Genomic DNA, 144,179 nt, shown 5'->3' on the forward strand with positions numbered 1-144,179 from the left:
TTTGAAAAAAGTGATCTGACAGTTTTATCACTAGCTAGGGTTGACCGTAAAAGAGTTGGCACAGTCATATTAGTACATACACCTAATGTGGGACATCTGCTACTGAGGTGATTTCTAAACCTCTGTATGTCTTTGTGTGTGTAAAGGTAGTAGGGTGTAAACATGTATTTTTGCTTAGGGGCACTGGGATATGTATCTGCCTGACTCTGCAATCTCTACTTTCTGTGACTCACTGCCCAGAAATCCACTCTTGTAGGTCTACACACACACACACACACACACACACACACAGGCAGACATGACAAATACTGGGCTTCCACCAATATGAGCTCATTGAAAAACAGCTGCCATTTGTTCACGGAGGTCAAATGAGGGGGGAAAGCCTTGTATGTCTAACTGCCTGCCTGTCCCCTTATCTGACTCTTGTCCTATATTTATGTATACACCCTGTCTGTAACTCACTCTCACTCCCTTTCTCTGTGTTTGACTAGTTTACAGAATAATTCTGGTTTAGCACAGCTTTGATTTTACTTTTGTAGCTGCGGCCATGGTTTGACATCACGTCTCTACAATCAAACCAAGGGGACAAGAAAAATGTGCACTTAGATGATCATACAGGCTGTAAATAAGACAACAGTTTAGCCAGATTATAAACTACTTCATTTGAATGTAAAACCAAAAGTGAGCACACTTGAAATGTTGGTAATAATAACTAAATTGCACAGGAAAACTGTGTTATTATAGTTATTATTACCAACATTTCATGAGTGCACAAGTATGGCAAGTTTGGTAGGTACCCAGGAAGTGGGTCTGTAAACTGATGGGTGTTTACAATAGACAGTTTGTGTAATGATTTTACGGTTAATCTTTGTTTTCTCTTCCAAATACATTTGGCTAACCAGTAGGTTTGCTTAAAAACCTGTATGATCATCTGACTTCAGCATGGATGTGTGGTTGGAGGTCACGGTGGAAAGACTCAGCTACTGTGCTGTTGGAAGCCATGGTGGAAGCGAATTATGAGTCGGTTGAAGGTAAATCAAATACGGCCCACATGATGCTTGTTAAATGCTATTACCCTAACTGATGTCATGCTATTTTTACCCTAGCCAAAAGCTAATGTTAGCTACATGTTAACGCCAATTTCTAATGCTAACAGCTAATGGTGTAGAATCATGGTGTTTGTAAGGGTTGGCTAAATCGATCGTACAAAATGATACTATGTTAATGTCGATAATGTTTTTTTTTTTTCAATGTGTCTTTCAGATGGCACACTGAACTTCAGGCTGCAAAGACTAGTGTGCTGAAGTTACCCCTGCGACCACCAGCAGTAACTACTCACTATTATTTACTTTTATTTCCACTATTTAAAATTAGTTAGTTAGTGCTTGCTCTATGGGCTGCACAATGCTGAAGATCCGGGTAATTTTACATTGGGAAGCCGAACGTTTTTGACCTCATGCGCTACTGAGCAGCTTTCATAGAAATGAATGGTGCCCCGCCTCCGATAATGTATCCAGTTCTCTTTATACATCCATGCGAGAAGCTAATAAATATGATCAGATCTTGAAATCCTACTGAGATTTTACAAGAAAAGCTGACATATGGCAGGCAATCAGCACAGAGTCGGGTGGACTACCAGGTAGGTAATATGGAAAGTGTGTTATGCTATATTAGCTTAGCAAGCTATCTGGCTAGCTATTAACTTTGTGTAGCTGACATCACCACAGCAACATATTGTCACACATGTTTCGTTTTGATGTCCTGCCATTCCGTCTGCCTGAATCCATGTGAATGCAGTATAATGTGGAGAATGTGCAATATTAATATATCGAAATATATTAGTATATATTATACTAACTGCTGACATGAATGTGGCATCGCCATTTTTGTTCATTTGTGGCCCTGTGTGTGTGTGTGTGTGTGTGTGTGTGTGTGTTTGTGTATGTATCTTTGCATGCATTTCAGTTGGCTCAGCATCCTATCTGACTCAAATTCTTTGCTCCTCCCTTCCCTCTGGGAGGAACACATTAGACACACACACACACACACACACACACACACACACACACACACACACACACACACACACAGAGGTAGACCCATCAAAAAGTAGGCTTTTCCCAGTGTGGTATGGTTAAATGACAGAGCATGAGCACAGTGGTGGTTAGGCAGACGAATGGAGGGCAAAGAGGAAAGTAGAGTCAGCTGCTTTGACATGAAGGCAGAGAGGGAGTGATACCAAAACCACACCTAGAAGCTCATGAGGAGAACAAGTGATGAATAGATGCAGATGGAAAAGAAGTTCTAAGGGGCTCTTATGCACTTCAGATTTTATTTTTTACCAAAGCATTTAAAAAACCTGAGAGAACCCATGCTATCAAGTGAAAACCTCATGACTGCTCACCGGCTCATCAGACTCATGACCTCATTTCCTTGAGCTGAAATTTCATGTCATCTATTTGGTGCAGACTGACAATTTAGTATTTTTTAATGCCAGTTGCATTTTAAAATGACACATATCTGAAATTTTGAAAAAGCATATTATTTTAAGACGAATGCTAGGAACTTGGATATGTGTGTGTGGTGAGGAGCCAGTCATCTAAAATCCTCTTTAACCTCTCAATTGTCCAAAAACCATCTCTTTTTCTATACCCATCTCCTTGTTTCTACTCTGTTAACTCAAATCAGTGTTGATACAAGACTTGCATATATGAAACCTCCCTCTAATGACCCACAGTGGGATCGGAATACTTAAGACAACACAGCGAGGGAATCTTTGGTTTGTTATTTCTGGCTATGATTCATAAAGCCTTTAGCATCATAAATGAATCATGACTGGCTCTTGGTCTCTCAAAAGGCTCTCACATTCTCACTAATATCATGTTGAACTGAAAATTAGGCACTGTTTACAGCTGGCATTAACATGCATCTTGGGTGATTCGATCACAAGTGGACAGCTCCAAGTACGTCAATTCACACCTATGCGTCTCGAGTGACCACTTGTGATCAGATCTCACTTCCCCGCTCTATATGCAAGCACGTACATCATTTCCATTTGCAAAGACCAAATGTCTTGTTGTTCTGTACCAAAACACTACGTTATAACTCTATTCACTGATTTTGGTGAAACTGGATCATATTTTATTCAGAAAATATTTTCTGGTTTTCCCTCTGATGTTCACAACGCTCTGTGATTTACAGAGTTTCCTGATCGACAGATAACTTGTTGTTAAAGTAACTGCTAACTGTAGCTGTGCAGCTAGGGGTCGTATTAGCTTTATAGCTTTATTAAACCTCCTCCTCCCGGTGGTCCAAAGCTCCTGAGCCAGTGGTGTAAACACCAACACTCCCCTGGTGCTCTGAGCTCCCAGTCTGGGCAGAGTCAGCTAGCAGCACAGCTAATTAGCTAATGGCAGCTACAGTTAGCAGCTGTTAGCGGTTACTTTAGCAACAAGTAAAGCTATCTGTCCATCAGCAAACTCCGTAAATCACAGACAGTTGAGGCAGAGCAGCCGGAGGACATCCGACAGCCTTTTTAACTGTTGTTGTGGCTTCTTCTTGTTATTTCACACTTTAATGTAATACTGTTGGCGTTCGAATGAGTATGTACTTCAAGTTACGCAGAGGATGTCAGTTGAGTAGGTGGTCCTTCAGTGTGGCCCAGGACACATTCACGTACACACTGCTAAAAGAATGTGGCCATATGCGGCCCAGACCATCTCTCAATGTGGTCTGAGCGATTGGATCTCAATGCGTCCTCAATGCGTCTTGGGTGCATTCACACCTCTAATTAGAACTGTCCACTTGTGATCGGCCATCCGCCTAACATGGCAGCGGCGGATGGCCGCCCACCATTGAGTCTGGTTCTGTCCAAGGTTTCTGCCTCTTAAAGGAAGTTTTTCCTTGCCACTGTCGCCAAATGCTTGCTCATGGTGGGATTTGTTGGGTCTCTGTAATTAATATTATAAAGAGTACAGTCTAGATCTGCTCTATAAGAAAAGTGCAATGAGATAACTTCTGTTATGAATTGGCACTATATAAATAAAATTGAATTGAATTGAATTGATCGGATCACCCAAGATGCATGTTAATGCCAGGTGTAAACAGGGTAGAAGGAGAGATTAGGTATGTGTAAAGATTAACATACAAAGTTGCTAAATCACTTTAGCAACAGATTTAAGAGTAGTTCAAGGGTCTTGGATGCACAATTCCAAGTCATTGGGTTCAAAACTGCTGCCAACTTGACAGTTACTACAAATTAGTTTATTTTCATCTCTTCTTACACCTTCTTTAATGCTATTTGACCAAAGTTTTTTGACACCAGCCATGGTTATCAGTGTCACAGGAGCTTTAGGCAGGTTTTTCTTTGTGGCACCTTTACTCAAAGAAAGAAATTTAGTTTATTATTTTGTCCATGGAAAACAGGATGTTCTCTTTCCTTTTTAGCATCTCTTAAGAAAATATGACACTGCTCAAAAGTGATCTCAATATTACATGCTGAACACTCTTTCTGTGTTTCTTGAACATTCTTGAACACAAGGAAAGTTGGCAGACCTTGCTTAAATGACTCCATATCTTTGTCTAAAAGACTGATATGGATTAGGAGGGGGAGATGTGGGCAGGCAGAAGATGAATCAGAGAAGAGATGGAGGTGGAGGGAGAGGAGGATAAGATAGATGTCTGAAAAAGAAAGACAGAGAGAAGGAGGAGGTGAGGGATGTGAAAGAATGATAATGGGGGGAGGAGGAGGAGGAGGAGGAGGAGGAGGAGGAGGAGGAGGAGGAGGAGGAGGAGGAGGAGGAAAGGGACTCTGAGATACAGATTGTGGATAGAGGGCTAGTCTGGCAAACTTCCTGCCCTGTGACAAGGGGAGAAAGCCAAGCTCAGTCTCATGCTCTTTTCTTTCGCCCTCTGCTCGCTCAGAAAAGTTGCCAAGTTCAACTCCAACACTCTATCTCTTTTCTTTTGCTTGCTTGCCCGGTAATCATCTCATTTCTCTTTTGTATCTGCTTCATCTAAAAATGTCTCGTGAGGGATGTGTGATGGTTTTAGGTCAGTGCAATTATACTCATTAGGGGTGGTTACACTTGTATCGTCTGTGCATGAGTGTGCATATGTTTGCTGCTGGGTAAAAACCTGGTAACTTCAATCATAAAGAATGTGGATCCCCAGACAAGATTAAACATTTTTTGATTCTGGTTATATTAGATGATTCTTATGTGGTGAGCATTGTGTAAAGTTTATCCCAGTTTATCCCTGCAGCTCTCCTTGGACAAACACAACAATAGGCCTATGTGTACTATTTTCATACATGTCAGAATATGTAAAGAAATGAAAAAGTAAATCCTTTCATGTAATGTATTCGTTATTTTTGGTGAGTTTGCATGACAGACTACAGTGGCTATTGATTTCAGATTAGGTTTCAGTTAGCATAATGTCTGGGTTGCAGAAACTGTCTTTGTTTGTTTATTGAGGAGAAGATGAAGCCACAGGAAGAAACAGGAGAAAGAGAGTGAGAGAGAGAAATCAAGAGCAAAGGGGAGGAGACGGGTAGATTAAAAAGGAGAAAGAAGATAAAACATGACAAATTAGGGCAGCATGTTTCTTTTTGATGTGAGGAAAGGGGAAATCTCTTTTCTGCCTAGCAACCCCAGTAGAAGGATAATTAAGTGTTTATCTTTATTGGCCATTGGCCAACTCATGAAGTGATGGTTTTCTTGGATGAGACACACACACATACACACACATAAACATACACGTACACACCTCCTGTAACTCCGTTAGGACCAGATCCAATCCTGCTGTTATCATGATGTATTAACTGGGTTTGACACACAGAGTTACATAGTTACAGTAGACGCAAATACAAAAGCACACACAATGCCCACCCTTTCACACACACATATATAGACATCCACACAGAGCATTTTGCAGTTTTTTATGGTGACTGTAAGGCAGATGGAGTGATTAGAGGTTTCAGCTGAAGGATGAATAAAACATAGCAGCTCTCATCTTGGGTCATCCAGACAGGGAGGAGGATGAAAATGATTACAGACAAGAAGAGGAAGAGGAGGAAACAACGGGTAAAAAAATGGGTGTGACTGAAAGAAGTAGAAGAGAGACAATAAGAAGAAGTGTGAAAGCACTCCACAAAGGCAATAAACGAGCAAGAGGAAGGAAATTTACAGTAGAAAGCAGAGGAGAAGGAGAAAGGGGAGAAAAACGGATGCTTGAAAGGGTCGACATAGAAAGGAAATGACATGGCCACTCCTCTGCCAGACAACTAGGACACATTTCCAGTACCGCAGTACCAAAAAGTCACTGCAATCCTCTTGTGTGGCTGCATGGGTGATTATAAATGTGTGTAGTGTTGTGGTTGGCAGTGGTGGCAGTTTCCCTCACATGTGACCAAGCTGAAACACATATTAGATGCATTCTGATGCAAGATGTGCATCTCAGCTGGCTCTAGACACAGTCTGGATAGATCTAATTATCAAACACTATAAGTGTACAATATAACTATAAAACAAGTCCTTTCAGGTTTTAGAATGTTGGTTTGGGGGATGTTATGTAATTGGTTTGTCTTGACCAAGTAAACACAGGATTGCCAGTTTCCCTAAAGAAATGCATATTACTTTATTCAAATGTACACTGTATACCACTTGGCTTCAAGGACGTTTAACAATACACCATGAGTATGTTCTATATTTGCAGGCTACTCAGCTTTAAGGAGTGTGATTAGGCTATAAATAGAGGTTATAAATCAATGTAGATACTACAGCTGTGATAAAATGAAAATCATAATTAAGAAAAAAAAAACACACAAATTGACACCCAAACGGCTAATTTTTATTAGTTAAAAATAATGTGTAATAAGGTTGAATCAGATAGAGGGGATGTTTGATAAAAAGTGTATGAGTTAAAGACGAAAGAGGAAATTGTTTGTGAAAAAAGTTTGTGTGAGAAACTGTGTGAGCAGGCCTGGGAATCCAGCCTGGAAAAGATAAAAATGGGATGTGTAAGAGAGAGAAAATCATTTCCTGAAAACACCAGTGAGCATTATGTAATTAATAGCTGTTACAGAATGCCTTCGTCTAGTCTGAGACTTCTGTATGTCTATGTGCTTCAGTCCTTCCGTCTTCAGCATGGAACCATATAGTCATAGCCTGTCTCTCATGTTTTCTGCCTCTTGTGGTTCCCACACCTCTCTGAAGCCATGTGAGAGGGAAAAACTAAGAGGACAGAGTCATTGTGAGCACTATGTGCATTGTTGTTCAAATCATTACATGTGTCCTCTACAAAGATATCTCAGCATTAAATCAGTTGTAACAGTAGCCTGCGCCAATACTGTGAGAAACGTTTTTGAATTGCTTTCTGCTGATAGATTTTATTTTTTTTGTTTCTTTGCAGTTTTGGAAGCATTTTCCAGTATCTCTGACTCTGAAGGAAAAAAAAAACCTTCGAGCAGGTCACTGGGACTGTTTGCACAGCCACTGTTGGGTATTTACAGTCTATTTCAAGCCCATACAATTACACATGAGAGGAAATAATGTTTTGATAACCCCCTAGTAATTTTATGGATAACGTGACATAAAAGATAGTCATACATTTTTGGACTACACTAGTGACCAATGTGGAGGTTCACCGTGTGTGGTTTTCTTTTTTATTGGTGAAATAATTTGGATAAACTGCAGTTGGTGGGTAAAGTGAGACGTTTGTTTTGAATTAGTGTCATTTTACAGTGGACAAATGTTGTTTTAAAAAACAAAAGGGATAATGTTGCAATGCCTAAGGCACACACACATGCCCACATACACACACAACCAGAGCAGCAGACTATGTCCATCTATGGTTGGGAAAGTGTTCCAGAGTCTCCAGAATGTGAAAAAATGTGGTGAATCATTGTTTTGTTTTTCCCCCCCTAGACACAACTTAACTAAAATCTTTTTGTTGTATGCAATCTTGTATTGGTTGTTGACATACATACACAAGGAAGGTTTTAGTTGGGTTCATCTGATACAGTCTATAAGCGTAAAAAGTTCTCTTTCAGTTTTACAGTCTGCAGTAAAGAAACATGAATGATATGCTGGGACAAAACAAACAAACAAAAAAACCCTCAGTGATTTGGTTCACCACTGATTCAGAAATAAGTGGCTTTAATTCGAATCGATGAATGGGGTAAGAGTGTGAGCCTTGGGCTAATTCTGTCCTACATTTTCCTTCTTGATCTCATCTATCCTAGTGTATCACAGATGTGATACATAAAGTACCAATTGTTTTTGTATTGCATTTGTTAATCATGGGTCACACATATATTGTTACGGATAGAGTAGGCCGGAGACACCAAGATGAGATAAATAGTTTTTATTACACACGATGTAAACAGGCAAAGAGGAGATGGTACTGATACCGTCCTTTGGCTAGCTTAGCTGGAGATCTGGGGGAGTAGTGACACACACTGGAGACTGGAGACACACGGGACAGGAATCAGGAACTCAGGAGAAGGGAAGACACGTGCCGATCCGTGAAGCGAGGATGATTCCCAGGCTGAGGCAGACAGTCCGTGAGCACAGCTAGACTGTGCGAGGACGGCTAGCTGGAGTGTGGCTAGTGAGATCAGGCAGGCGGAGTGAGGACAGCTTCCTCAAACACGCATTGACCCAAATCCACATTTTTCCAGGTGCTACCGCCAAGCTGGGACACCTTTACTGGCAAACTAGGACACTTAAAACACATTCAACTGAAATTAAAGTGTAGGCCTAATGAAGGGGGAACACCTCTCCTTGGCCTCTGTAAGTTGTTATCCACCTGTTATCGGACACCATCACCACTGTGTTGGAGGTAACGTTATAAAGCCACTCTGCTTTTAGCCTCTTGACTTTGAAGATGACCAAGAGGGGATGTGACCTCGTAGCAGGCACTCCCCACCTCTGAAATCACAGTGGCTGACAGAAAATGGTCCTGCACTCCTGTCTCATCGCAATTCCAAATGTGGAAAGGCACATCCTTGATTCCCAGCTCAGTAAGAAGATCTCGATACTGCTGGAACCATTTCTCAATTGCTGTGGGGTTAATCCCTGCTGCTCTTGCAGCAGAGAGGGCCTCCAGTTTCCTTTGTCAGGTCAGGATTTCGGCACATAAAATGTTCGAACCAGTACTGCTCAGTCCTCTTTTTTTTCTGAAAATCCAGGCAAGTTGTTTGCCTCTGCGAACTGGTAGGCAAGCGAATGGATCTCCTTTCTTCTAAGTGGGAAGCCTCTCTTGGAAAGGGTCTTGATCAGCTTAGCCAACTCTGCCTCACTCTTTTTAGGCAAGACTGGTTTGTGACCTGAAGCATGCTTGTAGCCTTGTACGTGATTCTTGAGGGTGCTTTTTGGCACATTCCATGCACGTGCAATAATGCGAAGTTGAGGAGCCTACCCTGCCACCCTTCATCCTATCCTCACTCCATTGGTTCAACTTTTGTCTTGGCTTCTGCCCTGGACTATTCTTCTTTGCTTTCCTTTTCTCCTTCCTCCCTGTCCTTCTGCCATTGGATTTTGAAATAGAGCCTACATGATTATTATATTCATTACTATTAGTCTGTCAATCTGAAGTTGGCTAATAAATTATGCTAACTAGTTTTTGAATTTTTTAATGTTAACCAGCTAGCTAGCGATTAGCATCGTGATTAGCATTAGCATTGAAAGCTAGCTCAATAAAGCAGTTTGAGTCAATCTTTGTTGAAATATCTAGCTAGCTAACTAAATTTATGAGGGGCATAGAAAAAGGGAACTCAATTCCCCCATTAGAATCACATAATCGCATATAAAAAGAAGATTAATATGTGTGTGATTTTTTTGAAATTCTGATTCACCCCATAACAAAATATATAACAATTACAAATAATCCATCAGTTTTTAACATTCACACTCAGAATGCTATGTCATTTTACTTACCATCGCGGTTCATTGCAAGGTTGTTGAATATGGTGTGCCACATCCCGAGAAGTGATGTCATAGCCACAGAAGCTATATATTTTTTTAATCACATACTTGCTTATGATGAGCTCAGTGTTGATTTTTAGTAATGGAAGTATATGTAAAGATAGAAATTATGAAGCTTAACTCTCCCACTTTACCAGTATTCACCCTATTTCAAAATATGTAGGAAATGCTTTATAACTCAAACCAGGCCAAACCAGCAAGAATGTAAAAGACAATGTTGGGTGGACGCAACAGGAAAATGAATCAGTTTTTGTTGCTTAAGAAGGGACTTTTGATAGGTACAAAACAATGACAAACAAATGTTTGACCTTATATTGTCTATAGGGTATTTGAACTTACTTGATGTAACTGCACGATTACAACATACTGTAGACAGATTTTAGAGGAAGCATTGGTCTGTATTCTAATTTACGCCCAGTGATACCAGCAAATTGCTGTAAGTTGGTTAAAACTGTGTTATGTTATGTTAAAACAAATGGACAAACCAGGAACGGTTTTCAGACAGTTATGTGACAGGATTCAATACTACAACTATGTCTTTTGAATAAACTGTGTGTCCTTATGGCAACAGATTTAACACGCTTGCAAGCAAGCTAGTTTGGAGAGCTTGTTCCTCATTCTTTGATTCTTCATTGGATGAAATGATGTACAATCCTGAGAACAAAATGCCAGGGTGGAAAACAGCACAGTACAGAGCAAATAGAAAGAAGTTTGGAAAGCTACTTGATCCTCACAACTGAGTCATGTGGCATTTGTCCATTCTCATTTTCCTGTGTTTCTGCACCATTTATTATCAGAAGGATTAATAAAGGGTTTCTGGAGAGTGGGCTGCCTGCCCTAAATAAAACAGTCACTCTTCAGTTCTGATAGCAGAGCAGATATTTGGGGGCAGGTCACTGCGCAACATCAAAAGAACTGACCTGATTTATCTGTCCTGGTTCAGTGGACAGGTAGCAAAGGAACAGCGGCTCCTCTAATAATGTATCCCTTCTAAAGACATGAAAGGAACCAAAGCCTTCTCTCGATCTCTTCTATTTACTGCACACATGCACACACACGTAAACTTTTCACTTTCATGGTGTTGTAGATTTAACCCCCCACCTCAACAAAGATCTAAGGAATTCAAACAGTTAAATCCTGTTCAAGCACAATGAGGACCTCATATTTTTATGCACAAATCTTTGTCTAATTATTACTTAATTTATTCAACATTTCCCCCCTTCCTTCTATCACCTTTTCCTTCCATCCCTTTTCCTCTCAGTTCATGTATTTCCTTCCTTTCCTTCGTTGTCTTCATTCTTTCCCTTTCTTTTCATATTTCCTTACTGTTAATGGTATCCAGATGTCTAGTAAAGTAACTGAATACTTAACAGTTTCACAACATTGTTTTTTTTTTGATAAAGTCAAAAGAGAATACAAGTTCATATGAACACCAACATAACGTAAACATGCAATAACACATTTGTCACATTCATGATGCAGTAAATGTACTAAGAAGCACACACACATGGATTAATACATGTTACATCAGCATGAACACACACTACCTCTCTCTTTCTCTCTCTTACTCAGCCAGTTGATGTCTTTCCAATGCTACTGGAGTGTCTAGTACAGTGCTATAGAGCCATCTGGAAGAGTGTGTGTGTGTGTGTGTGTGTGTGTGCGTGCGTGTGCATGTGTGCTTGCATGTCCATGTGTACCCATTTCCCAGTCTATTTCCATTCATTGGTTTCCACTTAGACCAAACTGACTCATGCAGGTTATGATGTAACACTCAAATTCAGAAAGAGGTAGAAAGAAAATAAAGCTGCAGTTTCATTTTATACTCGTTTCACACACAAACCCCCATGTATGACATAAGGTATTAAACACAGGTTCAATACCATCATACCAGACTATGGGACACTGGTAAGTCAACTCAAGTCTGCAACTTAAACATCATTAAAAGATCACCTATATTACAAAAAACACATTTTCCTACTTACCATTAATGGTATTTATCCATGCAGATAGTTGTGTATTTTTGCCACCCCAGTGCAATGGGGTTTTGTTTGTGGCACTCGCAGCACTGAAAAACAAAATTTTAAAAAACTCAAAAGAAGCCATGACTCTAGATAATGCACAGAACATGCAGTAACATGCATGCAGTTTTAGGGACAGTCTCTTCTGAAGAAAATAGTTCCAATGAGTCTATGAATTATCCAGAGTAACAGGGACACAGTTTCTGGAAAGACATGTCGCTGTTGAGTTCTTTAAATGTTGTTTTTCAATTCTCCACAAACAAAATTCTATTCACCTCCATTGTTTGGGGATGGAGGCAGAAATCTCAGAGACAGATATATCAAAACCTGGGCAAATAAAACAAAAACTATCTGCACTGATAGACACCTTTTCTTTTGGAATTTAGGTGAACCAACCCTTTAAAAGTGGCCACTACAGTGTTGTTTTTATACCGAACATTTTAGCATTCTGGGTCATAATCTTGTGTTTTAATGACAATTCCATTGTCAGTAACATTTGACAATGTGTTATTTACTGCTAATGTATAAAAAAATACAATAGTGGCCCTATCAGACAGAAAACGATAAGCAACACCAATGTCACCATGACAACAACGTCACTTATACCTGTATAAATACAGTATAACTCCCTTGTACACAGTGTTCAACTGATATTCTTTTAGCTCTGTTCTGAATTAGTTTGTTTCATCTCTCTGCAGCTACTTTCATAAATCAATACATTTAAGTTATTTAACAATGATTAAATAGCACCTTTGAAGCTGGTAAAGGTGCAAGGTGCTTCTATGATAAACAAAAACACACACAAAAGTGAAGAATTCAAAAATAAGATGTTATGTTATGTTATGTTATGTTATGTTTTAGTCCATTGTGGATCATCACCAGTTTTGTTGCGTCATCTACGCAGGGATGGGGGACGGATAGAATGGGATGTGAGAAAGGAAGATATTCCTCAACCTCTGATCCCACATTGCAGTATTCTGCACATAATGTAGTCATGATACTTAGCTCTGTGCCCAGAGCATAAAAACACACATGCAAATACGTAGGTTCCCTTGCTGCTAAATCCAGGACACACACACACACGACTCTTCCCAAACATTTCCATCTGTAGTTATATACCTCTAATTAGAACATGACTGTGTATGAGTCAGATGTTTGAGGGGAGTCATCATTTCCCAGCTCTACTGACTTTCCATGCCCTGTGTGCTTATAACTGTTTTTCTAGGATATTATAATGACTCAACCAAACACATCTGTGCACAATGTTGATGGAGGTTGCTTTCTTTATTCTCCTTCATTTTCCTTCTTTCTCTTTTTATTTTACCCCCATGCTTCTATTCAGTGTGGTTCCCCTCTTTCCTCTTGGAGCTTCCTATTCTGCAGTCATGTTATGACTCTGGAATTCCTCGCCAGTGTTATGGGGTAACCATGGAAACCCCAATCCGAATCTCCCTTGGTAACTAAAATGAGATTTATACCTTCATATAGTTATGAGAAAACAGTCAATACTGACAATTGTGAAATCCCCATTATATCATTTTTTTCTAACGTATATATCTTACAATAATGGCTATTTTGATTAGAAACTTGCAAATACACATATGCAAATGAGAATGTTAAATATTTCCAGGTCAGGCTGGGGACAGCAGGGTCAGACAGGTCACCGTCTGGGTTCATACATCTTTCTTAAGTAGTCTAAAGAGCACTTTGTCCATTCAACCATCGATACATAGTAACATTTTTCAGTCTGCCAAGAAGTTTACAAGCCAAACCCCTTCTTTCCTCTATTTACCACAATAACCAAATGCAGTAAAAGCATATCTTTCTCATGTAGGAGATATTCAGCATTTTGTGGAAATAGACACCTAATCTGGGAACCAACACAAAAAAAATATACCAGAGGTTGATTTGTGTTCCCAGACCAGCACCCAAATTTCAAACACGGGCCCAGACTTATGAAAACAAGTCCTTCTGCCATATATAGTTATGCTGCTTCAGAGAGGCCTTTTAACTCCCTTTCAGCCTGTGCACATACATTAGGAAAGTGTTTTTCAGAGTCTGGGTCTGAACTAAAAATGGGGCATCAGTAAGAATAAAGTTGGAGCCAAAGTTATTTTTTGAAATGGTATGTATAATGTATCTTTTCCACAATAAGTGAATGATAGAAATGGCTGTTTGTGATTTCTGCAACTTATGATACAGCTCTGATGAGAATGTTTCCCAAGTGAAAATGTCGCCAAAATGCTGTCATACTGACTTAAATAACAGCTTGTCTCTGTGAACATTAGCACCACCTTCAAGCAGCAGGATAAATATTGCATCACCTTCAAACTGACATTTACATTCTTCCTGTGTAATAACAGATCATGATTCATCAGTCAGTGAAACAGACAATACAGTGCAGGGTAAGATGGTAAACTAATCAGACTAACCCAAATTAAATAATATTTTCCATACTCAAAACAACAATTTCAAAACGTATTCATTACTTCCTCATAGGGGTGTCGCGATATACCAGTACTGACGATAACCATATTTAAAAATGAAATATTGATATCATGTTAATAATACACATATGATAATCCAGCGCCTCTTAAATCATTTCTGTTTCTTTCCGATCTCGCTTTGTCATATTAGGTGGCGGTAAAGTTAAGACAAAACACACAATAAACAAAGTTAAAGATGAATTTGACTGATAGCATTTTTTTTCTAATTTTCTATAGATATTGTGATAATATTGTTATCCTACTTCCTCACATATATTATATTTTTTTTAAATCTTACCTACATGATGCACTTTAATTATCAATATGGTAAATAACAATGTATTATTGCTGACAGAGTGAGAGTGGCACATGCCATTAATGGCAAATACACAACAGCAAAACCACTGCTGCTGAAATACAGCTTTCACATTACAAAGTAATCCACTAAGACTGTGCACTTGCATGTATTTGACTGGCCATGTATTGGTGCGTTACGGCAAATGTTTGCCAGACAACCCTGCGTTGTTTTGCTGGAGCCCTCTGCGTTGACACCCCCACTGCATCGCAGGACTGGCCTCATTCAAATAAATGAGAGGGCTGCATTTTTTCACGCAGAGCTGAAGTCGGTCTCAACAGAGACCGGTCTCAGCCTTTGACCAGGCAAGGAAACACTGTCTGTGGAAACAAAAAGTTTGGTCCTAAAAAGACTTTGGAAGATACCCATTTGATGTGACTGCTGAAGCATCATATTACGTTTTGCTGAACTTCAGAATGCATTCTTACACAGAACGAAGACTATGGACTTTCCCCCCCATCACTTCCATTGAACCCATTTTAAAAAGGGATCTTTTTGTGGCCAGTATGGACAGGAGTAACAATTACAACAAACAAAAACTGTTTCAATGTACATTGGAAAGTGACTATTGTTTTAAGGGGGACTTGAAAAATGTGAACCTATCTGTGCCAATTCCATACTAATACTACTGCAAAGCACAATGTACTCATCTTCATTTTGAATTTCAAATGTTCTTCACTATTTTTTACTAACAAGAAACTATACAAAGCCAATAAATGCAAAAAAACTGGAAAACACCTCGCTATGATTGCTATTATGCATCGTGTGACTATAACTTTCCCATGTTATGTTATGTCTGGTCAGCAAAAATCTTTAAGGTCTTGAGTTCAGTTTCATTCAGTTAGCAGTCATTTTACACATATAGAAGTTTTTAATAGTTGTACCTTATATGTCAAAAAAGGAAAAGTTTGAAAACAGTTGCTCTAAGAGGCAGTGCTGTAAATCCATTTGATCATTATTAGCTGCTGTGGATGTGTTCAATGGGCCTCACGGAGGGCTGCTGGGAAACTAAGCTGGAGAAAATACTTCTGTGGTGCTGTTAGGATACAGCACAATTTGCATCTGTCTGTGAGATCTGTTGGCTGGAACAAACACACACACACACACACACACACACACACACACACACACACAGAGACCACCATACCCCCTTGTGACTTCTAACTTCCTCCCATCCAGCTTGGGTTCCCTGCGGGGGTCGACAGTTGAGTGAATTATGGTCTGTCACCAGAAGATAAACCAACTGTTGCAGTGATGACATCATCTGTCTGTTTGTTTACCCGGGGTGAGGGGGGAGATGGAGAGATGGAATGAAGGAAGAGGGAGAGTTTGGGAACATTTGAGGAAAAGTGGGGTGTTGAGAAAGATGGAGAAAGAGAGAGACGGTCTGAAGCTGAAGTAGAGAGGAGAATGAATGAAACAGGATGCATTCATAAACCCTGAATAAGCAAATTCAGCCCAGTTTGCCTCCTCAGTTTGTTTAGCCCACAGTATATTCACTGAATAATCAAACACTCAGTATGCGATTACTGGCTGTTTGCTTTCAGAACACAGCTGCTTAGTCTTTAGATGAGCTTTTCAATTAAGTGCAGCTTCCATCTGTGTATTATTCTTTGAAGTTAACAGATATGTCAGTACTGCTTGGGTTAGTTTGTTTCATGTATCTCCAAAAAGCCATGTCAGTCAGGAAATACGGATGTATTATCATCTGGTTTCAGCTCTGATTGTAGTTTTGGCTTTTTACAATCAGTGATTTGGTTTGGGGAAAAGGTCATGAAATATTTTCTACATGCGGGAGACAGCTATTGATAGCTGCATAATTTGATTCATGAGGTTCGTCCAGAAAAGACATATCTTAGTCACGGGCAGTGTGTATATGTTGTTTGTCTACAAAAAACATATAAAAAATACATATAATCTGTGCTACACACAAATAAATAGTATTTTCTATCTGAAAAGTACAGACTTAGATATGTATTTTAATTTGCATAATCAGAAATGGTGAAAAAATTCTTACAAGCAAAGAGTGCAAGAAATTATTATTGACTAAGTCTCACTTTAGGTTAAAAAATAATGAGCATCTTCAACATATACAGTAAAGGCGAGTTTCTTAAAGCATATGTTGCATAAAGCAGGGTTTTTTATAAACAATGCAGAAATAGCATTGGAACAAAACAAACAAAAGTAAAATTAATATGAGGCCAGCGTAGCCTCATATTTCTCATGTATATTACCATTCCATACCAAGTCAGCTAACATATAAATGGGCCATATAAAAGGTAGATAGAGAAATCTTTAGCCAAATAATCACAAACCCACTACAGGGACATCGTATATTTGAAGTAAAAAAGTAAAAAAAAAAAAAATCTACAAAGAGTGAAAGAAGATCAGACAAAGTATTTAAAGTCTCTAGTCGCTTTTTAGAAATAAAGTCGCTAAAAGAGTCTAAAAAGTCACTAAATCTAGCAAGAAATTTGCTAAGTTGGCAACACTGGCCGGGGCTAGCAGGTTAAGCATGCTAATTTTGGTTGATATATCTGCAACACATTACCTAGACTTTTTTGCCTTTTTTGTCTTTGACATGACATCACAACTATTACTTCTCCATATTGGACAACCTGTTGATAAGGTTAGTTCATTTTTTGAATGTTTTAAACTAAAATTCTGGCCAAATCTTACATATTTCCCCTTTAAGAAAGACACCCAGTTTTCAAAATAGCAACCATAATAATAACAACTTCAGTGTCTTCTTGAAGTCAGAAAGAATGTTAACTAAATGATTATCAAAAGTAATTCTGGTGGCTTGCTATTGTGAACCAATTATTCTGTTTTACTCCTGACATTCTTAAAATGGACATCTTGATCATCTCAGATCGTAGCTTAGTTAGCTTTGAGGTGGGTTAAGTCAGAAAGATGAGAGAGTAGGTGGAATAATCCACTCTTCCCCAAAAAACAGTCCTCATTCTCATGAAAATAACAGTGGAAGAGGTCCTTGAGGTGTATCAGAATCAGAAATCAGAATCAGAAATACTTTATTGATCCCAGAGGGGAAACTCTTTTGTTACAGCAGCTCACGATCACGTCAGTGGACACAGGGATAGAAGTACTAAGCAAAAAATATAATACACTATAATACAGGCAAGATAAATTAAGTACCAAGTGGGTATAACTATAAAATTAAAATAAGTGTAAAGTACAAAGTGGATTTAGAGGTTGATAAGTATTTACGGTATAATGATACAATATAATAATATAAGTAATAAGTGACAGTGGATATTGCACAGCAGTAATGGAAGTATGAATAAATATCAATAAATTAAACTAAAAAAAGAGAGTATATTGCACCGGAGTATTAAACAGAGAATATTGCACAATTATTTCAAGTATTGCAGTGATGTTAATGATGCAATGTCCAGTTTAATGACTTAGGATACTTATAGACACTTAGAGGGAGGTGTTAAAGAGTTTGATGGCCACAGGCAGGGATGACTTCCTGTGGCGCTCTGTATGACACACTTGGAAGTTTCCCCTCTATCTGTAATAATTCAACAGAGATCTGAATCACTCATATCTGTGGTGTACTGTAGCTAATGGTTGTGGAGGTGGTTAGGGCCATGTTGCTCTCACATTCTCTTGTGATTTTCCTGCACGTCTCCAAAGCAAATGGCCATGAGTAAGGTCACGCAGCGGGGGGCAGATATCAGAATCTGCAGGGGGTGGCATCCACACCAAAACATTTTTATTTATCAATTTTTTTATTTTTTTTTTGCTTGAACATAGTTAAAAGTATTAAAAAAAAGCAATGTGTTGAAAAAAATTCTACACATTACATATGAATTGGAGTTAAATATGCATATTTAAACACAGAAATCAAGACATACATTGTCTCCGGTGTTCTCATACATGATAATTAACCACTTCTGAGCAACTTCATCTTTAGATGTTTAAAGACTGCTTCTGGAAAACTAACATCTGTGATACTGAGAGACAAATGTTGACGGTAGCTACTAGCGGCTACCGAATGGATGAAGGATAACAGGACAATAATTTAGCCTACTCGGTTGCACAATGATTTATGTTACATTTCAAATGAGGTCTGAGCAGTTATAAATACTGAGATGTTTTTGAAGATATCCAGAACTAATCCAGCTAAGAAAAGTGTGGAGTCTGAACTCCTAATCACTCCATCTTTCCTCAGACTGTGATCTCATCTCCCTGGAGGAGGGGGAGGAAGAGAGGAAAGCAGGGGGAGGGAAACAGAAGGGATGTTGAAAGAGATTAGACATGTATTTGTTTTGTATTTGTTTCCTTTTGTAATACACATTGAATAAATCCTTATTGTACACCAAGTGCACATAGTGTCATTAAAGAATAAAGGTGAATACATGACATACAATACATTAACATATAAACATTTTGGATAAATCGTGTGGGTCCCTACAAAGGTGTAGATATTGCAGAGCTGAAAGTTTGTACCCTTTTTCCCCTCTTCCCCTCCGTCCAAATGGTCTACAGAGGATTCACCATAACGTCATTGTGGGTTCCCCCACCCCGGCAGTTTTACTACCAGGAAGTTGCCTTTGAACTGCAGAGAATGTGGTCAACCAGGAAAGTTCCATGAAAGCAGAAGTTTATGAGTGATTATGAGTGATTTTTTACTTCGAAAATTGATGGACAACTGGTGAGTAATGTAACTAACGTTAGCAAAGTTGTGCGTTAGCAAACTGTTGCAACAGTTGGTGCTGCGAAGCTAACAGATTGAGAGAAGGAGACGGTTTCTCAGATCAATTTGCTCCTTTCACATTTTACTCCGCTACATTTATTTGATAACTTTAGTTACTAGTTACTTTGCAGATTTAGATTATCAATACAAAATATAAAACAACTAATAAATGATGATATATTATTATAGGTTAAGCCACCCAGCAGTATATAACCAAACTATTATTAGCTGCAATATTAATGTATCCATGATTATAATGGAGTGATATAATATACTGTATATGAATCTGAAATGGGCCATTCTGCATAATGAGTTCTTTCAGTTAAGTAAAAGTTTGAATGCTGGACTTTTACTTGTAACATAGTATTTTTACACTGTGGTATTGCTACTTTTGCTTAAAGGTGGGGTATGCGATTCTGGAGAAATCCAATACCATGACAAATACCATGATATAGAGCAAACAATGACACAGCAAGTAATGTAACTAACTAGGTTATGGGTTAGCAAACTGTCCCTACAGTTGCTGCTGCGAAGCTAACAGCCAGAGAGGACGAGACGTTTCCCAGAGGCAGCACAGCAGCTCCAGACAGCGATACTCACAACTCTCCTGCTACTGTAGCGAACATCACAACAACAGCATATCTTGGCAAACTAGAGAGTAAGCTGAATGTCTGTGAAGTCATTTAACGTTACCTGACACATAAATCATGGCTGGAATAGTGTTGTGTGGCTCGGGTCTGAGCCACTTTGTTTGTTTCCCATTTACAGAGCCAGCGCTGTGTACAAACACCAGATTTTTTTTCAGCACACACACTGAACGGACAGCTAGCATACCGTGAGGAGATATTTGCAGAATTTGACAAAAAGACATGTATTGGATTAGAATTGCATATCCCACCTTCACAGAGCCGCTAGCATGGCTGTTAGTCTTGCTTTGACATCCATTTGAGGCTTTTTCGTTGATCAAGTTAATGGAATCTCTTTACCATGACCAATAACCTCCAAAAGACCCATTTTATGTCACAGGTTTATTTTTCAGTTGAGTAGATGAAGACTGTTCAACAACATCTGAAACAATAGAGTTTAGGATACTGATAAGATATGATAAGATAGGACAAGATTGAAATTTTGGCATGAAGAGGGTCAGGCACTGAAAAAGGCTCATAATTCTCAACTGTATTCGGAGGAGCCTTTGGGATGCAGCCCCTTTGTGGACCCATTACAATAGAGTTGGCCTTGAAATGTAGACTAGAAAGAGGCAGCCCCTGAAATGGGACACAGCTACAGATTAACTGTGGTAATGTGCATGGTACTGTACACAAGGTCTCAGTGTACTCTCAGGCATTGTGTGACACTAAACAATGGAATTTTCTTGCAGAAACCTTTTACTTTCCATTTTTTCTACTACAGCAAACACCATAATACTAAATGTGTTTAAAATGAAAGGAATGGACACAAAGGTCGGTACAGAATATAGTTAAATTAAACATGGAGACACGTCAGAACATTAAAGATGCAGTGAGCGGATCAGATAGAGGAGTACAAGACATTTTAAAAATGGAAAATACTGTATGAAAGAAAGGCTTGAAAAGAATAGTGTAATACGAGAAGACCAAGCCAGTGGAGACTACTCCAGGGGTGTTGCAATAATATGTGAGGAATGGCCAATTATTCAGTGCAAGGACACTTCCTGATGCTAAGCCATGGTGCGAAAGAGGGAGAGAGGGTAAGACCAGACAGCACCTAAAGATTTTCAGAATATTTGGAGAAGGCTTAGAAAGAAAATGTTGGATGAAAATGTGCAGCAGCTGTGCTGAGACTTTGCAGCTGTAACCTCTTTCCTCACCCGTGTCCTCATTCTGAATGTGTTGTGTAATGCAATCACAAAGTTACAGTTACAATATGATTTCCACGCATCAGCATAAAAGTTCATTAGCTCTGCCCAGATTTCTCAACTTTCCATTCATTCTCATCATCTCACCTCTTTTTCACTTAATCTCTGAGGGTTATTCATACCTCCCGCAGCCTTAAACTCAAGTTGAAACCTTCAGAATTCCAAATAATTGAATTTCCATTAACTCCTTTCACTTTTTCTTTCAACTTAAACTTTCAGCTTGATAACTTTCTTTCTCTCTTTTCCTGATTTCTTTCATGCACTTTGTCTGTCCTCTTGCTTTTGTTCCTCCTAATTGAACATCTTTCCAAACAGATCTGGATGTATCTTGATCTGTTTCAGTGTCTGCAAATGTTCTGCTAAATCCCAGTTGAGAAATTTACTGGAGACAAAAGCCATAGAAATTCAAATTACATTATTTAATTGCTTTAATACACTGTATATGCTGTACAGCAAAAGGCTTTTACATCCTCTACATAAAGCCACTCACAGTGTAGGTTTTAATGCAGCTCAGTACAGACTCATTGACAAAAAAGCCCTTTTTTGTGTCTGTGACCATCTTTTCCTAGTTTAGGACGTTATTGTCCCTGTCAACAATGTAACCAAGTTGCATACTGGAAATGATTGTCACAATTTTCATTGTGACCATCCTGCGTGATTCGCTTTTAATGGCAAATTACCACTTAAAACCAGTCTTTATAACCATAAGAATGTTTGTATATTTACATGTGAAGCCACAGCGGGCAGTTATCTTGCATAATAACCAGATAATGGCCTTAAACTGAGATTTCCGGCTACATCATCCCTCATCACAGCATAGCAGTAGCTGAAGTGGTTTAGAGATGGTAACCACAGTGAAATGATTTCAGTTTAGGGTAGTCATGTAATGGGGTAAAAAAGATAAAGAATTGTTGTAAATAAATGATTAACTTTTTTTGCGAAAAAGCTACTTTACCATGGTTTTGGGAAAACTTAGAATGTCAAAGTGTGAAATTCTTGTACATGAAAGATTTAAAGAGCACTAAAAGAAGCCACCGCCCAATAGAAATATTAGTGCTTTCAGTTGGTTTCAGTTCAGTGGATGACTGCATTTTAATGTAACATAATTAGCTTACTAGGATTACATCATTATTACAGCATGATTCAAAGACACATATTGTTTGCCTCTCCTCTGCTGTGAGGCCTGAAGTTGATTGTCCCTCTGCGGTGCACACTTTTACAATTTTCTGTTGTCACAAGCTCCAAGTTCGAGTTCAACGCAGAAACATAATGTTGTCAATGCCTCCACGGATAATGAGAAGCGCACTCAAGGTGTGAAATTGCTGTCAGTAGTAAATCAGATGACCTTTTCACCTCCTCACCTTTACATGACATTGCCATCCAACAAACATGTCTAAACGTCTATATAGGTTGTTTGTGCAAGCAGCTTATTACGACCCATGTTTACGTTATTGTAGGATGCGACCTCTAGTGGTTGTGGTAATCATGACAGGAGCAAACCAGGAAGTCAGGTGACGCAGTATAAAGAGGTAAAAACGTGATTTACGTAACGAATGCTTGCAGCCCGTTCTCACCTTACAGCCGTCCTCAACTGCCACTGGTAGGGGGCACTAATTTAGGAAACGCTCCTGTGGGTCGTATTAGAGGGTAAGAACAAACAACCTATGTGGTCGTATGGGTTGGAGGACTTGTTGCTTCTGAGGGTTTAGGGGGAGAAAGAAAGAAAGAAATACCTCAAAGTGAGGCTAACTGTCACAGGAAGATTAGTTGTATACGCAGACAGATAGACAAGCAGATTTCATTTACACTGCAGGCCTGTAACTGAAAACATATGTGGTGCTTCTCTGCTCAGAAGTGGTGTTTCTTCACCTCTTGAGCTGGGTGTATTTGTAAAACATGTACCCTCACAAAAGGTGAATACAACATTTTTGTCAGGACTTCATACTGATGGGAATACAGTTGTTGAGTCTTTGAGTTTTATCACATTTCTATTTCTCTGTTTCAAAAAACTGAAAAAAATAAATCCAAGACAATCTGTCTTACATGTCTGCATGCCAGCCAACAGATAACAAAATGTAACAGATGGGTCCATATACTGTGGCGTATCAAAATAAGTTCACTGTCTACTGGTGTGGAGCAAAAGCTCAATAAATGATGGTGTTAAGACAGATGTCACGGCCAAATGATGCCAACATAAAATCTCTGACGCCTTGAAAATGTGTCCACACTTGGTAGATTTCCTGACACACACAAGATAACCCACATGGCCTTAGTTAGAGAGCCTGCACTCCCTTTTCGCCACGGCTTGATTGACCAGCTGACTGATGATTAATCAGTTTTACTGCTGTAACAGTTAGGCTTGTGACATTGCAGAGGAAATAATGTTTTTCATTTTTTTCAGGAATGGATCACTCTGAAAGCAAATTCCTTTAAAATCAGAATCAGAAATACTTCATTGACCCCCGAGGGGAAACTCTTTTGTTACAGCAGCTCACTTTCACGTCAGTGCAAACAGGAATAGAAGTACTAAGCAAAAAAATATAATACACTATAATACAGGTCAGAAAATAAATGAAGTACCAAGTGGGTATAAGTATAAAATAAGTTGGAAGTACAAAGTGGGTTTACCGGTTGATGATAATAATACGGTATAAAGTAATAGTGCATGAACTGTCAAGTTAAGTGTAGTTTATTAAGATGATTATGAGATGGAGGATATTGCACAGCAGTAATAGAAGTATGAATAAATATCAATATCAATAAATAGGGAATTTTAAACTGAAAAGAGTATATTGCACAGGAGTATTAACACAGAATATTGCATAATTATTATTAAGTATTGCAGAGATGTTAATGATCAATGTCCAGTTTAGTGACTTAGGGTCATATAGACTGACACTTAGAGGGAGGAGTTAAAGAGTTTGATGGCCACAGGCAGGAATGACTTCCTGTGGCACTCTGTGGTGCATTTTGGGGGGATGAGTCTTCCGCTGAAGGTACTCCTTTGTTTGACCAGCACGTCATGGAGTGGGTGGAAGACACGGCATGTAGTTTGGCCAGCATCCTCCTCTCTGACACCACGGCCAGAGAGTCCAGCTCCACCTCCACAATGTCACTGGCCTTACGGATCAGTTTGTTGAGTCTGTTAGCGTCCGCTGCCCTCAACCTGCTGCCCCAGCATGCAACAGCATACAGGATAGCACTGGCCACCACAGACTCATAAAACATCCTCAGCATTGCCCGGCAGATGTTGAAGGACCTCAGCCTCCTCAGAAAATAGAGGCGGTTCTGGCCATTCCTTTACAGAGCTTGAGTGTTCTTAGCCCAGTCCAGTTTATTGTCCATGTGTACTCCCAGGTACTTGTAATCCTCTACAATGTCCACACTGACCCCCTGGATGGAAACCGGGGTCATTGGTGCCTTGGCCCTTCGTAGGTCTACAACCAGCTCCTTAGACTTTGTCGCATTGAGCTGCAGATGGTTCTGCTCACACCATGTGAACCACACATCAAGTGTCAACAGTAATTTGTGTATTATGTTTAGTCTTTTTTTCTCAAAAGGCATCTATTGTTTGAGTTTTTTGTTTATATCTATTATCTATGTAATGTCTGATTCAAATCCAAATAAAAGCCAACCTCCTGCTGCTCATAGCATTTTATTGTCTTCAATACTACTATCTTTTGATTGACAAAAACATAAATCATCATAAGGTTTCCACCTTATGATGATTGTGTGGGGGGTTACCTTTGATGACATGAAATTAGTTTACAGATTTTACTTGAATCTAATTGCTCTGCACGACTAATAGAGTTTGTCTTGAATTCCTAACTTGTTAGCAGTGATCATCCACAAAATGTATCATTTCCTATCTGTTAAACATAAACTACAAAGTATACAGCATATAACATTACATGACCCAGTCTCACATGACCATTCAGTGAAGGGACTTTACTGCAAATTAATGCAAAACCATGAAATGTGAAATAGCTCAAGTGAATAATATTTCAGCCATGCCATGGAGAATAATCCAAAGACTGTATGGAAGTGTCTGCATCATCATTACAGGGGGCATTTATTTTAAGACTTGGCTGATGCATCCATTAATTCCAAGATTTGTTGTTGTCCATGTTTCTGTTTTTGAAAGGAAATTCAGGGACTCACCATGGATGACTGTTTCAACCTCAAAATTGTCTAGAGGTGACATGGCAGGAAGTTTGCACTCATGGAGAGGGAAAACAAATGAGTGAATGAATGATTAGGCAAAATAGCATTACTGTATGTTTCCATTTACAAAGTGGTCACTATTTACAACATTTACCAAAATGCCTAACTGACTTAAAAGGGGCTTTTTAAGAAGAGCTGAACAAAGCACTCAATTCAGTTCAATTCAATGTTTTTCAATTCAATAGGCTTTATTGGCATGACATTTGACATGTGTTGCCAGAGCACAATTACGATTATGATAGACAATGAATGAAAGGAATGAAATTGACAAAATAATTTGAGTATTAGTTAATAGAACAAAATAGACAATGAAATAGATACATGAAATAAAACAATATATATAATATAAGTAATCAGGTTAGTATTAGTTACATTTCAGTGTGATTTTAACAATGCAAGACAAAAACAATGCAAGTGTCTACTGATAAAAGAATAAAATAAAGAGATGTAAATATAAATATGGTAAGGACAAGTATATGTCTATATAAGTCTATATATCCCCTACTGGTTGTCTCTTTTGTTGTGGCAGGAAGTGACATATTTAGCAGCCAACATTGCACATTCTTTCCTTTTCCCTAGAAGAACGGTTAATTTCTCCCTTTCTGCCAGACTTCTGAATTTGGGCAGTCACTAAGGGAAATAAGCAAGGGACAGAAGAAGAGCACTCTTCTTGCTTCTTATATTGTGTTAAAGACTTAAACTGGACAATCAGATTTAAAATGAGCCGATGAGAATGAATCTAGCATGTACAGGACCTGATTACAACTGAGGGGAAAATAGACTTCTTGCCCTACACATTATAGAACTTAGTTTGTATCACAGAGGAATAATTTCCCCTGAACATATAAACACTTTCCAGACATTGAACCTTTAGCCTACTGGAGACTTTCCAGACACTGACACCATCGACCTAATTCCTGCAGATCACCACCCGGACTGTGTAAAACCTATAGAACAATATACTGCATAGCATCAACGCCCTGTGTGTCAGTATCAAGGTTATGCTGCTTAAACAACATGAACCAGTAATAAGGCAACACCTGATGACAGTATCACTTAGCAGTGAAGACACAGACCCCAAGATTTTTGATGGTAGGTATGAATTTGTGAAAAATGGCTTCACTTATAGTGAATGAAACAATTAAACAAAATAATCAATTTTTACTTACACATCTAGTGAATTGTACTGTTTGGGACAGCAGGGGGTGAAGTGTGGCCTTACGGCTGGAAACAGAGAAACAGGCAGCATCTGCCCCGTTGAAAGGACAAAACAAGGACCAGGTATGGCTCTACATGGCCTGTTCTGCATAAATACATTGTTTGTTTCAAGCACAAAACAATCACATAATTCATTTAAATCATCTTTCAAGCACACCTGAGACTCTCCAGACACAATCTGAATAGCTAGACGGTTGTACAAGTGACTAAGGTTTGGTAAATTCTAGGAGGTTTGAGTCGTTCACTGATGGTGGATTTTCTTTTCTGGATGACATTTCTAGAGATAGCAGATGAGAGCGGGGCTGCGCCCCTGTGACCAACAGGGTCCTAAACCCCAAACAGTTAGGGGCTGGGGCCAGGACCTACATCATTTTTAACCGGGTGAGGCAATAAAACTCAGCTAATGGGGCATTGCCTCCGCATCATGATTTCAAATATATTTTGAAGTTTGTTTACCTCAGTGTTGCAGGTTGCATGGAGACAACCATAGCATTTTTGAAACAATCTTTCTGTCTTCCCTCATAGTTAAACAAAACACAGAAAGAATTAGAGTTTATGACCTGGGATTTGCGTTACCAAACTTTGTTTCGTAAAAAGTTTGTCTGCCTCATTTGTAGCCTACGTGCTGCGTGGGTAGTCGGTCTCTTTGTTGGACCTCCCTCCTCCGGCTGAAACTAAGCCATGCCCAGATAAATCACTCCCACAGACTGGTAACCTGCACACTGGGGCCGCAGACTGGAGAGGAGCGGACTGAACGGGAGGTTGGAGCGCGGCATAAAATAAGAGTTGCACTGGAACCGACTTCTCTCCGTCCCCGGTGAAATAAACTTTGCACAAGGAGCACCTGTACCCACATTCTGCAATAACCGGGCGGCTCGCATTAAACAGTATGTCCGGCAGCACCTTAGCCAGGGTGCTGGTTGCGCTCTGTATCGGGAGCGCGGTGAACTGCATTCCCAAAGGGACGCACAGGGGTCGGCGACAAGCGCTGCCGCATCACGTCTCCTCAGCCTCTCAGGGTAAGCTTCCCCCCCAAGTTATTATACAGTGATTTCTTGTAGTAATAAATAGTTCCCTATTCTGGGTCCGGGTGCTACCAGAGGTCACTTAGGGGACCTCGGAGAATTTGAGGGATGACATTACAGTTAATTTCGATCATGTGTTTGACTTTTTTTAGTTGTTGAGGTAGAAAGCAATATACTATGTAGTCATATCTAACAGGACACATCAGATCGTGTCCCTGTAGTTTCAAGTGTGATGTGAATCTGTTTGAGCGTCCTTGAAGTTAATACGATTGGGAACCCCATGGTTCATGCCTTGTGCTTTGGGTTGATAAACGCCACAAAAATGATAATCGGTTGTTAATCTTTGATCTTGGAATCACTGGATTAACTTCAACACCAACAACTTCTCTGATCTCCTCAATCTCATCCGTGTCTGAAAGGAAAGGATCAAAGCTTCTGAGAGGAAAATAAAGAAATGAAAACACTTGGCTTCAATTTTAAACTTGGGGGGGAAAAAAAGAAAAAAAGGTGAAGTCATGAGATGTGAACAAAGAAGATGCCTGGTGGGGGAGAGGGAGAGTAAAAGTGGATATTATTCTCCACTCTGTGCAACTGATTTATTACTCAGCCCTGGGGGCCTTTTGAAGTCAAGTTAACACATCCAGGAGCAATTTCACAGACATGGGTGAAGACTTATCCCACAATAGAATGTTTATTGCAATGTAGGGTTTGCCTATTTTGGTATAAAAAGCTTTTGTCTTTTAACCAGTAATGCTGGTGTTTTTAAGCTATGGTCAGGGCTAGACCATTTTCCAGTGGCTGCATTTGTCTTTCCACTTTGAAAAAGGACATGGTGAGCAGGTACAGTGTTCATGGGTGTGTTGGGGTGGAGTGTGTCTTTTTTTCTCCCTCACATTTTCCCTATACCGTATGTGTTTTGGTGTAGGAGCAAAGGGAGGGGGTGCTTTTTATTTGACCTCCTGCTGCCTGATTAGAGCTTGTACCAAAGTCTTTTTTTTCTTCTGTCAGATGGTTGTAGAGAGAATGGCCACTTCTATGGCATTAATGACCAGTGGGAACGGCCGTATTTGGGCAGCACTCTGGTCTGTACCTGCCTTGGAGTCGCTGACATCAAGTGTAAAAGCAAACCTCAAGGTTAGTTTGTGTGTATTGATCTCATTTTGCACATCTTTTGCATCATTTCCCACATCAGTCCATCTTCATTTCTCTCTTCCTTTTAATAAAACACATATTTTCCATTGTTTTTTCCCTGTATAGAGGAAAGGTGCTATGATAAGAACAACCAGCAGTACTACACTGTGGGAGAAACCTATGAGAGACCCAAGGACGGCATGATCTGGGACTGTACCTGTATCGGGTCTGGGAGGGCCAAGATCAGCTGCACCATTGCCAGTAAGTCTGTGTTTTTGTGTGTGTTGCCTGCTCTACAAGGAGCTGCCCTGCTGCCATTAACTGTTTAATTAACTAACCCCAGACCACGCAGCTCATGTGTTCTGTGTATATCCTGGTTTCCCAGAGTGATGCCAGTAAACTGGTTAATCTCCATATTCTTCACAGCTGATTAGCAACTGGTGCTGTGCAACTGGGTGGTTAGATAATAATTGAAATATCTTGAGTTTGTGTTTCTTTTGTTTCTTTTCCTTTGCTTTGCAAACACACACATGCATATTAATCTCTCTCTAAAATCATCCCTTTTCCTTCTCTCGCCCCAGATCGCTGTCATGAGGGTGGGGCTTCATATAAGATAGGTGACACCTGGAGGAGACCCCATGAAACAGGAGGCTACATGTTGGAGTGTGTCTGTCTGGGTAACGGCAAGGGAGAGTGGACCTGCAAACCCATCGGTGAGTCATTCAGACAGCCACTGACTAACAGATGACTGTACTTACCTGGAAGGAAAACTGGCTGGATTGTTTGCTAGTTTGCATAAAAGTTTGGGATGATGGACTATCATTATTATGTATTATTCACTCTCTGTTTTACAGTCAGTTAATGAATAAACATTATTTTTAGGGTATGTTTTCTGAGTGTTTTGTACACAAGCTTTGATTAGTGAATTTATTATTTTTTTAATTGATGAAGTAGTTCATGAGTGTTGTTTCCTGCAGCTGAGCGTTGCTATGACAACACTGTGGGAGCATCCTACGTTGTTGGGGAGACATGGGAGAAGCCGTACCAGGGATGGATGGTGGTGGATTGCACATGTCTGGGAGAGGGAAGTGGACGCATTACATGCACCTCCAGAAGTAAGAAACCCTTCTTTTTTTATCCCCATTTTTTCTATATTTCCGTTTTTGTTTTTCCATTAATCTTGTCACTGTACTTAATCTGTATGGGACAGAACACCATCAATTCGAATAATACAACTTCCAGAGAATTCATTTGAAGGGCTAGCTTTGAAAAATCCATGTGATGTGACTTTCTTGTCACATTCATTTGTATTCAAGATTTCGCTTTTATGTGTATCTTCTATCTGCACAAATGTAACTCTACTTGTACAAAAACAGACAGGGAAAACTTGGTCATTAAGAGCCACACAAGCAGAAAATTAAATTAATTGCTGCTGAAACGCTGCTGTTTTTGAACAAGTCACATTTGTCGATACACATATCAGCTTTATTCTCATCGAATGCCGCACAGATGGCCTCTATATCCTTACTGGCGGAACTAAAGGCAAAGTGTAGCTTGCGATTTGTCAGAGGATTTTATCAGGCTGTGGAGGAAATCTTAACCAGTTGTGTTTCCAAGTAGAACCATTACCTGCATCCTTAATGATGCTGGCTGATGTAACAGATGAAAATTAATGTTATTCCCTGTTGGCTTGTTGTCACATGTAAGACTTCAGGGTGGCCTTAGACATCTTTGTAGTGGATGTCATCAATAAATTGTTACCATGCATGTGTTCAACAAGTTATCAACAGAGTCGCAAAGCACAAACATGGAAACAGCTGGTGGCCAGGTGGAATCATTCCCCACAGAATCACTGCAGATTTTTATGCACGCACATTAACATAAAGGTTTTACCATTATTCCCACCTAAAAGTTTGTACCAAAAGGGCCACATTGCTATCTCGCAGCTTTCATCTATTTCTAATTAATTCCTCTCATTCCATTCTCGCCTAGATCGCTGTAACGACCAGGATACTCTGATCTCCTACCGTATTGGAGATACCTGGACCAAGACAAATGCCCAAGGCCACTCGCTCCAGTGTCTGTGCACAGGGAACGGCCGAGGGGAGTGGAAGTGTGAGCGACATGCTTCACTTCACACCACTGGCCTGGGTGAGAAATGATAATATCCCTGCCTCTTTTTTCCCCCCTCCGTCCTGCTCTCTGTGTGGAGCGAAGAATGTGTTCCAGAGACAGATGCTGTTAGCAGGGAGTGATAAGAAGTGCTAAGTGTCCCAAGTGCTGAAGTGAGAAAGACGTGTCTTGTAACTCGTGATCATGACCTCATGAGAAAGAGAGACGGGGAACAGGGAAATGAAGAGGGAGAAGTGAAACACGGGGAAGTTAGTGGGTGAAATGTGCTTGAAGTGGTTTGAAGTGATTATTGGGTGTGAGACAGAAACATATGCTCGGTGTGACACAGGGACAGTAAAAAAAAAACCAAATGGAAAGCTTCTTTTTTGTAAATGGGACACGATCGTTGATGACCTGGTGCAGTCCTCTTGCAGCCCAAATAAAAGCCAGACTTTATTTTAATGCGTATGTTATACAGTATAACACACATAACTACATGTTGTTTCAGCTGAAGTCATGCATAGAGCTGTACTCCAGTGACAGTTGTTCAAAGATGTTTATCCTTGTGTTTTAATTAAAAGCAACCCTCTGTGTTGTTTTAGCTACATCATCACTTAATAAGTAATTTTTAATTTGGGAAGTTTTTATGTGGCTCTTTGATGTTGTTGCTGCCACTGAGCTGAATCCAACGTTACATTTTAGGCACTGGCTCTCGTGTGATCACTAACATCCAGCCTGCAGTCTACCAGCCTGCCACTGTGCCTGAGCTTCCCCAGGAGGGACTGTGTCGGACAGATGCAGGACTGGCGTACTTCATCGGCCAGCGCTGGATTAAGAACCAGGGAAGCAAACAGATGATCTGTACCTGTCTTGGCAATGGAGTCAGCTGTGAAGAGTGGGGTAAGAGATGTTCTTTTGTCTTTACAAATTCACAGCATCCCAGTGCAAAGTAATCACATGCACAATCGTATACAACAGTGGCCATAATTTATAATAATAATTTTGGTACATGGAATACAACAAAGTCACCCGTAGAGCTGTATGATTAGGCTGAGGAACAATGAACACACAACCCAACATGTGAATGCAGCTGTGAGCTCTTTTCATATATGTGTAGTCATATTTACTGCATTCGTGTGTGTTCCTGTCTTCACACAGATGGACCAGCTCCAGTGTACGGTGGCAACTCCGGAGGTCAGCCCTGTGTGTTCCCCTTTGTCTACAAGGGAAAGACCTACCACTCTTGTACCTCTGATGGACGCAGTGATGGACAGCTCTGGTGTTCCACCTCCTCTGACTTTGAGACAGATGAGAAATATTCTTTCTGTACAGAGAAGAATGGTGAGCAGATATGTTGAATATTATTAAAGGCAGGAAATGTGTAAGAATTTTGAAGAGAAATGGGTAGTTGACAAGGGGTGAACAATTGTTTTTATATTAAAACCTTGATTTGGAAGCGTGCCGGAAAATTAACTCAGCTGTAGCTAATTAATATTACTTCTGTGAAGCTCTTGGCTGTTGGGTGGATAATATGCTCTACACGTACTGGTGTCCAGACCAGAGTCTTTCTCTAGGAAAAACAATCTAGCTAATCCCCTCATGTAATTTGCAGATACGTAACGCTAGCTAGCATCTATCATGGGAAAAAAAGGCAGCTAACCTAGCATGGTAATGTTAGTTGCATGTAAATAACAGACAGCTGGCCAACACTGCATGGTAGCTGAATCTCCCATTTAAACTTTTAAACACATGACATAACTGTTTTAAGGATAACACCTTAAAAGCCCTGAATTAAGACCTAGTATTTTCTAAATAAAAACTGTCCAAGTTTACTGGCTAGTCTGACTGACTAGTTTAAAACAAAACCCAGGCACTACCTCAATCAACTACACCATATCTGAAGTTTGGGATTATGCTTGATACATACGTATCTTGTTTAATACTATGTATGTTTACTATTTAAAAAAAAAAAAAAAAAGGAGTTGTATTGGGATTTGGATATTGATAACTCATAGTGAAACCAATTTATATGGTTATGTTTTTCTTTTAACAGTAATGGTGGCAACACGAGGCGGTAATTCTAACGGTGCTCTGTGCCAGTTCCCCTTCCTCTATAATGGCCGAAACTACACTGACTGTACTGCAGAGGGACGTAGAGATGGCATGAAGTGGTGTGGCACCACAACAGACTATGATGCAGAACAGCGTTTTGGGTTCTGTCCCATGGCTGGTAAGTTTGCGTGTGTGTGTGTGTGTGTGTGTGTGTGTGTGTGTGTGTGTGTGATGGACAGAGAGGGAAGGGAGGGGACAGACTGGAGGTGTTGGTTATTGGAGGTTGTGTGGTACTGAAAGCAGTTTTAGGCCACACTATTTAAAATTTTTAAATGTCATTCAAATGTTCATTTGAAAGAAAACAGGACTTTAAACCTTGTTTTTTTCACACATAAGTTTCAAAATGTTTGTTTGCAAGACAGTAAAGTTTCTGGATAATGAGACACCTGAGATCATATAATAACCGAATGTCACCGTTGTTGAAATGTTTCATTTTCCAAGTCCACACTACAACATGAGACAGATGTTTTAAGATCTATTTAATATAGTTTTAACAAAACTGGACATTTTCAAAGGTTAAAAATGCCAACTTAATGTGGCTAGATGGCCAAAATAAAAATATCTGCATTACTGTGGACAACCTGGCGAACTGGCCAACTGCGGATCAGCTCAGCAGTTTGCTAGCCATGGGGGCCACTAATGTGATTAGCACAGCTAATTGCAATGTCCCTCCCAGTCTTAAGTAAAATGTATCTCCACTCAGTCTGAATCAAGGAGTTAACATGGCCTTTGTATTAAGCACATTCTTTGACGATGAAAAGATTTGATGGGTAACCTTATTTCATTTACATAAAAGCTATTATCAGAGTGATGTTAAAAAGGAGTCAGGGCTGATGGCACAGACAAAATCTAATTTACAGTTCTTACAGCTTTTATTTATAGAATAGCCAAATTGACATTGAGGTCCCTGTTGCCTTGAAAGAAATGTGTTGTTGTGTTGTATAGGTGTCAATTAGGTCTCCATGGGTAACAAAAGAGGCTGAAGCCAGTGAAACACTAGGGGGTTGTTGACACTGCACTAACGTCTGTGAAGAAGTAATGAAATGGTAATGATGGTACCAACATGCGGTTAAAAAAAGAGGACTTCTTTAGATATCAGAGCTAATTTGTGTTGATGTTTAAATAAGCCTAATAGTCAAATTTATAAACCACATAATTATGTTGGGTAGCAAGTTAGGCAGTAAGTCAAAATTTGTAGTAGATCCCAAAGCCATTTAATACAAACACAGCTGAGAGGTCACAACAAATGTGAGTCTGTGGTATTGCTGTGCATGTCTTCAAAGGGGGATCCAAACTAGCTAATGCCTTTAAACATAATTGTAGCTGAAAGTGAGGTTTATCCCAGGCACTGCTTGAATTAAGTGTGTACATGACATTAAAGTAGACTTCAGATAGAAGATCAAATAGTCTGTTTGGCAGCAGGCTGTAAAATGTGGATTGTACACAGTGGAAACATCTTATCTGAGATAAAGTAGTCTTAGAAGAAAAAAATGAGCACTTGATTTATTTTATCTCATAAGAACTTATCTTTTGTAGTTTTTTGCAGCGTGGCAAGACAGATAGGCGATCCTTTAAGTTCAAAAAATAAACTTGTTTAAGTCTGCTCTGAAGTCATGGGATTCTGCTGTGTGCAGATGTTTTGAGTTGACACATGCACATGTAGACATCCTATAGAATAGTAATCCTTGTGCTTTTTTATGATGAACTTAACAAGTAAATGGCGAGTAATGGGATAATGGATTGTACTTGTTTTTTAATTTTTACACCTTTTTTTTCAAAGCTATAATTTTCTTTAGAATTTGTTTATATATCTACTTTAGTCCTGGGACACCCTGTTGTTAAAAACACCCTGTTGAGATTTAAAGAGAGAAAAGACAGCGTTCATGCCCTTTAGCCAATGTCAGAGCAGGTTGTCTGTGTTAAACTTAGTCTAGCAGTCAAAGCAGCAGGGTGTCTTTGAAATGGACATTAATGACTTCACAGGGATTGTCAAAACAAACATAGTACTTGAGATGTTAATGGTGGTGTTTAAGGGACAGTAATAGTCTGGAGCCCCTTCTCTTCCACCTGTGGCAGTCTTCTGGAAAGATTGCTGGATAGGCTAATCTGGTGTCTGCCATGTGTTCTTGGGATGGTAGGTCAGTGGTCTCCAGCTGGGGTTCACCTGGGGCTCACCTCCAGGGTGCACCTCCATTATGCAAACTGCACCATTTACATTATTAGATCCACTGTTTTCTCTGTAACTCAGCAACCCTCAAACAATTATATGTATATCAGTCCCTCTTCAAAATCAGGGGTAAAGTCACCAAGAAAACTCTTCCTCAAATTCAGCCCAATATGTCGGCACCAGATCTTTGGTTTTTCCTCTGCATCTCAGTTAAAGTCTCCTAACATACTATCGGGTAGTATCTGTTTTGCCTGGAGGAAATTGTAGCTCTGTTGGATGCAATGTCCAAACAGCTGTGCAGTAATTAAAGAGAAATTTTACTATGAAACAGAACTCACATATGTTTTGCTCATAATATTGGGCTGTAATGCTATAACACATGAACAATGCAGTTAACATTTCAGAGAAAACCTGGATTTTAATCACTGACTAAGGCTTGATGAATATTAACTCACTGTAATGTTACTTAATTGCATTCATATTAAATGTATCATGCATCTTTTTAATAATGATTTTAGACCAGAAATGCATCATCATCTGTGATAAAAAGAGTTTTTTTAATGATTACTAAATTATATAAAATCATAAGGATTACATGTAGTTTACCAGCCCCTGTTCTTATCATTCAAATGCTTAAATTCACTTGAGCCCCAGGCCTTGCCACTGCATATCTCAAACCACCGCCCAGGTACTTGAATATTCTATACCATGTCCTAAAAATCTCCAGCCTCTGTATTTCTGCCCCTGGCCTTGGTGCACAGCCCACCAAACCAAGTCCAAAGGATCTTCACTCCCAGGAACCAGATGGTCTGGCTCTGGTCCAGATTCTGTCTGGCATAGAAAAGTCTGGGCTGGGCTCCAAGACAGCAGATCTGCCCTTTATCTCCACCTCCACCTCCCTACCCTATGTGGAGCGTTAAACAGATATGTACACTGGCATGCATATCAGTTTATCAGTCTACCTGTTGTACAGCGTCACACCGTTGAATCAGTGTCATTTTGTCTGCACGCACACAGTTTCAACAATGAATGCTAGTTTCTGCCACCATTGTAAACTCAAGGGCTTCCTTGTAAGCTCTGCTGCTGTATTCCTTCCTGTATCTGGATATAGGTCAACACTCACAAAACAGGTTAGAATCTGCACTAAAATAAACAATAATGTGAAGAACTTCAGTTCAACAGTCAAATACTATAAACATTTTCTTACTACTACTCTTACTACTTTTTTTAACACCAGGCGTGCATAACACAAACTTTCTATCTTTCCTGATAGAAACTACTCACTCTTTTAATTAGAGGAGAACATATGTTGAACACACAGTCACTCATACACACAAGGACAGCTGTTTCTGCCTTTTTAATCCATGAAAATCTTCTTTCCTATTGACACAGGTGTTCTGTGGTGGTTGTATCCTCTACAGCCTTGTGTAGTAATTGTAGGGTAGAATCAGTGATCTCCAAGGGGGATCAGTGATTATAGTGTGTTTGTGTCTGTTTTTATCTTGATGCTGGTATACACCGCTTGTGTTGCTAACACGTGTGTATGATGTGTTTGGATCCATGCCTGTGGATCTGATTTATTTTGTGTGGTGTAGTTTGGTTTGTGTTTTCAACTAAAGTTGAGTATGAGTTTGTTCCAGTTTTTCCCCAGAAGTCCAAACCTTTCTGAAAAATGTATCTAAGCATTTCAGTGTGCACTCTTGTAACTGGCTTTGTCCTGTGTGTTCTAGCCCATGAAGAAGTGTGTACGACCAGCGAAGGGGTGATGTATCGCGTAGGAGACCAGTGGGACAAACGGCACGATGTTCTGGGTCACATGATGCGATGTACCTGCGTCGGCAATGGGCGAGGAGAATGGAGTTGTGTCGCTTACTCCCAGCTTAAAGGTGTGTGTGTGTGTGTGTGTAACAGCGAGAGACAGAACAGGTTACATAGACAAAACACTGCCATGACAGCAACTCTCAATCACCCTTTCTTCCTCTGTGTGTGGGGTAATAATGTGAGAGTAATATTAGAACTCTCTGAGTGAAGAGGTGAAAGGTCCCGTGTGATGTAATCACTCACCTGCCGAAAGGTTAAAAGTGAGCCAGCACCTGCGCTTTATGAGGCTCCGGTTACACCTGCATCACACACACACACACACACACACACACACACACACATACACATACACACACACACACACACACACACACACACACACACACACACACACACACACACACACACACAAACAGTTCATAAGAGCAGGTGTGCAAAAGCAGTGAGGTAATTAGAAAATAAGTTTCACTTTGCATTTGCTTGTCCATGTCTTCATATACCTATGTTTATGTGTCTACTGCAGACCAGTGTATTGTGGGTGGTCTGACCTATGAGGTGAACCAAACCTTCACCAAACTACACGATGAAGGCTACACGATGAACTGCACGTGCTTTGGACAGGGGCGTGGCCGCTGGAAGTGTGATGCCATTGGTGAGTTTACCATGTTACTGGTTTACATATTACAGGCTGTACATTACTGTCTGTGTTCCTTCAGTCTCTACTAATATTTAAAAATATATTCGATTTAATGGTCAAAACTCTTTTTTTCCCCATCTACTTGGACTTTACTAGCTGTATAGAAGGTTCATGAATGGGAATGGGCAAGAGAAAAGAATCCTCCTGTATAGACTAATCCCTACGCTAGCTGCACACTTGCTAATTGGTCTGATAATTATGAATATTTATGTGGTTGCATCATTTCCACTCTTAACACAGACACAAAACCTTTTAATTTTCAGTTCCTGTTGAAAATAGTGATAATTCACGACAATAGCATTTGTTGTCAAACTCTTGTCACTGATCCCTGTTGCATTACTTGGCTTTATGTGACTCTGCCCTCAGACCAGTGCCAGGAGCCGGAGACCAGAGCTTTCTATCAGATCGGAGAGTCTTGGGATAAAGTCATCCATGGAATCAATTACAAGTGCTATTGCTATGGCAATGGCGTTGGAGAGCTCAGCTGCGAGCCCCAGCAGCCCTACGCTGGTAAGATGTTAAATATACATTTAGGTTGGGTGATGTATACTGTTGGACAGATCAGAGATTTTGTCTTACCATATATATGGGGGTATCTGGGTTTATCAGGCTATGGTGGGAAATACTTTAAATTTGGGCAATGCTTTCAATGATTTATGGCAATATTGGATTTTATAGGATTTTTGCATCAATGTGTTGAAGGAGCTTGAGTTGACAGGTATTTATTCATTCTTTATTTGTATTTAGTTTGCTGGATTAGCCAAAATCATTCCTGTCTGATTTTTGTAATCTTAAAAAGCTTCTCCAGAATATTTACTGTATCACAATATATATTGATATCCGGTGTAGTACAGGATAATGAATGGACAAAGTGTTCCCAGGAGCAGAATGTTTGTTTAAGTCACCTTGAAAATTAGGTCCTTGACTTTGATGTGAAACAGACAGAAATGGGAGGGGGTGTGATTTCCTCTTTTATAGATACACCCACCACTCAGAGCCTTTGTTCTTGCTAGCATGTGGTACATCCCCTGTGCTGTTGCTACAGCTGTACAAAACACCACAGTGTGTGTGTGTGTGTGTGTGCGTGTCTACACCCCCTGACACACACACCTACCACATACACACCTTAAAAGCCTGTTGAATAACAGTTTTCAAATTTTGTGGATTTTAGAAATCACTTAAAATTTTTATTCAGAGCAAAGGCATGCTTCATTGCACAACATTATGTTGCCATGATGGTTAAGTTACCTCATTCCTGATGACTTGAAACCAGGTTTGGCTAGATGGCATCACTGCACACCAGCTTTTTACAACTAAATCTTTCTCACGTTTCTTACACACTTGATTTTAAGTTTTCTCCTACATGGGTCTGTGTCCATTCACAGGCTTTGTTGTATACTTGTTAGCTCTCTGCCCCCTTTGTCATTACAACTAACCATGTTAGTTCTACCCAGTGTGCAATTTGTTAAAATTTTCTGATAGTTTTGTTTTAAAATCTCCCACAGCATGCATAAATATGTCAGTATAGCTCCAAATGAGGCTGTGAAGCTATGCTAGTGGAAACAGAAGTTCGACAAGTCTTACATAAAGGAGCATTTGAACTGTTGCTTGTTTGCTTTGTGTTTGAAGCAGGTTGACGGCAGATACAAAATGTAGGGCACTATTCCGCCGTAAGTGGCTATAATAGCAACCAGCTGTGAACTTGCTCCGTGTGTGTGTGTGTGCGTGTGTGCCTAGGCATACAAAATACAGCATGCTAAGATTTAAGGGCTGCAAAAGGCAAAGCCAGACTGCAAGTCAGTTGGCTTACTGGGTAAAACACCATAAAAGGTAAAAATGGAAAACCCAAGTGAAGGATTTTTTAAAGGTTTTTACAAGTCTCAGATTTAGTCCTACATTGATAAGATCATCTAAAGAAAATGCTGTTTTCTTTTCTGCCGTCTCGGGTGTAATTTAATCTTTTGGGGTATTTCTTATTGTTAGTATGGCTCTCAACATGACTTCCCTTTACTGTGGTCCTTATCACCACTTTGCTGTTCATCTGTCTGTATCAAGAATGAATGTTGTGTCTATGTGTGCAAAGTAAAGGGGCATGCGTGCTTGTACTTGTTACACAGATGTGTGTACATAATGCTGGGAGAATGTGCGTGTGTACATGCAGTACATCCACTGCAAGTGTGCATCCGTTTTCATGCACATCCCACATCTGATTCTATGTAACCCTTACCCTCGCCAGTGGCCTGTGGGTCTGTAATAGGCAGTAATTGGACCCAGATTGTTTTTGAGGTTTGTGTATCTGCTAGTAACTTCTGGTTAACCGAGCCACTTGCTCAGAAACTTTGATTACAGGTCTGCTATTTGGAAAAGTGGTTAGAAAACCTCAGTTCTTTATAGCTAGAAGCTACCAGTTTCTATCAGCACAGCTTATGTCAGGAGTCTGCACACCACATAACTTCTGTTTACATTGAAGATGACTTGATACCCTTGTTTCATTTCCGAAACCAGTAAAGATACTACAATTCTGAGCTTCTGCTGATGCCATTTTTCTTCTTTTGTATCTACTAACCTGATAAGCCTTTTATATTCAACTTGCATGTTTCGTGCATTGTCTAGTAAATTGATGCACTTTAGCCTCGCCCGCCACTTTTTGCAATACAAAATCCAAGTTTATGCATAGTGCTGTCAAATGTAGTAATGACACAATACACAAATTTGAGCTCCTGTCAGCTACAAAAGGTTTTCCAAGGAATCCACTAACAGATGTGCATAGATGTGGGACAGCTGTTAAATGTTGTTTGGCAGCTTGCAGCGAGAACCGGGGAGTTCAGTTAAGCATCAAAGCCCATGTTTTTAGGACTGAAAAAGGCTTATCCAGCACAATAAATTCATGATTTTCTGTTATCAGCTTTGCTGTATTGCTTTCACGAGGGGTTTTCTCACACTCTTCTTGGATGCTTGTTGTTTGTAGAAATTTGTAGAAGCATCACTGAAGGAATATGGAAAGTGTTTTATCAAACCTATCCATGTCTATCACATGAGACCATACAAGCATTTCCATGACATTTCAGGGTATATTTGACAATAGGTCATATTGGATTTTCCCCCCGATATTTGATCCAGCATTTTTACTATCATATGTTTGATTCTGATAATGAAAGTCAGTTTCAATTTGATAAAGATTGCCGGATTGTTCAGATATTAAACTCTCTTGAGTTTCAAGATGTTTGCTGTTTGCAGTAATGTCCAAAGTGGAGGAATCCTAACTGAGGTTAGAGATAGGAAGGGAGCAATTTTCACTGCGAAATTAGTCTACAATATTTGTACTTTTTATTTGTTAAGTATCCTGTAAATGCTGCTCTTTTACAAATGAACTAGTCCTGCAGCAAAGTTAGTCTGTCCAAGAGAACAGGGAAGGTTAGAAAACATGATGAAAGAGAAGGTTAAAGAGTAGAGAAAATAGAGTAAAAGGCTTCTCTCCTCCAGCTGTTGAAATCTGGACTGGAATCTCACAGGGACGTGCTAGTTTTTCCTTGCTCTGTCTGTGTTCGGTACAGAAAAATATTGCTCCACATTCACTGATACTCACTCGCTGTTAAAGCAGGTTATGTAAAGCTGCAAGTTGTTGAAATTTCACAGATTGTAGAAGAACTAGTATTTTGCAATGTTAGTTTGTGTCCGCTTGTCAAAGTTAAGATTTAACTAAGATGTTTGATATTTACAACATTGAAAATGCCCCCTCTTATCTGTTAAATCTGTGCACAATATCACACTATGATGATATATTTACTGTACAATAGACAGTGAAACTCCTGGTTTGTAAAACTGCTTACCCCTCTGTCTTTGTTCTTTTTCTCTCTCAGGTGGTAACCGTCCTGTCCAGGTGATCATAACAGAATCTGGAAACCAACCCAACTCCCACCCTATTCAGTGGAATGCCCCACAGTCTGCTCACATCACCCAGTACATCCTCAAATGGAAAGTGGTGAGTTTTCTTATTGAACATCACAGTTAACAAGGAAATGGTGCCTCGTCTTTGTCATCTCTCCACTGAACCTGATGCTGATGCAGTCCCTTTTGACATATCTAACATTCAACTCCTGTTCTGCATTCTAAGCTTTAAGATACTCTCGCATCTTTTTTCCCAACATCTTTCGTCACATTTTACAGAAAAACACTCAAAACCCATGGAGAGAGGTGATGATCCCTGGCCATCTTAACTCCTACACCATCTCTGGTCTGAAGCCAGGCATCACCTACGAGGGTCAGCTAATCAGCATGTTGCGGTTTGGACGCAGAGAGATCACACGCTTTGACTTCACCACCACTTATGGATCACGTGAGTTGAGGGAGTTGACAGATCTCAGCGCTGGTTTAGTTGCCACATCACTGTTTAACCAACAGTATCGTCGTTGACCAGTTTATTTGGCTTACATGTTTCCATGTAAGCCGGCTTGGGCGTGGGTGTTTTTTTTCTGCATATCACTGCTTAATGTGTACTGGTTTGCAAAATACAAAATATGGAAGATGATATTAAAGACAGGGGTCTGGAAGTGTGCTTGCAACATAATGAAATGTGCCCTTTTTCTATTCAATTTGGTTCCTTAAATGTAACTTTTATTGAACCAGAAAGTACTCACTGAGATTTTTCCAGAGTGTCCTGTGCAGTGTTGCAGAGGCAGCAAGTAGCCAATTCTCATATATTCCATCTCTGTCTTTTCCTGTAGTGGCTACATCACAAGGCGAGACCACCCAGCCTCCGCCTGTGGTCGACATCTCAGAGTCAGTGACCGAAATTACCTCCAGCAGCTTTGTCATTTCCTGGGTTTCTGCCTCCGACACAGTTTCTGGTTTCAGAGTAGAGTATGAGCTCAGTGAACAGGGACAGGCTACTGGACAACCCATGGTGCTAGGTAAGTGCAGATATACAGTGCACATATACAAACATGAATACATATAAATACAGGTTTTGTATTGGAGTGGTGGCAAAAATATTTTGCATTGTAATTTGGCCTGATGAAATCAAGCTCAGTCCTCAGTTTGTTAGAGATTAAAATATGTTTATTTAGCTGCTTTAAAATATTTAGATGAATGAAAACCAATGTGTTTATACAACACATTTTTCCCAACAGACCTGCCCCGTACAACTACCTCAGTGAACATTAATGAGCTTCTACCTGGGAGGAAGTACACTGTTAACGTCTATGAGGTTACAGATGATGGAGAGGACAACCTCATTCTTACTACTTCACAAACCACTGGTTAGTAGGCACATACACACGCTTTCTCTCTCATTTTATATTCCCATCTTTCTTCTCTTCTCCGATATTCTTTCCCATTCTCATCTAGGGCACAAAAATGACATCTGCTAGACTGAAATATTGTTTTGAATCCCCGATCTGCAAGCAGCCTAATGAACGTGTGCCAGGGACTACAAAACAAGTGATCCAGTAAAAAAGGCAGTGGTTGTAATTTTTCTTCTCACATTTGCACCCCATTTGTTCCATAGCACCTGATGCTCCTACTGAGCATGAAGTGGAGGATGTGGGAGAAACTTCCATTGTGATCAGCTGGGAAAAACCACTGGCTCCCATCACCGGTATGCTATGGCAATATTGTCAGTCACAGCCAAAATCTATCACCATTCTGTTGCTAATTTGAACCCCTGCCTATTCATATGTTACGGTTACCTACACAAAATGAACTGTATGGTCACTTCCTCCACGCAGGCTATCGTGTCGTCTACACTCCATCAGTAGAAGGTGAAAGCACGGAGCTGACTCTCCCTGACACAGCAACATCTGTGACTCTGAGTGACCTTCGACCTGGGAAATTGTACAACATCAGTATCTACGCTGTGGAGGACAGCCTTGAGAGTGAGCCTATCTTTGTACAGGTCAACACCGCTGGAGATCCACTGCCAGGTAAAAGACTGAGATGTGTAAAACAAAGGGGACCTAATTGTTATTTGGAAAGATTGAACTCAGTAAGCCTGAATCTTTAGAAGTAAGGTGGCTTTTGTACAACTCTACCATTGTCTTTGTCTAGTATTGGTTTAAAAAAAGTGACTTCCAAGAGATTAAAATGCATCTCTTGGGAGTCGGCCATTTGGTTTAATCATTTTTATAGTATCTGGAGGGGTTGTGGGTGCTTTCAAAGAGGAGAGATTAATAAGCTATGATAAATCATGTCCCTTTTTTCAGTTAGCACCAGGAGTTGGTGATTGTGATCCTTAAATATCATCATTTGATCCTGCCCCCCCCCCCCCTTCTCTGCTGTATATTCATACAAATTTGAGTTATTACTCTTGTCACAAGGGCACCCTCCAGAATCAACCTGCAAGTCATCCTGTGGCCTATTCAGTGATTAATGTAGAAATTTCCAATCCTCAATAGTAGAAGCGAGGAGTTTTCCAATGGAAAGTGAAGTCATTGAGTTCACAGCTGTTGCGCTCTTATTCTGCTCGACCGGAGTTATGTAAAACTTCTCCGTCTGCCAGGCCGAACATGCTGTTGGGCCAGTCGAGCAGATGCTGGAAAAGTGTGTAATAAAGATATTTGACCTAGTTGAGAGTGTCTGCTGCCATCTTTGGACAGACAAGTGAAGCCCCCTCTGCTGTGGCAGATGTACACTATGACAAATGGACTAAGTCTACACATAATAAGTAGTCTGAGCTGCTGAGAATCAGTGCCAAGTGCTCAACTCATACATCGTCATATGATGAGTTATCTTATAATCGTTTTTAACAATTTTGACTGTTAAACTTGCATTGAACCAAACCAATACACACTTTTTAAAAAAAATTGGACTAATATTGTATCTCTGGAAGCAGCTGTATCTAATTGCATGTGCCTTCAAAGGTCAGGGGTGAACAGGGTTAAAGTTCAGATAAGGTTTGTTTAAGGTTTTGAATGACAAAAGCTTCATGCACAGCCCAGACAGCTCTATTTACCCATTTCAAACTTTCTTTTTTCACTCTCCATCTTATTGTCTCATCTCTTACCTTCACAAGCCAAATAGGTCTTCTTTCTATTCTTTGCACTCTGTCCAGCTCTTCTTTACTGCTGTTTACTAATTTAAGCTGTTTGTGTGTGTTTCGCCATCCAGTCTGTCCAAAATATGAAGCAGTGTAATGGTTTGGCACTTTGTTTGTGGAAATTCCTTTGACATGGTTTACATGGTTACATGGTTGACATGTAATTATGTATGTATAAACCAATATGTGTTTTGATGATATGCATAAAAGCAAAAAAAAAAAAAAATGGTAGTGTTTGCAATGGTATTCAGTGACGTATCAAGGCTTATTTTTAAATCATGTTTTTAATCTACTGCAAGATAAAAACACAGCCATGAGGCCATGGAATTATTTTAAGCTGTATTTGAATTTAATTTCCCCATACCTTACCTTGTTTAGCAGATAATACTTGGAATGTGACCCAATGAGTTGCAGGAGACATAGTGCTTACAGTATCCAAACAACATGCTCTTGTCTCAGCTTACATTTTGTATTGTGGCGAATAATGGGTCCTTCCCTCATAAATGACATATTTCTCCATGCATTCACCAACTTTATTTCTAACAGCTGCATAAGAGTTATTCCAGTTATTCAATGAAAGAACAGTCGTCATTCACTGTTGGAATTAAGTTAATGCACATGCATTATTGGTTCCCATATGCAGTGGGGGAACAACTTTCTTAATCCGGTGTTTAACAGAATCTTTTTTTTTTATTTATTAAAAAATGTGACCAAATATTGGCAAAAATTCTTTCATCTAAATGGAGATTGAAGAAAGAATAATGAAGAACTTTAATGCTGAGTTTTCTTTTCCTGTCCACAGACGAAGTGGCTTCTCCTACAGACCTGCAGTTCTTTGAGGTGTCAGATAAAAAAATTGTTCTGACCTGGTCCAGCCCAGCCAGTGACGTCTCAGGTTACCGGGTCACCGTCGTCCCTGTTGATGAGTCTGGTTCTCCGCAGAGGGAGATGACTCTGCCTGTCAGTCAAAACTCCTACATTGAAGTGTCACACCTGCAGCCAGGAACACTGTACCGCTTCAACATATACACCATTCACAATGGAGAGGAAAGTTTACCACTTATCGGGGAGCAAACTACAAGTGAGTATGACAAATGGCCTGCAGGGAAATGATTATACACACTATACTATACTAGCAGCTCTGTGGAAATGTTTGGTGTGCTCTGGAAAATGGTTTGTAATGTGATTTTACATAATGAGCGAAAACATCTAAAACCACTGATATGGTCCTCAAAACCACATTTTACCTTCTTTTTTAAATCAAACTGTCCGTATCTAACAGTGTTTATTGACGTCTCTCTTTTTAGAGCCTGATGCTCCCACAGATATCCATTTCGCCAACGTGACTGAGGACAGTGCTGTGATGTTGTGGTATGCCCCTCGTGCCAAAATCACTGGCTACCGTCTCTTCCTCACTGTTGAGGGCTCTAACCCCAAGCAACTGCGCCTGCCTGCCCGCCTTTCTCAGTACACCCTCCTCAACCTGAAGCCTGATACAGAGTACTCTGCTACGCTACATGCAGAGCAAGAGAACACACTGAGTGAAGGAGAGACAGCTGTATTTACCACTAGTGAGTTTCTGATGCATATACAAATGAGTATAAAGTAGTGTGGTCACTGTGCATATGCTCAAAGGGTGCTTGTGTTTTGGAACTCGTAGTTGTCCAGATTAGAGTTGAACTGATAGAATATTTGTTTGACAAAGTGAAGGTAGGATTTTATTTATTCAGATATATTAAAGTATCATGTTACATGTGTCATGTAGAATACTTGCACAAAATATTGGCAATGATCAGTTTATAATAAATCTCTGTGTGTTTGTAGACTCGCCAATGGGCAACGCTCCTCATTTCAGCACTGATGTGACTGACACCTCCATTATAATCTCCTGGACTCCAGTTCCCCGCATTGGATACAAGGTACACTTAATGCTAATACATAACATACATAACAAGCGTTTTTCTACCACCCACATATTCATAAATCGGACCATGTTTCCCATTATGTCCTTTAAAATCGATTGTGTGATTGTCTTCATATGCAAATTATTTCCTTCTGTTTGTTGTGGAAAGCACATTCCAGTTATTCTTGGTTTAGTGTAGGCCCTGTTGGGGTTAGATAACATAGGAGCTACAGACCTCAGGGATAAACATGATTGGTCAGAATATGTCACACCAGAGATGAGACTGTTCCGCTGGCTTCCATGTTCTTGGGAAAACATTGACCTCTGACCTTTACTTCCTGTACCATCAATCCATGTCCCTCTCTCTGCTGTCTCTTTGACTCTGTGTGTGTGCATTTATCTTTCAGTTGACAGTACGTCCCAGTCAGGGTGGAGAAGCTCCCAGAGACGTGACCTCTTACTTAGGAAGTATTTATGTTTCTGGTCTGACTCCGGGAGTGGAGTACACCTACAGCGTCCAGCCAGTCATAAACGGCCATGAGCAGGGGACCCCAATCACACGCCGTGTTGTCACACGTAAGAATAAACAAATTAATATTTACTCTGTCACGTTATATTCTTGTCTTTCCCTTTTATTGCCTGCTGTTTTCTTTGTTCCTTCAATGCCTCTTCTTTATCCGTCTTTTACTCTTATTCCTTTCCTCCTCCTCTGACTCCGCTTTTTCTTCTTCATCTCCAGCTCTGTCTCCTCCTACTGATCTCAACCTGGAGTCTAACCCAGGCACCGGAGACCTCACAGTCCAATGGAATGGGGCCAATACACCAGGTACCCACACACCTGCATACTCAGATGTACATGAAAAAATTAAGTCACACTGAACACATAACAAATAATCATTCCAACAGCTAAATAGTATGCCTCTTTTATGTGTCCTTTGATGAAATTAGTTGGTGGTTGAATGATTGCTCTCCTTTTGTTCTTTTGATTTATCCATCTGTCAGTAAGCTACAGTCTCTTAAGACATTTTATGGAAACAACTCTTCGCTATGCATTGAAATGCCAAAGTAAAAATGTCATTCTGTTGAGGCATTTTTTCTCAGCATCTTATTGTTGCTCATTGATGCATTTTCTCCTGTTTCTTCCTCTCATTGCCCACCCTATGTAAACCTTCCTTCTTTTTTTATTTCCAACTCTCTCCTTCCAAGACATCACTGGCTACAGAGTGACATGCACTCCTACCAATGGGCAGCAAGGAAACAGTGTGGAGGAGTTTGTGGAGGCAGGGCAGAACTCCTGCACCCTGGAGAACCTCAGTCCAGGAGTGGAGTACAACATCAGTGTTGTCACTGTTAAGGATGATATGGAGAGCACTCCTATATCAACTACCATTACACCAGGTGAGTGAGAGGTAAACTCATAATGCTGTGGTTTTATTGGGTTTTTGAGACCATGGGGTATGGATATTCAACATGAGGCCTGATTTTTATGATAATTTTGTTAGGGAAACATTTATGTAGACGGGTAAGTGCAAACTGTCATTCACAGAAGCCCCAATTTTAAATTAACATATTATGTTGCAAGTTAATGTTAAAATAACACATTAGCTTTCAACATTTAACAGATAGTAGCTCCGCTTTGTTAGCGTCACTGCTCTAATTTAGTACCAGCAGCTGAGGGACTAACACTAATGCTATATTGCCTGTGTATATATTAAGAATTTTCAATGGAGACGCTTCATTGAGTAACAGTTGAAACCTCACTAGATGGTAATATATACCAGGAAAAGCAGCATTGCGTTAGCTCTTCCATTGGTGTGATATGGTGAATATCTCACCCGACTGGAAGTATACAATTTTTGTTGCTCGCCTTGACCGCTGCTCCTGTCTTTTTGGTTTCCTCTTTCTGGCCCTTGTGTCCAACCCCTTCCCTTTCCTTCCGCCTTTGTCTCTTGTTTGTTTGGTGTTTCGGTTGTCTTCTCTCTTTCTTTCCTCTCCCCATTCCTCTCTCCACCTACCCAGACATCCCACAGCTGACGGACCTCAGCTTCAAGGACGTGAGCGACACCACTATCAGCCTCCGCTGGTCACCGCTCAACACCACAGCCATCACTGGTTACAGGATCACAGTGGTGGCAGCCGGCGAGAGTGTACCCATCTTTGAAGACATGGTTCTGCCAACAACTGGTCATTATACTGTCTACGGACTGGAACCTGGTATCGACTATGACATTAGTGTGATCACTGTGACGGAGAATGGAGAGAGCGAGCCCACCACAGTCACTCAGCAGACCTGTAAGATCTATGTTCCCACTGAACCAAAAATATTTCCTTTACTATTGATATCATTAACTGTACATACATTTTCTTATTGGAAGAGCCATTCTGTTACCAATACCAAACTGTCAAAACTATTCTTTATGTAGATAGTGTGATTTGAGTTGCCTGTGAGGGAGTCACAAATCACATTGTGTGTGTGCTGACATTATATAATGTAATAAGGTTCTTATTAACCCGAAGACATGGCTCTTCAAAGCAAACCTTTTAAGTTGCTGATGTAATTGCACTGCATGCTGTGTTGTCAGTTTAATAATCCTCTGTGTGTGTGTATATGTGTGTGTTTGTGTGTGTACATGTGGACCATCTGGTTTTAGTTGAAGGGTTTTATCATACTGAGGCTCATTTTGTCCCCCAATGCAAACACTGCATGTTCTCTCACTTTTAAGATGTCGTAAAACTTCAGACATGGATTTACACTGACACACACATAAAACACAGGCTCTTCCCTTTAAAAGACAGTATTGTGAATATTTTCTCTTTTTAGTCATTTAATTATTTTCTTGTTTCTCTTTCTTCACATCTATGTTCTCCTCTTATTTGCCTCCTCACTCTTTCTTAGAATTATTACAGTTCTCTGACCACCTTTTACTTGAGCAATAACAAACTAATCTACCATGACCTTTTTGAATACATTCTGAATTAAGCTGCTCTATCTTTTCAATAGCTGTACCAGCCCCCACTGATTTGGGCTTTGGCCAGGTTGGGCCAGACACTATGGAAATCACCTGGGTCTCTCCCCCTGTCCCAAACACTGCTGACATCAACAGCTTCCTCATCCGGTACGAGAAAAATGTTATCTTGTATACAGACAGAGATTTTTGTACACCCACATGTAAAAAAAGACAGATACGACTCTTGTTGTTGGTCTCCATATTATTCAGGTATCATCCCATTGACGATGAAGATGACATTACAGAAACCAGCGTAGGAGGCAGGAGTAACAACGTGGTGCTAAGGAGTAAGTTATAGAAAAAACAAAGAATACACAACCACACATAGACACACAAATGACTACATTTGTATTTATGTTTTTTTCACTGTCCACAGACTTGCTGCCCAACACAGAGTATCTAGTGAGCGTGGTGTGTGTTTACGAGCAGAGAGAGAGCTCACCCCTCGTCGGCACCCAGAAAACAGGTGAGTCTTACCTGATCTAATTTACCAACAGGAGTATATCAGTCCAGAAATAGGTATCTAAAAGCAAATAAGCTTCTTTTTGAGGGCACATATGCTATAAATTTTAGTATTTAGGTGATCTTTTCAAAAAATGTCTTGCCTTATGATTAAAAAAAAATTCCTGGATCTTCATGCATCCTTTTCTGTATCTCCCAACCTTCTTCAGCTCTGGATTCACCAGTTGGCCTGCGTTTCTCTGAGATCTTCACCAACTCCTTTACCATCCACTGGCTCGCTCCCCAGAGCAAAATCACTGGGTACCGTATCCGTTACCAGATGGTCAGTGGTGGGAGGGCCAAGGACGAGAGGCTGCCCCCTTCCAGGAACCACTTCACCCTGACAGGACTCACTCCAGACACAGAGTACTTGGTCAGCATCTACGCAGTAAGCAGGACGCAAGAGAGCCTGCCGCTCATAGGGAAACAGAAAACAAGTATGAAATCTTGATTTAATACGTGAATTCCTCCACTTACTCATCATGTTGTCATCATCATGTTGTTTATTTATTGCTTTGTCTCTGGCTTTTCACTCTCTCTCCAGTCTCTGACGCTCCCACAGACCTGGAAGTTCTAGACTCTTCCCCTACCAGCATCACTGTCCGCTGGGACGCCCCACCTGTCACGGTGCGCTACTACAGGATCACTCATGGAGAGTCCGGTGAGCTAATAATGGCTTAAGATACTGATTTGATTTTATTGTTTTTTTGTTTGTTTGTTATTTGCCAGGAAACTGGTTTTCTAAATATATTTTTTCTTCTTTTCTTTTTCTAGTTCATATAGTGTTCATTTATTGTGTAAATGTTGTATTTGGAAATTGCTGAAAGTAGTCTTTAGTAGTTCTTTTCCATTTCCAGTAAAGATTCCTGTCACTGTATCCGTTCATCAGTCTCTTGATTATTCAAATATTGGTTTCTCTAACATTTATCACATTGTGATTCTTTATCCAGGAGGTCACAGTAATCCTAAGGAGTTCACAGTGCCTGGCTCTCAGTCGACTGCCACAATCAATAACCTGAAGCCTGGTACTAACTACACTGTCACTGTCTACGCTGTGACTGGTAGGGGAGACAGCCCTGCATCCAGCACTCCAATCTATGTCACACACAAGACAGGTACACACACACGCTCCCAGAGATAAAACACAGTCACCTGTTTTTAGTGATTATCCCTCTGTTTCCACTCACAGCTTTCTCCTCTTCATTTCTCCATCCTCCTCTCCTAGGTGTCGACTCTCCCTCTGAAATGGAGGTGATGGAAGTGAAGGACAACAGTGTCACAGTGAGGTGGAGCCCTGCCCAGGGTCCAATCAAGGGATACAAGGTGACTGGGGTCCCCAGAAATGGACAGGGGCAGTCTTTCACTGAGGTGGTGGCTCCAGGTATGGTGTTTGACCAAACGTCCCAGTATGTAGTGTTTTGTCAGTATTTTAAAGCTTTACTAGCTATAAACTTTTAGTATTGTGCCTGGCTTCTCAGTTTAGTAAACTCTAATCTATGTTGTCTTTTTCCCTGTTTTCGTATCCTTTTCCTTCTCTTTCCCAGACCAGACAGAGATTACTTTCTCGGGACTGATGCCCACAGCAGAGTACATTTTGAGTGTGTACGCTCTTGGACAAGATGGAGAGAGCTCTCCATTGGTGGTGAATGCTTTAACAAGTAAGGGTTTACACTTTCTAGAGAGATATTTGTGAAATATTGTCTGCCAAACTTTCACAAATTGAAAAATGACCTCCTGACCTCTCCCGCTACTTCTCCAACCCCACTACCTTGCCACCCTTCTCTCCGCTTTACCTTCACCTTTAGATGTAGACCATCCAAAGGACCTGACCTTCTCAGACATCGACTCCACCTCACTGCGAATCACCTGGGACAGTCCTGAGGGAATTGTTACATCTTACCGGGTATTGTATTCAAGTCCGGAAGAAGGTGAGAGAGAGCTGCGCCCTGCTCCTCGAGGAGATGCTGAGTCCGCTGTTATCTATGGTCTGCAACCTGGCACTGAATACACTGTGAAGGTCATCGCTCTGCATGATGACACAGCCAGCACACCGCTGGTCGGGACACAAGCTACAGGTATGGAAGGAAATTAGTTCTAGATGTTATATTTTTTAGGTAAAGAATATGGTAGAGATAAGAAAAAGAAAAAGATAAAGTTCAGAAACCAAACAGATTTTGTATTAAGGTGTAATGTCCTTGACAGTTTTTGATGAGCGTCCCCCACTGTCCATAATGTCAATACTGTCTCCCTCTAACCCTCTTTTTATTTTCTTTCCTCCCCCTAGCCATCTCATCCCCCACCAACCTCCAGTTCTCCCAGGTTAGCCCTACCTCTTTCAGTATGCGCTGGTCTGTGCCGGGTCAGGAAAACCGACTAAATGGCCTAACTGGCCTCACGGGCTACCGTGTGGTGGTGAACCCAAAGAGCAAGAGCGGTCCCACCAAGGAGATGAACTTGGCCCCAGATACCACACAGGCACACATCTCTGGACTTATGGTGAGTGTGAATGTAGGACCTTTAGTTATAAGTGGGTGTCATTGCAGTACGCTATGGCGTTTTTGCATACCCTGACCTCTACATTAACAGCAATTAAAAACAAGTTTTAAGGTTGTTTTCCTACCTTTCAGATACCTTTTGGTTTCCATTTATGTTACTAGAGTATGAAAATTGACGTGCAGAGACAAGTGAATGTTGTCCCTTCTTGGATCTCTATTAGCTTGCAGCAATAGCAGAACTAAGAAAAATTGTGCAGTGTTCACTGATAGATTGTATTGTGATAAATCAACGATGAATTAACAAGATGATTTTATGCCCTAGTGAAATAGTAGGAAAAAATTACTGCCTGGAACACAGGAAATGAATATAAAAACTCTTACATTGTTAACCTACCAGAAAGTTCTGGGCTCAGCTTTAGCACACTGGACTTGCACACTCTCATGTGCAGTAACACATACACACATGTGGAGGCATGCACACTTAATGATCATAACTCACAGACAAAAGGAAATACATAGGCAGACGCATACCTGTGGGTACACATGCATAAACATGCACAAACAGTTCTTATTGTAGCCGCAGCCAGTATAATGATATATAATCTTTTTTTCTCCATCTCCCTTAGGTTGCAACTACCTATGAAGTCCATGTTTATGCTTTGAAAAACTCTCTGACCAGCAGGCCAGTCAAAGGCGAGGTCACCACTCTGGAGAGTGAGTCTCTAACTCAAGCATTATTAAATTCTGATAAATAAATGCATTGTTTTGATACATGAAAACAGAGAGATGGTATACTTGTTACAGATAGTTCTTGGGTTGTGCAGAAAGCCACTCTTGTGTTTATACCATCATGAAAAATTATATACTCTCTCACTCCTGGTTTTGTTCCTTTGTTACTTTCTCTTTCTTTCCTCATCTACCTCAAGACATCAGCCCCCCTCGTCGTGTACGTATCTCTGATGTTAACGACTCTTCCATCACTCTGACCTGGCGCTCCAAGACAGAACCCATCTCTGGCTTCCTGGTTGAAGCCACACCCACCTTCTCCTCTCCAGGCTACGTACCCATTCAAAAGACCATCAGTCCTGACTCACGCTCATACAGTATTACAGGTACACAGATATGAGAATGTACAAGCATTTAGATACACAAAGATGTAGTGTAAACCCACGGCTGTAAGAATAAAAGAAAAGAATAAACTGCATATAATATAATTCAGTCATAACATTATATTTTAGTGTTTAACACAATCCTTGCCTTAAGCCTGTGTGCTCCAATATACTTTGGATCTTACCTCTGTCTCTGATACAAGATCTCCCTCACTAACCTGTCACTGTGTCTTCACTTCAGGACTGGAGCCAGGCACCAATTACAAGATCAACATCTATACACTGAAAGGGAATGGACGCAGTGCACCTCTCACACTCACTGCGACCACAGGTAACCACTATGTTACATCTTTGCAGTGATGGCATGAAATATATATTAGTGTGTGTATATACAGTATATTATAATATCAGTAACAACAAAAGACTTGTGGAATACTACATTCCAATATTTTTTTCAGGAAAATTAAGTTGATAGCAGCTTGTTCTTACTACAACTTAATGATGTCTGCTTCAAATTTTAGACTTAAAATATCACAAACTGGTGGTATTATATATTTTTTAGATTCACATTCACATAATTTTTGAGTATAACATTTTTAACCCCTTACATAATGATGAACGGACAAAAATTCAATATATACAAACCAGTGTTTTGGTAATTTGCAGATATGTTCTGCTTCAGTATTAGGTATAGTTAGTATGAGCGTGGTAGCGGCTGTTTATCAAAATAACATGTAGTAAATGAGTTTTTTTGAGTACTTACTTGCTTGTCTGTCTCTTCCAGCCAAACCAGTGGTCATCCCGCCCGCCAATATCCGCTTCACCTCCCTGAACCCTAACAGCATCTCTTTCACCTGGGAGCCATCACGCAGTCCAGGGGTTACTGGATATTATGTCACCTATGAGGAGGCCGGGGGTTTGCCTCGAGAAGTTATCCCCAGACCCCATGCAGGCGAGAGCTACGCCATTATCAATGGTGAGTGTGGAGCATGAGATTTACTGCACACAGACAAATAGAAGATACATGCAAATACATTGATTAAAAAATGTGATAACTTTTTGTGTATTTGTTGTGTTTGGTCATAGGTCTGAAACCAGGAACAGAGTATGTCATTAAGATTGTTGCCCTGCAGGGTGCTTTGAGAAGCACACCTTTAGTAGGCAAAGCCAGAACACGTAAGTACACCCATCACCCGCTAGCATGAACATGCATTTATTTGTATTTTTTTCATTTATTAACGTGTAGATTGCTCTTGTGTTAAAAATATTTTAGGCAGTTACTATTCTACCATCTTCTGTCATTTTGGAGAAACAGGGCATTGAGCATTTGTCTTGCAAAGATGAAAACTGTATCGTTGTCATCCTTTCAGCTTAAATGATGATATTCTGAAGGTATTACATACTACTGGTGCTGTGGAAGAATAAAACTAGTTGCCATTAAGTCTTCCCACAAAAATGTTGATAAAGCCATAAAATACAACATTATGGTCTGTTTTTATATTACCCACTTTCAGGAAATGTGCCAAAAATGGCACTAATTAGGTAAAGTAATCTCGTCTCCCCACTTGAGGAGAGAACTCGGTCTGATTATGCATGTTTGTCATGATTGTTGTAATGACAAATAACTTTTTTACCTTTTTAACTTGTTTTTAACTATATCAGAAATTTAAGCCATAACGGCACTAATTGTTTCTGTTAGCAAAAACATTGTAAAAGTAATAAGTAATAATTGCTACATATTAACAATTACTATGTTTTAGAGCTATGCCCTGCTGCCCTCTGCTGGCTTTCTTCTCTAACTGCTGCTTAAGTAGAATTACAGTATATAGCCCTTGACATTTATATTCTTCCATACTAAAGACTGATGTTAAAATTTGGGAAAGTCCTCATGGAAAAATCTACACTTTTACACACTTCTCATGCAGAGGGGGCAAAACATAACATTTTTTGATTAAATACACCCAGGAAGGCTCTGTTACTATACAACCAACCAGGTCCCAACTATAACTTTTACTAGGGTCAAATACAAACCTCATCAGTCTGAGTCTGGGCAGCCACAAATTGTATGGTTCCAACAAATGCATTTTTACCCTTAAAATCTTCACTTATTTTGGTTTTCTTACAGAAATTATTTTGATAATGGACTTTTAGTTTTTTTTTTGTGTATTGCATTGTCAGAGATGGGCAATTTAATGGGTTTCCGGTTGTTTAAGGAGCACAGTGGAAACACAACCATCTTGTGTTTTTACCTGCTCAAACACTAGTGGATCTGCGCATTTGCTTTGCCTTGCTTGCTTCTAACCGCTAGCATACATACGTCTCTTATCCAATCAGAACCAGCTACAGATCATGAGCTATTTGTCCCCGAGCTGCCACAGCTTCCTATTCCTCACCGACCCAGCACTGACATCCTGGATGTTCCAGAGTCCTTCAATGACAAGATGTAAGAACCTGCTTAATCATACTGAAATTATTAATTAAGCACAGAAATGCAAGACCAAATACACCTTGAATTTATGTGCAGTCAACCAGTGCTTTTGATCTTAACAAATAATTTTTTTTCACTTTTTTGTCATCTGCATCTCTTGTTCTTATTCTTTCCTCATCCCTCTCTCTCTCCCTGTGTCCAGTTTCAACTCCAACCATGTTCACTTGTCTGGTACTAGTGGCCATAACCAACCAGGTCAGCAGGGCCAGCACATCTATACAGAGTACCAGAGCCTAGGCCCTAATAACGGACTTCATCGCCCCTACGGTGGACCCAAGGAAGGCCAGAGACCGACTCTCAGAGAACCTCTGGTCTATATTCCTGTAGCAGGCCCTGATGGAAACAGAATACCCTTGGTCAGGGTGTGTGAGACTTAAATTATCTGTTGTAAATCTGATGTTTCTTATGATATTGGTTTGATGCTGTTAAAAATTTTTTTATATGTACCCGCTATTTTTTAGATTTTCCCTAAGCTTCTGCGCAAGTAACTTAACTGGTGAAATGAGCATGTACATACATATCTTGAGTTCAGGATTGCAGCTGACAACAAACTACACCACACGAAAATGTGGTTTACATCAAAAACTCTCAGCTGATCTGAAATCACTGTTCTGTAACAACTTACAGCTTATAACTTCAACTGGCTTTGTTTATATCATAGAAAAAAGGTGGATGGTTAAGATATGTAGTTTTAATAATACATGATGATTTTTTTTTTTCTTATTCAGAAATATAGAACTTGAACAGAAGCTAAACTGCATGGTTGCTAAAACATTAGCCGATCCTTTAATATTTAACATTGAAGTGTATGTTTAACATTTTTGGTGATTTTATGACCTCACATTATCTCTATACTGTAGGTGAGCGACGGTCCTTTGCCAGGTCTTGCGTTTGGTTTCCCTGACAACGAAACAGAGTTGCCCCAAGAAGCACAGACAATCACAACCATCTCCTGGCAACCCATTCCTCACACTTCAGAGTATGAGGTGTCCTGTAATCCTATTACACACCTGGAGGAAAGGGGTTTCCAGGTATATAAACACATAGTCACACACGTACATGTTTACTGCTGGAGATGTAAAGGCCACTTATTAACTTTCTCTTCCTCCATATAGATGCGTCTCCCTGGCAGCTCCAACAGTGCCACGCTGATTGGATTGACATCCGGAGCTTCCTACAACGTCATAGTAGAGGCCATGAGAGGCGGGGCTAAAGAGAAGGTTTTGGAGGAAGTCGTAACCGTTGGCAATGCTGGTAAAGTTTTAATATTAATAATTTGATAAATATACTATTTAAATCAAATGATAGCGCATATTGTTTGTATCATCTGTGTTTCTCTGTCATTACAAGTTAGGACAAGGTAAATCACATCAGTTGGTTCTACTGTAAACATATTTTTTTCTTCCGTCCCTTAGTTCCAGGTGACATCCCCATTACCACCAACCGGGACGTGTGTTACGACACATTCACACAAACCTACCATGAGGTGGGCTCAGAGTGGGAGCGCATGTCTGAGACAGGCTTCAAGCTGTGGTGCCACTGCCTGGGGCTGGGCAGTGGCCATTTTAGGTGTGATTCATCCAGTGAGTGGCTTAATAACCCCATCCCAGCATGCTTTGCAAACACACCATGGAATTAGAAATCAAATAATTCTATGTGATTTACTCAAGAGGAATTTATAAGAGGAAATTATAAAACGAATATATTATAGACAAAACTGAAAAGACTTGTTGGAGCTATGTGGAACACAAAAAATGAATACATTTTACATTATACATTATAGATTCCTTAGCTGCAGTTCAAAAGCCATAGAATTGTACAATCTGTGTTCTATGTGCAGCAACACGCAGTAATAAAATGATGGCATGGGCAGCCTTGGCACTGGTAACAAGATAATTTACAGCAAACTGCTGCAATCATAAAGACTGTTAAGATCATTTCTTTACTATGTATGAGTCTGTATGTAGTCTGCCCATGTTGGTCTCTCTGCTCTGCCTCTGTAAACTGTGAAACATCGCAGTAAGAGGGCAGACAGCAGAAAGCTAAGCTAAGCTAACTGGCCAGTGTCCGTCTCAGTTATTTGTATTGTCCATATAGCTAACACGACAATACCAGAAACTGAGATCACCATCCATTTGCCATAGGTTCAAAGTCACTGTCTGTATGTCTCTGTGTGTGTGTGTGTGTGTGTGTGTGTGTGTGTGTGTGTGTGTGTGTGTCCTGCACTGGGACAATGTGTATATTTAACTGGGAATGAGTAAAACTCAATCATCCTGTCTAATCTAAAGGATGTGATGACAAATGTATTTTGCACATGTTACACAGATGTAGGGCTTTTTTGTGTTTTACAGAGGTTGTGAATTTAGCTGTGTAAAAACCAGTATCTGTGAATGCTGTGAGTCTGCAGCGTGGAGAGGAAAAGTTTGAACTTTTGAATTTTTGTTTGGCTGCTCGTTACATTAACTGATGAACTTCTCTCATATATCCACTTCACTCTCCTTCCTCCATACTCTCATTCCACTCACCCTTTGCTCTCCCCTTCTTTGCCATTTCATTCCAACCTTCCTCCTTATCCATGACACCCTCATGCATTTCTCTTCCCCCTCTCTTGCTCCTCGCTCCCTTCATCCTCTCTTTCGCTCTCTCTCTCTCTACTTCTCCGCCCTCCTCCAGAGTGGTGTCATGACAACGGTAACAACTACCACATCGGCGAGAAGTGGGATCGCCGTGCTGAGAATGGTCACATGATGAGTTGCACCTGCCTGGGCAATGGCAAAGGAGAATTCAAATGTGAACCCCGTAAGTATAGACTGGCACACACATACATACACAAACACAACTAGACCTATACAGTTAGACATCAGGTTTGCAGTGCTGTGATACAGGATTATTCTGCTTAGTTTAGTTTAGTATATCGTGTGTCACAAAATACACTTACATTTAATTGTATTAAATATTTCTATGTAGTTGTTTATTATTCATGCCTGTTATGAAATGAATTGAGAATTCATAAAAAATTGAAAAATGTTTTGATCTTTAATATGTAACTCTCACCCTCCAGATGAGTCAACATGTTATGACGATGGGAAAATGTACCAGGTGGGAAACCAGTGGCAGAAGGAATACCTGGGCGCCATCTGTACCTGTACCTGCTATGGAGGACAACAGGTGCATAACACTGTGTGTGTGTGTGTGTGTGTGTGTGTGTGTGTGTGTGTGTGTTTCATGTTGTTATATCCTGGTGGGGACTTTAACCTGAATGCACACTAACCCATAGGGACTTGTGCCACAAAAATTGAGGTCCCCATGGGCAGAGACTGGTTTTCGAGGGTTAAGACTTGGTTTTAGTAAGAGAGTACAAATTCTCTTTCTTTTGTATGTGTGTATGCCTCCTATTCAGACATGTTCTACCGTCAGAACTGCATTATGGAGTCCTTGTGATCAGACTGTGTTTGTGTGTGTGCATTAACCTTCCCCTCCCCGTCTTCAGGGCTGGCGTTGTGAGAAGTGCAGAAGGCCGGGAGGACATACTAATGTGGACGCTGACCTCCTTCAACCTGTTCATTCAGATGCCTACGACCGGTACAGAGAAAACGTTCTAGGCAAACTGGTGAGTGTCTCACTTTAGGTTTTTCTACTAATCTTCTGCTCTAAAATAAAACAAAGCAATGAATTAATATTACTATTTAGTCACAGATATTTACACACTGTATACATACTCTTCAAACCTGAATTGAATAGGACGTTGTTTCATCCATCTCCACTGATCCTTCAAATGCAACAATACCCGGTTTATCTAAATGTGTCTAAGTGGATGGCCATTAATAAAATAGTCACACGTTACTCATTTTCAGTGGCTGCTACTGTCTGTTAGTTCTCCACAAATTAATGTTTCAATTAAACCTAATATGCAATTATTAAGTATTAAAGTCAGCATAGTTTTGGTGATCTGTAATTTCTCACTAATTTTAGAGCATGTTGCCAGTCAAAATTAATCTGCTCTTCTCTCTTTCCTTCTCTTCTTGCCCTGCCCCTTTCTACTTTCTAGAACATCCAATGTCCGATTGAATGTTTGAGGCCGGAGCTGCTTGCGGACGCTCACAGCCCCTCAGAGTAGAGAAGAGGGGAGTATGAGTAAAGGAGGATGAAGAAGTGAGACCCCTTACAGCGTCACTACTGCTTCAAGAAGGAAGCCTCCTGTTTTCATTCAAAGAAGACATTTCCATCAGATCTGTGCCTTAAAGGTTTTCCCCTCACCAAATTTAAGTGCCTTAACAAGACTTTTCTACACCAACCTCTGTGCCTTTTCAAAGATCTTTCCAACTTTTCATGTTGGTTGGGATCCTTTCTTCTTCAGTAGAAACAAGGATTTCTTCATCCAATGAATTTTTGACATCAATCTGTCAGAGCACAAATCCTGCTGCTTTATCACGTCAAACCTGCCTACCCCAAACATACTGTTGACACACACACACACCAGATGCAGTATTGTTGTGTATTTTTACTGTTGCATTCAGACTTTTATTTTTATTAAAACATTCCATGACAATTCTCTTCCTTTGACCAAGAAAAAACACACCACTCCAAATGTGTCTGATTTTATATAATTATGTTCCCTGATAATTTGTTGCATTCCCCGTGATATTGAATCTCACTGTGACTAATATACATTCTGAAAACATTTAGGTAATGATATAATGCATTTTCTGGTTCCTTAGACATTTCCAAATAAGGAGAGTGAGTTTATTGCAAAGGAATTCCAAAGCCATACAGTATTTCCATTGTTTTCCAAAACAACTTTTACATCTCCTGTCGGAGACAGGACCTAGACAGACATGACAGTCAGATTTAAATAAAATTGATTAGACAGTTTTTATTAACTCGAATCAGCATTCTATGTAATGAAGGGGATTACAGTTGTAAAAGCCATACAATACTGTAAGTGTCCCGTCTGTCTCTCCATGGTCAGTGTCCTGCTAGTTTGATGAGCAGAGCAACGGGTCACTGAGATTTCTCTTTGAATTACAAGAAATTCAAAACAACAAACTTTCCTTAAAAAGATAAGCACTGTTACTTTTAAGTTAGTATTAAAAACATTGCCCTATTATTATTACAGTATAGGCTCTTGAAGTCACCATGTAGATGTGATTCTGTGATCTGTAATGTGGGTGTTTTAAAACTACATAAGGTATAATGCACCTATAAAATCTATAAAGCAAAAGCTGACTGACCAAAAGTTATGTTATTTCAAAAATATATTGGAAAATTCACCATCATTTCCAAGTCAAATGCATTTTAATTACATACATGTTTGTATTATTTTATTCATTTCTTTTATTTATCCCTTTTTATTCAGGCATTTTGTTCAATGCTTTTTTGGGGGTGTACACTTTATTTTTGATTAACTTGTTTTTATATTGTTGGTGCCAAAATCTGAACTACTGTGGACTGAATCTTTTTAATAAACTGAAAAAAAAATCCAAGCCAATTGTTGTCAGTTTTTTTGTTGGGGCAGGATGAGTATTTTCCAGGTTCTTTCTTAGGTGTCTGGGATACACAGACTTTAATTTTAGACTATGACTCCAGGAACCAACTTTGGTAAGATCTGAGTTGTTTGACAGAAGAAAATGTAAGACAATAACCAGACATACATATCGTTGCGATTCCATATATAAATAAAGGATTTGAGCCAGTTTTCGAGTCCATAATCCCTTGGTATGTGGAAGGTCTGCGCCTTTTTTATAAAAAGCAAAAGAAACTATACCGGAAATCAATCTCCCTTGCGGTGTCGCGGAATGCAAAATGCGTTCTGCCATTGGTTCTGCTGGAGAGATTTCCGGTTAAGGCGCCTTTCCTTCAGAATAAAATGACGGAAAATCGTTCTTGAATAAATGTTATATTTACTCGTGCACTAAATCTTAGATTAATAATAGTATCAAAAACATAACATATGTTGCTATCAACCTCTTTGGTCTTCTTTCCGTGCTGCTGTAATTCTAAAATTTCCTCCTGGGATCAATGACGTTTGATCTGATCTTATAAATATTATTATGTGTCATTTGTTTTAAAGAGAGCCTCCATATCCTCCATTTTAACGGATTGTTGATGCACTCTGACCTGCCATTGTGCCGGACGTTGATTGTTAATGCACAAAATATAAAAATATGTCGAGATACTCTCAAAATCAGAGTAGAGATGACTCTACTTTTATTCTGAAGAAATCGGAGCGCAAGTGCTGTTTCCGTTGCTGCAGCTGCGGAAGCGAAGAGCGGGACACGAGTTAGAGAGGTTTCCTGTTAAATCTCCTGAACACGCGACAAGATGGAAAGCGTTTCTATTGACAGTTTAATCCTGAAGCTCCACGATGTGAACGCGGTGAAGTTCGGAGAATACAAGCTGAAGAGCGGCATGCTGACCCCCATTTACATCGACCTGAGAGTTCTCGTGTCCCACCCAGCGCTCATGAACCAGGTAAACACGTGCCAAATTCGAAACATCAATCAGTACAATGCACTCTAATACAAACACATTCACCAAAGCCTCCAAAGTGATCGTATAGTTGAATCAAAATCTCTTTGACACAGTGTCAACAACATTGAACATTATCATCTTTGCAAGTTTGTGCAAGAAATGTTAGGTATAGCTTGCCATTATTTGATCATGTTAACTTAACCTAGTAGACATTAAAAGGTTTCATCAAAAACAATTGTCTGTAAGTTGTAGGGTGTATCACCTTTAGAGGTATCAGCAGAATGGATTCCAACTAAGTTACTCATTAATGTAGTGTAAACCTTGTAGGCGTGGTGGAAAAAAAAATGTTCTTGTTTTCTTTGCAGGTGTCAAGTCTCATATACCAGCGAGTGCAAGAAGAGGGGCTACAGTTTGACTCGGTGTGTGGGGTTCCATACACAGCTCTGCCTTTGGCCACAATCATCTGTTCTAGACATGAACTGCCCATGCTCATCAGGCGAAAGGAGGCCAAGGACTATGGTGGGTGGCTGGAAGGCTAGGCAAGCTTTATTTGCCAAGTATTGACCTTGGATTTGTTAGTGAACCCTAAGAAACCACAAGAATGACATTTGTTAGGGTGGAAACATTTGTTTGCAGTTAAGAGTTGTTCTGTTTTTTGTAACACTTGGTCTTTAATCTGGATAGTGATATGTATCAGAACCTAAGCTCATTTGAAAAGAAAATGAATCTGTTCGTCAAATAGGACAAGATCCATATTCGTCATGAATTTCACCCATTTTGATATCTTGATACCAAAAGGAGCTGCTGCTTGCACTGCTCTTAATGGGTTGAAATGTTCACTTATAGCGCAGTTTTTGTTATAGCAGGTCCTTTCTCTCAGCTGTCAAAGACAAACGCCTACTCTTAACCCCCCTGATAGGTAAGGGGTAACATGGATGAAAGTTAAAACTTTAAAAGACAGCGCAGGAGCAGTTTTCTGAACTGTGTGATTAGGAGCTGATTTACCTTTTTGCATTGTTCTTTTTAAAACACAGTGGACATTGACCTAATGCAAAGCTGTTTGTCAACCACAGACATTCCTAGGGCCCTACAAAGCTGACAAGATAATTGTAGAAAGCTGTCAGTTTTGCTCCACTGGAAGATGAACTCAGCAAGGCCTTGAATCAGTAAAAGTGACACAATAACTGTCAGTTTATCTAGAGTAGGGACTGATAAGGCTCCTTACGTAACCCTGCCAGGAACCAAGCGTCTGGTGGAGGGCTCGTTTCGCGAGGGGGATACATGTCTGATCATTGAGGACACAGTGACCAGTGGCAGCAGCATCCTGGAGACTGCTGAAGTGCTCTACAACGGGGGACTGAAGGTGCAGTATTAAAGATTACAGTAGGCAGGACAATATAACATGGATACTTTTTAGTTTGAATGATCACTGTATAGGTTATAGAAGCCCATCACCAACAGTAACAATGTTACCTTAAGAGTCCTTTCAAAACAACAAGCATCTTAAACCTGGCCCCAGTGGGTGAAATTGTCTTTTGAAATCTTTATTTGTTCAAGGTGACAGATGCCATAGTACTAATGGACAGAGAGCAAGGCGGTGTAGAGATGTTGGCTTCTGAGGGAATCAAGCTCCATCCCATCATCTCCATGTTCAAGCTGCTCAATGTGCTGCTGGCAGCCGAACGCATCGACGCCCAAACCGCCCAGAACGTCCGCAAGTTCATCCTAGACAATAATACTTTCAGGTACAGTTGTATAGTTTGTGTGTGTGTGTGTGTTTTAACGCACACTTTACATGTAACAATCACAAAGTAACATTTGCAACTTGAACTTGCCTCTTTCAGCCCCAAGGAGGAGAATGGAAATCATGTTCCTGCCACCAAGAAGCCATGTGTGGAGCAGAACATGGAGCTGAGCTATGCAGACCGAGCCAAACTACCAAGTAAGTAGTCTTCCACCTTAGTCAAATGGCCAGCACTAGTATGGTAATGTAAATATGATCGATTTTATATTTCTTTGCAAGGTTTTGAAACTACTGATTGATGGTGTTCCAGACAAATACTTTCCAGGGAGCATGATCTTAGTGATACTTTTAAAGCATTTACATTGACAAGAGTTGGTGTCATTTTAAATAGTGAAATACTGCATTTTGAAATGAATCTCTTCATCCAGTCTCTTCCCTCCTCTCGTCTGCAGACATTCACCCTCTGGCATCAAAGCTGCTGAAGATCATGGAGGAGAAGCAGTCCAACCTCTGCGTGTCTGCTGACGTGATGAGCAGCGAGGAGCTCTTTCAGCTGGCAGACTCTCTAGGTCCCAACATCTGCGTGCTGAAGACCCATGTAGACATCCTAAAGGTTGGAGTGAAACCAGTCCATATTTAACAAGAGGAATATTGTCAGGACATATAATCTAATGCTATTCTTATGTGTGCTAACAGGACTACACAGGGACCTTTAGCCAGAAACTGCAGGCTTTGGCTGAGAAACACAACTTCCTCATCTTTGAAGATCGCAAGTTTGCTGACATCGGGAACACAGTCAGGCATCAGTATGAAGGTGAAAGGATTTAACGTGTTTTTTGACATGTTCATTCCAAAATTGGACATGCCTTATGTGTGAAATACATCTGTGAAAAAAATGACTTTTAAAAACTGTTTTGTCAATATTTTAAGTACTTGTTTCCATTTCCCAGGTGGTTTGTACCAGATCTCCTCTTGGTCCCACATAGTGAATGCCCATGCGGTGCCGGGGCCCGGGGTTGTGAAGGGTCTGAGTGCTGTAGGAAAGCCTCTGGGCCGAGGCTGTTTGCTCATAGCACAGATGAGCTCCCAGGGGTCACTGGCTACTGGTGAATACACAAAGGCTGTGGTAAGCATGTGTCTGCAAGTTTACTCAAATATATATTGCATAATTTAGGGTCACCAGTTTACAGTTGTTTATCTCTGTTATCTGTCTTTACAGCTGAAGATGGCCGAGGAACAGGCCAACTTTGTGATTGGGTTTATCTGTGGCTCGAAGATCTCCAAGAGGCCAGAGTTCATCCACATGACCCCTGGGGTACAGATGCATGCTGGAGGTAAATTTGACATTGCATTTTGATTAAACTTGTCATTTCTTTGCATTTGGTTGATTTGAACTGTCTAGAATAAAACATGCACCACTACAACAAAGTTGAACCTCTTACAATGTGGCCCATTGGTTTTTGGGCAGTGACACATTTTAAATAGTTTTTCTCTGTACTTCACCACATTAGATTTGAAATGAAACATTATAAGGTTAAAGTGGCAACGTTTTAAGGGAGTTTGACGTGTTAACATTCATATTGGGTGAACAGTGTAGGACAATAAGCCCTTTTTATACATAGTACCCAATATTAGGACAATGCCACTAGTTAACTTACAGACAAGGCTATCGAGGACATCGTAATGGCCAATCAGTGACTGTAGTCCAACTGAGCATGTACATCACTTGCTGAAGGCAAACGGTCCTAAAAACAACTAATAAGTGAACATGGCTGCAGGACAAGCCTGGCACAGCCACACAGGGGAAGCTGCCAGGCATCTGCTGCTGACTATTGCTCGTACGCTTAAAACAACGACTGCAGTTTGGAATAAAATTAACTTAAGTTTGTTACTTTTTCCATTTTCTTTTGGTGCCCTAAAAGTTGTGTGTGTATATAAAGGGATACAATTCCACACACAGTTCATTTGATGAGGATGTAAATGTCATCAGATTGAAGTTTCTTTCACAAATCCAGTGTGCTGGAATACAGAGCCAACTCAACAATAAAATGTGTCAGTGTCTAAATAACAAGGTGTGCTGACTTATTAAGTCCTGTAGGATAGTTATTTTTCCTACAGGTGATTTATCTTTAATACCTTAAACATGTACAGCAAAAAGATTAAAATACCTTGATGACTTTTCACTCTGCTCTCTTTTCTGGTGTTGTGACTCCTCTTTAACACAGGGAGGAGCTATAGTACAAGAAATGATTGCTGGGCCTGCTATGAGTAGTCCCCCTTATACTCCTCAACCACCTGCCCCTTTCTCTGTCTCCCCTCCTCACCCATTCCTCCCATCCCTCTCTGTGTCTCCCTCTCTCACAGGTGATGCGTTGGGCCAGCAGTACACCACTCCGGAGGAAGCCCTCTACAACAAAGGCTCTGATGTCATCATTGTCGGTCGGGGTATCCTGGAGGCCCCTGATAGGCTGAAAGCTGCTGAGTCATACAGAAAGTCAGGCTGGGAGGCTTACACAAAGAGACTGGGCCGGAGTGGCCAATAAGAGCTCAGGAGCATCATCTGCATCATTGCGTCTAATTTCAAGTTTAAGCTACAACTCTAAAAATTATTTTATTTGAATATTTTCGTGGATAACAAGTGTGCACATAGTTGTATACATAGAAACGTATGTAGACATGTGCGTCTGCACACCAAACTGCCACATCAAAATGCACACCTGTTCTATACACAACCACACCAATTAATAGCATTTGCAAGGGGTACTTGGCAGGTGTAGGGAATTGGACACTTTACTGCTGAGTATGTAAATGTGTTCTTTTGATTCTGTCCTATTAATAAGCTGCACAACTTGACCTGAACTCCATCTGCTAAGGCTAAAGGTTTCAGTATTCCTCTTAAGACTGAGTTAGTTCCTCCTGTCCAGGTCAAACCATGCAGAGTTGGAGATAAGTCGTAGATTACCTAGAATAGCTGGTGGTTATTTTTTTTTTTGTTGTTTTTTGAATGAGGTGGCTGCTAAACTCTCAAAAGTCCCCTGAGGATTTGTTTGTGAATGCAGGAATACAAAGACTGCCGCTTCGAGTCAAGGTGAGGTTTTTCTTTGTCACAAACCCACCATGTTTATGCTTTCATACAAGTGCTGAAATACTAGACCGGGATTTGTAGTAACAATAAGAGTGGGTATGGCTAATTCTTACTTAATTGTTGATATGATATTTAGGTTGAAATTCTGGGACACCGTCGAGGATCTTTTTTATTTTGAGTTGTCCTATCTGGATCTTAAGCATCGCTTTTCACAAAATCACAAGACAATCTCTTGAACTCCTCCAAAGAACAAGTGACACCTCCTAACAAGTCTCTGCTATTCCCAGAGCCACTCATTTTGTACTTCAGCTTCACAAAGTATCAGTATTAAGTTGATTTAAACTCATGGAAATGGAACAGCTTGGTCAGTCGCAGTTCAGTAAAGGATGATGGGTTTCAAATAGTGTTTTGATTGATCCTGACTTGAATATGCTGTCTTTTATGAACAAAGTTGTGGGCCGTTTGAACAGTGATCGGCCTGCTTGATACGTTTTCCAACAACTGAAATTGTTAGAGCATTAGTTTGGATGATCAGTGTGAAGCCCCTCGAGATGAGGGAATGCCGATTGCAGGCGATTTAGATGTCACAACTATCTTAAGTCCAATGTCTGCCGTCCATATTGCTTAACGTAAAACGACAAATACTGAGGTGAGGCGATCATTTTTCTACCGAGATATAAATTCATTTATAATGTGAATAGATCAGTGATCTCGGAGAACCAGTTGTTCTCCATTGTTTATCAACTGTCTCTCCAAAAAGAGAGTTGATAACCAAGTTTTGTTTAGACAAGAGATAATTGCCTTCAGTTTGTGACAACTCCCTTTTTAAAAGTAGACAAGTTGGATTTTGTAAACCGTGTGTCCTGGAGCCATGACGGTTGTGTTATTACTATGAGGCCTACATGAAACAAATCTATCGTATTCTCTTTGATTTTATGGATGAAAGTTTCTTCTCTTACAGAGACCTTGTTCGGCTTTTTCCCTCCATGTACTTTCCTATTTTTTTGTAACAGAACAAATACTTCAATAAATCGAGTTGAAAAACTATTCTTTTTCCAGTTTATTGCTAAATATTGCTCCCCTATTTTACATATAGGCACTGCCTATAATACTATACTGTTTAATATAGACCTCTATCTGCATGAGGTGGAAGAAGTGAGATGCCATTCTACCTTTTGTGAATAGTTTTTCATACTCTAATTGAACATACCTAAATGTTGATAATCAATTTGTAATCAAGTGTTATAGTCTACACTACATACAGTATATATTTTAATGTTAAATTAAAACATCTTAAATCAGATGCCTTTTGAACATAATGTAAAATCTGGATTACCCAGGATTATATGCCTTGCTATTTCGTTTAGCAAGGTTTAAATGCTGTATTTCAAAATGAGAATTTATCATATTGGGGAAAAAAACAACCTCACTCAAACCAACAATGAAGGTATCACAAAATAAACTCTGGTAATTATTGGAGACTTTCAAATTTTAGTTTGTATTTTTCCCTTTAAAAAAATCATCTATTTGTTGACATATAACCCTATATAAAGCTCCATAAAAGATAATACTAAGTTTATATCAGCGATGAGTCTACTGAGCTGTGAATTATGAATAAAAAAAAAACCTTTGTTATATTTTCTCTTGACAGTAAGCCAGAACAGAATTCCAGCTTGATGGAATTGCTTCTAAAAAAATCTAATAAATACACAAATTCAATGTCAGTGTGAATATTGAACTTAAGTTGCTGTAGTTTTCTCAGTAGCCCTTCGTTACAGCTGGGAAATATGGTTGAATTCAATATAATAATATTAATTAGGATATTTTGTTGGTTTTGATTTATAGTATATATCATGCAATTTGGCTAATGTAAGCATAATTGTGTATATATAGTCAAAATCATGTTCAATGCAGTAAAATGTGTGAAGACAGTGGTTAATTATTAGTTAATGAATTGATGCATTGAAAAAACAATCTATAAAATCTATGTAATTATTCTTCCTTTAAATAAACTTTAAATGGGTTTTAAATTGAAGCAGCAGGGGCAAAGGTATCCTGACTTTTAGTCCGTAGTAGTAGTCAAGCTTGGATCCTACAATTCCCATAATGCAACTCAATTGGATCTGTTATTAGACCTCTCCTGCCTGTTAAATGCTCTTATCTTCCAAACTCCATGCCCCCAGTTTTTAATGCAGGTTTTCTGTCAGATTCAAGCCTATAAAACCCTGATGACATCATCAGGGTTATTTTTTTCAGCCTTGACAAAGCTCCTCCAGAGCCACAAAAAACACTTGTTTCCACAAGCTGAGTAGCACTAACCATGACTGCGTAAACTGCGTTGTATGTGCCAAATCGGAGGAGTGTTCCTTTCATTTAAAGACATGCAGTAAGTTTGCAACCAAAGAGGTCCAACCCACAGAGCAGTAACAAGATTTCTAATTGGCCCGCTATCATTGTTCATGTTGTTACCTATGTAACAGCTTCTTTTCAGTTGGCTGATTAGAGCTCCTTTAATAATCCTTTTTTTTAAAAATTACAAATAGTCTTCTGTAATATCGATTTATAAATGTGTGCATACTGGATGAACTGATTATTCAATCACCAAAAAAAATATCCAGATTCAGTTACTTTATTCTTCAGAGACCATTCAGACAAAAATGATTTGCTTTTACAGCTAAAGAAAATAGCACACAGAGTCAAACACTAATGCCATTGGACCAGCTATACAAACTGTCACCTGAACGTCATTGATTCATGTCTTGATCCTCTGATTTCCTGTTTGGGGAAATATATTTTTCGTTTATATAGGCTGCATCAATGTTTCCTCACGTCTCAGGGTGGGTTTCCCTTTTGTGGCATGTCTAGTTTAAACCCCAAGCAGTTTCCTTCCACCTGGAGGATTCCACAGCGAGCTTGTTCCCAAAGTTGTCGGGCAAGGTGAGCCACCCAGCAGCAGAAAGTCATTTGCAAGGCATATGATATGGAAATGATGCCCGAACATGCGCTGAATAGGACAAATTGACAGTGATCCAGGTAGCTACGTTACAATGCGCCTTTTTACAGATCAACGCAGGCACAAAGGTCAGACACGTTGCCTGGCACACAGGAGGAGGAGGAGGAGGAGGAGGAGGAGGAGGGCGCTTTGGATGGAGGAAAAGGGTTGGTAAGAATAATTCATTTCGTATGTGTGCGTGTGTGCGCGCGTGTGTGTGTTCCCCCAACACACACACACACACGCCCCTCCCCCTTTATGTCAATATTGGATCAGAGTAACGCACCGTGCGACAGGTGTCAGTGCGCGCCCTGAGGATCCTCGTTTTTATCCACGAGGGGTGGGGAAAGAGAGAAAGAGAGAGCATGTAGAGGTATAAAAGGTATACCTGTCACAGACAGCACACATTCAGTGCGCGTAAGGTAAGCCAAACCTGACCAAGCTTGCGCACCTTGACCTCTATTGCTTTGCTTCTTCTGAAGGTAAGCTGTAAGGCTTTTCATTCATTTTTTTTTATTTCCTTCAGAGTATCCATTCTTACAAAGTTGTACATTTGCTTGGTTTTCTAACTTTTCCAAATCTCCCTCCAAAGGTTACCTGACAACAGAGAAGCCAGCTGTTAACGCGCTCACTACCGCTCTCTCTCTCCCTCCGGATCATCATTTGATCGTTTTTTGTGACTTTTTCATGTCTGTATTTGCTTCACGTTGAGCCTCACGTACAATACCTGAAGATGAAGTTTTGTTCGTTCGGCTCGCGTTATGCAGGTACGGGTTGGCAACTGGAAAAGACACAACGTTTGTTTTTCTGTACTGGAGCGTCACTGTTGTTAACACTGTCAAGCCTCAGTTCAGACAAATGATGGAGTGTTGACTTTGGTTGGGTTTTTTTAAAAGATCCTTCAGTGAAATTTGTTTCAGGGGGCTTCATGGGCGCCAGGTGGGTAAGGCCAGATATTGCTGCCACACTACTGCAGCACAAGTGAGCCAAATTATTGTAATGAAAGTCAAACAAAATCTTCAAAAATGTATAAGACATTGCATTGTACAGGACTATTGCTCTATTCAGGACGACTTGATAACGACATGGTTTCAGCAACTGAAGCACCAGGTGTATAGAATATTTCACTGCCTAATTTGCATACAGCTGGCAACAGGCAATGCTCTAAAGAAAGCCATGTCAGCCTTGGACAACATGTTGTCTACTTTAACTGCTGCAGTTACAACCACTTATCCAAAGGTTAATTGAGAAAAAAACTTATGGAAAAGTAATTTCTTGACTCATTTGACTCAATTAAAAATTCTTTGTTACATTTTCTGAATAGGTGTCTGTGTCGAACAAAGATAAGCAAAGGCAGGGTTTCAGCAGGTGAATTCAGTTGATCGAATCAGTGATTCAGGTTATCAAGGCAGGAAGTTCATAGATCAAACGTTCCAGCTTAAATCCAACATGTATTTTCCTGTTTTTACTGAAAAGGTAAAAGCAAGATTATGAACCCCAGAAAGACATAAATCCATATGCTCATGTAAAAGCTGCTCGCCTTTAACAGACACACCTGTCTGTTCGGGTCAGTAATGATACTGCAAGTGAGACAGAGGCTCAGTGTCAATACTGATAAATCTGTAACTGACATTGGGAAAGTGTCCATTTGATGGTCATTCACTCTTTATTTTTTAGTCAGATGTTGTCCTCGGGCCTGTTTGAATTGCCCCTGGACGACATCATAGCATATGTCATGAAAAGGTTGACATGTACAATGGTACGAATGATAATCTCCTTATCTCCCTTTGGTGCTTTTTTTATAATCATTTTCCCATTGGCACATTCATGATGATAGCATGTATTTTCCACTGGGGGCCTATTCATTACTGTCCATCTCCTACGTCATGAACTGAGGCTGCAGGCAAGCACCAGGGAGCAGAGAGATGGGCTTAATGGGAGGTTATGATAATCATTAACTAAACATTAACCACCCACACACAAACCATCTGATATGGGCCATCTGTCATTTGGATGATATGATGTAGCATTCAGCCATCACACTTTCACCATTCATTATTGTTCCTTATGTTTAAGAATATATCTCCCTTTCAGTGCTTTAGCGTGTAGTTTAAATAGATGTTTTTTTAAGCCCAGCTCTCTGTATTAAATTGATGAAGCCAGTGTTGCAACTATACTATTCCACCTTACTAAGGAGTAAACCGTCCTGTTAGATTTCCAACTCAAAAGCAATGCTGGAGCTGCACCTTTTTCATCTAGTAGAAAAATAACAATTGCATCCAGAGTAACATACAGTGTCAAAACACACGAATGCCATATATATATATATATATATATATATATATATATATATATATATATATATATATATATATATATATATATATATATATATAATCCCTGACCAACTTAACCATTAACTAATTGTTTATTGAATTGTCTGCTTAATCAATTTATATTAAAGAAAAGAGGTTTAAACACAAGTGTTTTAATTTATGTACATCTAAGCCAAGAATGACATGAGCAAAACTAAACCATGCTCAATTTTCTGTGCTTGCAAATTATAAATCGCCAACGATCACTTTGTCTGAAAATCAAACACATTATGTCCTACAAATTAAAAGTAATTTTGAGTGGTGCCTCTGTGTCATTAGGATCTCTTTGTGACTGATAAAAACTTGTTGTTGTCCTGCAGTGCAGCATGTCTGCCTCCTCCAGTGAAATCATTAAAGCTCAAGCTGAAGTTTAATGTGGGCCTAAATATCTTTAATACCTTTGCTCCCTTCTGCAGATTATTCCCTTAACATTGCTTTTGTCTCCCTGGTAAACCCCCGTCACTCTTTATTATCTCAAAGAATCATCTCATGTAGGCCTGTCCTACATGTCATTCTTTACCTGAGAGCCTAGAAGCTCTAGTCAATATTTGTTTAAAGCCAGATGAAGGGAAAGCTCACACTCCTCAGTATCCTGGTTACCTTGCCCCCATTTAAACTGACTGTCCCAACTGGTCCTGCTGCTGCTACACCCTTCCTACCAGCTCCAGGAGCCATATTAGCATGCAGATTATTTGTTTAGGATCCAACGTCAAGGCTTAGTGTGAGGAAATGTGGTTCTAGTGCAGCAAACTGTTTTAAGAATCAAAATCAAGCGACATCATCTCATGAAATATATGATGATATATTCAGTGGAAGTTGATAAAAATCACCATTTGGAACCATGGAACAGGTGGGAAATATTACATTGAATGCTATGTAGTAATATTTGTCTTCTTTAAAAGAGGCCTGACAATCAACAGTTTTCAGAGTTTTCAAAGCAACATGAGACAACTAAAGAACGTTCAAAGAGGCCAGATAATGTGTGGCAGTGCTCACATTGTTGCTACAGTCCTTTTTATGTACATGACAAATTTCACTGCAGAACCTAAACTCCTCATCATATTGTTACTCTCATTTTTTGAGGACACACAACAGGAAAGACCCTTGTAGTACATGTTGGCGCAGATGAGGTGAAAACAGGTTGAATCCAGGAACATGCACTATAAATAAATTCAATAGTTATCCATACTAGACCTTGGGAACTAACTCATCATTGCAAACATGAGTCATTTTCTGCCTGTTTGAAGTAATTGGTTAGCTATATGTAAAGAGAGACACACAAATGGTATTAAAATATAGTATACTATTGAGTTTGGAAAAGAGGCATAACAAAAAAACCTGATGTTTTTAGCACATATTCTGCACATATCATGTACTAGAGCACTGAAACCCTTTATGTTAAGTACTCTTAACTTAATATTGTGATTCTCTTTCTCCATATTATAATTCTACTACAGCTACATCTTTTGCATGCCTGTCTGCTCTGGACGAGTGATTCCTCCTCTGTTGCTCCTCCTGAGGTTTCTTCCTTGTTTTCCTCTATTAAAGAGTTTTTCTACCCAAATCAAGAGCACAATGACAGAATGTGATGTATGTATAAAAAGCCCTCTAATACAAATTTGTGATTTGGAGCTATATAAATAAAAGTGACTAAACTTGACTTGACCAGCAGGAAGCTTGCCTTCTCTTTTGTCAATACTCCCACTGCCCCGGCTATGACCCTATGCACTCTGCTCTGCAGGGCCGAACTGTATCTGCACCATTAAGACCACTGTTTGCATCTGTACAGCAGGAACATGATTACATTTGTGGTGCCTGCCAACGTGTTTGTTACCATCTGTGAATGGTGAAGCGAGTGCTTCCCAGAGGCTGTGTGTGTGTGTGTGTGTGTGTGTGTGTGTGCTGCCTGTAGGATGTGTGCTGTTTCCTCTGACAGTTACCGATAATGAAGAGTCATGCAAATGCCCGAGGCCTGTTCCCTCTCCAGGTTCCCTACTCCTTACCTCTGCTCTCTGACCTTCTGATGGTACAACGAGTGCTGGTTTTATTTTTTTTAGAAAAATGAAATCAATACAAATTAACAAAGATAAATAGCAAAGATTCTTGCCTTAGCCTGTTTAACTCTATCAAGCAAAAACTGTCCCTCTTGTGTACATTCTGTCTGTTTGTGCATCTGACTGCCAACTGCAGTGTGTGTGTGTGTGTGCCTGTCATCACAATTCAGTTGTCTTTCTATGTGCCTGTCTACCTCAAAAGTGATAATTCATGGACAGAAAATAATATAACCTACATGGTATTTCTCTATGTTTTTCCTGCAGGTAAATCCAGCTGCTTGTTTGTCTGCGCTGAGATCAGTGGGGACAAGTGGAGGCGGTACGAGCAGATGTCCTGCTCGCATCATCCTTACCTGGATTAGTCTCCACGGTAACCTTCCACCTGAAGGAGGGCATTTATTCAGTGCAATCTGTGTGTCACCGTGTGCGTTTATGTGTGTCAGTGTGCAGATATACAAACAGTCACATGTGTGCGGGTGTGTGTGCGCGCACTTGTATGCAAACGTTTGTGTCTGTGTGTGTGTGTGTGTGTGCGCGCGCAGGTGCATTCACTGACTATTCAAATAGTTGCGACTCACCGTGACCAAGAAAACAAAATCTCTCTCAGCAGTGTTAACACACTTCCTGCATTGCAACCAATCTCTACAGGTACAAAAAACCCATCACATTATATTCTTAAATATTGCATCCTTTATTCGCTCTGAGATAAAATGATGAGGGCTATGTTTTTTTAATTCTCTGCATTTGAGATAAACTCCTTGATATGATGATGATGATGATGTGTGAGCATGCCTACATGTTGTGTTATTGCTTATTCCACAGCATTTCATTATGATCATATTAAAATGTACGTTTGTAAATATTAAGCTATGTATTTTTAATGTTATTTTAATGGGAGAAAAAAGACAATGAAAAGCTTTCACAAACAAACAAAAAATATGGCTACTGAGCAGAGTACACTGGCTTGTGTGAAAGTGGGTGAGCTTCCATTCAGATGTGCATGCAATGTATGGGTTGGATAAATAAATAAAAACACCAAAATCACAAAAGACACCAATCATTTTGAGTCTCAAACTGAGTATTGATAGTGGAAAAAGAAGGAAAAGCTTGAAGGATGTAAAACATAAGACACAGCTCTCTGCACAGCAGAACCTCCCAAGGATCAATGGTTCTGCTCATAATTACTATGTATTGATTTATTATTACCTTTGTTTGCACCGATTCTGTAGGGTGCACCTGGTAATGTAAAATGATCTAAAATTCTGTGACAGTTACACGACCATGCAGCGTAATCAGATAATGGATCCTAGTACATGGCTGCCCAAACCATTAGAAAACCACCACCCCATTATGTTTTGCATTTGACTGCCGAATGTAGAGATGAACCTTTAACCCGCTCCAAACATAAACCCATCTGGGATCAGAAAAAAGTAAAGGACCTTTTTCTGGTGGATAAGAAGTTTGCCCCATTATAAAAGAACTTGTGATCCTGTACTTGCTTCCTCAATGCTATGAAACAAGTGACCAGTAGCCATGTGACCAGTGAGAAGAAATGAATGGTTTTTTTATACAGCAAGATAAGGATTCAAAGTAGAACTGTACTAGCTCTCCACTGGACTACATTGTCCCTGGCACATGCAAATCCCCCAGCTGTATTTAACAGGAAATGAGCTCTCTCTCTCTCTCTCTCTCTCTCTCTCTCTCTCTCTCTCTCTCTCTCTCTGTCTGTCTCTGCGTGTGTGTGTGTGTGTACATGAGGATGAGAATTAACAGCTGATCAATTTTATCAGACCTGGTGAAGAAAGATGAAAGTCCTTCTTCATGCATCCACCCACAAAGATACACACACACACACACACACACACACACACACACACACACACACACACACACACACACACACACACACACATGCCATCTTTGTCTATATAAGCCTGTCCTTTCACCTGCCCGTCACCTGCCTTGGGGGAGAGTAGGGTGACACATGCACACACACAAAGACACACACACATGTAGAGAGAAGAACAATGAATGGGTTAACAGAAGACAATGAGAAAGCTGTTCATACAAGTAAACAGCTCACACATGCCCACAGGTGGAACACACACACACACACACACACACACACACACACACACACACAGAGTCATAACTGAATTAGCCAAGTCCTTTATCTGTATATGTACTGGGGCTGGATTGTTGTTGTCACTGTTGTCAATGTTTCTGGCATTATACACTTCCATCTAAACTCCATCTCAGTCCTACTCTGACAATAAAATGAACCTTCATTTTAAACAGAGCAGGCCGGTTTTACAAGTCTCTGCCAACCTGAATGTAATAAATACCTTTGCCACTAGATGTCACCAATGATGAAGAAAATACATCTAAAATCCACTGTTCCTTGCTTGTCGCAACACTGTGGATAGTGTTGTAACACTGGTGTATGAAAAAATTACAAAATGTGCAAGACAAAATAACAGGACCAGAATTAACAAGTCTGTGTTTACTCTGACAAGCAAAGCCTTTTACTGTATGTATGGTTCAGAACTGATGGTTTACCTGTGTTCAGTCAGCTATGGAGATACAGTTTGTCAGTACACACCAAATTATCATATATATAAATAAACTGTTTCTATTATATTATAAGAATGAAAGCAATAGTAATAACAAAAAATGAATAAGCGCGCAAAAGTACAATATAATACATCACTGTGAGATGGTTTTCATTCATGATGTTAAACGTTTCAGTGTGATCTTCCTCAATAGCTGTTTGCTGAAATGTAACAACGAAGACAAATATATAATCAAATGTAGAAACGGTAGCCCCAACACAAAGATTCTAAACACAGTATTGGAACCTCACTACCAATTTAAATTACAGGTCTATTAATATGGTGACTAATCTTTAACTTATTAATGTTAGTCATGTTTTCTGAGGCTCTAAAGGATGTAACTTTTTAAAACACAGGAGTGAAAACATATTTAGATGTGATTCATTGAGAAACATCTATGATATATTTGTTATTTATATAGTAAAAAATGTCATTGGATATTTAAAATAGGAACTAAGCTGAAAAAGCAAATACAATTATGTCTCTATTAAGCCTACATTGTATTTGTCACTCAGCCCTCATATTCAGATCTCATGAGTACTCTCGTTGAAAGTCTATTAGTTCCTATTTCTTACAATAGACTACTTTTCTTCTTTTTTACATTTACAAGACTATGTTATATATTATATTTACCAGAGCACTGATGCAATTGCAAGTATAGTCTAGCAAAGCCACAGAGCACATCAATGTCTTTCTTTGGAGCATATACTGTAAAATACTCCTACCATGAGCCCTATGGCATTGTGTAGCATACTGTATATTTGGGGGATGATGCACCTTATTTTTATAGCTAAAACTATGTGTTTCAAAGCCATAAATGCAGGAATACAAAGGAGTGATAAACCAGGTTTCCCAATTAGTCCTTGTCTGAAAGTAGCTTTTTATTATAGCAGTTAATCCGGTTGACTCTTTCCAGATCAACCATTGGAAAAGAAGGAGACGAGGATGCTCTCGAGATGAAATTGGCACATGTCCTTGTACTCACTGTGTGGGATGCCTTGGGCCCTTTTCCCACCTCTGGTTTAGGATCCAGTTTACCTACAGCAGAGGGAGAGAAAGAGAGAGAGAGAGGGGGGATCAGCTCCCAGAATGTGTCTATTATCCTGCCACACCAATCAAACTGTTGTGTCAGTGCGTTACCATTGTATAGTCCTGGGTCAGGTTGCCCCTGACCATGGCTGCCATATTGATGACTAAGTCAGTTTGGGGCTCTGAGGACAATGGTGCTCTGGAGCCTCCACAAAGCGCGAGGCTAATGCCCCCCTTTCAGCCGGCCCTCTCAGCTGCTGAGTGTGCAAGGCTGCTGGGCAAATGGAATGGCGCAGGTCCAGGGGGCCCGGCCCTATAAAAACACAGGCGAGGGTCTCTCCCCCGACATTGATTATACTGGATCTGTCCCACCTCAGTACTGTCTGTAAGTATATCAACACACTGCCTCAGACTCAGCTAAGAAACTGCAATCTTGGGACAGCTATGTGTACTGGGGTGGAGCCTGACAGCCACCAAGATGCTGCCCATACTGTGTATTTGATAGACAGACAGCTATGGATGCACTTTAAATGCTACTTGATTTGCTAAGAAGTAAAAACATGGAAGCCACTTCATACTGCTGCTTTTAGGGTAAACTGGTTAATACCTCGGCAGCCCTTTTAACAGGGAAAGCTGGCAAGATGATGCCTTACTGGTGTGCTTGTGTATGGCCTTTAAACATCACACAAACATTTTTCTCAAACCAGTACTGTGCTCTTTTTATTTTGCTTCAAAATCATAGAAATTGGGCTGAGGATGGATAGCAACTCTTCTTAGAAATGATCAATTCTGTGTACTGGAGAAAGCATGTATGCTTTTAAGCTATCGCTCACAGATATGTGATTTGCTGTTGTGGCATTTGCTTAACGTAACAGTAATTGTACACAGTACAGTCTATGATCAGGAGACATGCCTGTGGTTCTTGATCTCCTCAATGGAGACAGAGACAAATCTGTACTGTGGAGAGATGATGAATGAGTGGAATTTTTCACTTCTTGCGACACCTTTGGAAAGTGACCTTAACAGATATTTCTTTCCAGAGTAAAGGTGCAATAATATACTCTAAATAGATATTTTTTTTTACCTTATTAACTCGTACTTTTTCGTCAAGCTAAAATACAAGATTATAGTTTTAACTTGATTTAGATAAATGCCAGCATCTGCTTAGTGGGTTAAAAGTCTGATTTCTTGTATCTGTTTTAATCAAGATGAGGGTTCTCATTTCAGTTACTCTCTTGAAACATTTGTTATTCATTCACTTTTTTGACACTGTACCTACTCGGGACATGCACGTCTTGTTGTGGTTTTGATTTCATTTTCCATCTATTAACACTGAACCTTTTTTAAACCCTCTACCTTGGTCAGAGAGTAACCCCCAAGGGAGAACCAGCAGCCATGAACACTCAACAGATGGAGCAGATGGGCCAGTTCAAGATCACAGTCTGGGAGGAGGAGAACTTCCAGGGAAAGCGCTGTGAGTTCATGCTGGAGTGCCAGAACATCATGGAGAGGGGCTTCAACAAGATCCGCTCCATCAAGGTTGAGAATGGACCGTAAGTCCCCATTTTTGGTGTTCTTCTGGATCACCTGCTTCTTTTTCCCCCTTCTGTTCTCCCCATCTATCTCCGAGCTCTGCATTTTCCATATATCATAGAAATCATTTCTGGATTTTTCTTTCATCCTCTGTGTGGATCATGATCAATATTTTGCCTATTTCTGTCACCCCTTCAACAAGAGATTAATTTTACCATTCATACATAATTAAGTTCTGACATCTTTATGATGAGGGCAGATTGAGTCAACGATTTGTTAGAATCTGGTTAAAAATGTTTAAGTAAACCCTATAAAGATTTTGTATTGTTATCTTTAAGAAGACTGACCTAACTGCATAAATAGTATTAGAGTATGAGTCGTCCTCAAATATTTTATTAAATGCACATTGGCGCTTAAAAACTAAGAACTATTTTTGCATAGCAATATGTATTAAAATCACGTTATTTACTTCTGTTGCAATTCTAATTTTATCTGCTTGAAGAAGTCTGGTGAAAGCACACACGACTCAAACACAGACTCTAATCAACAAGTAGAAAAGGCAGAATAACAAAAACCATAAATGACATCCTACAGTGTTATTGCACTGCCAGTTGGCATGTGTCGTTTGCATGTGTGTGTGTGTGTGCATGCAAGTGTAACCCTGTTGTGATATGAGTTGGCTGTGTGCAGCTGCTGGCTGTGAGCCAGAATGACTGGCTGACTGACTGGCGATCAGATAAAAAGCCCTGGGTGCAGCAGCGGTGGTGGTGGTGGAGGCAGGAGCAGCAGTATTTAATGTTTGCTTTGTGCTTCCCAGTGACAAAAGAAGCTGCATGTGGTTTTCACTCGAGGCCATTCTGTGTGCGTTGGACTCTATTGTTTAATGAAAATGACAGTTTTAGTGTTGTTCACTAAAACTACTTTGCATTTAGTGGTTCCTCATTGTTGTGTGTCTGAATTCTATTAATTTATTTTCTGTCTTTCCCGATATTTTACATAATCTCTGCTCCTTTAATCTCAACATTTCTTTTTCTTTTCTTTTCTCCTTGTCTCTCTCCTCTGCATCTTTCCACTGTCTAGTTGGGTGGGTTATGAGTACCCAGAGTTCCAGGGACAGCAGTTTATCCTGGAGAAGGGAGACTACCCTCGCTATGAGGCCTGGAGTGGAAACAGCAGCTACAGAACCGAGCACATGCTTTCCTTCAGACCCATCAAGTGCGCTGTAGGTTACAACATCCTTTCATCATCATTTTTCTCTTTTAAATAGTCAGTGTCCGTCAACTGCTATAAGTGGCTTACTTCCCTGCCCCACCCCTCCTTCACATGGCCCATTGGCCACCGCCCATCCCTCCTCATCCCTGTATTCCATCTCCCCGATTTCGCATTCCCCAACTAATTATATCTAAATATTTCTATATAGCTTGCCCAACTGTAGCAGCAACATCACGCTTTTTCTCTTTCTCCATCCCTTTCTCTGCAGAACCACAGTGACAGCAAGGTGACCCTGTACGAGTGTGAGGACTTCCAGGGCCGTAAGTTTGAGATGTGCGATGACTACCCCTCCCTACAGGCCATGGGCTGGTGCAGCAAGGAGGTGCCCTCTATCAAAGTCAACTCAGGAGCGTAAGTTACACATCCGCTATAGACATCGTGCCATAAAATGTAGTTTGAAGCAGTATTTAAAACAGTCATGCTTAGACAGGTCAACCAGTTCTGACTGGATGTACTTTGGAGATGTTGTCTGTCAAATCGTCAGTTGACGTGTAAAATCTGTTTGGGACAGGCTCTCTCCCACACTTTTCACTGAATTTGCTGAAATAATTCTGAATGAACTGCATGTCTGTCGAAATGTTTGTTTAAATGATACGTTGTATTCTTTGATCTGACCTTGAATCACCCCCTCTCGCTCTGCAGCTGGGTGGCCTACCAGTTCCCTGGTTACCGTGGCTACCAGTACATCCTGGAGAGAGACAGACACCAAGGCGAGTACAGAAACTACAACGAGTACAGCACCCAGGCTCACACCAACCAGGTGCAGTCCATCCGTAGGATCCAGCACTAGAGCCTTCATTCTGCCTGCCTGACCCAACCTGAAAAAAAAAACTCTCCTCGAACCCCTTCCTCAACTTGAACCCTGGACAGACCCATGGATAAACTCTTTCTATCACTCTGTGGCTCTGCATGTATGGATATCTAAGTATCTACTTCTACTGCCATGCTAAAGCATGTTCTTGAAATAGGAAATAAAGGCTTTTCTTCAAAACTAGAGACTGTTTGTCTGTATTCCTTTTTCTTTTTACAATGAAAATTATCACCCAAATTAAATAAATGAAAATAAAAACATCAGAAAAGCAATGATCGGCTACATTGAGCTGTCAATCATTTTGCACCTTGGTTATGACAGTCATAGCACAGGTGCACAAGCATTGCAAAATCAGAGCCCATTTTTCGCTTTTAGCTTCATAGAGCAGGCTGTTGTCAGAGAGAGTTTTTGCTTTGTATTTATTTAAAGGAAATATTAATCCTTTTAGCGAACACACATGGAAAGATTTGATTCAAATCTCTCTGTTAGGCTTTGGGATGTGTACTGTTGTTCTTGTCAGACTGTATTCTTATTTCCAATAAACAAGAGCACGAGATCGCATTTGTTTTTATTATTTGTTCTTTGACTGTTATAATCAAAATTTGCCAAAACGGCCAGTAAAGTGAGGAGCTGTAAGAAAAGCAACAGATAATCTGATTGGCCATTTTGACTGTCTCTTAAGCAAAACATTTACTGTGAATCATCTTTTGAAAATAGAATTAAGTCAAATTCCGGTTCTCTTGCCCGTGCTTGCTTTGCCTATTTGATACAGCAAAAGCACTGTGTAGCCTTAACAACCAAAACAAAGCCAGGCACAGAGGGACAATAGTTTCACTGTAAATACCTCAATGGGCTGACACAGACGCAGACACTCCAGCTGCTCCACGGTGTCGGCACACATGCAGCCGTCCTTATTTAAACTGTTTCATTATTCGTTAAGCAATTCAAAAGAGGCCAGCAGAGGTCCTCTGAGAGACAAATGTTGTGCATGGAATGCTTTTAGTTAGTGATGAAAAGCAGTCCTGAACCCTGTTTGAAAAATTAGCCAGATGACTGTTTTGCCCTCAGACTAGGAATATTACCTCTAATATAACATTCATTTATGCCCCCAGTCCTAATACTGTATGTTGTATCCATCGTTGATGGCCTGTGAAAACCATGTATGTCCAATACAGTTACTAAAAACAGGTCTGTTTTCACCTTTGTGACAATCCATTTGTCTGATAGCCCAATGCTTTTTAAAATTATTTCTTTTGCATTAAAGGTATAAAAATGATCTAAACCCTTTAAAGGTCCAGTGTGTAACATTTAGGAGGAGCTATTGGCAGAAATAGAATATAATATTTATAAGCATTTTTTCGTTAGTGTATAATCACCTGAAAATAAGAATCGTTGTGTTTTCATTACCTTGGAATAAGCCGTTTTTATCTACAGAGGGAGCGGGTCCCCTTCCACTGAGGTCGCCGTGTTGCACCGCCATGTTTCTACAGTAGCCCAGAATGGACAAACCAAACACTGGCTCTAGATAGGACCGTTCGGGTTTTTTGTTTGTGGCCACCGTAGTTTCTCCTACATGCTTGGATGGGGAGGGTGAGGCGAGCGGTATTCAAATGGTTGCAAACTGCAATTTCACCACTAGATGCCACTAATTCCTACACACTGGACCTTTAAGGAACCCTCAATCCTTCAGTTTATCTGAACAACTCAAAATCACCAAGTTTGGAGGTAAATGGTTTTCACTGGATAGTTACGCAATGACAGAGTTAATATTCAAAATATTACTACTTTTACATAATACATTGACTAGTTCAACCCAAGTGAAAACCAGTAACCCTTATTGATATTACATCTTTCCAAATCACAAAGGTGGTGATGTAGATGTAGTACAAAGAAGGAGAGCAGTCAGGTGATGATGTTTAAGCTGCAACTACTGAAACCCAGCATCAGAAAGAAGCCCTCAGTATTCTGAACAGTGTATACACCAGAAATGACCATAAAGATTTATGTCATTTCTGACATAAACTCCGATTTAGAAACAAAACTGGTATATGTCTTACATATATCTTGTTGATTCATTTCCCCACCACAACCTTGCACACAACCACCTTACAAAATTCTTGTAGCTTAGCATTTGTTTGTTTATTCAAATGTGATTCGAATGTGACACCATCATGTTTATCTTACAGTCACACACTGGGATCCTGGAGTGTGTTTACCTCCACACACACTCCTCCTGATAGTCCAGGACGTGGGATTCCGTGTTACACACCCACAAGCCGGCTCACAGTCCCACACCCCAAAAAACAGGATCTTTTGATGAATGTGTAACCATGCATACACACCTTTCTCAAACATACATTCCTCTGCAGACTGATTAAAGCAGCTGCTCCGTGGCTTATAGAGTGACACTTCAGTAGTCTAGTGACTTGCAACCTCTGGTACTTTGGCCGCACAGTTCAGCACCAAGGTAAGTCTAAGGCTTTACAGGGGAACTTTGCATTGATTCTTGATGACAGCTATAATTTAATGAGGGTGTTGTGGTTGATGTCCTTATTGAAATGAATTACAGTAGGTTTTAAAATGAAGAAATGTGTTAAGCAGAAGAAATATTGCTTTTTAACCTGAATGCTTATATCCATCTTGCCACAATTTGACCACAGAGGCCACTGTAGGGCTTACATTTACACAACTATAGGCAAACCACCTGAATAACACACTCCTGTATTAGGATTTATGTTAGTTAATGGGATTTACGCAAGATCAACATGCTTTCAATCTATACATGACTCAGTTTTACTTGCAGAATACTGTAGGATAGCTACCATCATATACTCACTTCACTATTTTTTAAAATAAATTCTCAACTATATAGCCTAGATCAATAAGGAGCAACAAATTGATGTGATAATAGAATTAATAATTGTTTTTATGTAATTATGTATTTGTTTTTGTCTTTCTGTCAGTGGATTTCTTGCCTCCTGCTGATCAGTGACCATTTATCTACCACTGCATCAATGGATACAGTCTAGTTTTCGAGGCTTGTTTTAAGTTGCCTGCGACTTGTACTTGGACACAGGCAGCTAAAGCAAGTCTGGGACGCCAGAGACACACCTACAAGCCTAGCCCTGAGGAGGACGGGACCTGGGAAATACACTATTTGCTATTGAATTCTGCATTGATCAGAGGAAAAACCTTGAAATCATATGTTGGTTACATTTTCATGTACACACATGCATGCTGTCACCATGTAGTTAAATAAACAAAATAACCATACAAATATATAGCCTATACTCAATTACCTATACTGCATTTTTTCTACAGTGTGCTGAGCTCAGTCAGGTGACACACGGAGCAAACACTGAAATAGATGATGAAAGATTAGCAGACAGTTTACTTTCAGTTCAGTCAACACAGATGGCCGGATATGCAAAGTATGATTTGAATTAAAGGGTAAAGTGAAGATCTTCTGTCAGGTACATTTATTGTAATTTCATTCACATTTCTGGTTTAAAAAGTTTGATATATTTTTTGATTTATTCATTTTTAGGTAAAGTTTGTGTTTTTTATTTAACAGACTTTCCTAGTCTCTAGTGAAACTTGAAACAATGATACTTTCCACCTTTTCCAAGGGAAAGCTGACAGAACTGAAAGTGAAAAGTGTTTTAGATTCCTGTAGTAGCACCGATTGGCCTACTCTGTCTCTTTATGACATATATTGGATTTTTGACAAGACAAGCAAGATGCTAAACCACACAAGTTCCTGGCAGAAATGCATATATGTCAATGTCAGAGTGTTTACATATGCTCTTTTTAGGTGTTTTTAAAACTATTTTATTGACCTTTTTGCCTCGATTAGATCCCTTTCAGTGGAGATGTAGAAAAAAAAAAACACGGGGAGAGAAAGAGGTAACACATGTCCCGGAATCAAACCAAGGACATTACATTTACATGGTACACATCTTAAAACACTAATTCTCCAGGACACCACCTCCTTTTAGGTATTATGGACAAAATTTTATCATGTCAGGGTTTTTGACACACTCATAAATGACATACATTTCCTTTAGATTTATATTTGTTGCTTTTAAACACCCTAATGTGCTCCAGAGCAGAGAAACAGACTTCCAATTATAACAATATAGTTCTGGATTGATCACACTGAACACTATTAGAGAGTGTGTCTCATGCGTGATATACATCAATTTATAAAAAGTATTCAAATGACATTTAATCACAGTGTTGTGCTGCATCATCTGCCTCATGTTATGTGTCCGTAATGTCAACATTATTTGCAGCTAAATGAAATGCTTGTTGAGTTGTTCTGCCTGTCTTTGTGAATGTGAAACACTGATGGACAGCAGGTCATGCCTGTCAATTATTAAATCTATCACCCTTAAAAAAACAGGCTATAACCACAGTTTTAATACTAATAATTACGAAGGGTGTTTAGACTATATACTGTGGTGACATTATAGAACGTGACAAATGTGTGCAGCCTGTGTCTACAGTCCAAACATGAATAGGGCAGGGCAATAAAGCCCATAAAGCTTGGCACAGTCCACTGCATCTAAAAAACACAAGAATTAGAAAAATATGAGTGCACATGATAACGTCAGTGAGCATCAGAAGCCATGGTTTTAAAGTTACAACCTCATTACCCTCAGATTGAGGCTATATAACCTTAAACCCACAAACAGAAGGTTAGGGGGGATGAAATGTTCTTGTTTTCTCGTGTGCACTGAAGCGTGTTTTTCAAGGTAAATATTCTTTTTCCAACATGAAATAGGTCTTTGTTGTTTGCCGAGAGGTAAAGAGGCGGAAAAGTGAGGAGGATCTGAACTGGTTTCCATGTCAAACACTTCAATTCACCATAGAAACTCAGATCTTAACGCGGAAACTTTATTAAACTGTGATGGTGGATTGATAAGGGCCGAATTTCTATCGGCCTCTTTTTATTGTGGGCACCAGGCGGGCTGACAGAGGTAAATTGCTCTTTTAATTAAAGCAATGCACCAGGGGAAATTGCTGTCTGAATATTGTCTCAGAGATGGGGGCCAGTGACAGTTGCCTGGAAACTTCAATCTGTCCACCCGCATTTATTCCAGATCACAGTTATGAGATAAAGTTTAATAAAAATCTTTTCCTCAGCCACCAACGAAATGAAATCCAACCCTTTCTGAACAACCGAACACAATGAGACAGGACTGCGGAGAAAACCTCATGTTCAACATGTATCTCTCAGGTTCGTCATTTGGTCCCGTAAAGAATGATAGAAACAGTTTTAATTCTTTAAATTGTGCTGGGTGTCGGTGTCCCGGTGCGGTGATGCTCCGTTTCCAGGGCAGAGCATTGTTCAGCCTTTTCAATCTGAAAGCCCGTCTGCTCTTTTGTCGGAAATCGGAAATCCTTTTTCCTGGACGCGTTTCCTGGCTTCTCGGAGAGGAGACCGCAAAGACGACACGCTTCTTGCATTAGACTGCGCCTGGACACTGGATACAATTAGGATTTTAATCAATTTTAACTTTTATTGAGATTTGGCAATTTTTTAGCATTTCCTTTTAGTTTGAATCGTATGCACCGGTCTGCTCAATTTTTTTCAGCATCTTATAACAGTTTCTCTACTGAAAGTCTCTAAAGTTGATTTGATTTAATTCACCTTGTTCTTGTCACTGTGAAGTGAACTTGGTCTTGCCAGTTAGAAGACATGACAGTCATTTCTAGAAAACTCTGGAAATAAATTGGATTGACCCAGCAAAGCAAGAAGAGTAGCCTCCATGGCTTCCTAAAATAGATCATTTATAGACGATATGACACTGTCTTTGTTTTGATTTCAGATCCAACAGAAAATCTGCTGAAAGAAAGCAAAGGAACAACTTGGGGTCCAATAAACACAGGAGTACAAAAAGGTAAGAGAATGAGCTCAGTGGCCTGTCAGGGCAAATAATAAATGTCATCACCATGTTAGGCACCGTTATTTCATTTTAATTAGCTTAGGTATGAAAGACGTCTCCCAATACTCCAACACATTATTTGAAAATACTGATGAATGGAATAATAATAATAATAATAATAATAATAATAATAATAATAATAATAATAAAAATAATAATAAAGTAAAATAGGGCAGTCGTATTATTAACCACGAAAGGCCTCTGAGGCAAACTCGGGATTTATTTTGGCTATAGTAACAAAACTGACTTGAAAAAAGATATATTCGAGGAATCGTTAAATATTACCATATTAATACTTAAAAATACACTGATAATTATAGCAGGATTAAAATGCGTCAGAGTTTAATTTAATTTAAGCGTGCTTCTGTTACAGGTCGAGCTGGTATCGACAGAAAAGCACAGACTACCTTCTGAATTCACACTCAGTTTGCAGCTGCATTATTTGCTAGGCACAGATAATGTAGACTTTGTTTTCAATTACTGAAGGTATTTGTGTCGCCCTTTAACGCACTGCGAAATGATTCTGTCTCAAACTTTGTGTCATCCATCCACAGGCTCAAAACTGAATCACAGATCAAGGAAAATGTAAAAAAAAAAAAAATAATAGGTTAAATGAAGTAGGCTACATTCAAATAAGATAAAACCGCCATACAGCAGAATCCATCTGCCGTTGGTCCACAGCACATTGTCACTGATTTAATGTCACCGTGATGGAGCCTAATAGACATGAACACCTCGCAAAGCAAGGCATGACGTTTCATATCTCTGTTTTAAAAAATGGAAACGACCTGTAGACTAACACTTATATATGAGCACCGATTTATATTTTAAATATATATTGTGATTTATTAAATTCAAGACTACCATATTGTTTAAAAATACACTCGAATGATATAAGATGTATTTAATTATAGGCTATCCATGAAAAACTAAATCTGCTCAAGATGCTCTAAAACGTGCAGTTTCATTAATGATAGAAAACTGGTATGCTTGAAATATAAACTGCAGTTTAAATTTAGCATATAAATGAACATGTCTCTAAATGTACGCCGTTTTCCTGTTAGTCTGCAGCTGGCGATGTGATGACTGACAATATATAACGTTTTGCACAGACTGTATTAATACTGGGTGCCGCAGTGGTTTCACAAAACATTTCTGGTTCTGTTTTAAGTTGTGATTTATTCATTGGATTTATTTTCTACTCCTGCGCTGCGCTGCACTGATCAGTCTACGTTTACTTTAACATCCAACCAACGGTCATGGTCTCCCCACACAGGCAGCGGGCAGATCCAGCTGTGGCAGTTCCTGCTGGAGCTCCTCTCCGACAGCACCAACATGTCGTGCATCGCCTGGGAGGGCACCAACGGCGAGTTCAAGCTCATCGACCCGGACGAGGTGGCTCGGCGCTGGGGGGAACGCAAAAGCAAACCCAACATGAACTACGACAAACTGAGCCGCGCGCTGCGCTACTACTACGACAAAAACATCATGACCAAAGTCCACGGCAAGCGGTACGCCTACAAGTTTGATTTCCACGGCTTGGCGCAGGTGTGCCAGCCGTCCACCACGGAGCAGGCCATCTACAAGTTTCAGGGTAACTTCTCCCCGATTCCCTTCTCCGGGATTTCCAAACTGAACCTCGTGGCTCCCGGCGTGGGGCCTTCGGGTTTCTCCTACTGGCCCGGTTCCCCTCCGGCGGCTCTGTATCACAGCCACAACCTGCAGCCTCCAGGGCCATTTGGCACCGTGTCTCCGTCCCACATCAGCTGTGTCAACAACATCAACAGTCTGACTAACATCAATAACCATTACAACTGACTCTTAATGCATCTTTTAGACCAGCTGGGAAAATGTAGACACCGCAGGTAATACGGCAACAAACGAAGAGAGATGACACAGAGCAAAGGTCGGTTCTCGTAACTTGCAGGTGAAAATAGCCTACTGGCTTAATTTGGTTAAACGTGAATGTTTTTAGACATACACAGCACTCAAGGGTTGTTTCAACAGCATAGGATATATTTAAACATGTAATTATGGACCTGTAGTCATGTAGATGCTGCTGAGACGACGGTTGTGCAGTATGTAAGCAAGACGTCTAAAGACTCGCACCTAAACAAAAAATAATTGAGCCCTTTTAAAACCTTAAACCAAGACACCTTTTAACGAGCAAATTATTAAATCCATCAAGGGGCCTGCTGTCAAATTACGATTAGAACTTTTACGCGCGGTATTATAATAATTATATTAGTTCTCTTTTAACCCATAAAGACCCCACGTATGGAATTTCCTCATTTCAGCCAAAAACCAGTTAAATTAAATCGGAAATCATCCAAAAGTTTCCGTGTGGGACACCGGTTCTCGAAATGAACAATGTAGGCTATAGAACATTATTTAAAAAATAATAGATAATGAAATACAGATTGTCTGTTTTATACCTATCAGTTCTCCTTTTCTGTTCCTTTGCTGTCTCTCATCCTCCTCCTTTGAGTTCTGGGATTGTTTTTAGACACGGGTGGGTGTGTTTGCACCAGCTTGCACTAGTCACCAGTTATTATTGGACTATTGGCGCCATCTCGTGGTTTGTAATGGCCTAATGCCTGTTGGACACCATTTTTTCTTTTACTGCACAGCTAAATATCACTACTTGAAAACAGTCATCTGAAATATATTGCCACTTTAATCACTGTTTGCTCAGAAATCAGATTAAGCATAACCATGCGATTTTAAGAAAATCAAGCGTAACCCACTTGCAATACAAATAAAACCAGTACAGAGGTACAGGGTTGTAATTTGTGTGAAATAGGCTCTAACGTGAATAGTAACAGAAACTGTGAATTCATGAGCTACTCTGTAAATACTGTAGGGAGACAGGCTCAGGCTATTGCTGCTTTTTAGTGATTTTGGAGTAAATTACATTGCATTCATTCACACAGCTTCATACTGTAGCTAAAACAACTGTACCAATGAAAAACAAATGAAGTGAATAAAAGCAGACTGTTATGAATAAATCTCTTTGTCAGCATGTGTTTGAATTATGTGTCCTTTTGCTTCAGTCCTAGCACCACTAAAGCCACTAAATGCCGCAGACTTTTGTGCCACATGTAACATGGCACATTACCATCCACGCTCACATTGCACGCGCTGTCAGGGCTCTTGTTGTCTCAAGCGTTTTCACAAAATGTGTATTTTTAAATGGGTTTGTATTCATGATACATTATTTTAAATGATAATAAGTAAACTGCTGATGATGATGGAAAATAGTTAGGCCACACGACAAGATTAGAAACCACAGAAATATTCACTCATGGTGGTCAGTATTGTGCACTGTTGGCGTGTAATTCTGCCAAAAGTTGAAACAAGCAGTTATGATTTGTCAGCAGAGTCAGCCCAGATTATTTGCCTACAATGACAATCTTGTTGCAAGAAAACCACAAAACCTGTGCCATGTTGTTATTTTATAGCTCAGCTGTAAATGTGTACCTGGCCTAACAGTCTTAGTCTCTCATCCTGTTGGTCTGTACAGAAAAAGCCAAAGAGCCAGTCATACATCTTACATTTAATACGTTTAATACGAAAGGTCCACTGTCATCCAGATGTCATGCAGATGTGGCCTAATTTGATGAAAAGGATACTTAGTGATACATTTGCAGTGGCATTGCTTAAGAGAGCAATAGGCTACAGCGGGAGGTAGTTAATGTAATAGAAAAAAATCCAAGCAGCTATAATATTTTCTTTAAAATAAAATAAAATCTGAACAATTCCCATTCACTGTAGGCTGCTTGTGCATTTTCATATTTTAGCATCACTGAGCTTACTGCTTAAAAGTCTGTAAAATATATTTTTTGTTTTCACTTCACACAATAGTAACACATCAATCTACAGCGCAGAAGTACAAATAGCAACTTCATAATTAGCTGTATTACATGGGAATTTCATTAGTAGTCATTACTTGTTATTATGTAAACTGTACTTTTTACTGCTTTTACTGCTGCTGTTGATATAGCATAGAGTGGTGGAAAATGTGACAATAAATCTCGTCAGCCACGAGGGGGCGCCATAACTCTTCCAACATCAGAACACCCTTTTACATAACAGGGTGATAACAGAGTTGGTCAAATATAGAACACAGAAGCATGTGCATTATAGCAGATTAAACCCAAACCTCATTTTATGACAGCGCAAGTCTACAGAGATTTAAGTAGCCTACATCTGGACTGAACATTATGAGACAATTGAATAGACATAGGAGTTTTATGCCTAGTACATATAAAGACCAAAATAGTGCCTCTGGCTATAGGCTAATAGGTGTACATTTACAGAAGACAGTTGTAACAGGAGAGGTAATGGTTGTAGGCCTTTTGATCGTTATTTGGGAACACCAATCAATTGGAAGTGATAAAGTATTAATAATACTATATTTTATTCTATTGACATGTAGTGCTTGAAAAATTGTAAAATGATGGACTGATGGTTAATCACACTTTATCAGTCAGCAGTAGTTCTGCAGGTGCACACCTCAGTTCAACCCGTTCTCATTCCTGGGTTGAAGGCTGCAATCGATGTTTTGTCAAATTTATCTCAATAGACACGCGAAAGGTAAGCTAGGCCTACCCTCTGGTGTCTGTATGACACCAGGTTTTCAACTGATTTCAATGTTAACCCACCCGCGGCAATAATGGAGACTTTGAGCTTTGTGATTCCCACTGGAGGGCCGAGGCATGACAAGCAATATCTGCCCAAATTCAGTGGGAGAACCCGCAGTACGGAAGTACTATGTTTACCCCATGTAAATTCCACTTTCATAGTTTTCATTTTTTGATATCCCCAATATTCCTCAACATAAAACCATCAGGGTGGGTGTGTTTATGCATCTATCCACGGAGGCCCCACACCTGACAAACAGAGGCAGAGGACATTATATTTATTGGATTATTATTTAGGCCAGAAAGCAGAAGGAAGAGAAAGCGAACAGACAAAGCAGCAACCCTGGCTACAACAGTTAGCTAACGTTATGGCTACGTTGTTTGGCAAGCAAACTGGGGAAGATCATGCAAATAACAACAGTAGCCTACATCATTCGCACTGTGAATGATGAAGACAACAAACACTTCAACTTACTTAAAAGTAGTTTCACAGCAGAATGGTACGAGTACCTCCTGCAGCAACATGGTGCAAAACACTCATTGTTCGTTTACTTTGAAAATTCCGGGGGGGCTGCATCCGTCTTGTGGTCCAGGTGTGTAGATTGTAAATGTGCTATGATCTAATAAAATTATGATAACTACCAAAGTTAATGCATATACGTTAATTACATATCAAGCACAGGGATGTATATTAACGTTAAACACCCATGAAACAGTAAACTTAGCACTCTGGGCTTGAGTACTAAACTCTGCAACTGGATATTGGACTTTCTTACAAACAGACCCCAAACAGTTTTCATTGGCGGTCACACCTCCTGCACTCTAGTGCTGAACACCGGAGCCCCCCAGGGCTGTGTGCTTAGCCCCCTCCTGTTCACGCTGTACACCCACGACTGCAGCCCCCGATCAGAATTCATATTGTGAGGAAATTAACAACCTTGCAGAGTGGTGCACAGAGAACAACCTACTGTTCAATGACACCAAAACCAAGGAGCTGATAGTTGATTTTAGGAAAAAGGAGCCAAAGACACACCTGTCTACATCAGGGGAGCTGAGGTGGAGCAGGTGAACAGTTTCAGGTTCCGGCTACGCATCAGCATCCCAGAGAACCTGACGAGGTCCTCTTACATCTCCACCCAGGTAAAGAAAGCTCAGAAATGGCTGTATTTCTTAAGGAAACTTAAGAGGGCAAAATTCCTGTGCCAGGTTCTTGTTAACTTTCACAGAGGAGCAACTGAAAGCATCCTGACTGGAAACCTTTCAAACTGGCATGGGATGTGCGTCACTATACAGACGGTTTGACAAAACGCTGGGGTTGTACAACATGGGAATCAAAACGTGTTGGTCAGTTTTAATGGAGCAGAGATTCAGAAACAGGATGTGTGTGTGCATGCATGTGCGTTTGTGAAACAGAGAGTGGGTCACTCATTCACAACAGCATTTGTGTGTGTGTGTCCTGCATATCAATAGGAAAGACTTGGGGTCGCTATTGACAACTGAATTTTTCTCCCTTTCTGTGTGTGTGTGAGAGAGAGAGAGAGTGAGATTGTTAGCTGTCTGTAGGGACTTAGACGACAGAGAGAGAAAGAGAAAGAAAGGTGTGTATCCTTGATATGCTGTTCATCTGTAGACTCCTTGTAGGCCTATTGTGCTTTTTATATTAACGTAGTGGAAACTCCACAGGGAGTGAGTCACTTCCACAACATTGAAATTGTCACCGTCTTCTCTGCCAACTGCGCTGCCACTAATCTGCTGTGCCTATTGTTGCTGCTAAGCAGCACTCATCCTCTCTCTTCTTATTGCGTAACAAACTAGGTGGGTGTTTTCATTGCAAGCCACAGGATTAACAGTGTGAATGTAGAAGATTGAGGAGCAAGAAGAAAACACGAGGAGGAGGAAAGAAGAGAAGAATATCTTACTAATGTTACTTAGCAGCACTTGTATTAGAAATGAAACTTGTTTCTAACAAAAAAAAAAGAATGGTGTTTGTGACGCAAATCAGTGACTTCAGAATGGCAATTCACTGACTTCAAAAGTGAATGCGTTCGCAGCCATTTGGACATTCTCCTTGTTTGGATATATTCATACATAGTCTGTGTCTCAAACCTGTCCTCAGGACTTGGGCTTGTCGCTGACACAATGAAACAAGGACCACACTGGGGTTTTTTATGTTGTAACCAGCACTCTACAAAACACATAGCCTATGCTTTATTACTTATTTTGTCAGAAATGTGGATATTTTATGAATATTTTTTGTACCTTCTTGGTTTCAGTTCATGTCAGAATGGTGTCAAAAATCCACTTAAAGGCATTCCAAACTGCTAATCCATCATATGTAGTGTGAACATGTAGTTTTTTGATCAATCTTACATTGCTGTTGTGTGATAATGCAGCTTCAAAAATGATTTGCTTTTTCAGAAGCTTTCTGGGAGGAGCATCCTGATGATGGTGGGAAGCTCCGACATCTGAGAGCTGAGAGTAGGTTGCTGCATTCACGGCTATGAGTTATGCTGTTGGAAAATCAAACTCTGAAGAAATGAGGACAAAGTGGACATCATGAAAATACGGTGGCCCTGACAGCTCAGCTCAATGCAAAGCAACTTAAGAAAACACATGCAAATAGACAAAATGCAAGCAAATTAAGTAAACATCTTCACCAAAACGAGTAAATAGCGTGTTGATCACTTTTTAGTTTCCCCCAGAAACAGTTTCCGTTGTCATCTGTGCTACTTGCAGCGTTTCTATATTTGGTTGTGTTCTCTATATTTGCAGCACGTTTCTGTATTTGGTTGGTTGTGTTGTCAAATTTTTGAAGATGTTTTCTTAATTTGCTTGTGTTTTGTCCATTTTCGTGTTTTCTTAAGTTCTTGGGGCCACGAAAAGGAAAATGTAAATTTTGTCATTTCTAACAATACAATGTTTGCTATTTTGCAGCTGGCCATCAAACCTCGGAGCACTTCAGAATGTGTAGGAGCTTGAATTCACTTTGCTGAAATTCAACCATGTGCTGAAACAAAATACGATTCTCTTGGACAGTGTGGAATAAGAACCTATAATAAAGGGGCCAAACAGTATGTTAAAAGGTTACATTTACTGCAAGCAACTTTTCTAAAAATCACTTTTTTATTACATTTGCTCATAATTACATTATATCCTGACAGGTATACATGAGTCACATATTCAGAAAATGAAAAGAGCAGGTGTCTCTGTTCCACAACAGTGCATTATTATAGGGTGAGACAGTCAGTGGGCTTCATGTGGCTTTGTGAAGTGTTGCAGTCAGTGAGTCATTCTTCCAGCAGGAGAGAGTGGTAATGAAGGCTCAGCTAAATTAGAACAACATGCCTACGTGGTGTTGAAATAGACTTGTGAATAAGAGGGAGAGAGAAAGAGGCGTGGGAAAAGGTGAGAGACTCAAAGAGAAACATGAGAGGTTAAAGAAAACAGGGAAGAACAACTTATTTTTAGCCAAACCATGATCTTTTCCTAAACCTAACCAAAATGGTTAACGTCACGCCTGTCACTAAGACATTGTGACTTCACCATTACTGGCAAAGTGATGGGTTATTTTGAGGGGTTTTAGCATGGAAGTATTATACATCCATGGGTTTTAGGCATTGTTCAGCACTGGATGAAGTATTAAGGTGAAAGCAATAGTTTGGTGCAAGATGAGTTAAAAGTGTCTCAAATGTGGCAAATAATAACGCTGGAGGACAGGAAACAGGGAATGGTTTGCTTCTATAATGTTAATTCGTCAATTTAGATAATGGTCTGGGATTGGAGCACCTCTATACTTTTTTGGCTGTTACATAAAACTAAATTAATGAATAATCATGCAGATTCATGTGGTGCGAAGTGATTCACTGGCAAATTAAGAAGAGAAAATAACAATGAACACTGTGTAGGTGTGTGGTGAATGAAGGAATTATTATACTGTTCTGGATTTGTTTCATATTGCATAACAACTGAAATATAAATATAAAAAATGTCAACACAACAGTTTATAGTTACATAATATATACAGCATGTAACATGCCAGTAGATGAGGGATATGCAAATATTTCAATGAATTGAACCACGAGGTGAATTAAGATTCTTTCCCTACTGAACCTGACTTCACCCTGCTATGTAAAAGTGGCGACCGACTGCCTCTCACTGCAACTCGAAGCTGGAGTAATCTAGTTAAAGAGATTAGCAGGGTGGTTATGTAGCAAGATGACAGCAAAATAGACATAATCCCTATAGGGTGTTTCTTCAGTTGGTCTAGATTTGGTCCTTTTTCCACTCAGGTGAAGCTGACAATTCCTTTTCCAAGAGACTGGAGTAAACTCGGTAAGATAATATCTTAATTACGTTACAAAACAATCAAAATTTCTTTTTTTTTCTTTTTTCTTTTCCATTGTCCTCGTCTTTCACCAGTGGTGGAAAAATATATTCCGATCCTTTACTTGAGTAAAAGTACTGACACATTAATGTCAAACTACTCCATTACAAGTGTGTGTAAGCAACATTTTACTGTTGTAGATGGTTGAAGTGGAGCTAGTTTTAACTACTTTATACACAGTTTGGTAGTTTAGTCCAGTGGTTCCCAACCTGCAGGCCCCACCAGGTCACAAATCTGAGAGGTCATAAGATGATTAATGTGATAGGAAAGAACAAAAAACAAAGTTCTGCTACACTAATCAACAAGATTTCTTCTCTAATATTAATATGATATTAATTTGACCTCTCTGAGTGTCTAATAGTTATTGAACTGAAACCATCACAAGTTTGTCTCTTTGGTGAAACCGCTAACAACTCAATGACATCTGAAATGTGACAAGGGATCTCAACTGCTTTTTTGTGAGAGGTCACACTCCAAAAATGTTCAGAACCACTGATTTCACTAACAATGCATTGTATTTGTGTATTTGTACTGAAAAGTAACTAGTAACTAAAGCTGTCAGATTAATGTAGTGGAGTAAAAAGTACACTTTTCCCCTCTAAAATGTACTAGTATAAAATAGAATAAAGTGTAATTACTCAAGTAAAGTACCACAAAATTGTACTTACATACAGTACTTGAGTAAATGTACTTCCCACCACTGTCTTTCACTTGCAGTTCTGGCAACAGGAGATGCCATTTAACATAGCTTTGTTTTACATCATGTTGCAAACATTTCAATCAAGAAACTGTCAATCACCAACCACACAAGGTGTGTGTGTGCTGTGTGACCTAAAATACATAGACAGGAGACAAGACGGTGTAGTCCCTCATTCGTCCAGGAGTGTTCCACTGTTTTCAGAATCAAGGCGTTTTGAAATGTCTTGATTCTGAAAACAGTGTCCAGATGACTACGACTGAAACCTTTTCTACGATAGACAGGAGATCTTTTATGTGAGTGATTTCACTGTATTAAATAAAATACAGAATATGCAGTTCTTCAATATATCTGCAGCCTACACACACTGAGTGTTTATATGCACTTTTAAGGACTCTGAGAATTCAGATACAAATTCAGAATAAGGACCAGGAGTGCGATACACCATAACAAATAGAATTGGCTGTAATGTTTTCCAGGTTGGGTGTGAAAGACTAAGAACAAGGCTTTCGAATGAGTTATGATTTAGTTTAGGTTTAGGGTTGATTAATAGGCTTGAGTCGAAGATGGCTGCAACGCTACTCCTCCAGGTTTCTGCCTCTTAAAAGGAAGTTTTTCCTTGCCACTGTTGCCAAGTGTTTGCGCATGGTGGGAATTGTTGGGTCTCTGAGTACAGTCTAGACCTGCTCCATTGGACAAGTGCAATGAGATATAAATATCTCATTGGTCCTTATATAAATAAAATAAATTGAAATTAAATTGAACTAGTTTGGCATGTGGCATGTAAACACCTTATCCAGGTTTCTGATCACTCTCTGTCTGTGTCCCCAGTTGGAGTTACATAGTAGTTAGTCAGTAAAATAAAAAAATATGATGATAAACAATGCGATGATGATCTATATGCTTAAATGGAAGTGAAAGTGTGACATCTGTAATGCAGAGGACAAACTGTGATGTTGCTATTTTCTTTCATTACTGATGATAAGATGAAGAAGACAAATCCAGCAGTGTGGGAAACACAGCAGTACCAAGGCAGAGGTAACTCAGAAAAGGCAGAGAGTGGTTGGATGTAGAAGAGTCAGAGACATGCCTACACCGACAGACGTTCACAAACACTGTGTGCGTGTATTCTATTGATCACCGCAGTGTGTATGTGTTGTGCAGTGGTTCAACCCACGCTCAGTCCCACACAGCTCACTTTGTCCAGCTCTCATTCACTTACCTACCCGTTACTATAGAGACGCAGCAGAGAAGAATGTAGAAAGCAGGCTGGCAGACAGATATGCAGGAGACCTGGGCTGAATCTTAATAATAAAGAGAAGACTCACAACACTGCGCTGGGAGTCGGTTACATAACGCTGCTGCTGGATTCTGTCATGAAGTCAACCTGTAAAGCAAAACAACAACTTATTTTGATGTGTTGTTTTCCACTGATTCCCTTACTGACTGCGTAACTCTTTAGTTTACATGAAAGTTGAAACTGTCTGAATGTAATATATATAATAAATATTTAACAATGTAAAGCTAGTAACTCTGTAAAGTCATTAACCTGACAATTTGTAATCATAATAGATTTTAAAGAGCTTAGTTAAGAACACCATCAAAACTTAATGTGGCTAAAGTTTCCCCTCTGCAGTGGTCATTTTAAATAGTTTTGATTAATTAAATGAGACTTTGATCACCAGATCAGATCACCTCATCACCAGACTGACATTAGATAGCAGTAAATTAATAAAATGGAAACATGTGTCTCTTTCCTCTCTGTCCCTCTTTGTGTTCTCATTTACCCCTTTTGCTTTATTTTTATTTTTCTGTTTCCCTGTTCCACTTTCTTTCCACTCTCTCTACCTCTACCTACCTCTCAAACTATGTCACTCCTGTTCCCTTTCTGTCGTAATCTTTTTTTGTGACATTTTCTGTCTGCCTTTCTTCATTTTGCTCTTTAAATAGATACTGTATGTCCCTATAAGACAGACACAGGGAGAGAGAGGGAGAGTCACAGACAGTTCTGAGACTGCAGCAGATTCTAACCAATCACATGAAAGAACCCTCCAGCCCACGTGGCTTATTCATAAAAAACAGGAGGAAACCCTTATCAATTCAGCTCCATTCTCTCATACAGCATATCAATGTGTCCATGCTCTAAACTATGGAAGCTTCTGGAGCTTCATAATCTGCTACATTTTAATGTCAAATGCAACTCAAGTAAGGCATATTTAAAAATAGCCTAATTTCCACAGTTTTGCATATCTCTGAGAATCATTATCAATAATGTAGCATGTGAGACCAGTTTAGCAGACTGATGCATGCAGACTCCTCCAGATTTTTTATTTTTGTAACTTTTTTTTTTACAATTGACTTTCTTACTGTGTTACTCTGTGTTCCCATTTCAGTATGTGGCCCTGATTAGAATACCCAGGACACACAGAGAGGATACCAAAAATATCCTCTATATGTGTCAGCTTACTTCACTGTCTTCAGTGTGCGACATAGGTATGTCAACTGCAACATATTGTAGGATGAAATGAAGCTGTTCTTACAGATATATGTCTGCCATATGCTTTATACACCCATAAACCTGTCAGGATGTAAAATCTCCAAAAGTTGCATCTCTGGAGGCTTTACTATTGCAATAATCTTCACTCAGGTGTCAGCCAGTCTCTGCTTTCTCGCCTACAGCTGGTCCAAAACGCTGCTGTCCGGCTCTTAACAGGCACACGTAAGCGTGATCACATCACGCCCATTTTGGCCTCTCTGCATTGGCTTCCAGCTTCCAGAATTGATTTTAAGATCTTATTGTTTGTTTTTAAATCATTAAATAGCTTGGCGCCCCCTTACCTCGCTGATCTTTTATCTTTGCACACTCCCTCGAGATCACTGATGTCTGCTGACCAGATGCTTCTGGTCGTCCCAAGGTCCAGATTGAAGCACAGGGGACATCGGGCCTTTGCTATCGCTGCTCCTAAATTATGGAACACACCAGGAGGGGTAGGCTCACATTCTCTCTGTTGCTTTTAAGTGTGCTTATAAATAAATTTGACTTGACTTTGACTTGACTTTCGCGTTTCCTAAAAATTCGGCTCACTAAACTTTTCCATGTGAGAATACCTCTATCTGATGAGCTTTAGTTTCATGGCAACCGATGAAATCCCATGAGCTTCTGTCTCATGGCAACCTATGGTATCCTCCAAGTAAGCATATTCGTCATGGACTTATTTCTATTGCATAACCATGTCTCAAGAGTTCACTGCAAATCAAAGGATTAGTGGGTGGTGTGAGTGGATAAGAGACTGTCCAAGTTAAGTACTTCTTCAGCAAACCACAAGGCTTGTACAAAACATGGGCCGCAAGCATGTGTGCTCACACACAAAGATATATGGTAGTGCGCGTACACACACACACATTAACACAAAGTATTAAATGAACAAAACAATGCGAGAGAGAGATGAGATCCTACACAAATTTGGATTTATTTCATCATGGTCACCATAAACAATTACTGTATTGACCTTTTATTAACATGTAGAGAGAGAGTGAATGCAACTGTGGTGCAACACCACAGACAACACACACATATAAATATCACTTTCCATAGCTGACATATAGGAGAAATGAACTGTGCAAAAGATCTAATTCACAGATGGTCATCCTAGAGCGAGACCTGGTGACATTAACTGCAAACTTAATGGCAAACACTCCAGTGCCTGAAAGGAAACACTGGTACATGACCATTATGTTATACCACTGTGCAAAACATCAAAGGTTTGTTCACAGCTGTGCAAAATAGCAGCATTATATTCCACTTTCCAAGCAATGGGTTCACAACACAACATCACAATGATCACTTAGAAGGAGCATAATACTGAAGAATAACGGTCAGGTTTGCCCTATAAGCTTGGTTTCAGAGATTCGCGTTTAACTTATAGAAACTGCAATGATGTGTGCAAATGATAGTCTTCTGTCACTTAATAATGAGACCTTCACATTCAATATTTACATTTTAGTATGAGGAGACATCCTTCCTGAATTGAGTGCACTGAAAGTGAGTTGAACCCAGCAAACTGAGGCCCGCAGCACATTTACAGAACAGGGCAAAAATACCATTTGACCATTAAGCTCTATTGGGTTGTTTTTTTTTTTTTGTTATGCTTGAACTACATCATGTACAGCCACCTTCAAAAAAAAAAAAAAGAGCAATGTTAAAATATGGAATATGTACATGTAAACCATAAAGTGTCAGGCCAAGAGTATTTATAGTTGGCACATTAAAAAAAATCTCTTGGAAAAACTGTACATTCCATTCAGTCTCTAGTTATGTTGACCTCTGCAGTGTATTGGAAAGCAACACACAACAGAGGCCTTGGGCTGATAATCAGGCTGTGTGACCATCTATGGGCCCATTTAGCGCGCTTTATCACATTCCAGGGGGGAGATACTCCCTTCACTAATTTTACATTTCTGCCCCCTATCCTCATGTTCAACTTGAACTAATGGCCAACTTACAGGTACATCACTACAACATCACGTTGGTATGAAAAAAAAAAAAAAAAAAGTATTTTCATTCAAAGTGAGGTGGTTTATATGAATTAATTGGTGGTTTTAATCACACAATAGAAGCTGAAAACAGCTATATTCCAACCTGGTGTGAAGATAACCTTATATAGCAGATCCTTTTCTGCATCCAGTCAAGGTTTGTCAAGGTTTATACCAAGTAATATGTTTCCCCCCCTTAAAGTAACATGCTTCTGATATCTGTTGCATGTTTAACAGCTTAACTATCAGCTGGTAGAGAATTTAAAAAAGCACAATATACTGTATACCTTCACTTACAAGACTTAGGCTTATGTGCTTTAGGTGTATCGGGGCTGACTTTGGTCCACTTAAGCCGCTCTTGGCTCCTGTTGTGGCCAAGTGACACAAATAGCAGGGAGCGGAGGAGAAACGGCTGCACAGGTCAGCACCTCGGACAGCTCCGCCTTTCGCCTCCTCACAAACACGGATCTATTGTGGTCCTGCCTGGAACCTCACCTCACTGCGACATCCACTTGCTTACACAGAGAGTAGGCTAATCGTGACCGAAACGGGGGATTTGGGTGTCACTTCGGATGTGATTTGTACCACGAAGTCAGTCCCCGCGTCACTCAAGGGACAAGACGAAAGAGGACAATATACCATTGGCATGCATTTATGAAATCTCCTACACTGTAGCCTAAACACCACACTTAAGTTGTGTTACATCACTAGAGAGATATTCAGCCCAGACGTGAGAAGCCTTCGATGTTGGCCTTTACATTCAAAACCACCGTTATGTGATTTTGCAGAACATTCATTCTTTTTTTTTTCTTTAAAAAAAAAAAAAACACAGACCAGTGTCTCGGTTGTTTCCATGTCAGCGGTCCAGGTTTGACTCGCAGGTGTCTCGTTGGTTTTTGAGGTCTTGGAAGACCTCGGTGAAAAAGTGCGGGTCTGCATTCAGCTGCAGCATTTTGGCACTCAGCCTGTTGATGATCCGGAGGGACGTCTCCCAGAAAACGTCCTTGTTCGACTCGATCATGAACGGTTTGAGTGGGTAGGAGATCTCGTTGCCCATGTAGGAGTAGGCGAGGTAGAGGCACGTCTGGAAGGTGCCCTGCAGCTCGGCCGGACTGTCGATGCTGTCCGCTATCGTGTCTTCGCACAGCAGGTACACGAACACCACGTTAGCCGGCGTGATAAAGCCTTGGTCCTGCCAGCCCTGGAGCAAAAGAGTCCGGTCAATGTTTCGGAACCAGAGGATCACCTCTCCGCTGTTTAAATCTTTCAGTTTAAAACACCTGCGGCACATGAAGTCCCCCAAACAGCGAAGCAGCTCCCCGGTTGAAGCCTGGATAACTATCCGCCTCGGTGACACCACAGACAGACTGTTGGGTTGCTTCTGGGTCGAGGAAAGCCTCCCGTTCTGGGCGCCAGCCTCCTTGTTTTGCGTGGGGACCGTGGGCACCGGGACCGGGATCGGCGCTTTGGGCTTCTTCTCTTCGGTTTGGTGCGTTTTCCTGATGTTTTCGCTGTTGAGCTGAGCCACCTGACTGGACGGGAGTTCACGGGCGGGCAGCGGATTCGGGGTCACTTTCTTAACACTCTTCTTGGCCGAACTGGACACCAGCTTCCTCCAGGAGAGAGAGACGAACATCGAGTGCCGCTTGAGGCTCTTGTCGTTTTTGAGTCCATCTCCTGCGACCTCGGCGTCCATAATAGATGCCTTCTTCGTCGCCGGAGATATAGAGAGGACGGTTCCCATGTCTGCGAAGGAGAGAGCCGCGCGGGTATGGATGCTGCAGCAACTTCAACGCAGTCTTCTGCAGGGTGAGAGGCGGTGAAGAGCAGTCACGACAACGACTGAAACTCCATTTACACGTTTAGTCGCTCCGTGCGTTCGCTGCTGGGCGGCAAAGGGGAAGAAGATGGAGCTGGTGTTCGGAGTGAACGTGTATTCCAGCTGATGCTCTGTGTGTCAGCGCCTCAGCAGGGAGACGCTGCGACACAATCCTATGGCTGTAACCTCAATGAAGATTAGTCACCCTGCGTAAATCACGGGTTTAAACGAATCAGCTGACTGGCAGCCGAGGCAGCCAATGAGAAAGCCAATCAATGATCCAATCACTAGGGGTGTTGTTTGCAGGTTGCCATTGATAGCCTGTTCTAGTACCGAGCACAATGTTCCTGGGCTATTCTTCTCTACCAGGACAGTTTGGAAAATCACTGCTATCCATAAATCAGACTATCTTCCTTTTTTTTTGTCAGCAGTCAGCAAATAGGCCCATAAACTGATCAACATTGCTGAATGATGTATCACTCACTGACATTTACATCACATCATCAGTCATTACGATGGTATCCTTAATGCTTCTGTTTTTGTTACTGAATGGTTAATGTACTGCGGAGTATCTACACTGGCTTGTTTGCTCTCTGTTAAGAAATGTTTATCAGGTACAGGTATGTTCAAAACAGAGTCATACTGCTGACATTTTACGTTTCACACTTAGTTTCAAAAGAAGAATCATCACCTGCACTTATTTTACTTGACATACATTCACTTGTTGTCCATTCCTCAGATTGTAATCTTTGACCTCTCTGGGACTTTAAAATGTAAAAGTATTGTTGTATGATCACTGAACAGGTGGAGGACAGTGAGACGTCAGGCATGAAGTTATTTCATTGCCTGTCCACCTAAATGTCCCTTCTGACCAGGACTTGGCTTGCAAAGCTTTTATTATTATTACTGTTACTGAAATAATATCAAAGTGTTTTGATCTCCCATGAAATGACTACTGGCTTGCTGCAGTAGCGATTCTTTGTAGTAGGCCACAGTTTTAATCCTACACCCAGCTACTGTAGCAGTGCATGCAAGTCTCAGGAAACCCCATGGATGATCCACTTACTCTGAGCAGAACTGGCACCCCTCCACTAAGTTACATGACTGCTGTCTGATCTTTTCATTCAGCTTAGAATGGAAACAGATACAAATAGCATTCAAAGTCTATGCAGTCTTCGGAATGGGCTTTGCCCTTCAGCTGAATTGTAAAGGATTATGGGATAAATAGGGAAGTAAACCTGTGATCTGATGTCATTCTTCTTACTTATTGAAATGCCAACTACATTTTCCATATAGCTATTTACTGTGCAATTGCTCCATATTTTGAGATTTCCCATGACTGTTGGTCCATTTATTCAATACGTTCCACCCTGAGTGTTTTGTATGGGATTCATTTTTTAGGTATATGTAGAGTCATAAGAGAGATATCCAGTAGCGTTTTATAGCTTTTTTTTTTTTTTTTCCCCAATCCTATGAGTATTTGTGGCGTTTGACTGTATTCCTGACATCCTCCACTTGTATCTGATCTCTTGTCCGTTTGCATAGTGGATAGTGAGGAACTGATGCCTGAGGGGTGCAGTGCAGTTCAGCACATATAGGCAATGTATCAATAAAAACCTGCAGCAGTTAATCTATAAAGTCATGTTAAAAGGTCAGAAAGGATCCAGTGAACTGTCCAACGCATTTATTGATAAAAACACGATATAAAAACAAATCAAATCATTTGCACATTCCTCCACTTTTCCTCCACCCATTATTGTCATCATTGTCATGAATCATCATTATCATTGTTACCACAACAGACAACCTCAGCATAATCTAGTCATCATCAACACCATTTTTGTAAATCATAATGATGATCAAACTCAATAGTCATCATCTATAAGATGTCTGATACACCTGTTAAATCTGTCAACCAAAACAACTGTGACAAGATGAAAGACTGAAGTATGGAAGGTCATTTGAACCAAATTAAGATGAAAGACAATAATGTTCCAAAAGTGCTACCCATTTCACACAAACTCTTTTGATCATGCCAACGTTTGATCCAACACATCACAAATCAGATGGTGATCAAAAGAAACTCTTTCATCAAATCAAACAAAATGCAACAGGATGTGGCAGAGGAATAATCTCAATGTATTAGACATGAAGCGTCAAGCTTTTCTGGCTCTACTATATATCACTATTTAGTTACCAAGGGAAAAAGATGTCTAAGAATCATAAAGTTGGGTTATGATGGGGTGAGAGAAAGGGAACACTTGGTAGAGCCATGGGAAGTTGAATGGGTGCTGTGCTTGAGGGTTTTTTTCATTCTTTTTTAAAACATTTGTGTTTCTGGACACGTTTACACACATTTCATTATATATCATATCATGTTTCAAATGGGTAGCTAAGTAATGAAGTGCCTTATCCAGTATATGTTTTGAATATAAAATGAATGCATGTGAAGTTTAAAGCTGCATTCACTTTTTTTAGCGTCTGAGGCTGTGGATTTAGTTGTAAACACAATATGTAATGTAAACACATTATCACCTTTAAAATTGTTATAGCGAAATGCCCATTTCCATTGACATCCAGCAGACACTCAGCTACATTAGCATTTATTTGGAGTTGTGTTTCTGGCCAATTGAATAATCCAGTCCAATACTTACTCTCCTTTTAGTTCTGTTTTGGTCTCCACCAGCTCCTGAAGGAAATTTCTGGCTTTTTAGCAGCTAAATGCTCCACTATGTTCACCAGCTAGCTGCTAACTTTGTTGGTCTGCTGTTTGGTGCTGGACAGGTACGGTAATGTACAATGGGTTTATCAGAGCTTTTTGCTGCCTGCTGTTTTTGTAAACAAGTATGATGAGAGCGGCGTTTGTGGGCCAGAAAACCAAAACAATGATCCAAAATAGACTAAAAAGCTCCATGGATCTGAGGGGAACTGCAGAGTTGATTGTTAATTCTCTGTGGGTTCATCACTACACAAAGACATCTGATCCATGGTTTATGTAGAAATATTGATTAGTGTTACTAAACTAACATTGAAACATGTAAATATAATATTTTCTTTCATTAAATCTTTATGAAAGTGGCCATGTAATATTGTCATGTAAGATAAAAGACAAAAGACACAAACAATGTATGTTCATATAACGCAATTTGTTGCTAGAAGAAGATAAATAAAGCTAAATAAAGACAACCTATTTGTTAAACAGTGATTGTGAGGAACTTTAGTCATTCTGCTCATTGATTGGTAGCTGCTTGATAAAGATCTAGAGTATGTTTATGATCAAAGTTATTATTATTGTTTTTTTTTTTTTTTTTTACCATATAGCACCCAATAGAAACCCTAAATCCCCAAATATCCTTCCAGCTCACTGTTGTGAGATGATGTCTTGAAAATCACAGTTCACAGTTGAGTTGAGTTTCTGCCAGCTGGCTGTAAAGTGAGCTTTAGAAAATTGGGGGATTTGGGGGCACTATTGGTCATTACAAGAATCAGCAGTGTATCATTGGACATAATGGTCCAACAAGCACAGTGACAAGGGTACATGAAATAAGGGCACTCACAGAAATCTGTAAGAAAGGAAATGCAATTTACCAAAAACATAAATAACAAACAATCTACTACAATAAATACAAGACATAAATGCAAGATGTCTACATTACTGTACCTACATAAATACTTCCTGTAGTTGTAAATAAAAATACAGATAGATACAAAAAATACAATGAAGAGAACATCTGATGTGTAAATTAAACAGACAGACAGAACAGCCAGCGCTGTCAACACATCAAAAACTATGAATTTGTCATTTCTGTACTACATGAACTTTACCCCAATATTAAACGGACCACTTCACTTTCTATACAGTAAATCTCAGGACATTTTGGTCAGCCAGTGTATAAGTGTATAAGCTGCTTATTTTTAAATCTATCATGCAAGACTTCCCTTAGTCTCATCTTCTCTCTAACATGCTACACCATACTTTTTCAACCTACAATATGTAAATGTAATTTGTCTAATCTAGTATGACCTCTGCATATTGCACAACAGCAATATCAAATTCAACATCTATGATATATTGTATGGTGGCCGACAAGGGCAAAGGCACTGCAGCTTAAGAAAACATATGCAAATAGACAAAACACAAGCAAAAACATCTTATCAATTTGACAACAGATGCGCAACGGAATTGTTTCCAGAGGACACTAAAAAGGTTTATGACTCACAAAGTGGTCAGTTTCATCCATTCTTTCTCTTTCTGTTATTTTGTTTTGTAGGCTACTGTTTCTCCACTTTGTGCAGTTTGATCTGCAGCGGGCACTTACCTCTGAGGAGCACGCAGACTCAAAGAAAAAGTTTGTAAAGCATTGTTGAAACTGAAAATGAAGGTAAATTTGAAAACATTTTGGTTGGAAAACTACTGTTAATCAGAGAAAATAACCAGGTTCATCTGTGATGACAGACGGACTGTGGCCTGTTATGAACGATGGAGTGACCAAGTGCACATAAATAGCGTTTCCCAGGTTAATATCTGTCATAAATTTGCCTGTGTTTTGTCTATTTGCATGTTTTCTTCAGTTGCAGTGCGTTTGCCCTTGGGCGGCCACCATAATATTGCCTCGAAATCTACTGCTGACTGAGCTGAATGGGAAAAGAGCAAATCATCATCAAGAATTCCAGCTGCTGTGTGCATAGTCTGTATCATGCAAGAAGATACTTAAAGGGAGAACATTCAGTAGTTTCTCTCTCTGCATTTCCTGTGGTAAGTTTGCCTCCTGGTGGTGTTATAGTGCAACTGTAGCAGCTGCAACAATTTCCATTGTCCTCTGCCTTACTCATATTCCATTTTTAAGTATTTTAACCTGATCTGACCATAACGCAGTCATTCTCAAAGGACTGCACTTTCTCTCAGTGTGTCACAAAATCCAGAATCCAGAATACATCTCATCAGCCTTTGACTCTTGTTTTCAGAATATGAAACCTCAGCTAACTTAGCAGAGCTACACAAAACATAATGATGAAGCATTTTATTACCATGCTGCACAAAGTTGGAACACAAAGTTTGAATGAACAGTTGTTAGAACTTGCCATCATAGTATGTTAATGGCAGGTTGTGGCTCCTAATTGACTTTGAAGAGATCTTTCTTATTTTAAAAAAAGCATCTTCTAAAACACTTGTTTTCATTCACATTGTCTATTGTTTCAAAAGGTGTAATTAGATACAGTTTATTTAGGTTATTTACTTCATCAGAAATACCAGCTTGATAGATTTAAAAAATAATAATTTCATACTTTAAAGCTTCCATTTTGGATCTTCAAGCAGAGTTAGATATTCAATGCAGATATTATGTTTATTTATCTATTTATTTTAATTTCAGAAAATAAACCAAATATCACATTTGTAAAGAGGATAACAATTAAGTGTTTGAGAAAGTTGAAGAAGTTGAAAAGTACCTCAAGATTTTCAGAGGTGTTTTTTTGTTTGAAAGCCTGATTAAAACAATTTATTATTTATTTTGAACACATACAATACTTGCAGTCAAATTACATCCTATAAATTAGACTATTTCTGAAGTTATTTAGCCTTTTATGATTTTTCAGTAGTGGAAGCAGAGCTATGTCTTCTCAAACAGCCAACCAATCTAAAACAAAACACTCTCAATCTGTAAATTTCGGGTGGACATGTAACAAGTTGACCACTGGAGGGCAGTCACACCCAACTGACTGCAAATCAACAACTGTGAGTGGAAATATTTGTCATGAAGGGCGTGCTGGTGATATTTACTGTCAGCAGGCATCTTCGTCACGTCACCCTAACATTTAATTAGTTCTAGTGAAGCTGTGGGATGATATCAGGGAGAATGACTGAAGAGAGGAGGAGTGAAGCTTTCTGAGACCTCTGACTAATATTAGCTTTAGTGACAGAATTCTCCCATCAGCTAGCTCAGGGTCTGCCAGCAGAACAGTAGCAGTGAGCAGGGAATAGATACTGCAATGCTTTAAATCCTTTGCCTTTTATTGTTGTACACATGGTTGTGATATGCAACACAGTTACACACATGGAAAATATACAGAAGGTTATGGTAACATTTCATGAAAAAAATACTTTAGTATTATTTAGTCATTAACATATTCACAATTGCAAAAAAACCCTCCTTGTATTTGCTTGCACACACACACAAATATCTATTCCTATTACATAAGAAGCATAAGTGTTGATTTATCCACAATGATTCAGTAATAACAGTCTTCATGGCCAAACCTATGATACCTACAACATGAATCAAATAACCTTTTACTGTAAATGACATAAAATATTATGATTGAATATTGACTCCAAAGTGAATGTTTACAGCCCGTTAAAAAAAAGCCAAACCACTGCACATGCAGACTGTTTTGGTCTGCCTTTTGAAAGCCTTCAGAAGGGAATCTGCCTGTGTGTGCGTGCTGTGCAGATCAAACGGTAGTAAAGGGATTGGGTGTCATGTCTTATCGCAGGCGTGTCTGTCAAAGCCGGTGGGAGGGATTAGCATGGCTGACACAGGCAGGTGGAGACAAAATACAATCTAGAGAGGGCAGAGTGAGAGAGAGAGAGAGAGGCAGGTGGGATCATACAAACGCACACAGAGACAGACAGACACACACTCATACACACAAACAGGTGGGTCACTGTGAATGTCACAGACTTGTAAAAGAGCTGCCTCTCCTCTCGTCTGCAGCTGCATGGCCATGGAGTTGCTGATAATGGTGCACACACACATGCACACACACACACCCTTACCAGATATTCACATATTTTCCCATCGATGACAAAGCAGGATTGTTCACAGCACTGAATGGGGCAGTTCATGTATCATAAAGAGTCATCCTCTCATTGAGAAGTATGCAATAGTCTGTACAGCTCTGTCAAGCTGCTTACACTAACATACACTCATGATTGAGAAGACATGTTTATGTATGTTTACTTCCCCCCCTGTAATGCTGAGTTGTATGGCTGCATCTCCATGCCATCAAAATGTCATAGAAAGGAAAAAGCACAATGGCAAAGTACATTTACTTAAGTACTGTACTTTGGTCCAAATTTTAATTATTTGTACTCGTAACCGAGAACTCCTATTTTCTGCTACTTTATGCTTCTCCTCCACTGCATTTCAAAGGGAATTATTGTACTTTTAGCTTCTCTACATTCATCAGCTATGGTTGCAAGTTACTTTGCAGATAAAGATTTGACAGATGAATCATATGGCGATCTTATAAAATATGATGCATTGTTACAGATTAGGCATTATATGAAGTAGTTAAAATTAGCTTCACCTCCACCAACATGAATTCTGCCTAAACATTAATGTATCAGTAATAATAACCCAATTATATACTATATACAATAATATTACATTCTTCATAATCAATCTGCAGGGGTGCACGGTGGCAGAGCGGCTACAGCTCCTGCCTCCCAATAAGGAGATCGTGGGTTCGTGGGTTCGATTCCCGGACCGGACCAACATCACACAATCTCTCTGGGTGGAGTCTGCATGTCCTCCCCGTGTTACCGTGGGTTCTCTCCGGGTTCTCCGGCTTCCTCCCACCGTCCAAAGACATGCATGTGTAGGTTAATTGATAACTCTAAATTGCCCGTATTGAATGAATGTGTGAGTGAATGGTTGTCTGTCCTTGTCTGTGTCTGTGTTCGCCCCTGCGACGAGTTGGCCACTGTCCAGGGTGTGCCCTGCCTAAGGCCCGAAGTCACTGGGATAGGCTCCAGTCACCCGCGACCCCCTAACGGGGACCAAGCGGTAGAAAATGGATGGATGGATAATCAATCTGCATTACTTTTGTTACTTAATGTGTTAATGTTACTTTTCCTACTTCAGTAATTATCTAAAAACTCCTTCTATCCCTAGAAAAGGGTAGTGGCTTTATGTATAATCTTTGTAATTGTCATATTCTGCTTGACTTTGCTCTGAGAAAACACAAACATGATGGGAACTGGCTCTGCTTTGAAAAGACTTTCATTGTCTGTGTCAACGAGGACGAATGCAACCCGACACACCACGACAAGCTGATCAAAACAAAGATATAGCATGGTGAGCAGCTCCAACCAGACCAAATGTTCAGGTTTGTTGTTGTGTTTTACAATAGCAACCAGCTGGATATATTAACAATTTGTCAATAAAAATAAATAAAATTCTGGATACCAGCTTTGAAGCAGGAGCTGACAAAGCTAATGTGGCCTCCCTGTTCAGGTACATGTAACATGTAACAACACAAAAGCAGCATCTGGTGTTAAACAACCCCACCTGCTGCTTCCTATTGAATTATGTAACAAAAGACAAAAGCAGCAAGATCAAAACAAGGCTTTAACCCTGTACCAATTCAATCAAACACAGCCAGATGATCAAAGGCTATGATCTCTCTCTCTCTCACACACACACACACACACACACACACACACACAGTTACGGGTGGATGTAAGTCTTTCCTCTCACATAAAACCAGCCTGCAGTTGTGTCCTGTACTGTTGTGGCTCACTGCTATAATTAGAACAAGGGCCGATAAGCATTCAAATGCTTTGATGCTCTTATCTGGAGCAGCCAAAAGACACAGGGGACACACACAGACATAGGCTCCATCTCTCACTCATGCACATCGCGCGTGCGCGCACACACACACACACACACACTCAGCGGTATAAAGAAATATTGCTCTAAATGTATTATCATTGCATAAGGATGAGGAAGGAACATATTCACACACAAAATCAAACAGACGTGCTCATCTGGGAATAATTTAAAAATACATCAATATTTACTGTACAGTGTCCAGCTGACTATGTGGTCTGTTATGATCAGATAGAATTCTCAGCTAATCATTACTCATTAATGTCCAAATTCCAAATATGTCTTTATACATGTTACAATAACGTCACATAATAGTATGATGTAGTTGCAGCTTATTTTTTTCTGGTACCCTTAAGATCCAGACATGATCTTCTCATTAGTGAGTTATTTTTTTAATAGCATATTAACCTCTGATGGATCCTCTAGTGGTTCCAGTTTGACAAACCCATGTTGTGGCCAAGCATTGTGCAAGCCCACCGCACTTTAAATTCTAGGAATGATCCAAATTTTCCGAAGATGCTAAACTCTCAAGGTGAATTGATGGGGAAAGTGGCTAAAATTATGGATAATTGTAAGCATCATTTACTTTCGATAAAGTGTTAAGGAGACGCATTTAATGCAAATGCTGTCATAAAAGGTTGAGAAACTTGATATAGAAATTCAAGGGGAAGAAGACTGATGTAAAACTATTCATTGTGCAAATGTTCTTTTTAGCCCTGGAGTTCATGAAGTGCAGATGTTGTGATACAGATTTGGTGGCACTATCCTTCATACCCACCAGGCTGCGCCCTTGACTGGCTGTTAAGCAATGTTTTTCTATCAGGAAAAGCCTCAGAGCTGTGTGTGTGTGTGTGTGTGTGTGTGTGTGTGTGTGTTTGTGTATTGTGTATGTGTAATGTGTATGTGTGTATACATTCATAGACAGGGTTGATCCTCAATGCCATGTCCTCGCTAGACAAAACCCACACTTCATAAAAGTTCCCGAGTACTGTAGATAGTACCATGACAGACACACATGCACACACATACATTCTCTGCTTGTCATCAACCCCTGCCTTTGATGGCATGCTGTCTAGTCCTACCAACCTCTCTTTGTTCTTCTAAAATAAACCCCTCTTCTCATCCTCTCCTCTGTGTCTGGAAGACAGACGGGGAGGACACAAAAGATCATTTTTATTTGATTTATATGAAAATAACAACAGTGACAAGTGGTAACATCTTTATTGTCTTCAGAGAAGGCTTTATTTCATCCACAGCGATCAAAGCAATTACTCAGTAATCAGAAACATACAGAAGTACATACATTTAAATTCCAATATTTCTGGCAGGGTGCCCCATGATTGATTTAGAAATCTTTAAATATATTGTTGGGACCCCACAGATGAATTCATTCATTGAATGGTGATTGTTAACTGAACTTTTGCTAGGAGACTGCATTCTCTTTTGTCCCACAATCCTGAGAGCCTTTGAATGCAGCATTAGCCAGTCTGACCTGTATGATCCATGCAAAATATATCTCTGTATAACAAATCATGTGTACCTGTCCTGCAGAGCCATTCTATTACATTAACATTTTGAGATAGATACCACACATCTTGTCTTGAAAACTGATGATCAGTCTCCGTCCGTGCTTTCTTTGTACTTTAGGTAAATTAGATCCAAAACAAGATAAACCTCTATCTGCCCACACCCTAATTTCGCTTTGGCTGAATGGTAGAGTAAAGATGCTAAGGTTCACACGCAGGTTCAAATCCAATCTGTTTCACAGTTGGGAAGAACTGGAGCGCTGTTTTCACAATAGGGAGATTCCTGCTCCATAGGACCAGAGTGTTGAGGCTTTGATGCTCAATAGGAGCTACTGAAAGAGAGCAGGAGGAGGACAGAGATTGAAGTGATGATGACCTTCTTAGAGTATCCTTGGATTGCTCCTCTTGGAAGGTTCACAAAATATGGGTAACAGATGTTTTATGTTTTTGTCTGTGGGCTTATGATGCCCACGGGGCAGAAACACTGATCTGTCCCAGTTTCTGTGAATTTAGTAAATCTCATTGACTTGGATTTTATTGTATGTCAAACATTCTTTAAGTGCTCACCACAAAAAGTAACCTGTTTCAACTCAATTCAATTTATATAGCACAAATTCATAACAGAAGTTATCTCATTGCACGTTTCCTATAGAGCAGGTCTAGACCGTACTCTTTGTGATATTATTTACAGAGACCCAACAAAGGGAAGCACAATGCACCACCTAGAATTTTTAAAATAGTAATAATGTAATGGTTGTGGTAACATTAATAATAAATTAATAGGAATGACAGCTATAGTAATAATGTCAGTAATAGTAACAGAGCCTAGAACAATAACTGTAGTAGCAGTTGTCGAGCAGGAACATGGGGGCAGCAGGTGGCCCACAACCACAGATTCAGACTCTGCAGCTCCGGAGGCAGAAAAAATTGCTGAAAGCGACAGAAGGAGAGAGGAGAGAAACGAGAAAGCACAAAATTACGGGAGAGAGAAGATGTTGAGAAGAAAGGAAAGAGGTGCATCATGGGAAGTCTCCTGGCAGTCTAGGCCTATTGCAGCATAACTAAGGGATGGTTCAGGACTCACCCGAGCCAGCCCTAACTATAAGCTTTATTAAAGAGGAAAGTCTTAAGTCTACTTTTAAATGTGGAGATGGTGTCTGCCTCCCAAACCCAAACTGGGATCTGATTCCACTGGACAGGAGCTTGATAGCTGAAGGCTTTGGCTCCCAATCTACTTTTGGAGACTCTAGGAACCACAAGTAACCCTCCATCCTGGGAGCACAGTGTTCTAGTTGGGTAATAAGGTACTATGAGCTCTTTAAGATATGATGGTGCCTGACCATTAAGAGCTTTGTAGGTGAGGAGAAGGATTATAAATTCTATTCTGGATTTTACAGGGAGCCAGTGCAGAGAAGTAAACAGAAGCTATTGGAGAAATATGATCTCTGTTTGCAAAGTTGCAGGTGCAAACTAGAAAACCATTATCTCTTCCATTGCAAACCGTCAAATAAAATACAGAGATAACACTCTTTATAGTAATATCCATTTGAACTGCAACAAAATACAACTACCCTGTGAGATTCAATGCAAGTAGACCATTTTCCCCCTCTAGCCTCTGGCTGTTGTATTTTCTCTGAGCCAGAGATCAGGGAGAACTCCACAGTCCTGCGGCTGTTGGCCAGCTGGCTGATACATTTTTATCAACTGGTGGCTAACTCCCCCTCTACTCCCCCTCTCTCCATCCCACTATCACATCAACACAAAAACACAAAGAGATACCCCTTCACACACAGACAAATAATGTGTGCCTGTGAATGTGAAAGGAAAAACCTCCTAGCTGAGGGAATACGTTCACTTTAGAAGTATCATCCTATGGCTGATCAACGCCAGCCTCAAAAGACTGAGCTGCTGCATCACACCAGCCTAAGTAGATGGGGCTGTATAATTGGACTGTGCCATTCGGCCACAGCCAGAGGGGTGTTCTCAGAAACCACTCCATTCACGCCACCCCTTAGGAACGTCTTCTCTCCCCTGCAATAAACTATGGACTGGCCAGCATATATTGTAGCACTATAGCACTATATCTAATCCTGCAGTAGGAGAGGAAGACAGTGTCTCTTGGTCAGATGAGCGCTCACTATGTTTTAACTAAATTCTGTTCTGTTTAGTTGAGCTATGTTTAGACCCTAGAGCAGTGCTGTTAAGTTTATGTACAGTTTTTTTTTGTATCACTTTGGCTTGGTTTTGTTACCCATCCTAGATTTTTGCAAATACTTTGGGTGAATAAAACCCCTGTTTTTCCACCTTAACCTGCTCTCCCAGGTTTTATGCATACTTTGGTCCTTCACAGAGAGAAAGAGATAACTTGAGGTAAAATATGGGTCAGGAGAAATCCTCTTGGAAATGACCCAGGAAAAACAGAGCATAAATCTCTACTCAAAAATGACACTTATAAGCCATCAATCAAAGTGAAATGCAGTGTTAACCAAGACAAACATGAAAAATGCTTTGAACTAAAGCATATCCTTAAAGATATACCAGTTTTTATTATAAAAGGAGAAATCCAAAAAGAAAATCCATATTTTTTTCAGGTTCTCTGCTGACTAATCTGACAAATCAAAGAACGATCCATCAGTTGTTTGTGGGCAGCTTAAGAGGTTAGATAACGCAGGTGGGACAGTTAGGGGTAACGATGACACAATGATGCGTTTACATGAATGATTATTTAGTCTTTCAGAAAAAAATATCCTTGTTGTTGATGAATGAAAACTCTGGTGTTTGTACACAGCCCTGGTTCTGTAAATGGGAAACAAACAAAGCGGCTTGGACCGAGCCAGAGAACACTATTCCAGCCATGATTTGTGTGTCAGGTAACATTAAATCCCTTGCCCACGGACATTCAGCTTACTCTCTAGTTTGCCAAGATATGCTGTTGTTGTGATGTTTGCTACAGTAGCAGGAGAGTTGTGAGTATCGCTGTCTGGAGCTGCTGTGCTGGCTCTGAGAAACCGTCTCGTCCTCTCTGGCTGTTAGCTTTGCAGCAGCAACTGTAGGGACAGTTTGCTAACCCACAAGCTAGCTAATGTTAGTTACATTACTTGCTGTGCTGTTGCTCGCTCTATATCATGGTATTTGTCATGGTATTGGATTTCTCCAGAATCGCATACCCCACCTTTAAGCAAAAGTAGCAATACCACAATGTAAAAATACTCCACTACAAGTAAAAGTCCTACATTTAAAATCCTTCTTAAGTAAAAGTACAAAAGTATTATAAGCAAAATATGATTATTACATTTTACGTTGTCTTAGATTGTTAATACTGATTTATCAATGTGTACTCCACAGTAAGCAGCATTTTACTGCTGTAGCTGGTTGAGGTGGAGCTAGTTTTAACTGCTTTGTTATTATATTATTTTAATGTTTGATTTATTTTTATGAAATATTGGATGCTTTAACCTCTTTGGGTTTCCATCAGATGATTTCGATTAAATAATTAAATGAGTCACAAGCCATAAAGCTTGGGAACCACTGGAATTTTTAGAAATGTATTGTACTTTATAAATTAAAGATATGTTTTTTGATGGAAAATCTTAATCTGCAAATGTAGTGGAGTAAAAAGTTTATATTTCCCTCTGAAATGTGAATGAAATGAAAGAATAAAGAATAAAAGAATAAATACTAAGCAAGTACAGTGCTTCAGTAAATGTATTTAGATTTGGACCACAATAGTAGTAGTATAGTATAATAGTTTGTCACTAAGCATTGTGCTAGTTTTCATATGGGGTAAGTAAGTCATAAAGAGCTTTTTCTCTGTCCAGAAGTCAGATATTACCCAACAGCAGAGGGTAGCATTGCATCCCAAATTTCCCTCTTTCTCTTTCTCTGTCTTTGTGTCTTTCTCCTTCACCCTCTCTTAATGCTGGAACACATGACATCAACCCCTACATTCTCCCATGTGAATTACCAGAGTCCTCACCCAGGGGTAAGGAGTCATCCAAGGAAAACAAACCAAAGCAACCAAAAGGCTCTATTACTGGAATGTGGGTTTGTCACACCCACAGTGATCTACCATCTCTTCAACAGGTGCTGAAAATATGTGAGTTAGTTTGATTATACTCATAAAGTTTTTAATGTAGCTTTATGAGTTGTTTTTTTAATTGGCTATGACCGCAATATAAACATGAGAAGGAAAAAGTGAACATTTAAATAGTAAAATTGACACTAGAATCTCAGGGCTTAAAGCTCCTGTGTGGTCAAGTATTTGGCCTTTGCCTGCCAGCTCAGGATATACAGCTCTGTAGATGACCCTGACCTCTGACTCCTCCTGTGCAGCAGGCGAGCAAACAGAGAAGCCCCCAACACTTGCATCAGTTTTAGCATTAAGTTATTCATATCAGACAAATGACATCTGAAACAAGCTACAAACTACAGCTGAAAATCATTAGCTCCAATCATGTTTGATTTGTTTTTTGTGTGTAGTAGCATCACATATCACACTGTAGGCACTAGGCAGCAACACAGCCTAGCTTAGCAGACAGATCACATGGTTACTGCTAATGTGGATCCTGTTATTGCAAGGGCACCCAGAGGAGCATTTAGCCCCACAGTGGGCCTCCCTCGCTGGGCTGCTATCGTCCCACATCAGCCCTCGGCTCCTTGATGTGGTTTGGGAGGACAGGACGGGGCCGAGCGGGGCCCAAAGTGATCAGTCGCGCAGTAACATCTGAAACCCATTTCCCCACAATTAAAGAGAGAGAGAAACTATCAGGACCAAACATCGCCCGTTTCCACGGCATCGAGTCAAACATTCGCATGTGTGTGTGTGTGTGTGTGTGTGTGTGAGCTGTACCTCCCCACCACAGTCACACACACACACACACACACACACACACACACACACACACACAGTGACAGAGCATTTCCAAATGTGTTTACTTACAAAGAAAACCACTTGTCACCAAAAAAATGAGAGGTATTAAGACAGATAGAAAAACATGCAGGGAGAATATAAAGCAAGGACAGAAATGAGATGATATAATGTCACAGGGTGCTAGCAGATGGCTAATTTTTCTTTTCACATGTGCTGCTAGCGTCACATACAAAGTGTTAGCACTACGGAGAGAAAACATAAGACCTCATTTAGAATACGTGCCCTGTCTGAGATTCCTCTCCACCATGTGTGCGCATGTGCGTGTCTGTGTGTACATTACCAGGCTGTGCGTGTTGAGCTGCTCCGTCTGGATGCTCATTGGACATCAAACACAATAAAGCAGCAAGTGGAATGGAGCTGATTGCTATCTCCAAATGTAATCAAACCAATTCAACCCACTAAAACACAGGCACATTCTCTCTGCTCTCCCTCACACACACACACACACACACAAACACACACACACACGTCTACACATCCTCTCCTACTCCAAACCCAGAGTAAAGGCCGCACTCTTCCATTCCTTTCTCAGTGCCTCCTCCCTGGTTCAGATCATTGGTCATGATGTGCTCGCCATGTCCTTGGCCCAGGATGTACGGCACAGTCACCGAGTGCTGCTCTTTGCTGTGGTATCAGTGGTCGGCCATTTTACAAACATCCTCCAAGAGAACCTGTCAGTGAAGTTCCTATCCAGTTGAGCCAAGAACTGCAGCTTCCCATGACCCTCAGCTTTCATGGGTTAGGTTGACCTACAGTGAACCCGAAGATGACCTTTTGGAACAACTCAAGGTTTTTTGATCAGTTTGTCTGTTATGAATGAGGCATGAACATGATAATATCAGACCATGTAAAAGGCTACTTATCATGCTCTTTGGGTTTTTTGGGTTAAGTTGCCCTGTATTCTCTGATCATCTTTGGCTCAGTGGCTTTCCATAATGACCTTGGATCTCTGTGACTGTGTGTGTGTGTGTGTGTGTGTGTGTGTGTGTGTGTGTGTGTGTGTGTGTGTGTGTGAGTGGATAAGAGAGATGGATAGAGAAAGAGAGTGACAGAAGCAGAAAGAGGTTGTGTGTGTGGAGACAGAGATGAGCTTTGGGATCACTTTAACTACTTGATCAGTGAAATGGGGACGATACCTGACACCAAGTAGGGACTAAATGTCATTTTCTGGTCAGAGAAATTTTTGGAAAAATTTTTCTGGTCATTTTTGGTTCAGGGACCTTGGACCTTGGATGTTATAGGTGTGGTTGTCTCAGGTTTTTTGTCAGCTCGTCCTTTATAAGAATATCTGTGAGAACATCAGACCTGGTCAGGTCTCCTTTAGCTCTCTGATCATCTTTGAATTAGCAAGTATGACTGACCTTGCTGTGTGCCGGTGTGTGTGTGTGTCTGCGCATGCATTTTCTTGGACAAGTAATATTTAGTTGGCTCTCACATAGTAGTAGATTATTTTAGACAGAACAATCTGTTAAAGCACACAGCAGCAACTGAACTAGTGAAATGTGAGGAGGTTAAGAGGACAGAGAGAAAGACTGACAGAGAAGAAAGTGAAGACACATACAAACAAGAGATGAAGAAGCAGAGACAGTTTAGAGAGCACTGAGATAAAACTTTGAGCATGAGAGAGAAGGCACAGACTGAGAGAGTCAAATAGAGACAGAGCCAAATCATCATTGTTTGATGCCTTGCTAAGACAAGCATGTTCTAAGTATCCAGGAGCGAGCGGTACTTTCACTGGCCTTCTCTGAAAACACCATCACAGGGAGAGGCATTCCTTAACCTTTCACCTTTTGTAACTTGGCAACAGCCAGCTATCATCTCCCGTTTGCCAATTTGTGGCAGGATAAAATCAAAGCTCTGAAAACAGAGATTCCAAACTAATCTGTTATGGGTTTGGTTTGCTAGAACTGCTCGATGTATACAGGTCAGACGTTTTGGGGATAATTAAGATATACTGTAACCAGGAATACTGCATAACAGCGTCAGTGACACACCCACCCATGTACAGTGTGCACTCCTGCAAACATATGCATACAGTACATGTGTATAAAGCATGCTCAAACAAACATAAATGCTCAGAAAAAAACAGATTGAGTAAATACATCATACAGTATCACCAACCAGTCCAAAGAAAGAAAACATACGCAGATATAGTTTTTTTTTTTTTACCATTGAAGGAATAGTTTGATGTTTTTAGAAATACACTTGCTTTCTTGCCAAGAGTCAGATGAGAAGACTGATACCACTCTTGTGTCTGTACGTTACAATAGGAAGCAACAGCCAGCAGACGGTTAGCTTAGCTTAGTACAAAGACTGGAGACAGGGGCCAACAGCTCTGTCCAGAGCTAACAAAATATGCCTACCAGCACCTCTAAAGCTCAGTTTAACATGTTCTATCTTGTTTGTTTAATAAAACAAGTGTTTTTACACTTTGGTTGTGTTTAACATGTTAATGTTGTTGCCTTTGAACAAAGGCATTATAGCTGTTTTCAGTCTTTATGCTAAGCTAAGCTAACTAGAGCTAGCTGTAGCTTCGTATTTATCATACAGACATGATATGGTATTGATCTCCTCATCTAACTCAGAAAAAATGCAAATAAGAGTATTTCCAAAAATGTACTTTATGTATTGATAACACAAGAAATACCAAATTTAGGGTGGATTAGTGAGACAAATGCGGAGTTACTAAGATCGAATGCCACCCAACATGTATAAATAAATATTCTATTTTAGGTTATGTGCTTATCTTGCTTAACTGTGTTTCTTTTTCAATCCTAGATCAGATGCGACTGAATAATTTGCAAAAGGTATAGATTAATTTTCTTTGAGCTTGGAGTTTCACCTTTGGTGTTAATCTCTGCAGAGGGCCTCTTTTGCAAAGTCATCTGAAACAGATTTACCTGGCCAGAGCAGGGAGTGGAGAACTGCCGAGAGAGGAAGGGAGAGGGAGGGAGGGAGACAGAGAAAGGGTGAGAGAAGATCCTCTGAGGGCAGCAGCTCTGGTTTCATCCAACCACTGATGCTGACTGGCAGCCATGTCAAAAGCTAAGAAGTCAAACGATGCTGATTCTCAAGTTCATCTTCAGGGCATGTCAAAGTAAAGCTTATTATTCATGGTTTTGGAGGGCCAGGAATGTGCAAACACACTAATTCACGTACACAAACACACCTATGGAGTCACACACATACATAAACATACAGACAAAATATATAATATATACCTTTAAAATTATTTTTAGTTGTGCTTATGATAAACGTGATATAGGCACATACACACACTCACACACACACACACTGTACTTTGTCATAACATCTTGACTGTCAGTATTTAATGAGCAGTAAAAACTTTCAGGGTTATTATCCACACATACTGAAGAGTGGATTAAACATAATTACTGCTAAGACGTCTTCATCTGGAGATTATCTCTGTGATGTACAGTGAAAAAGTCACTTGTAGACCTTTGGTTAGGACATAGGGCTCATAGATTAGTGATCATAACACAGGAAGGATAATCACATGTCCTCATTTTCTTTTTCTGTATGCGAGGTCTTGTATGACTATTACAGGTCAAAATCTTTGCAGTGTTTGAATTGGTTCCATCTTTCCTTTGTAAACTGAGGATTTTCTTCAACATATGAATGAACACTGTGGTCAGTAACCATAAAATATATAATATAAAAGATATTCTCCATGTGTTTTCTGCTTTGCACACTGTAAATATCCATATTCAGACATTAACAAAGCAAAAGGCTAAATGTTTGGCTGGTGTGTCTTGACCAAAACCACCATCACAAACCACTTATTAAACGGAATAATTGGATGATCGAATATGACTGTTTTGTTGGGGGGCCTTCGCATGCTCACATAACCACTAATGAAACAGTAACACTGAATGCTTGAATGTAACAGTTTAATTGAATGTTTCTTATTTAACAAATGTTTGAACTTCAAAGTCCAAAAGACTGACTGACTTCACAAATTCTTGACAAGGTGTTAGGGGTGTGGCACTTAGCTACTGACTACGGCAACTCCCACCCTTGGATTCATTATCCAATAGATTTGAAACCCTGTTTAATCAATTATCCAATGACACTTGTACACCTGGTGAAATGTTAGTCTGTATTAAAAGCTGTGAATTAATCAGTGTGCTCCAGTCCCTTTTGTCCTTGAGCTGAGAAGCACCTGATTCAGCTGCATTTTGCTGGAAGATGCGTAGAGAACCCTGTTTCTACTTTTTTCACTTATACTTGATCAGCAGGGCCCAAGGAGCCCCTCTCATTTTATTTATTTTTATTTTTATTTATTACTTAATGCCTCAATTCAGCTTTTACTTTTTCCCAATTTTGCTGTGATCATTTTGTTGTGATATGGCTGCATAAGACGAAACACTGATTCCATATTCCCTTAAAACAACTTAATGTGACATTTTAGCTGTGGCATCCTAGTAATAGATTTGGTTTATTAAGTAACGACCCAGTCTTCCGGAGCCAAGGTATTGCCCAAAGCAAGAATGAAGCTTCCTTTGTCAAAATGTAAAAATAAAAAAGTATTTTCAAGGGTTTGTTTCAGAGGTTTCAAAATATCTTTTAGTGCGGAGGGGTCATTTAGAGTACAGGTTTATCTGATGATTCATTGCCACTGTAGTATTGGTGTGTTTGATGGCCTCAACAACATATATCTGTGTTTATTACAACATGTATCACTGTATTTTTTATATATGTTCTTGGCCTTTTTTGTTTTTTTCACTCAAATAATGTAGGCTATATATATATATATATATATATATACTAGAGTCAAACAACACACACAAAAGGATGAAATCTAGATAGAATGAATCACCAACCTTAGGTATTTTTACTTAGGACATGCTGTGTCATGCTGAGATAGTTTTTCACCATGACTTTAATGTGAATTGCTTGTGTCTCAGCATTGCTGCCAGGGTAACTAGACATGTTCATGATAAAGGAAACAGAATGGGGGGAAATGGGGAATAAAACGACTTTGTTTAGCACCAACATGGTTCATTCCATTTTCCAATGGCATTAAGTACATCAGCTAAATTCTAGAGTGAGGCAGAAAGACTGCATGCCTGTAACATCCAGCTATTTTTCATGAAGCCATAAAAATGCTCCATTGTGTTTTACAACATTGCACTTAATTTTGTGTTTATTTTCCCTCTGGTGGGATGTATAACATTGACATTGCATCACTTACAGAGACAGCCAGGTCTGGCATCAATTGCATCTCAAGCTAAAACATGGATTTTGTGTAATCACAGTTTGACTGCTGCCACACTGGTGTTACACTCTTCAAAAGGCACTTGGACCAGGCTGCTAAGACATTATGCTTTACTTCTTCAAAAATGCTCAGCATAGTGGCTGTGCTCCATGATCTTTTTGATCTTTGACCTTCATTCATGTTTTGATTCAGGTCTGTTAGACACCTGACTCACGTTACTCAGTCGGGGCGATTCTTGGAGTCCATGGATTAAATGGTCCTTGCCTGGGCATGTCCCTGTCCTCAACACTGAGCTGTAATGCTTCTGAATGACCTGTAGAGGGAGCAGTTCCCTATGCTCTTGCACAGTATCCTCTTTCTACCACAGCTGGCTCTAACACCTGCTCTCCACATGTCTTCTTCCGCAAGAGGAGAAAATGAGCTCGACTTTCAAACTTTGTAGTACTTTTTTCAGCCAGCCCCTTCTCTCTCTCTCCCTCTTCCTGTCTCACTATCCTTAAAAAAAAAACACTCTCACAAAGGCAACCTTTGTGAACTCCCGTCACCTTTCTCTTCTCTCTTTCTGTCTCATGCCAGGATTGTTTACACAGTCTTTATTATACCCAAGCTGCTGGAAGTGAAGCTGAAGTGAAGGAACTGAAACATCACCTGGTGTCAGAATGCAAGAGACACAAGGGAACCTCTTTACATCACTCCATTACACCACTCCCTCCCATATGCCCTCTCCATGCTCAGTATAGCCCCTTGACCAGCAATGATGAGGTATTTGTTTTCAATGCCTCTTTTATACACTTCAGCACTGTGGCTGAATTGTGTAATTAGTATATTTTTCTTTGGGGATGAAGAGAAGCAGGGAGTTGTCACAAGCAAAATGTTTTATGAGTCACACAATGACTCAGAGAGAAAATTCATCTTAACTTGAACAATGGATGTGGGTTTCTGTCAAGCCAGCGAAAGGTAACAATGAAATTTTAACAGCAGTCATTGAAGCGTCCTGTGATTCTAGGTTGTTGGACTGTAAATCCTTTGCTCTCGGTGCAATTATCCCCTGTGTGTTTGTAGTAAATCTGCAGGCATATGGCCCTGCCTTTGAAGACACAGCTACTAATCCCCTAACCCTGTCAGAGAAAGAGAGGGAGGAAAGAGGGAGGACAGCAAGGCAAATAGAGGGAGAGAGACCGACACAAGGGACAAGAGCGCGCTCACTTGTAGCTGATGATGGAAAACTCTGCAATGCTTTCTGTTAAACTCTTTCAGAAAAATGCATTGATATATTTTAGTTGGAGACAGGGAAAAAATCAATAAAAGTGAGCAACTGAAAGTGTTTCAACAGATGTTGATGCTTCAGTGTGTTTCTGTTTTTGTTGTAAACTAATTCTCAGATAATAATCAAATAATGGAATTATATTATATAAGATTATATTGATTTTTTCTTTTCTTTTATTTACACCACAACAAAATGGCACGCAAATAAAGGATAGCAGAAATGGCCAAAGGGGAAGGCCAGGTCTTTAATATTTGTCAGGAGAGGGAAGCCACAGGGAGGGTGTTTCCCTCTGGCCCAGGGGCTGGTGCTGTGGTGACCGCTGCCTGCCTGCCGGGGCCGCCTGTTAGCAACGATGTTTGATCCCGGGAGCCCGAGATCTCTGGAAAAGCTGAACTCCATTTGCCTGGGTTGGTTGACTTCTGGAAGCAGAACAGTCAAGTCAGCAGTGGATTGGCCCCGATTCTGTGCAGCTGCTCGGAGAGCGAACACCACGAGAACCGCTCAAGGAACCGCTCGGGGAACCGCCATGGAACCGCGTGGAGAACCTCGACATGTGTCATAGCCACAGTTTACAGAGTTGTGTGTTGTGAAACAGATATATGATACCACGACACTTAACAAAGTTATTTTGGAAATAGTATATAAGTCCTACCAACTACGAGCTTGGCTGCAGCAATGTGGAGTTTCTCATTAAAGCACGCTCCCTGCTTTCGTTCACATACAGTTGCAGTAATTTCAATTTATTTTCTGCACATCACACTGTCATGCCTTTAGGTATTACCAAACAATGCAGAAACATGCATGGGACTGCCCTGTGCTAGTCTACCACACTGTAATGTCCAGTGTGTTAGCACACACAGGCCTGCTATTGCTCGCTGAAGTGTAGGACGAAGTCAAATGCTTAACTGAAAGTCATGTCTTACTAAGTTACATTTTGAATGTGACTGTTATTTGGTTTCCATCCACTATGAATGACTAATACTCCTCAGTATCAGTCATTCCCACTGCTCTGTGGTAATGAAGAGCGTATTTTTACAATACTGACAGCTGTTATGTAGATCTTTGCCCAAAAACAGTAAACCTCCATTAGTTATTAAACTGTTTATTCTCTGTTTCTGTGATTTGTTAGTGTATTTGTATATCTATACAGTTGCAAGTGTATGTGTGTGTTGTACTAGTACATTTCTGTTCGTTCATGTTCCATTTGTGTTACAAAAGGCTCTCCAAGGAGAGTGTGTTTGAGTGTTTGCATATGTCATTTACAGAGTCAATAAACAACTAAAACTTTAAAGAAACAAGTCAACTTAATAATACAGACAATGTGTTGGGTTTAAGGGACAAAAAGCATCCAGGGATTATAACATGGGATGTCATACCCACCTCTGCCACAGTGAACACAAGCTGTACTTGAGTCATGCTGTTGCTACATGGGAAAAAACAACAAAACTAAACAAAAGGCAAAACAATGGAATGAATTAAAAATATTACCAACTGAAATCAAATCAGTAATGTTGTAAGACATTACGGGGCTGATTTCTTATAGGCTCAGGCAAAAGTATGAAAGACAGAAAGAAAAAGCAGCACCTACAGTTTATGAAGAATTAAAAAGAAAAGGGGAACGTGCGCTTGTTCTATGTCTGTGAAATTGTACCACCACATAAAGCAATGTAGATTTACTGTGATTTATTGTGTTGTATTTAATGCCTATTTAAGCATCCCTAACACTTTCTGTGGTGTGTGCACCAGCAGTACAGAAGCAGTGTTATGTAGCATGTGAAAAAATAGTCAATAAAATCAGATTACATAAAAAGTGAAATTTTAATTATAAAAAACATCTGAGAAACACATGAACATACAAGGAGAAGTCCATATGCATACAGTGAAAGGGGGATATATTCCCAGAAAGATTGATAGTGATGGTGGTGTACCATTGGGGGTTAGCAGGGCAGCTGTTCCTAGTATCTGGAGCAAATATTCCCAGGCCTTCGTCATGACACACAAATACATAATGATCAGTATGGCCACATCGGCCCATCAAAAATCATACTGTACACACACATGAGCCCATATACACTTGTGCACACACACACACAGAAGGTTCCCAGAAATTCTTGGTGATGCGTGGAGGCTCATGCCCCTGTCACCATGTGTTGAAGTAGCGCAGAGGCAACCACATCAGGGTCTTTTGCCCCACCCTGCTCACCCACAGCATCCAACACACACACAAGCACAAAGACACACACACACACACACGCCTGTAAGTCTTTTGTAACATTAATGCAACATGAATGAAAGTACAACACACACAGACAAGACTTTTAGCTGTATATATACAAATACACTCACAAACCACACAAACAGATGCATGCTCAGGCTGCATGCTCAGGCTGACCATAGACATATGGAACCATGCAGGGGTTCAAACCAATAATATTTTTTTCAACTAAGAAATTTTTGTTGGTTGAATCTGATGTTACTGTGGTTTTGGTTGGTTTTGGAAATTTTTGGAAATCTAAAAAAAAAATGGTGTGGGAAAGGAATGCAGCTAGAATTTGAATCATCGTCAAAGACAAGCATTAAATACCATTTTTCAAATGTTTAATGGATGTTGTTTTGTGTACTCTGCAGCTGTTTGTGCTACTGTGTTGTAGCTCTATTTCTTGACTCAGTGACAGAAGCTCTGCAGGACTCTCCAGATTTTACTTACTTTATTATTATTGCATTTTTCTCAAGACCCTAATGTAATTTCTCAGCTATTTTATATTCTTATCTAACAGAATTCACTATTTCTTGAATATCACAGTATTTAACTCAGTCTAACTATCCATATTTATTACAGAACCAGGTGTGATTTTATCCTATAGACCTACCAGGGTCTCCTGACCCACTATTAAATGCCACTAATAACTATCTAATAAGTAATAATTTAATAAGTAGACAGTTGAATTTGAATGAAAAAAAAAGAAACAATTCAGGTCAGCAAGATAGCATCAGCAGACTCTCTTGTTTTTTTATTTCCCTACATAAATCATATTCATTCAACTTAGTTATGAACTTGAGTCTCAGCCACAGTTGACAGCCTGGGGAGGTGTGTTCTGTCTGGTCTCACTCCTACTGTGACCAAGAGCTCTGAACATTTTAGCTGTCTTTTTAGTCTGCACCTGTGGATGCAAAATTTTACTGCTGCCACTAGTCTTGGTTTTATTAGTCATTTTGATTCTTTTTGGACAAATGGGAAACTGTTTAAATATCATGGGCTGAATCTAAACAGGAAAGGAACTCAAAAATTGACATGGAAACTAATTAACTTTATTGCTTTTAGCATAAATTGATAGTTTACCCAGCAAGACCCTGCCCAGCGTCCTGGCTCTGTTTTTAATAGTCCTATCCCTGACAGTGCGGGTCCTTCTGGTGCTGGTTGTGTTTCTCCTTCCTCTGCAAATTCATTAATTCCTGTTAGGATCACTGAAAGGCTGTGTGCATTACCAAAATCTACTCAGAGTCTTCACAGAAACAACCTAATCACAGTTAAAACCACTTCTTCAATCCCTGTCATCCTTGCTGCCTCACCTCATGCCTCCTTGGCAAGTCCTATTCCATCTCCATCTCACATCCCTGTAGTGTTTGGGCTATTGAATGTTAGATCACTGGTAAATAAATCATTTTTCTGCAAGGATTTTATTGTTTCCAAGCAGTTAGATTTCCTTCTGCTTACTGAGACATGGTTAAGTCCAAGTGACTGTGTTGCGCTGAATGAAGCTTGTCCTCCAGGTTTTAATTATTTTCAGCAGCCTGGGGTTTCAGGTCGGGGAGGTGGACTGGCTGTGATTCACAGAGAGAGAATTTTAAATGTTCCCTGTACTCACTTGGAAACTTCTCCTCATTTGAATCACTTGGTTTTATGATTAATGGCAAGACCCCGGTACTTTGTGTTTTAATCTACAGACCCCCATATTCGAACTCTGGTTTTATTCAGGAATTCTCTGATCTTTTAGCTTTTATTATGCCTTATTTTGACAGAGCCTTGATTTCAGCTGATTTTAACATACATGTATGCTGCCCCTCTGGTTCCACTTTTACTATGGATTAAATAGACATTGTGCATTCCTTTAATCTTATTCAGTCAGGTGAGGGTCCCACTCACCTAAAGGGACACAACCTGGAAATTGTTCTGTCCTCTGGTTTTAGTCTAGATAGTGTTGATCTCTGTGAGGCCAGCTTATGTGTGTCTGACCACAAAGCCATTATTTTTAAGTCCCTGCTCCCAACTCCGTCTTCCACAGTGGCAACCTATGCATCCTCTTGTGTTCTCAATACTAACTCTGCAGACAGATTCCATAAGGCCATCACCACTACATTTATACGTAGCAATAAACAAAAACCTAATATGTTTACAGAAGAATTACTAAATAACTTCAACACCACTTGTAAAACTGTACTTGACGCCACTGCACCTGTAAAAATCCGGAAAGTCAAAGCAAGTCACAGCACGCCATGGATAAATAACAACACCAGAGAAATAAAGAGGAAATGCAGACAAGCAGAGAGTAAATGGAAAAAGGACCGTGTCATGGTTTCATATCAAAGTTGAAAAGAACCGATGTCTATTTATCAGAAATCAGTGAAAGAAACTAGATCCTCCGATTTCTCTAACATCATTACAACAAACCGTCATAACCACATAATTCTTTTTAAAACCATTGCCACTGGTATCCCTTTTATGCAACACTGCAAACCCTCTGCCCTGCTAAATGACTTCACTGCGCAATCAAAAGGACACAATGGCCTTAAACGTGCAATAGTGCACCCACTTCTTAAGAAACCAAGCCCATTACTAAATTGCCATTTTTATCATAAGTTTTAGAGGGGACTGTTTACTTAGACTTCTTTTATGAATACTTGTGATATCTTTGACAAATTTCAATCAGGTTTTCGTTCACGTCAGAGCACTGAATCTGCTCCTATCATAGTGATAAACGATCTTTTACTCACAGCTGAAGCTGGAGATTTGAATTCTTCTCAATTTGAGCTCGGCATTTGACACTGTGGATCACTCCATCCTACTGGACCCCCTTGAACAGTGGGTTGGCATCAGGGACACTGCTCTAAAATGGTTCAAATCCTATTTATCAAACAGGACTTTTTCAGTGGTCATGGGTAATGCCTCTTCTTCTGTGGCCGCTCTGACCTGTGGTGTTCCCCAAGGGTCCATCCTTGGCCCCTTGTTCTTCTGTATATACATGCTACCACTGGAAGAGATCATAACTAATCACAAAATCCAGTACCATTGTTATGCAGATGACACACAAATCTATGTCCCATTAAAAACCAGTGATGAAGGCAGTTTTAATCATCTTCTATCCTGTCTGTAAGAAGTTAAGTGCTGGATATCCCAAAACCTTCTGCAGCTAAATGAAAATAAATCTGAACTAATTCTCTTCGGTCCCCCAAAGTCCATCCCTATCATACAGAAACATCTTGGATCCCTGTCTTCAAATGTCAGACCCACAGCCAGGAACCTGGGTGTGATATTTGACAGTGAACTTTCATTTGAAAAGCAATTTACAAATGTTGTTCGATCATGTTTTTACCAATTAAGGAGCATCTCAAAGATCAGGTCTTTTCTCTCTCGACCTGATCTCAAAAAGGTCATTCATGCTTTTATTTCTTCTCGGTTAGACTATTGTAATTCATTGTATTCAGGTTTGAGCCAAAAAAACATCTCATGCCTTCAGCTGGTACAAAATGCAGCCGCTCTGCTTTTAACAAGCACAAGAAGACAAGATCATATCAGACCTGTTTTAGCTTCTCTTCAATGGTTACCAGTTAGTTGTAGAATTGATTTTAAGATTTTACTGATCACCTTTAATGCACTTCATGATTTAGCTCCTAGCTACATTGCTGAACTGCTGTAGGGCTATGCTGGATATTCCTGAGTTCTGGCTCAAAACTAAAGGTGAGTGGGCTTTTGCAGTCAGGGCCCCTTGGCTCTGGAACTCCCTGCTCGACGATCTGAGGCTTACTGAATCACTTCTCAAAACTTTTCAAAAAAGCCTTTTATAAATTCTAGTACTCTGTTTTATTGCCAACATATGATATCTGTTTTATTATTAGTAATTTATATCTATTGATGGGGGTTTTATTTTTTAAAATTTTATCTTATTTTATTTTATTATAATTTATATTTCTTATTTAATTTCATTATATTGCTGTATTTTGAAATGCTTGATTGTATTTGCCTCAGTCTGAAATGTTTTAACCCTGATTCAACCATGTAAAGCACTTTGTAATTTTGATTTTGAAAAGTGCTGTATAAATAAAGTTTATTATTATTATAGTTCTACTATCCCCCCTCTATGACCCCCAGTTTGAGAACCACTGCCTTAGACCAACATTTCTTTCAAACAAATTCAAACAAGTTTTCATTTATTCTTTACAAGGAAATCCAAACATCTTCATCTTTTTTCATTACCCAATAATTTGGCCTAATCATTTATAATAATTTATCATTTAAATATAGAAGAGGATAAGTATTCAATATCACATTTAGCTTCTGCAGACGTTTTAAGCATCTCAAACTCAAAGCTCTGAAGCTTTGCATCCACTTCAGATTCCCAGGCACTGAACTCATTTTGTCAAGAGTGATGGTGACCCTCTTTGACCCTGTAGAGGACCTGCAGGGGCCATACCTATTAGAGTGGTTATAAACTCTTTCTGGTATTCTTTCTGTCTGTAATTAAAGCAATAAATTACCTGCTGATGGTGGCAGGGTGTTAATGGTGGCTTTATGTGGCAAATGACATGCAGGTGCTACCTTTGTGCAGATGTAATCTTATGGACAATGGTTTTCATACACATTATGAAATGATTTTAGATATAGTTTATTTTTAAATATGTAGTATTTTATTTGTTTGTGTCATGCACATTCAACTGTCCAGCCCAAAATAAACTATATGAATGAATATACACATTTTAAGATGTTTTTTTGTTAATTAAACTCTTTAAGACATAATCATTATAATTTTCTGATTGTATTGCTTAAAAATATTGCCATTATAATTATGATATTTCTACTTTATCACACAGTGTGTAGAGCAGAGTACAGTAAAGACTGAAGAGAAAAGGGAGAAAATAATGAGCTGGACAACTCACAACTCTGAAACCCACAACTCTACAATACAATAAAAAGTGGTTGTTGACTAATTTGTATAATAAAATCAAATTTGACAATTGTTTGATGGTGAATGATTAAAATAGCTGCAAAATATTTCTTGACATTACAATATTTAACATAAACACATAAAGCAGACATTCTTCGAAACAGTATTGTTTTCCATCTCTTTATGTATAGGATTGATTTATAAGCTGTCTAATTAGTATGCATGTTTGTGTTGTATATAGTTGTAATTATGAAGTTTTGATTATTACATGTTCCTAAATATAGTGAGGTATCTGTCTCTGTTAGCTGGCAGCACTCCAGGAACAAAACCGCAGAGTGAAGTAACTGTTTGACTTAATGGAAACATTGACCAAGTTGTCAGCGTCTCACCCCTCAGTCTGGACCTCTAGTCCGCTCGATAAAACCTTCCCATGATACCACATGTGCACATTTTCATCAGCGTCTCTGTCTCTGTATGGTTGCTATGGTAATGAATGGCCCTGATTTCAACCGTAACCAACTCTCACAGAGATCCAAGACCAAAAAAACATCATGATAACCAGTGACTGTATATTTCAGAGACAGTCAGCTTTGTTCTTCTTTCCAGTGCAGTGATTTAAAGTTCAAAATAACACGAGAAAATGAGAAAAGATGGAAATTATGCTAGATGGCTGGCTCACGGCTGGTATGTTTTACTCCAAGCAAAATTTGTTTTTCAATACATGGCTTAAATGAGATGTGATGATTCTCTAAGTCCTACAGTGTCAAAATAACTTGTGAAATAAGCATCAAATCTGTAACAAAAAAATATTATTATGTTCCCCTTCCATGAAGGGATTATATGTCTACATTGTGAATTGGACAGGTCATTTTCAACTCTTCATTATGTGTAAAGGCTCCATTTAGGCAGTCAAAACAACTTTGGTTAAAGATATGATTACGGTTAGATCCTTAGACCACTTAAACAATTTGGTCAAGGTTAGGGTCAGCAGAAATCTCTGAGGAAAACTGCAGCTTGAATCACAAGAAAGTTGTGGAAGCTTTGGGGAAATTAAAACACCAATCCCTTGTGATTTTACAGCCTTACTTTTAACTTTGCTTTTGTGATGTCAAACTACGATTTTTGTTAAGGTGTCCACGTTTTTCCTTTGTGATTGATAAACCTACTTTTTTAATTTTTTTGCGCACTGAACAAATTATTTGCATTTCAAGACATTGTGCTCACTTCATGAAATATAAGCAGTTAGCTGCAGGGAAATTGTAGCTCCAATGATAATTTTGAATTGGCAGAAATGGAAATGAATTAATAGTTGTACAATCAAAGGATCATTGCCCTTTGAGGCTATCTCCCGGACACACTGATGTAATAGCATGGGTTCATTCTGTTTGGTCAACAGATGATGAAAGCCTAATAATGATGCTTATCTCAATAAGAAGCTCTAAGCCAATTTGTCAAGTCTATTTGTGCATTTGTAAAAGCAAGTAAAAAAGTTCCTGTGAGACTTTAAAGAGATCCTCCCCTCCATCACGATCATCTGGATACAATTGTGTGATTACAGCCGACTCCTGTCTGCGAGTGAGGGGCTGTTAAATACCCCGATGATAAGGCTTCAAAATGAACTTTTATTTTCTCAATCCATTCGTCGCTTGACTCCCTCTCTCTCTCTCCTCTGTATCCAATCTCAGGAGCCACACAAGAAGCTTGCAAATGAAGGAAATAAGGTCGCTCCCATCGAGGCAAGTGGGACCTCAGTTGACCTTTGACCTCACTTTGTGACTGGCTCAAGAATGGTGACTCAACACAGACACACACAAACACTTACCGTAACTCGAGGCTCTTGTTCCCGTAACATTTTCAAATAAGTGAAGCAGCTTGCAACTGCTTATAGCTGTTAGAAGTGCTGGATGTCATAGAGCAGCTGCAGGAGTTTTACTGGAAAGACTAATGAAAAAGTTAGTTTGGCTTGTGTAAAATCACCTGGTTTCAAATATCTATATATCAAGAACACTTTATGATAACACAGCATGATCTTTCCTAGAGTGCAGCTTTTGAAAATAGTTTATAGTACACCAGCCTCTTTGTACCAAAATGCCTGTAATTTTCCCTGAAAAGAGAGAGGGTGTTATCTTTTTTGACCAGATTGGTAATCTTAGCAGAGAAAATGACTCAATTAACATAACTATAGAGATTGTCTCAATTTCCTTCAGCATGTTATGACAGTGTGCTTAAAGTGTTGATTTCATGCAAATGTATGTGACCATGAAAGCACACACATGTTTGTGAGTGGATGTGTGTAAGCGTGGCTCATTTAACAAATAATTTTCTCTTGATCCTCAAAAGTGACAACCACTCATTCACCTGATCTGGGAGGCGGCCTCACCCTTTTATATAGCTACAGCAAATAGCCTTCCCCCCCAAAGCGGGTCAGTACTAACTTCTTCATCTAATGACTCCCTAGTCATTACTTAGTCTGCCCTTAGAATCAAAGACTTCGCCCCACATGTAGAGCAATGTATGGGCGTTTTAGACATTTTAACGGTCAGAAAGATTTAAACTGCCAACACAATATAAATATAGTTGATTTTCTTGAGAAAAAAAGCAATGATTGGTCAGTCAGTCAGTTTCGTAAAAGAGTTTCCCCTCGAGGATCAATAAAGTATTTCTGATTCTGATTTCTGAAATAAAACTGATGAGTGGTGCGCAGAAGATTTGTTTTTCACAAGGTTTCCTATTTTTTTTCAATCTGGCACCTATATTTGGTAAATACATTCTCATCCTGGTTATTGAATCACACAGTTCATGTGGTGACCCACCAGACACAAGCCTATGACTCATTTTGGATCTTGGGTAATGGCTCAACATCCAGTGGGGTAGCCGGTTGTTCTTTGTCTTTGCTTTTTATCAACAGTATTAAAAGTGCATATAATCTGTAGTTTTAATGAAATATCTATACAGTTTTCTTTAGCCTTTGTCTTCCTTGTGTGATTGAAATGTATGTAGCTTTATGCAACAGACCGATTTGACCTATTTAACTATTAATACATTAATTAACTCATCATGTGTTTTAATTTGAAACAGTGAAATTCAAATAATTGCATATCAGACCTTTGTCATTGCTAGGCTGGCTGGGCTATAGTTGAAGCTAAATATTAGCTATCATGCGTTATTAATTCTAGAGCACAATTTACTAATTTGTGTGCACAGGGTGAAAAGATATTACTACTGACACCTGCAGGCCTGCAGGTTTCGTAAAACAGCCATGTGAACATCACATGAAAAAAGTTTTTCTTCTTTAGCTGTCCTTCCTTCCCTCTCCTCCCCAGTAGCTCCTACTGCTACTGATTAACAACATCCTGATGCCTTTGTGTGTGTGTGCGCGTGTGTGATCAGTTCTAGTGTGGGATGACAAGATGACTGCTTTGATCTCACCATCACCTCAGCCAACAGACACAGCTGGCCACGGTGTGTGTGCTGTGTTGTACTTGAATGAAATGTGAATGGAAGTCTAATACATGGCGTGAACATGTGTGACAACAGCAGAGTTTTTTTCTAGGAAAGAGGGGGGATGCTCATGCCATTGACCCTTTACAATGTCATGTTCTTCAAATGCTGGAATGGTGAAATTGAGGTCAGGTAACAAATGTGTGACTTAACACAACCTTTTCAAAACATTATGGTGCATTGATCCTTCTAGGCGTTCATTTCATAAACCACCAAAGCCTCAAAACAAAGCACATTTCAAGCAACTCGTTATTAATTTGTACCTCTTGGCATCAAGGAATCTGGACTAAAGATATTAGAAAAAAAGTACAAACATTTCTGTGCTTCATTTGCGTATGACCAGTGAGCTGTTTTGTTGTCTTATTGTTGTCATAGTTCTGTATGGTCAGCTTGCATTTTGCCCCAGTGATTCAGCTTTTACAAATCTACACATTGTTCTACCACCGATCTTACTGTAACCAGATACAAAGGTCTATGTTGCTTTGTAAACTCTGTCCTCAATGCAGCATTATGCTGTTGAAATGTGGAATACACAGTGCATGACAGAGCAGCACAGACACACTGCTGCTCATGCGGTTTAATAATAAACATGTGGCCTTGATTTTATGCTAACATTTATTCTGTCCCTATACAATTAATGAATTTTAACTTGAAGCCTCTTGAGTCTTTCATTCTGGCGAACAAGTCATTACAATCTACATTAAGCTGTATCCAGTGATACAGTAAGGCCCCATTTACATTTGGTACTTCAAGTGTCTCGTATCTGGATAAAATCTACATGCAATTTAATACACTTTTGTTCTCACTTAAATGTGTCTATGTTAGCCAAATCACAAATCTGATTTAATCCGTCTTGGTTTTTCCAGGGTACATGCAAATCAGGGTTGGCCCTCTTCCAAGACCAGAGGGTGGTGGTAACACACCTGAAGCTGTTTGGTAACTGCTTAAAATTCTGCAAGAAGAATTACTTGTGCACTTTAGCAGTTTAGTTACAACCATGAATGTATTAAGGAGAACTGGATAAGACAGCGCCCCATTCATTCCTATGAAAGTTGCTCACTGAGCACAAATGCCGAAACGTCTTCCTCATGCTTTTGGGCCCATACAGAAAGCACACTAGAGTCCTTCTTTAGCTGAGCCCATTGAGAGCATGCATGTCCAAGAGTTCCTCTGGACGAGCCGGCTGACTTCCTGTTGGGGCCCAGCATACATGGGATAAAGTAATTTAATTATATAGATCTATTACACTTTTATTGGACAAAATGGAACAAATTCTGGAATGGAATTAATTCACTGTTTTACAGCTGCTTCTTTTCTAATTATTGTGTATAGGAAAAATGCTTTTTGGGCCAGTGAGTCAGGTGATGCAGCTGGAAGTTGTAATACCGAGTATGGCCACTACGCCAAAATCAAGTCACAGCCCATGCAGCGCCGTTCGTGGGGGCTTAGTTACAACAATGACAGTTTAGCTTGTTAGCTAACAGTTATTCATCATTTTACACATGGATCACTCGCATGGATACGAGACAAAAGTTCTCCTCACAGGCTCTCACTAATGCTGCTCCCACAATACATAACTGTATGGTATATTGTAGAAAAGAGAAGTTTAATAATAATATTACTATATTTGACCTTGTGGAAGTCTAGAGTGCTACAAAGCGGTAAGCAGTTCTCACAGTTCAGCCGTAATGAGAATTCTAGGCCTCTGTTAAAAACCTTTTGCTGCCAGTGCCAACCCATGGCGATGTAGAACATATGACAGATATTACCCGGCTTTCTTTATATAGACCTTACCCTGCCTAGCCCTGCCCAAAGCTTTCCTCATGGCCCCAAACCTGACAGGCAAAAAAGAGGGAGACAGAGAGATAGAGAGATGCATTAGGAGATGAAGTAATTAATAAGCGAAATTTTTCTGAGAATGACATAGTCGCTAAAGACAGCAAGCGGGAAGATAAGTGAAGGAGAGATCAGAAAAGGGGAGAGAGACAGACAGAGTGAGTCTGGATCTGAGCTCAATAGAGGAGGAAACCACTGAGAAAACCTCTGTGGCCAAAGCATCCATCATCCTCGTGTTACTGCGATGGGAAGAGATTGCTGACCTCACCAGCAGATGTGCAGCCTGCTAGCTGGGCTGGGCTGGCCAGGGTTGGGCAGGGAAGAGTTGGACTGATGAATTTACATGGATATTCCCATCCAGGTTCTTCAATGGCCATTTAGTTAACATGCTTATAAATTAATGGTCATCTTGCTTGAACACTGATTTAATGGTCATTTAGCCAATATATGTATAACTGAACAGTCAGTGATGATGCTGATGCTGAGGGAGGTGAATATTTTTTTTGTTAGGGTTGTTTACGAAAGCTAATGTACAGGCTGGGTCTGAAGCACCATAGCCGAGGCTTCTTTTCAGGCCTAGCTGGGATGACTTTAATCTTTCCTGGTGTTAGTCACACTAATTTATGGACGGTAAGTCCAGCTGGTTGGTAAACACCAGGAGCTGCTGGTCCGTTGAGCCAACACTATCTCCCTAAAAATATGTTCAAATACAATAATTTGCATTAGCAAACAGTGTACATTTTGTTGGAAGTGTAATACTGCCCGGATGCATTTTACATCAATATAACGCAGAGACATTCATATTGAACATATCAGCAAATCATTCACTGTCAACGTAGTTGTGTTCCTTGCAATATCCACTTCTGGCAACTAATGTTTTCATGGTTATGTTTAGGAAACTCACATCACTTTAATGTCATGTTAATGTTAGGAAAAGATCTTGGTTCTGGTTAAATATCTGAAAAGGTCAACGCTGACGTGAAGCATAAGATGGGACAAGTTGACTGTTTCAATATTTAACCAAAACCACTATTCTAACCTTAACCAAGTGTTTTAGTCGCCTAGACCTAATCACATGTGGGATGCAGGACTCAAACTCCAGTTAAGTCAAGTCAATTTTATTCATATAGCCCATTATCACAAATCACAAGTTTGCCTCAAGGGGGTTTACAATCTCTACAGCATACTGCACCCTCTTTCCTTAAGGTGAAGAACCACTGATCTGTGATTTACCAAAAAATCGACAAAGAAAAAGTGACGTAGTGGAGGGAAGTTTAGTATTTACCTGCAGTGGAAGTTTAGTATTTACCTGCAGTGGATGAATGTCTGTGGAGGAGAAAATCTTTGTTATACTTTCTGGGATCCCTTTTTTCAGTGTCCCTGGCCGCCAGGATTACATATACATACAAAAACTAAAGTGCTGCTTGGCACATCACATCAAGTGGCCGAGGCGATGTTGCACGATTTGTTTGATTGCAGTGGGTCTTCTCCATTAGACCCTCGAATTCGGATAAGGAAAAAAATGGAAGGAACCTGCTAGAGCGTGTAAGGCTGATTTACAATATGGGGTACACCATAACTAAAGCCTGCATAAAGATGAGCAAGTTATGACAACAGCGCAGATCAGAAAAGAAAATGACTCTTAAACCCCAACTGCTCAGGGTTCATAAAGACTTGGTCCCATGTCAGGGGTGCTGATATCATTACACCTGAAAATGATACAAATATTTTAACTGTTTCAGCCATGTCAATATTGTCAGATCTGGACTGAGCTCTCCAGGATTTTCCACATATAAAACTCTCTAGACTGTTTTAGTAACAGTCAACTGAAATTACATAACATTGAGTTATAACTTTCTATACAATGATTTATAATATAATATAAAACTTTTTCCATGTCTAAGCAATTGCCTATTCATTTCTGCTATGAAATTGATACAAAATTCTACTTTTTCCCAAAATGTCTACCTTTAAGGTAAATGGGTGAAATTAAAGTCATCTACCAGATTGCTTCTGTCTCTCCATGCACTTTCCTTCAACCTCATCCTCTTCTTCTCATCTGCTGTCCTTTTCCACCTTGACTACTTACCCTATCGCTACTACTTTTTTCTCCTCTTTTGTTCTTCCTCTCCTTATTTGTTTATAAGCCACCTTGCACTCTCTCCCCTCTGCCTTTACCTCTCATTTCTTGATCCCACCGCGCTCTCTCACTTCTCTACTGGAAAGTCCCCTGAGTTTAGCAGTGGCACCAGGAGCTGCAGCGGCAGTGTTTGGGTCACACTGGTGAGGGGAAGGCACGCCACTGGCAGCTGGCCTACCACATTAGAGGACTTTGGTGTATGAATGTGTGTATGTGCATGTGTGCGTGTGCTTGCATGTGTGTGAGTGCATGCACGTGTGTACAATAATAAGAGCCCTGCTGCCTGTCAGCCACAAGGCAGCAGCTGCTCAGGCCCACAGATTAGAGGCTTGCACTGCACTGGGTGCCCTTAGTGAGTGGTTAAATAGATGGATGAATGAACGGATGGATGGATGGATGAATGGATGGTGGTGAGAGGTTGGGAACTGACCGTTCACTAAGACACCTGCCAAGCTTTGCATTCTAGCACGGCACGTATGCAATGATAATGGTGGAAAATGTACCACTCAAAATTCATCGTACTTTTAAGTAAACATAAGCAGATTTGTCAATTTGTCAATTTTGCAGGCTAAAACGACGACTGTTGCACGCAGATTTTATCAGTTGTAGTTAGCTAGATGTTTAACCTCAGTTCAATGACTTGGTTGAAATCTTCGTCTCGACATTTTAATATTTCCGGCTAACCCATTAGAAAATTACAACCTGAAAAAGTATATGAAATATGCATTGGCTGCTAAGCCCCATTCATGATGCAACAAAAAACATGGAAATAAATGATCAATGTTGCTTTGTATTGCAGGATAAAGCTAGTCAGCGCTAGTTTTATTACTCTGTTAAACTTCCCCAAATCCAATAAAGAGCATGGACAAAGCCGCTAATGTTACACTAAACTCAGACATACGACCAACTCCCACCCAATGAGTGTGCCAGTGCTGAACAGGGATTTTTCCAATATAACCTGTAACAGTATATAATATTGTCATTAGCTAGTACTAGCTAATGTTATGCTTCCCTCTTGGCCTTGGAAGTAACTCTAAGTTACTACTGGAGGTATTAAGCTAGTTAGCCAGATATGCTAACATTAGCAAACAAACACACAGTTTGTCAACTTCAACATGTTGAGAATTCCAAAGCTTGACAGCAAACTTGAACATTTGTTCAAATGCTTCTGACAACCTGCAGCCTCTTGCAGCCATCGATATCGCTGTCCTCTGCCCATTACACAAAAACCTCTTAGAAAGGAAGTTGGGGTGTATAGTTGTATTGACACTTTTCCGTATAGCATAACAGTGTTTGTTTTGCTAACCTCAATTACCCTTATTGGACAGTCAATAGTGAAGAGGCAGACAAAGGAAAGAGAGGGGCGTGACGTGGAACAAAGGTCCCTCCTGAGTAATCGTAGTTATGTGGCCCGCACTGTAACTGTAATTTGGCTACTAGTGCGCTCCAACAAGAAATTTTTCTAATATAACCCAGGTAGCTTTAGTTACCAAAACTGTTGGTGGTTCGTAACAATAACTGTGTTGCAACTGGAAAAAAATTATTAATTTTTCTACGTTTGCTTCACCCTTTAACTAACCAATGTTGGGATATCAAAATGGCAAAATTGAATCAGTTGAATATCTCACCCTAAGACAATTGCTTGTTAAAGTTCTCTTAAGTTAATTTGTTTGATTGTTTATTATTGTTTAGCTACAAATGTCCATTACTTAGTCAAAGAAAGTGATTTGTCCAACTCAGTTGACTCCCTGCTCTTTTTAAGGTTAATTGCACCTTTTTCGTTCCAATTTGCCTGTTCCTTGAAATAAACTAAAAACAGGGCAGCTCTTCTCAGACATATTATGTTTATTCCTCCATAAAATTTCAGCTACACTTCCTTCACCATGACAAGTCAGTTTTATAAAAGCTGGAACTGAAAGTGGCTCAAAGTACAATATGTAACAAATGGATGGATTTCTCTGGAAATAAATTCTTAATTGTTCTTCCCATCTGACAGCAGCAAAAAAACAGCATAGCTTCTTCTTGGCTGTTATGTTATCTGTACTTCAGCTTGACACAAAGACCCATTCTATTCCACTTATTCAACACCTAAACAAGGTGTAATTACTGTTCACAGAATTAATGCCAAATGACTAAACCATCACATAGAAGAAAAGACTTATTTTATGTCACGTCGGTATAATGACATTAGAGCTCCTCAGATCCAGGTCAAAAATACGTTTAGGGGTAAATGAAAACCTACCCTGAATTTGACTTCTTTATTATCTTCTTTATCTCAGACAGTGCAGTACATTTGAATGTCTCAGCAAAAGTGTAATTCAGTCAAGGGTGTAATCTGCCTTTGTTGTTGATAAAATACTGTAACTGCGAACAAATTATTACAATGTCAGTGAATAGGAAACAGGCTTAGTGGCTCATTTGATGTTTGAGCTTTTCTACACAAATGTAATCTTATTTTGGTTTAGTGCTAAATAATAATATTGAGATAATATGGCTCAATGCAAGTAAAATCATCACTATAAATAGGACATAGCCATCCACAAAGACCCTTTCTCATTTTCCTTTGATGACATAGTACAGCAGAGTCTTGTGTAAACAGGCCAAATACCTGTAATTAGATGAAGTGGACTCTACCAGCATCTGAAGTCAAGTCATCACACATCAGCTGCTCCTGTGCAATGGCGTTTTCATGTATTCAAACTGAATTCAATTTGGTTACCAGCTGCACAAAGACCACTATAAAAGAGTAGGCGTCTGCTGTATATACCACCTGTGCATAAAATCTGTTTTAGGGTGGAATTCCCCTTTAGGCGGGAGTTATCAGTCATGTGCCAGTGAGGTATCCCCCCTGATCCTCTGTTGTGGTTTCTCTGGGTGAGATGAAGGCTATTGCTGTGACACTGGGAGGTAGGCGAACTCTGAAACGCTCCCTCTTTGTGTCTGATCTCTTTGTTCCCTACACACTGGCACGCGCGTACATGAATGGAACTACACAAACACCAATGAATAATTGCAAGTACCTGCAAGCACACACACGCTCATGCACACACACGTCGTTTGTTGATCCGTGTAAGAGTATACTCTTTATGTCATAACCCCAATAAAAGTGCAGCCCTCCAGATGTCTGGTGTGTGTATCATTGTATTGGGCATATCACGTATGATGAATGCCCATCAGACAGAATTCTCAATACCCTCACACACATTCATGCACACACACAACCAGCCAGAAGGTGTGATTATGTCAGTGGTAGAGAGGTGGTGAGATATCAGCAGTGGCTGCCTCATACAAAAAGGAATGCTGTTCATAAGACATCTGGTGCAGGTTAACATGGTCAAATATTATGTCATCATTTTCAGGTACTGGTGATGAAGAAGGGGGATGTTTAGCACACCTGATGTTTCATACAGTGACATAAATTGTCACATTCTCTTTGACATGCAAGCACACACTT

General features: G+C 39.9%; 5 protein-coding genes and 2 long non-coding RNA genes across 7 annotated transcripts; 5 read left to right on the forward strand and 2 right to left on the reverse strand.

Annotated features, from left to right (window-relative positions):
• The first annotated feature begins 27,504 nt into the window (after positions 1-27,504).
• Positions 27,505-61,992, forward strand: fn1a (fibronectin 1a). The gene is made up of 49 exons (XM_044216862.1): positions 27,505-27,926; positions 28,941-29,066; positions 29,190-29,324; positions 29,645-29,776; positions 30,041-30,178; positions 31,056-31,214; positions 31,878-32,075; positions 32,334-32,516; positions 33,229-33,405; positions 37,185-37,340; positions 37,799-37,927; positions 38,339-38,482; positions 41,833-41,954; positions 42,140-42,308; positions 42,697-42,882; positions 43,102-43,230; positions 43,479-43,568; positions 43,699-43,893; positions 45,808-46,086; positions 46,313-46,576; positions 46,830-46,924; positions 47,316-47,484; positions 47,648-47,734; positions 48,115-48,306; positions 48,928-49,200; positions 49,910-50,024; positions 50,127-50,203; positions 50,293-50,382; positions 50,588-50,854; positions 50,962-51,078; positions 51,368-51,532; positions 51,643-51,798; positions 51,962-52,075; positions 52,223-52,492; positions 52,702-52,913; positions 53,539-53,626; positions 53,839-54,024; positions 54,263-54,352; positions 54,806-54,997; positions 55,108-55,197; positions 56,356-56,464; positions 56,652-56,871; positions 57,370-57,540; positions 57,625-57,763; positions 57,925-58,092; positions 59,183-59,308; positions 59,571-59,677; positions 60,000-60,119; positions 60,558-61,992. The coding sequence occupies exons 1-49, from the start codon at positions 27,797-27,799 to the stop codon at positions 60,624-60,626; spliced, it is 7,515 nt and encodes a 2,504-aa protein (XP_044072797.1). The 5' UTR covers positions 27,505-27,796; the 3' UTR covers positions 60,627-61,992.
• Positions 61,993-62,739: 747 nt separating this feature from the next.
• umps (uridine monophosphate synthetase) lies at positions 62,740-68,856 on the forward strand. Its single transcript, XM_044217420.1, has 10 exons — positions 62,740-62,980; positions 63,346-63,499; positions 64,219-64,343; positions 64,538-64,725; positions 64,825-64,922; positions 65,177-65,337; positions 65,421-65,538; positions 65,675-65,850; positions 65,944-66,058; positions 67,089-68,856. The coding sequence occupies exons 1-10, from the start codon at positions 62,831-62,833 to the stop codon at positions 67,265-67,267; spliced, it is 1,464 nt and encodes a 487-aa protein (XP_044073355.1). The 5' UTR covers positions 62,740-62,830; the 3' UTR covers positions 67,268-68,856.
• Positions 68,857-71,221: 2,365 nt separating this feature from the next.
• Positions 71,222-74,836, forward strand: LOC122885979. The gene is made up of 2 exons (XR_006380223.1): positions 71,222-71,283; positions 71,394-74,836. It is a non-coding gene; the product is annotated as an uncharacterized LOC122885979 (long non-coding RNA).
• A 2,218-nt stretch (positions 74,837-77,054) lies between these two features.
• On the reverse strand, positions 77,055-79,063 carry LOC122885981. Its single transcript, XR_006380224.1, has 2 exons — positions 78,983-79,063; positions 77,055-78,880 (listed from the first exon to the last, which is right to left on the reverse strand). It is a non-coding gene; the product is annotated as an uncharacterized LOC122885981 (long non-coding RNA).
• A 54-nt stretch (positions 79,064-79,117) lies between these two features.
• cryba2b (crystallin, beta A2b) lies at positions 79,118-82,670 on the forward strand. Its single transcript, XM_044217807.1, has 5 exons — positions 79,118-79,256; positions 80,237-80,424; positions 81,485-81,626; positions 81,885-82,027; positions 82,319-82,670. The coding sequence occupies exons 2-5, from the start codon at positions 80,267-80,269 to the stop codon at positions 82,464-82,466; spliced, it is 591 nt and encodes a 196-aa protein (XP_044073742.1). The 5' UTR covers positions 79,118-79,256; positions 80,237-80,266; the 3' UTR covers positions 82,467-82,670.
• A 2,001-nt stretch (positions 82,671-84,671) lies between these two features.
• Positions 84,672-91,446, forward strand: fev (FEV transcription factor, ETS family member). The gene is made up of 4 exons (XM_044217751.1): positions 84,672-84,954; positions 85,451-87,729; positions 88,322-88,393; positions 89,715-91,446. The coding sequence occupies exons 2-4, from the start codon at positions 87,681-87,683 to the stop codon at positions 90,254-90,256; spliced, it is 663 nt and encodes a 220-aa protein (XP_044073686.1). The 5' UTR covers positions 84,672-84,954; positions 85,451-87,680; the 3' UTR covers positions 90,257-91,446.
• Positions 91,447-101,608: 10,162 nt separating this feature from the next.
• Positions 101,609-107,693, reverse strand: cdk5r2b (cyclin-dependent kinase 5, regulatory subunit 2b (p39)). Its single transcript, XM_044217778.1, has one exon. It carries the CDS (start codon positions 104,437-104,439, stop codon positions 103,552-103,554), a length of 888 nt encoding a protein of 295 aa, XP_044073713.1. The 5' UTR covers positions 104,440-107,693; the 3' UTR covers positions 101,609-103,551.
• Positions 107,694-144,179: the final 36,486 nt, after the last annotated feature.

The sequence above is a fragment of the Siniperca chuatsi genome, linkage group LG12 (genome assembly GCF_020085105.1).
Source record: "Siniperca chuatsi isolate FFG_IHB_CAS linkage group LG12, ASM2008510v1, whole genome shotgun sequence".
Lineage (NCBI taxonomy): Eukaryota > Metazoa > Chordata > Actinopteri > Centrarchiformes > Sinipercidae > Siniperca > Siniperca chuatsi.

What these genes read in the sequence shown, in the direction of transcription:
- fn1a (XM_044216862.1), top strand. Translation starts at nt 27,797, where the DNA reads ATGTCCGGCAGCACCTTAGCCAGGGTGCTGGTTGCGCTCTGTATCGGG. An exon ending in CGCTGGAGATCCACTGCCAG is followed by an intron (nt 43,894 to 45,807) that starts GTAAAAGACTGA and finishes TCCTGTCCACAG; the next exon opens with ACGAAGTGGCTTCTCCTACA. An exon ending in CCTGCTATGGAGGACAACAG is followed by an intron (nt 59,678 to 59,999) that starts GTGCATAACACT and finishes CCCCGTCTTCAG; the next exon opens with GGCTGGCGTTGTGAGAAGTG.
- umps (XM_044217420.1), top strand. Translation starts at nt 62,831, where the DNA reads ATGGAAAGCGTTTCTATTGACAGTTTAATCCTGAAGCTCCACGATGTG. An exon ending in CTAGACAATAATACTTTCAG is followed by an intron (nt 64,726 to 64,824) that starts GTACAGTTGTAT and finishes TGCCTCTTTCAG; the next exon opens with CCCCAAGGAGGAGAATGGAA. An exon ending in AGACCGAGCCAAACTACCAA is followed by an intron (nt 64,923 to 65,176) that starts GTAAGTAGTCTT and finishes TCTCGTCTGCAG; the next exon opens with ACATTCACCCTCTGGCATCA.
- cryba2b (XM_044217807.1), top strand. Translation starts at nt 80,267, where the DNA reads ATGAACACTCAACAGATGGAGCAGATGGGCCAGTTCAAGATCACAGTC. An exon ending in ATCAAGGTTGAGAATGGACC is followed by an intron (nt 80,425 to 81,484) that starts GTAAGTCCCCAT and finishes TCCACTGTCTAG; the next exon opens with TTGGGTGGGTTATGAGTACC. An exon ending in TCAGACCCATCAAGTGCGCT is followed by an intron (nt 81,627 to 81,884) that starts GTAGGTTACAAC and finishes CTTTCTCTGCAG; the next exon opens with AACCACAGTGACAGCAAGGT.
- fev (XM_044217751.1), top strand. Translation starts at nt 87,681, where the DNA reads ATGAGACAGGACTGCGGAGAAAACCTCATGTTCAACATGTATCTCTCA. An exon ending in GTTCAACATGTATCTCTCAG is followed by an intron (nt 87,730 to 88,321) that starts GTTCGTCATTTG and finishes TTTTGATTTCAG; the next exon opens with ATCCAACAGAAAATCTGCTG. An exon ending in AAACACAGGAGTACAAAAAG is followed by an intron (nt 88,394 to 89,714) that starts GTAAGAGAATGA and finishes CTCCCCACACAG; the next exon opens with GCAGCGGGCAGATCCAGCTG.
- cdk5r2b (XM_044217778.1), bottom strand. Translation starts at nt 104,439, where the DNA reads ATGGGAACCGTCCTCTCTATATCTCCGGCGACGAAGAAGGCATCTATT.